Here is a 142173-nt window from a genome sequence, read left to right on the forward strand (position 1 = left end):
AAACAAAAAGATTAAAGTTTATTAAAGGTTTTAGCAGAAGAGTACCAATACTTACTACTCAATAAACAAACTGACTGTTACTGTAGCCAATCTACTTAGGGCTTACTATAATTATGTCTTATTATGCACAGGGTTTACTATAGTTGTGCCTTACTATATACAAATTCGCTGGTTGTGCCTTACTATGTACAAGTTTATTATATCTATGTCTATGTCTTACTATATACAGAATTACTTAGGGTTTACTAATAGTTGGAATGCTCAGCAAAACTACTGGTTATAACAGTAGTGGTATCATCCTTAGTAATCCCCTGAGAAAAATCAATTTGCAAAACTAACGAATGTAACAATAATGGTGTTATTCTATCTACTATAAATGAGCTTCTTACATACAGTTTAGAAAAATAACTAATGTTATGACAATTAAACCAATGATGTGATAGATAAGCAGTGATCTAGAACTGATATTCCTTGCTATTTTAGAGATTTCTAGGTTTTTATACATGCCTAGACTAATGAAATAATGAAATTAGTCCTTTGGAAAGTATAGAATGGTCTCACATATTTAGGGCATTAAAAAATAATTTATTTTAGTTTCTAAATGTGCTTCTGTGTGTATACCAGCTATAATGCACTAGTAGGAATTGCAAGAGTTATCACATGCTGTTAGATTTCTTAGGTTGTATATTCCTGACCCATGCCTGTTAAAATTTTATCTACCTGACAATTGTCATCTCTATATGTAAGTAGATTGTTATTAGTAGGAAGTATATTAACAATGAATTACAGAAGTGTTGATAAGTACTATCAATAATAGTACTTATCACAGAGGCAACTTTATACTAACAAAGCTTTTCAATAGCTAATTGCAGACCTGCAGAAGACTTAAAGATATATTGATATGAGGAACAAGCCAGCAGTTATATGTTTTATCTATAAAATTATTAAAATATATTGATTGGAAGAGATAATAGAGATATTGCACCCCTGCCATTAGAGCCATTCAATAGCTCCAATAGCTCATTAAATTGCCGATTACTGTATCTATAGACATTATTTCTTGGCTAAAATTGGAGATTGACTATATGATAAGATAATCTATTCTGCCCCTAACTCTGGTCCCAAAAAAAGCCAAAAAATGCAGCCATTGGAGCCATTCAATGGCATTAACAGGTGATACATACTTACACATATACACAATTTATTTTCTTAAAAAAAGGCTTTCCGATACTACATCCATGATTTAGATCTTGTTAAATTTTAGCAGAATAGCCACAGGTCACAGGCCCACTGAATTGATTGAAATGGGTCAGTAATTTCTGACCAGTTGCAGTTGTAATATCAAAGACATTCTCTTTAGGAACACATGCTGGAACCGCAGCAGACATTCAAATATTCTTATACATTCATCTCAATTAGTGCTGACCTCATTTGGAAATTGTGACCACATTGCAATATTCAAGTTAATAGTATGTAGAGATAGTGTGTTTTGTTCAGCCTAAACATTCTCTCACTCTGGCTGTTGATATATATAATTCTTTCTCAACTGTTATTATCAACAGGAATCAACTACTAGGAATATGACCAATGAGACCATTTAAGGATAAATATGACTCGAACTCCAATAGAAGGTAGTACTAGTCTTATCAGGTGGGGCTGACATCTAGGTGACTGAAATGATATATTTTAATATGTTATGCTGGAGCCATATTTAATAATATAATATAGGAATAATAATAATATTCATTCCTGCCACCAGGCATAATATAATTGGTGAGTGTATCCGTTCTGCAATTGGGGCACCGCTGATGCGTTGTTTGCATAGTGGCGAAGTATGCACTAGTCAAACATCTGAAATTTCATACTCTATGCTATCTACCAACAACTGATCTGTTAAAAAGGGGTGCAAATAGCCCAGAAGTCAAGATACGTGACATGTCATTCCTCCACATGCTTTATCTGTAATACACTGATTCCGCATCCCATATCTCCTTCAGCAGCCCCACTACTTCCACGCTCACATCTGTCCACCCGTCGTTCTCCAGCCAATTACCCTCCCCCTCCGCGTCGGCCTCCACGAAGTCAAAGCGGTCCCCCGCCCAGGATCCCCGATGCAGGCGCGTGCCCGCCTGTGGCTCGTACACCAGCGACATGGAGCCGCTGCTTGACAGGCAGATGTGCGGGAACAGCAGCTCGGCGGGCGTGATCCGCGCAAAAAACGCCTCGCAAGCCGTCCCAACGTAGGCCGCCTGCAAGTCCACGACAGCAGTGAACCGGATATACGCGTGCTTCGAGAGGTTGCGCACGATCAGCGTTGGGCTCGGCGCGACACGGGGGACCAGCGTCGTCACTTCGAGAAGATCCAGCTCGTCTTCGAGCAAGAGCCGGCAGTCGATTGCGGCGCGGTGGAAGCGGTATTGCGGGGGCGGCCGGAGATCCCGGAGTGAGTCAATAATGCGAATATTCGATGGCGCCCACAGTGCTTCGAATGGATCTAGAGCTTTTCCTCCCGGCTAGGACCACGGGTAGTGGAACAGCCTGGGATTTGAGTCCTCATCGTCATCGTGCAGCCCCGCGAGAAACGCCGCGCGCTCATCCTGGCTGAGCAAATGGTCGGGGATGTCCGCGTTGTCCAGCTCGTCACCGACGCACACAATGCGCTGCCCCTGCCACGAGGCCGCCTCCGCCGCCTTTACCAGGAGGCGGTAGATGACGTGCCGCCCTATTTCCCAAAGCCCCTGGCACGTGCTGCTGAGCAGGACCACCGTCACGAACTCGTCGATACTCGCGTATATCTCGCGGACAACGTCCTCCGGAAGGCCCACGAATGCCGAGCTACAGGCCCGCGTCAGTCAGTCAGTCTCCCCGCTAAGTAGTCCACGCACCTCTGCTCTGCCCTATCACACCACCGCCGCCCGTCCCCCGCCCGATACGCCCGCACGACGTCGTCGACCGGCGCGGGCCGGACTGCTGCGAGGCGCGGATTTAGCCACGGGCCCGCGACCTCGTCGAAGATGAAGCTGAACTTGTCCCAGTCCCCCAGCTCCTCCCGCTTGTCGAGGTTCACGACCTTCCACCACTGGCCCATGCGGTGCGCAAGCGGCGTGTCGTGTGCAAGAAACGTGGGACACGGATGTGTGTGGTGTTATGCGGATGCTGCTTGTTGCAGTGCAAGAGTCGGAAGTCGGTCTGAGTCAGGTTTTGGCGAAGGTCGATTTTTCGATGTGGCGGTTAAGAGCAAGAGTGAGACAGGGTGTCACACCGCTGCATCACGAGCACAGCCATCTCTTGGCCCAAAAAGGAAATCATTTTTCTTCTCTTCCGCCATCATGGATGATGGCGGACGCGCAGGTGTGCTGAACGTGGATGACGCGCGAGGTGGGCTTGCCAGTGTTCCAGCGCCAGTGCTGTGCGGTCTAGATGTGGCGTGAGTGGGGGAGGGTGGCCGTGGTTTGGCGGGAGAGAGGGAGCGAAAGAGGGGGGCAGGCGCTCAATTAGGATTTAGACTCTTCCGAAGGTGCGTCGTCGGCTGGTTTCCTTGTACAGGATGCTTACTCCTCGCTTACCTCTATATAGGCCGTCCTGGCACTGGCCCTCGCTCATCGTGGCTGGAGAGGTATCACGCGGCTCAGGCTGATTCCCCAATGCCCATGGCCATAAATGCTAAACGCATTTTGTCGGGCCCCGCAGATTCCTATGCTTCTACCACGCTGCTAGCCGGCTCCCGCGCTCTGGCGGCTCAGCGAAAAGTTAGACTCCAATAAATTCCATTCGTATGCGAGAGCCAGCACTGCAAACTAGGGTGCTGTGAGTTGAACGTGTTTCGAAACAGTTTCGAAACTGGTTTCGAAACACGTGTGAGTTTTGAAATCGGCCGGGGGTCGACCCGGTTTCGAAACCGACACGTGACTCCGGGGACCGGCCCATGGCTTCCCGGATACCTGCACCACCCCATCGGCAACGGATGCCATGGCCTCGCCGGCCAACTGAGGCCGTCGCCGAGCCGTCGCCGAGCCGTCGCTGACTTCCGCGGAGTTCCTGTCGCCAAGCTCAGTTGGCCTGGATTCGGACCGACTGGAACCATCGCCGGCTACGAGCGCCGGGTGGTCCGGCCCCGGTAAGCGGCCGGTTTCGAAACAGTTTCGAAACAGCTGTGAGTAATTCCTCAGGAATTACTCACAGCACCCTACTGCAAACCTCGCAAGTTGTCGCCGTCGGCGACGGACATGGTCCACAGGAGATGCTTGCGCTGGATCGCGAGCACTCGGAGTCGGCTGCACGACGCGCATGACCAAGTAGCCGATCACCGCCGGTGCTCGTGCGTCAGCCACCAACAAAAAAAGCAACGAAGGTCAGCTGTAAGGGGTCCAAACAGGGACCCTGCAAATGATCAATGGTAGTATTCGGCATAGTCTAACGTTCAGCTGGAAGACTTATACAAGTCCAAACTTGTTCAAACATCCACAACGACGTCGAGCCTGCCCTCGCGCGCCACGCCCTGTAAAGACCGCGCCAGCTCCGGCAAAATCAGCTGCCGGTGGGCCGCGGCACGCGCCAGGGACTGCCCCGCGGGATGCATCGTGAACACCAGCGCAAGACGGGCTGTGCGCCGGCCCGGGCTCGCTAGCGCGTCGTCGATCAGCCGCAGACAGGCTTGCGCGGCCTCCTCGCGGAGCACGTGCACGAGGAAGCCGGGGCTGTCGACGAGGAGCGACAGCTCACGCGCGCGGTCGCTGGCCAGGGGGGAGCGCAGCGTGACGGCTGCAAGCCGCGGGGTGACCGCGGGCCGGAGGAGCGGCAGCACGACGCCGGTGAGCAGCGCGGCGAGGCGGGTGCCGGTGCGGAGCTCGGCCGCGAGCGAGGCGACGTCGAGCGTGAGATGGGTGAGAGCGGGCAGGCAGGGCGGGAGCACGAGGTCAGCGTAGTCGGGATCGAGGCCCCCCGCTGATGGCGAGGACTTCAGCAGCGGCATCATCATTATGGCGAACAGGACGCACCCTCTCTAAGTAGCTGGAGATGCTCGAGATTCCCGGCTGCCGCCTCACAGAGGCGCATCGAGTCGAGGACCGCGGGGCCGTGCTTTACGGGGACAAGCAGCGTGCGGAGCCCCTGCACGTACGGCCGAAACTCCGGCTCCGCGAGCGTGCGCTCCACCCGGGGGCCGGCTTGCACGTGCAGTCCAAACGGCGGCATCGTGTGCATGTACGGTGCAAGCTCGCGGGACGGTGCACCGTCCAGCGTCGCCATCTCGAAGTTGACCTGCGCATGCGGCGCCAGCGCACGGAACACGGCATGCACAACCGCGCGCGGGATGTCCCAAAGAAACACAAAGGACACGTGGCGGAACGCACCGGGGGGCCGGCCCGCGAGCCACCGGGCGAGCGCATCCGCCAGTATGGGCGTGACATTCCGCCAGTCGTCGTTATCGCCAAAGACGGTCAATGCAGTGACGCATGCGAGCCGCGCAAAGAGGCCCGCAATCGCCTCCTCCGCGCCATCGACGCCGGCCCATCGGTACGGGACCCGGCCGACAGCGAGATCGAGCGTGCGGACGAGCGGGGCGAGGTGGGGCCAGCGTTCGAAGCGCGCCGCGGCCTCGAGGTAGCCTTTTCTGCCCCCGCCCTTGTCGCCGAGCCAGAGCGTGCCTAACAGGCGCTGTTGGCACGGAAAGCGAAAGCGCCGGGCGGCGAGCGTGCACGCCCTGAGGTCTGCCGTGCTGCCCACGTCGCTCACGATGGCGGCGATGAGCTCGGGTGGCAGGTCCATGAGGGGCGGAGCCAAGAAGTGTTGCGTGGGAAAGCATCACGCGATGTCTTCTGTCGAGAACGTAACAATTAATATCTCCAATTGGGGGAATTGTTCACACAGTGTTGACCCAAGTGCAGCATTTTACAGCTACGGCGAAAACATCAGATGTTTCCTTTTGTTGGGTAAATCATTAGAATGGGCAAGAAATGCAACATAAAGTGTTGTGCATAATTACAAGCTTGGACAAGAAATAAGTACTTATACATCCACACTGAATGCAATGCTTGCAGCAGAGACTGCCACAAACATTGCCCCAGTGCCAGTGCAACTGTGGAACAGGATAGTGGAATAAGCAATCCAGGATGTAGTAAATCCAGTCAACAAATGTGAATTCATTCCAGGCCAACTTATGCATCTTACACAACTTTTCCAAGACAAAAAAGACTGAAATATGATGAATAATATGTTATAAGATTCAAAAGACTCAAAAGGTCTTATGCATGTTAAATAGGCCAAGTCCATATCTTATATAAGACACTTAAGACAGAAAAGACAAAATAAGACTCCCATAAGATCTTTTATAAGATACCTATAAGACACACCTAAGATGCTTAAGTTCCTTGTGAATCATGATCAAATTCTTCAAGTCTCGAATCCTGGATATAGGGTCGGAAAGTTTTTTCCGACCCCTGGGGGACCCCCCCCTCCCCCCTCCTGCCATATCGGGTAATATGTTCCCATGATTCACATCATGTCACCACTGATGCGATCAAAAAAGTGGGATAAAAATTCAATCTTTGTGAAAATTTTTTATATATGGGTATGTGTATTTGTGTATGTATGTATGTATGTACCTGGAACCTTCAAACACACATAGCAGGCCATATCAACTCTTCAACATGTTCACCTCTCATCAATTACCTGTCCATGGACCTATAACAGAGTGGGCTATCCAAGCAAATGGGCCTGAAAGTATATAGATATAAGTATGAGGGTTGTGAACTATAGAAATTGGAGTGTAGACACTATATTTTCAGTGTCTTTACCCCCATATAAGCCCCAAATCTTTCATATACAAAAAGTTTTTTTACCCCCCTGGGACCCCCCCCTCCCCCCTACCCCATGTGCCTGATAAGGATCTTGAACCCCCCTTGCTGATGATGTGGCAACATGTGTGGTGTTAAATCCGATTCCGAAGCTATACGGAGTTGTAAAAAATTTCCTTTTTCAGAAATTTGTCATGTTTATCATACCACATTACAGTATCAACTTGCCTGAAAAAAATGCCTTTTGAAGTTGAATGTCACCCTTGTCACCCTGTGTAACAAACGTGACAAATGCACCATTTTGTCACACCTGGACTGAGGCCTGGACTTAGAAGCATTATCAGAATCTCTAGGATCACCTGGACCGGATGGTGTACGCTCGCAACGTGTTCTGACCAATCTTGACAAATTGTGGGCCACGTTGCTGTGACGGGGCGCTTACTAAAGCCAGAGGGAGACCGAGGGCGTAAGCCGGCGAGGTCGGACGCAGGAAAGAACTGGCGTAAGCTGTAGATTGACCTCCGAAAAAGACTAATTACTACAGAAAAGAGCTGTTGTATTTAAGTATTTTACAGTTATGATGTCATGAGTGGAGAATCCATGCGTGTCGACGATGATCAGCGCATGTAAATTGCTATGTGAGGATATTTATCACCGGATCGCGGAGCATGCAATCCGGGACCTTACAGTTGCAGGGGGAGTGGGCGAAGATTCATCAGAATAAGGGCCAGGCAACCCACTAGTAGGACCGGGTATGTTTCACACCGTTGTTCCGCGATTCTGACCGGATTTGACGTTGATTTCTCAGAAACTTCCAAATGTGGAAAAATTATTGGATCACATCTCCCTCAGTTCTGCTTCGTTCCTTTCAAGTTGTCTACGACATATACTAGGCTCTAGCCCCAACGCATTTACCATTTAATCTTATCCATTGGTCCCGTGGTTGTGGAGCTCACTGGAGCAATGCGTCATTCAAAAGTCACATGCTGCTGATCCAATTCTTTTTCCAGGTCAGTGTATGTGTGTCATTCCTCTACCTGTAATACACCGATTCCAAATCCCATATCTGCTTCAGCAGGCCCACTACTTCCATGCTGACATCTGTCCACCCGTCGCCATTCTCCAGCCAGTTACCACCCTCACCTTCCATGAAGTCAAAGCGGTCCCCCGCCCAGGCGCCCCGATGCAGGTGTGTGCCTGCCGGCGGCTCGTACATCAGCGCCATGGAGGCAGGCAGATGTGCGGGAACAGGAGCTCGGCCGGCGTGATCCGCGCAAAGAACACCTCGCAGGGTGTACCAACATACGCTGCCTGCAGGTCAAGCACAGCAGCGAACCGGATATACACGTGCTTCGAGAGGTTGCGCACGATCAGCGCCGGGCTGGGCGCAACACGGGGGACCAGTGTCGTCATTTCGAGAAGGTCCAGGTTGTTCTCGAGCAAGAGCCGGCAGTCGATTGCGGCGCGGCGGAAGCGGTATTGCGGGGGCGGCCGGAGATCCCGGAGTATGTCAATAAGGCGGATGCTCGACTCCAACCTTTTATTTTTCGTTTATCCAAATTGTAAAATAAATGGAAACGGTTCAAAAATGTTTGAAAACTGTTTATAAACATTTATAAAGGGTTATATCTTACTAGGCCTGTCCATGTCAAAGCTGGGGCAATGACCAGCCTTCAAGCACATGTTGGTAAGCAAAGCTTGTGTCAATGCTTGAGTATCTGTGCAAGGATGCCAAGATTCACATTATTAGTGACACATAGGGCTAGCCTATTATAATATTATCATGCTCAATGCATAATAATAACATAACAATATTATAATATAGTCCTCTGCATCATAATATATCCATAATATAATTCTATAACATAATAATATCAATGTAAAATATTGTAATAATCATCATCATATGACATAATAATCAATTGCAATATAACAATGGTCAGCACTAACACAGACAGCTGGTTTTGCCACTTGCTTATTAACACATTTCATGCATCTTGCTTTTTAAAAGTCTTTCTGCACTGGTATTGGCAGGCCTAAGGGGGAAATTGCCTAATTAGAATCAAATCAAGGTAGATTTCAGAAAAAAAATAGGAAACCATTTAAAGTGTTTGTTTTTTATTTGTTTCTATGTGCCGTCAAGAGCAAACGAAAAGGGTATTTAAATGTTTATTTCCGTTTGCAAACGTTTGCAAATGGAAATGGTTGGAGCCCTAACATTGGCGCCCAGAGTCCTTCGAATGGATTCAGGGCTTGCAGTCCTGGCTTGGACCACGGGTAGTTGAACAGTGTGGGCTTCGATTCGTCCTCATGATCAGGCACTGGCCGGCCGGAGATAAACACCTCGCGCTGGTCATTGCTGAGCAGATCGTCGGGGATGTCCGCGCTGTCCAGCTCATCGCCGATGCACACAATGCGCTGCCTCTGCCACGAGGCCGACTCCGCCTCCTTTACCAGGAGGCGGTAGATGACGTGCCGCCCGACATCCCAGATGCCCTGGCAGGTGCTGCTGAGGAGGACCACCATGACGAACTCGTCGATACTTGCATATATCTCCCGGACGACGTCCTCCGGCAGGCCCACGAACGCCGAACTACAGGCCCACGTCAGTCTCGGGTTGCGCCCCACTAATCAGCACACGCACCTCTGCTCCGCCCTATCACACCACCGCCGTCCGTCCCCAAGCGCTGCCCCGCCCAATACGCCCGCACAACATTGTTGATCAGCGCGGGCCACATGGCCGCGAGGTGCGGATTCAGCCACGGGCCGGCGATCTCGTCGAAGATGAAGCTGAACTTGTCCCAGTCCCCCAGCTCCTCCCACTTGTCCAGGTTCACGACCTTCCACCACTAGCCCATGCGGTGCACAAGCGGCGTGTCGTGTGCAAGGAACATGGCACTCGAAACACATACAGATGTGTGTGGTGTTATGCAGATGCTTCTTGTTGCAGTACAGGAGTCGGAAGTCGGTCTGAGTGGAGCTTTGGTGAATGTCGATTTTTCGATGTAGCGGTTAGGAGCAAGAGCGAGACCCAGAGTGTCACGCACCTGTCACCAAGGAGCACAGCCATCTCTTCGCCCAAATAGGAAATTGCTACACACACCGAGGGCCGAGCGACTTCCCCGCCTGCCTAAAATCAGAGGTCCGCCTAGACTGTCTGGCCCCGGGCCGCCGCCTCCGCTCTCCGCCAAATGATCAGTTCGATTCCCGTCGACGCGGGTTCGAGACAGATGGAGTTTCTTTGCTCACCTTTTTTTTAGGGGTTGTCCGGCGCGGGCGTCCGCACTGCGGCCCGGATCGTTGGAGGGAGAGACCGATCTTGATTTTTTCTCCCACTGGCAGCTATATGGTGCTTGGCCCGGAAGAGTGAGCAGGCAAAGCCCGTATGTCGGATACAATGGGTGCCCCGCAAGCAGAACCCACGCCTGCTGTCCGAGATGCCGTCGCACGGGTTCGAGACAGGTTGGCTATGTAGGTTGACGATGTCGATAAGCATTTTGCCGACTATTCCTGGTTTATATGTGCTTGAGCCTGAGGCGAAGGAGAGAACTGGCAAGGAGGTTTGGGCTTGTGGGGCCACAATTGGCATTTGTTCGACCGCCACCTTACCACCTGATTTTGCATGAATGTTTTTTTTTTAAATGCCTCTAATTTATGCCCCTGCCAAAAGATGGGTTTTATATAGGGAAATAAGAGATCAAAAAAAATTTAAAAAGTTGAAAGGCCATGTCAGGGTGGGCAGTGTGGTAGCTATAAGGCCCCAGACCTGACGTGTGGAAAATTCATCGCGGTGAAGTTGTCCACCGTTACCGCGCCAAGGACCGCGCCTTCCTGCGCGCTGTACTACACCAGGACTACTTGGCAAACCAAGTAGAGATCACGCCGCACCACCGCGCAATTTCTGCGAGGCTCAACCCAGCCGTTCGAAACCCCGCTGATCGTGTTCGACTACACCAAGGGGACGGCCGAGTTGTGCGCTCGTTAAAGAGACGGGGCTGTACCAGCGGATTAGCGTGCACCACCCCGACCTTGTCGAGCGCGCGCGGGCCGGTGGCGGGCGAGTGCATGTCCACCTTGTGCAGAGCAACGCCGCCACGGGCACGACGCTGCTCCCAGTGCTCATGCGCTCCGAACGTCCGATGTGGGCGAAGCTGCCGGTAATCTCGATTGCGATGGGGGATGAGGATGTGCAGTGTCTAATCGATGATGCGGGGGAGGTCGTACATTAATCGGTGGACAAAGCTCCAATCGGGCAAAAGCAAGGGAAAGTGTGGAATACTTGCGGAGGCAAGTGTGATTTCTTGTGACGAGCGGGAGGCAGCTGTCATGATCAGGTGACGTATTCTTCTTGACAGCTGCCTCCATCTCCTCCCGACTCTTGACACACCGCCCTCGAATCCTTTTGCAACTCTTCCGACATCCCATATGGTTGCCTTCTCCAAGAGACTCTCCTCGCTCTCCTCTGCCGGACTTCTTGCAGCAATGAAAGTGTTTGGCCTCCAACTCCCAGACCCTTCCACAGTCACTACCCTCAAAGCTCGTCTTCGGGCACACCTAGACGCCCATCCCGAGTTGATGGATGACCCCGACTATGCCCCGCTCTTTACCAAGAAAGAACGCGAAGCATACCACGCTCAACGACGTTCACCGGCCCTATCAGACGCGTCCTCGTGGCATGGAATTCGGTTCTCTCCGGTTCCTGACGAGCACCCCGACACCGAGATCGAGCCGGAAATTGTTGCAACGCCACCTCAAGTCGATTTGGAGAGAGCTGCAGACTTGCACTACCTGCAGAATCTTGACTCATCTGTGCTGAGGCGACTACTGCGGGGGACCGATTTGGAGCAGAGTGGTAAGTCCTCTTCCTTCTCCCTCCTTCCACGACCTCAATATGCCCAATTTCATCCTCACTTCTACGCATACTTCCGAGTCCTTACTCGTACTCGCACTCGCACTCGCATTCATACTCGAGTTTCATATTGATATTCAAATTTCAGCGACACTCACATTCCCCATAATCATACCCGTTGCTAAAGTTCATCCGGATTTCCAATTTCGCTTACTCCTTGCGTCCAGATCTTCAATCTGGGATCGTCATTGCCCCTTCGCGAAAGCGACCTCAACGACAGCTGGGACTCACAGCAGCGAATGCGTCGGCATTGGCGCCAGAGAAGATTCGCAAAATTATGGCTGAAGGATGGAAGACCCATATCCCCCTCGACTTCCTCACCGACGCTGCATGCTCCCATTCCAATTTCACGGTACTCAAGCAGCTTGACGACCATTTTGCGGGGCCAAAAGAATTCGCCGAAACCCAGGTAGCGGCGCGAAATCGGCGGGAGGCGGCGCTCCCGGTTTTTTTGTAGACAATATCTCCGCGAGTAGTGCACATAATGACACACTTCATACACCATTCGATAGAGTTCGCTGAGCTCTTCCGAATGCACTACTTTGCGGCTCGAACGATGCCTGCGTTGGCGAGCATTTGTCTTAGAAAAAGTCGGGGTGGCGGCTCGTATCGGGCGGGTGGCGGAAGTGACAGTGCATTTTGCCGCATTTTTTTGGGTAGCGGCACTGGATAGCAGTAGTGAGGCGGCGGGTATCGGCTCTTCCACATAGTGGTAGCGGCTCTGGTGTGACAGGTGGCGGCTCCCAGCCAAATGAGGAGAGCGGCGATATAGCATGGCCGCAACCCCAGCATGCGGCAGCTGCGGCTCTCTTCCAACTCAACTGCCACTGTCCTCGGCTTCCTTCACCACCGTCTCCATGGCCAACCTCTTCTTGTGAGTTCGTGGCACCGTCATTGTCGTTGATCGTCGCCATCAACGCTGGCGGCGGCGACAACGGTGACACGTGGCAGGATCTTCCCTGTCAAATCAATGTCTCTTCTGCTCCACCACCACGAGTCCTAGCTCGTCTTACCCCTCGCCGCTCCACGTTTGCCCCGACGCCGCCATTGCCTCTGCCGTGGTCCATACGCATACTGGGTCGCGGCAAACTGCACGCCGCAGTCAACTAGTCAGCGGCTGTAGCGGCTCTCCTGATATACTCCCTCTCAAGTTTTCTGCCATATCGACTACACATAGCTCCCTCCGAGCTACCCTCTCACGGAGTCTCACCCACCCGCCATTCTCCTCCTACCAACGGTCGCGGCCGCGTGCGACCAAACGTCACAACGCGATGACCTAGTCAACATGTCGCAACGTCGCCCACCTACTGCGCAGCTGCACCGTGTTCTTGCTTTGTAACAGCACTGCTCCAGGCGTGTCGGCAGCCATCGTTCGCACCTTTCACTAAGCCGCTCGCTCTCAAGTTGCGGAAGTCGAAGCTTCCACATTTCTTCTCCCATCCTCACCCACCAGCTCCACGCGACCGACAGCAGCTGTCCGGCCGCAAAGCCATCGCGCCCGGACGGCCTGGCCAACATCCTCGTTGTGCGCTGGTTTCAGTGATGTACGCTGTACCAACGGCTTGACGATTCCAAGGTCATCACCTGGTTTGTTCTCGCTCGCTAAATCACTTAAACTCCACTTCAGCGCGGCAGCTGCGGCTCTCTTCCAACTCAACTGCCACTGTCCTCGGCTTCCTTCACCACCGTCTCCATGGCCAACCTCTTCTTGTGAGTTCGTGGCACCGTCATTGTCGTTGATCATCGCCATCAACGCTGGCGGCGGCGACAACGGTGACACGTGGCAGGATCTTCCCTGTCAAATCAATGTCTCTTCTGCTCCACCACCACGAGTCCTAGCTCGTCTTACCCCTCGCCGCTCCACGTTTGCCCCGACGCCCGCCATTGCCTCTGCCGTGGTCCATACGCATACTGGGTCGCGGCAAACTGCACGCCGCAGTCAACTAGTCAGCGGCTGTAGCGGCTCTCCTGATATACTCCCTCTCAAGTTTTCTGCCATATCGACTACACATAGCTCCCTCCGAGCTACCCTCTCACGGAGTCTCACCCACCCGCCATTCTCCTCCTACCAACGGTCGGCCGCGTGCGACCAAACGTCACAACGCGATGACCTAGTCAACATGTCGCAACGTCGCCCACCTACTGCGCAGCTGCACTGTGTTCTTGCTTTGTAACAGCACTGCTCCAGGCGTGTCGGCAGCCATCGTTCGCACCTTTCACTAAGCCGCTCGCTCTCAAGTTGCGGAAGTCGAAGCTTCCACATTTCTTCTCCCATCCTCACCCACCAGCTCCACGCGACCGACAGCAGCTGTCCGGCCGCAAAGCCATCGCGCCCGGACGGCCTGGCCAACATCCTCGTTGTGCGCTGGTTTCAGTGATGTACGCTGTACCAACGGCTTGACGATTCCAAGGTCATCACCTGGTTTGTTCTCGCTCGCTAAATCACTTAAACTCCATTTCAGCACCGAGAAGACCGTCGTCCTCGCGGCCGTGACTGGCACCTTCAAGTTCTGCTGCTCAACTTCGTTTTCTGCCATGCGCAAAGCCTGCAGTCACGCCCTCGTCGCGCTGCTCTTCGGACTTGGCACTTCCCAAATGAGACGCTGCCTTCCTCTCTGCTGCGGAGCCGCTCGAGAGGTGGAACGGTAGCCGGGATGAGCAAGCTCCTACTAATAGTAGTGTACTATTATACCCAATTACCATGTGTACTGTTCAGTATTCACCAAAGGTATACTGTATATCAAGAACAGAGGCCAATAATGAACACCTTTATAATCATATCCCACATAACTGAGATTTATGCTCTAATTCTCAATCCCTCAAAAATGTATCATTACTTAAAATGGAAATTGTCAAGCAAACACTTCGAATTGGATGGTGGGGTTTCCATTATCATGTAGTAGACATCCAGGGCTACCAATTTCTGCACAAACCCCAAATCATAAAAATTAGGTACTTGGCCGCTACCTCCTTATACAGTGCAATGGTAGCGCCGCAGCGAAAGTGAAGCAGCAGCAGGCAGCACCACAATGCTGGACAGGTGGCAGAGAGCATTGCTCCGATGTCTGTAGGGGATGAGGATGCATATACAATCTTATTAACATGGTGTCAAACTAATCTCTCAAAAATGAATCATTACTTAAAAAGGAGATTCTGAAGGAACGACTGCGAATTACAAGATGGGGTCTTCACTATTGTATAGTATACATTGAGATCTGCCTATTCCTTTAAAAATCTCAAATCCGAAAAATTGAAGATTTCGCCGCTACCCTGCCGCTACCCCTTGCGCGGGCGCGATGACGGCGCCGCGACGACGGCGGGAGCAGCAGCAGGCGGTGCTGCGATGCTGAAGAGATGTCGGGAGGAGCTGCAGGGACCCCCTACAGGTATTAGAGTACATAGTTTTAGGAGATGGTGTCTGGCACCATGGGACGGCGGTGACTGCACTGTGCTTATTACTTAGAATGGGAATATAGGTGGAATGAGTGCAAATTTCTTTGCGGGGTCACTACAGTACATGGGAGGTTCGAAGGCGTCCTTCTACACAAAAAAATCAATATACAAAAATTTGCGACTTCGCCGCCTCCCACTGTGTGACGGCGATGAGCTCGATGTGACGAGCGACGACGTCGCCATGAGCACCACTGGAGCCGGACGCGTGATGGGAGCCATGCGGCCCAAGTGGCGGCCCTTGAAGGCCACTCGTTGTCGTGGCTAGCTCGATTGCACACCACGGTGAGCGGCGGAAGTGCATGGTTGTCTCAAAACATGCACTTCGCCGCTACCCAGCCGCTACTCCACCGTGTGACGGTGGCGGCAGCGTGACATGGAAAAGCGGCGATGGGGGCAAAGGAAGCGGCGGTTCGCGGCAGGTGGGCGGCGGTAGACGGCGAAATCTATCTGCCCCCATTTTGCAATAGACGCTTCCCGCGGGCTGGTGTCAGTTTCGAGAGAGCTCCCGGTTGCAGCTGAGCGGAAGCTCACCTTTGGAGACTGGTTCCAGGCGTGGACTCGCCTCAAACTACTCATAGAACAGTACCTACCGAGCGAACTGCCTAGTGTTCGTCACGGGCCACCCGTGGGTAAATCCGGGGTGGCCCGTACCCGTTCCCGCCGATGACCCGGGCCCGCTTCGGCGGGTGCGGGTACCCCGCGTTTTGGCTAATGGGCCGCGGGTGGACCGCGTTTCAGTGGCCCACCGGCTACAGCAGCCACGCCAAGGCCATGCCGAGGCCACCTGAACAATGTCGGCTAGTGCTGTTGCGGGTTTCGACCCCCAGCAACAGCCGTCGTGGCCATCCGAGCCAAGTCGGTTACAGTTGCTGATGGTTTCGAGGCGTCGGAGCTTCGCCGGAGCCGGCTACCCCGGCTGGCTATCGGGCTGGCCGGGCCCGGCGGGCCAGGACGAGGGCCAGCGGGTTTGGGGCATCAGGCCCGCACCCGTACCCGCGCAAGCCCGTCCCTCACGGCCCGTCACGGGTCACGCCACCCGTGACGATCACTAGAACTGCCGCTCTGGCTCGCGCATTACGACAACATCATCACTGAGCCAAATCTCACTGAGAAATGGCCGACTCGGATATGTCTGGCGTATGACTCGGAGATCCGCCAGCGGGCGTGTACCACGGCCATCGACCCCTCAGTCCTCCACATCTCCGTGTGGAACGAGTGTGAATCAGCGCACATCGCGATGTCGACTCTCGAGCGCTGCCGCGCTGAACTACGTCAACCAGCACCGTCTTTTTCAGCAGCGCCGCGCCGTTTCAACCCATACGATAACGCTCGGCCAAGCCGCAGCGCAAGTGGCAGCAATGCGATCGCCCAGACGGGCCAGTCCTTTCGGTGTTTCGTGTGCGGCAGCGAAGATCCTTCTCACCGGTCGCGCGCATGCGACGCCGAGAAGTTGGTCTCGGGACGTCCTGTTGTCCTCCGTCGGTCTATCATCGGCGGTCGGACCCGGACAGATTCGTGCCGCCTTGGCGAGATCCTACCAACCCGCCAGAATGACCCCACACTCTCATCAAAACCAACTCGCGCACATGTTTCCCAACAACCAGGATCAAGCCTAGGCACAACTATCAGGCTGCCACGCACCAAGACTCATACCAACCGCGAAGATGTCGTCTTAGCGGATCAGTGTGCCCCATTCAACCCTCGTGCAGCATTACAACAACACTTGGCACACAACAAGCTGCCGTCGACATCGACACTCTTTACATTCATCGACAAGCAAGGCGTGACACAGCCATTGACCCGATCGCGCTTCCTCGAGCGGTGCAATTCAATTTGGACAGCCGCTGGTTATCCACGGTCCACAGGCCATAGCTTTCGGATCGGGGGAACAACAGAGCTCCTTCTGCTCAAAGTGCCTCCGGACGTTGTCAAGACGATGGGCAGATGGTCGTCAGACGCCTTTCTTAGGTACTGGCGGTCGCTCGACAACCTGGTTCCTCTTTATGCATCCAATCTGCACCAGCGTATGGGCAGCTAGGGCTCCAACCATTTCGGTGTACAAACGTTTGTACACGGTTATAACCGTTTTTATTTTCATTTAGTTTACCATGGTATGTAAATGGTAAATAAATGAAAACAAATGGTTTAAATGGTTATTCCTTGATAACAATAGCAGACATGCTCATAACTATGTTACTACTAGGTATATATCCGGCTACCAAATACATACTAGTGTAGGACATACCTTCCACATAAATATAGATAGTTGTTGCATTTGTAGACTTCTTCTTGAAGGAATCAATCACATGATCTGGCATCAAATAAGCCCAAGGCAATGAATCTTGCCCTACATGCCCATCTAGAACAGTATTACAAGTGAGAAAATGTCATCTTTCAGTTGAATAAACCTTATAAACTCAAGTATGTACCATGAAATTGTTGATCATTTTATATTATTATATTACCATTTTTAACTGTTTTTAAATGGTAATAAACGTTTACTAAATGTTTTCTTACCATTTCCATTTAGTTTACCTGGAGGTGTAAATGAAAACTAAATAGTTGGAGCCCTATGGGCAGCCGCTCTGTTGGGTTAGCCGATGTCTCGCACTCGGCTGGGCTGCCTTCTTCTGGGGCATCCTCGCACCATCGGCGTGCACCCAGAGCCGGCTAGTCTAGAGCTGTTCTTTCCCCCAGAAGTACTGAATACAACTGTCTTGGTTTTGAAGAAGAGTGTGAAGCGAAGACGAAGCGAGAGAGCAAGACAATGCGCTATTCAGCTCACGCATCTTTTGTCCATAGGGCCTTGGGAAATGATTCATGGTGCATTCCCCCACGCGAAATCGAATATCAATACCATTAGTGTGTACTCCTATCTATAACCCGCTTCTGCTATGGCACTGAACCCCTGTCATTTAGGAACGAACGCGGCTCGTTTCGCTGCCTTCGCGTTCGGAGTTCCGCTCTTGCTTGCGCCGCAGCATCGCGGTGAAGTTGTCCACCGTTCGGTAGCGACGGCGGAGGTCCGTGCAGGAGGCCACGGCGGACAGGGGACAGCTGCTCTGGTCCACCGCTGGGTTGATGACAAGCTCGCCTGTCAAGCGCTGCTGCCATCAGCACACGGAGCGAGGGGCAAATGTGGACGCACGTCATACGGGCAGGACCGGCTGTATGCACAGCTCAGTACATCTGTCGCGCGGCGCGTGACGCCGATGAGGGCCGTGGTGCCCGCGCGGTTGTGCGTCGGGCACATGTACGGGCAGCCGTAGCTCGCGGGCGCGTCGTCGAGCGCGCGCAGCCCGGCGCAGCGCGCGCCCGCGGTCCACGCGCCGTCCACGAGCGAAAACATGCACGTGGTCGCGGTGCTCGTCTGCGGGTTGCGCCCGTAGCAAGACAGCGTGCCCACGTGTGTGTCCGCGGGCGTGATGTCGTACCAGTCGTCGAGGGTCGGCGTGAAGGTCGGCCCGGAGGGGCAGCGGTATGCGGGGAGGTAGTATGCGACTGGGTTCGGCGACGACTGGGGAGGGGCTGGTGCGACGGCGAGAGGAAGGAGGGCGAGAGCGAGGGGAAGGGGCAGGAAGGGAAGCATCAAGGCGCCCGCCGCGAACCGAGTTCGCGCTCAATATGTAGGTCGACGCTGAGGGGTGGAAAGGAGCCGTTGATTAATATTAACCGCCTTGGCATGGCTCAACCTGAGTCTCGACGATCAACGTCAGCGGACAGGGGTGTGGTTACCATTCAAAATGTCAGCCTCGTCGAAAGGGGCCCGGGCAACATGGCACACCACGTAAGAATTTGAAACTGACTCAATCGGAGCGGACGTAAATTCGCGCTACCGAACGTCGGCGTAATCGGGGCTTGTACCTTCGGCATGATCGGCGGCTTGAAGAAAGTCCACTCTATGGTTGACGCAGATGTTTTTCCCGCTAGTCTTGAGCGCCCTTTTTTTTGGGACCGATACTGATGTTTTGATATTCAAATTCCATACTAAGTATTATCACACGATCTGACCGATGTATGAGTTCCAAAAATGGAACTATCTGATGCCCTATCCCTTATCTTATCTAATAATTACATTCAATAAATGATACAATTTACCGTGCCACACAGACCATGTATGTTATGGCCCGAGATCGACTTGGCAGCCATGGTATGGACCTTGGACCCATATGTATGTCCAAGGCTCCAACCAAATACAATACAATACTCAATATATTGGGTTATAACCCAATACAATCCATTATCCATATATATATCCAGGGTGTATATACTGTATACTATTGAGTTTTCTCAGGGGCCTATATAGGCAGTATCTGTGAGTCAGACAAGGTGTTATAAAGTCAAATTCTTTCAGATGAGGTATTTTCCAAGTCTTTGTTACTATGCTTTCTAGGACTGATATCTGAGTATGTACACGCGGCGAGGCATGCCAGTCATGCGGCCCGTAACGAGCCTCGAGAGTTAAGAAGCCGCGGTAGACTGCAAAAATGATGAGCAGACAGTAATAAGGCATCACACGCCTTGCCGGGTGCACTCCTTCTAGGGAGTTGTGGCAGCTAGCTGGGTTTCACATTGGGCAGTAGAGTGTGGAGCACTAGCAGCACGTCCTGATCTCAAAGGCGCCTGGCATGGACCCAGACGGTCTCCTCGGGGCACCGTCTGCACAAGACTGAGCAACAGGACGAGCGGGCTGTTGGGCCGGGGGGAGGGCAGTGGCAATAAGCATTTCGCAGGATGGTTTTGTAATCAACCATATCAGGGTTGAAATCAAGTTTGTACAACTTGGAAATACCTTTCTGACCATATCTGACTGTTGATAAACAGCCTAGAAACCATCAAGCAATTGGGTTCACAATCTAATAGTCAAAATGTGGTTTCGCAAAATCACTGATCCGTCAACGCCCTCCCGACAGCGGCAGCTACGGACAAGCAGTATATAGTCAGCTCCCTAGCAGGCGGACCCTTAGAGTTTCTTCTCTTTGGATCCTCCCCTGCTAGGTCAGCTTCATTTGTATTTGCTTACCAATGTTCACGCTTTGGATCCTCCCCTGCTAGGACCTTGATCTCAGGCCTCCGGGGTTGCCCTTACAGCAGAAGAAACTCTCTACGGGATCAACCGGACAAGATTGCTAGGTTCGGCGCTGACTCAGGCTCGGAATACGAGTCTGTTCCGCCCTCGTCACCGCCCCTACCACTTGTCCCCTCCTCCTCTGTCACTCCTGTCATCCCCGCACCTGTCATGCCTTCCGGAGCTACTCCTGACGCTGACACTCGGTTGGATGCACTCGAGGCGAAAATCGACCGCCTAACTGAGGCCCTTACTCTTCTCACCACCCAGGCTTCCGCTGCCGCTGCCGCCGCTAATACTGCTGGCGGACCCCAAACAACACCACCCCCGGAGACGTCGATTCCGACTCCGACTCCGGTTCAGGGCGACTCCGAGGCCCTCTTTGGCGACATCAACCTCGCCTCAAAATTGGTCTTGCGACCAAACCCTCCGTTCACCTTCAACGGCGACCGGAAACGCGGCTGCGCGTTCCTTTACGCGGTCCGCACCTACGCCCGCCTTGCCCCTGAGGCCTTCGTGGTCAACGGAGAGGAGAGCGAGGAAAAGGCTGTCCGCTACGCCATGTCGTTTATGGCAGAGGGACCTCCTCAGCAATGGGCAGAGCACCACGGAAGAAAACCCCCGTTTCCGTTTCCGTCCTGGGGCTCGTTCGTTTCCGAGTTTCGACTCCGGTTCGTTGAGGAGAACGAGCAAGATTACGCTCTCTCCAAGCTGGAGACTTCCGCCTATCACATGGGTACAAAGGATGTCTACCAGTACACTGACGACTTCGAGGACCTGATGGACCTCGCCGGATTCGAAGACGCGCTGGTCAAGGTGACCAAGTTCCGCCACGGACTTGACCCCTTGATCAACAACGGAATCACGTCCTCGGGATTACCTTAGCTGGCGCACCCGGGCCTTCCATCAATATGAGGCCCTGGTCCGGGCCAAGCTGATCAAGTCAGCTGCCCCCAAGACGCCTGGCGGTTTGATTCGGACTCCGTTTCCGGTCAACCATATCCCGGCTCCGGCCCATTTCCGCCCGGTGGCTCCGGTCGTGCCACCCGCGGCCCGTGCCCCCCGCTCCGGCGCCTCCAGCTCCCATCCCTATGGAGTTGGATCGCACCAGGGCTCGGGGTGCCCCTCATCGCGCCTGCTTCAGGTGCGGCGACCCAAACCATCTCGCCCGGGATTACCCCCTCCCCGCCGATGTCCGCTCGATGGACATCCTCGACGAGGTGATCCAACAACTCGGTGACGAGATGTTAGCGGAGTTGATCGCCCGCTACACGGACACAGCTGCCCTGCAGGAGACGGCAGCGGAGTCGATGGCTGGAGAGGATTTTGTCCACTGCGACGAGTGACTGGTGTGCCCTCGTTCGCGTCTATAAATCATTTTGCCTCTTTGTATGATGAATGCAGTTCCTTGCCCTACAATGAGCCTGAAACGAAAGACACACCCTCTCCTGCCCCCCGCCTCGACTCCGTCTCCGACTCCGGTCATCGTCCTTCGCCGCCTCACCGCCTGGGAAAAGAAACTGCCCAAGCAGTACACTGTTGCCGCTGCCCCTGGGGCGAACTCCCTCCACCTCCCGTTGGAGCTAGTCCACCACCAGTGCGCTGAAGCTCTCACTCTCTGGGCTTGTCGACTGTGGCGCCACCTCTGACTTCATTGACACGAACTATGTCGCTCGGAATGGCATTCCGGTCCGCACTCTTGATCAGCCGATTCCGGTCTTCAATGTTGACGGCACTCCGAATGATGCCGGCTCCATCAAACAGATCGCGGACTTGGTCCTGCGCTACAGAGGCCATGCCGAACGAGTTCAACTGGCCGTCACCTATTTTGGCAAGCAAGACCTCATCCTGGGGTACTCCTGGTTGCGGAAACACAACCCAGAGATCAATTGGGAAACCAAGGAGGTCAAGATGACACGGTGTCCCCGCAATTGCTCGACCTGCCGCGAGGAGGAGCGTGTCGAACGGACCGAGTTGCGGCGACTCCGGTCGCTCCAGAAACGTCTCCGCTCCGGCCCGTTCTCCTCGGTTTGCACTATGGACCTCTCTGGCCCTGAGGACGGAGACGATTCCGATTCCGGTCTCGATTCCGACCTGCCTGATCTGACACCGGACTCGGACTCGGACGGTGGGATGACCAGCTTGAAGATGGTGCCCGCATCTTCTACAAACACCTGGTGCAATGCGCAACATCTTGGTTATAACCCAAAAGTGCAATGCACAACATATGGGATCTAACCCAGTCTCCTTCAACGCAAGGATTGTTTTATTTTTTTTTTTTATCTTTTTTGACTGTTTTGGTGTCTTATATCATATATATAGTGATGGGATCAATGTTCCTTCTGTAATCTATTGTGTGTGGAACCATTTTGGCAAGAGATCACTGATTTTGATGACTGTGTGATCTTGCATCACTCCCACCCAATTTAATATTGATATTCTCTTTCTGCTCTATCAAGTCCATAATATTACATATCGAATCATCGGCCTGAAGAAAAGGTGATTTACCTTCTTATATATGACCTTATATTAGTCATATCATCTTCCCTTAATTTAATATATCAAGATATAAGAATAGCCCACATGTTGTGCATTGCACTTTTAGGCTATAACCCAGATGCTGCACATTGCACTAGCTGCGAGAGGTGTCTTCTACACCTCGTTTCGTCCCTCGGAGGAGATACGTGCAGGTAGCACCGTCTCACAGCGCCTGGCTGAAGCCTTTGCCAGGAACTCTGCCCCTCTGCCCTCTGAGATCCTGGACTGGGCTAAGGAGTTCCAGGACGGAGTTCCAGGACGTCTTCAACAAGGAGTCCTTTGATACGCTACCGGAACGGAGAGCCTGGGACCACGCCATTGAACTCGTCCCCGACACTAAGCCCACCAACTGCAAGGTGTACCCCATCTCGCCCTCGAGCAATGCGAGCTCGACACGTTCATCGAGGAAGGGCTTTCGACGGGCCGGATTCGCCCCTCCAAGTCTCCGATTCGCCCATCCAAGTCTCCGATGGCGACTCCGCTTCGTCCAGGACTACCGTGCTCTCAATGCGATGACTGTCAAAAACCGGTACCCCCTTCCGCTGATCAACGACCTCATAAACCGGCTCAAAGGCGCTCGTTACTTCTTCAAACTCGACGTCCGTTGGGGTTTCAACAACGTCCGGATCAAGGAAGGTGACAAGTGCAAAGCGGCTTTCCAGACTAACCGAGGCCTGTTCGAGCCCTTGGTGATGTATTTCGGCCTGACAAACTCTCCCGCGACGTTCCAAACGATGATGAATGACATTTTCCAGGACCTCATCCTCTCCGGAGACATCATGATCTACCTTGACGACTATGGCGACTCCGAGAGCACAAGTTGTACCTTTGAGCGGAGAAGTGCGACTTTGAAAAATCATCAATCGAGTACCTCGGAGTCACCTTTCCGACTCGAGGCGGACAGCTCTGATTATGCGACGGGGGCGGTTCTTTCACAATCCGCCCCGGACAGGAAGTGGCACCCTGTAGCATTCTATTCCAAAAGCTTAAATGATGTCCAGCGCAACTACGAAATCCACGACAAGGAGATGCTCGCGATCATCCGCGCACTTGAGGAGTATAGACACTTCCTCGAGGGCGCCGCGCACCCTGATTTGGACTGACTATAAGAATCTGGAGTACTTCAGGAAGACGCAGCATCTCAACCGGAGACAGGCCCGGTGGTCCCTGTACCTCTCCCGGTTTGACTTCACGCTGCACCACAAGCCTGGCCGCGACATAGGTCAACCCGACACCCTCTCCCGGAGACCCGATCATGGAGTCGATTCCGACAACTCCGACATTGTCCTTCTATGGCCTGAACTCTTCCACGTCCGCGCACTCGAGGGACGTCTCTGTTTCCGGTCCCGGCTCTGAACTCCTTCGCGATATCCGCGATGCCCTTTCCGGTGAGCCTGACTTGGAGGAACCCGTCGCGCTAGCGGCCCGGCAACTCCTTAAGGTCCAAGGCCAAGCTCGAGGCCCCCGCTCCTCGTGTTCCGACAAGTGGGCCGTCTCTGGCGGTCTTCTCCATTTCCGAGGGAAGATCATTGTACCAAAGGACAGGGACCTCCGGAGACGCATCATCGAGCTCTGCCATGACACCCAAGTCGCCGGACACGCAGGTCGCTTCAAGACCTTGGAGTTGGTCTCCCGGAACTACTGGTGGCCTCAGATGTCTCGCCATATCGGCCGGTATGTTGCGACCTGTGACTTGTGCTGTCGCACCAAGGCACTCCGGAGACTGCCCAACGGAGAGCTGCACCCCACGGAAACGCCCCCGGAACGCTGGCATACCGTCTCCGTCGACTTCATCATAGAGCTTCCCGAAGCCCATGGGTACAACGCGATCATGGTCGTCGTTGACACACTCGGAAAGCGCGCCCACTTCTCGGAGTGTCATACAACGGTCGATGCAGTAGGGGCAGCCCGCCTCTACTACCGGAACCAAAAGTTCTCCCATCGCCGCCTCGGACCGTTCAAGATAGTCGCGGAGATCAGCAAAGGTGCCTACAAGCTCGACCTCCCTCCGCGCTACTCAAAGCTCCACCCGGTCTTCCCTGTCGTCAAGCTCGAGCTCGCCCAGGACAACCCCTTCGATGGACGCCCTGGCTACGACCAGCCCCCTCCGGACCTCGAGGACGGAGTCCCGGAGTGGGAAGTAGAGGAAATCTTGGATGCAAGGGTGAGGTATAAACGGCTGAACTACTTCGTCAGATGGAAAGGCTACGACGCGTCGCACGATCAGTGGGTCCGCTTTGACCGCGTCTTCGCCCCGGAGAAAATTGCGGAGTTCTATCGTAAGTACCCTGGCAAGCCACGGCACATCGCCTCCGCGACCTTTGACTCGATTCCGTTCCGGTCTATGCGTCAGGACGCCGCATTCAAAGGGGGGGGGGGGTGATGTCAGGGGAACCCCTCTTTTGGCCCCTCGGAGACGCGTCCTCCATCTCGCCCGCACAATCACCGATCTGTCAACGCCCTCCCAACGGTCGCCCTGGGACCTCGCCTGCGACGCCGCCCTAGCCTTCTGTGCCCGACAGTGGCAGCTACGGACAAGCAGTATATAGTCAACTACCTAGCAGGCGGACCCTTAGAGTTTCTTCTTTTTGGATCCTCCCCTGCTAGGTCAGCTTCATTTGTATTCGCTTACCAATGTTCACACTTTGGATCCTCCCCTGCTTGACCTTGATCTCAGGCCTCCGGGGTTGCCCTTACAGTTTTGTATACAATGAACTTTATGTTGAATACCAGTTTATAGGCCGATTGAACACCTTCCTGCTCATATATAACATGTTAGGAATGGATAAGAACTCATTAAGATATGACCCTACCGCTGTTTTGAAAACTCAGGGTTGGGTCAGTAATTTGCATTTTCTGACTCAACTATTGACTTTGAAGTATAGATCTAAACTGAATAGTGACATGTATTAAGGGTCCCAGTAATCTGGCAACATTTATTAGAAAGTTTGTAAAGTCATTACAAAGTTGTTATCCCATTCATGCTAATTATGTATCTAAATATATAGCTGGAGACTGAACTTGTAGGGTCTACCCAGAGGTCAGACCCTTGGGGTTGACTTGAGGGTTGACTTGAGGGTTGACCCTCAATTCACTGATATACATACAATATCTCTTACAATTTCTCCAATTTAATCACAATTTCTGGCATGAATAAATCTGAGATTTCAACAATGATTTCATTGTACTGTAAACCTACTGTTTTAGCAGTGGAGAAATGCAAATAGAAACAAAGAGAATCTATGTGCATTTCTCCACTGCTGATTTCCTTTGTATTATCTGTGCTGAAACCGTCAGTGAAATCCCTTGTTTCTCTGTCAGTTTCGCCACATTTGATGTGCGTGATATCATGACCAAATATATGTGCACAGATATCAACCATTTTAGGAATCGTTTCAGTCCCATAGATAGTTTTCATCTCAGACTGCCTAAAACTAGTATATATTTGACTAAAATCATTCTCAGTTTCAAAAATGTATATTTTGGACAAATCTAGATTCTACCAGAATCTAGAAAAGTTTCTACTTCAAGGGATATTTTACCAAATCCGGTGTGAATAAAAACTGGCATGTGCTTGGCCACATCGTGATGCCCCCTTAGGGGGTTTCATTTGTTGTGAATTCCCTTTTTTTTTCTTTTTTTTTTGGAAATTGTAACCACATTAATGATTACAATATTGATAGTATGTTATAAGTATATATTCACCCTAGTGGTTGATAGTCTAGTATGTAAGTCTTCTTCTTCAACTGTATTACTGCCAAGTTCCAACAGGTAATAATCAACCTGATCACTATGAGCAAGATGACCATTCATACCATGAGAACAAGCATTGGACTCCAGAAGTAGTACTAGTTAGTATACACGCTGGTTTTGTCCAAGATTCATAAATTTGAGGCTGATATATAAGTTGCCAGAATAATATATTATCATATTATGGAGCCATAATAGTAATAATAATATGATGATATTGTAATATGATATAATATAGAAGAATATAATGTTTGTTCCAGCCCCAGGCATAATATAATCATGATCATAACTAGACAGGGCTGGGGCTATGCCCCAGCTTTTAATGTTGCTTGAATAACATGAATTTCTAGATTAAGAACATTGCCAGTAACTACAGAAAGGCACACAAATGCTCAATAGCCTTTTTATATGTCTGGTCTAGTATTGTTGCTAGTATATGTAGATTGCAACCCAAGTCCGTAAAATCTATGTATTTATTTCTCAATTTGTGGGCAATTTGAGAATACTTACTTAGTACACACTTCAGTGTTATCATGGTAAATAACCCTAGATATAACTCAGTGATAGTACTGGGTACAAGCACCTATATAGCCCACCTACCCCCTCTAAATAGAGGTGGTAAATATATATTTTCCCCCCCTCTAAGTAGAGGGGGTAGAGGCAACTGCGGCTGAGCAGCTTAATGTCAGCTAATTAGCAACGCTAATTAGCAATCCATCACCTGTTGCCACAGGTGATTGACGGGCTGTCCGGCGCCAGGCGGAGCATCACCCGCATCAACGCCATCATCCAGCGACCCGGCGCGCCAGGGCAACAAGTGAGCAATGGGCACCCGGGTACCGGTGCTTGACATCACCCGGTACCCGGATGCCCGGTCCCCAGGACCGAGTGATCGCCAAGCCATCGCGGGGCTCGGATCCCGGTCCCCGTAACGCCGAGCGATCACCTCGGTCCGGGAGCCCCGCCCCCCCCCCCCCCCCCCCCCTTGGCACTGCTCCCCTTGCGCCCGCCTGCCCGCCCGCCCCGCCAACGCCTGCGGCTACCATAGCAGCTCCATCTTTGGAGCACGCCCGCCGCTCCCGCCCACCTACCAGTAGCCCACAGCGCGCTGAATCCACCATATCAATTACATCATCATTCTGACTTGTCATTCTTACAAGTCCGATGTCTGTTAAGTTGACGTGTCTGTTAAGTTAGGTATGTCTGTTAAGCTACTATATGATTACACTAGTCCTCTACACTGCGCATTAAGTTGTCCATTTGTTCTACCAGCATGTCCTCGTCCTCGTCCTCGCTCACTATATCATCCTCCCCCTCCTCACCAGCACCACTGTCCATAGCTACTGGGCCAGTTGGAACATCCCGCTCACGACTGACACTCCTCCCTGGCACCAGAGAGCCTGTGAATCCTGGAAGCCGGGCCAACTTCTGTAACTTCCACGTATGATGCACGTCGAATCGCTCTCGCTCTCGTCGATGAATAGCCACTTGATATGCGAGTGCAGCCTGGCCTTCTTCCACCAGACGTTGCTCATGGTGTTGGAGAAAGGCAGACTCATCTTCCATATACGTGATCAGCCGTCGTATCTCGATGTTCAGCCGCTTGATCTCCTCGTCCGCTCGCAAGAGCTTGAAATACATGTCCATCGCTGCCCGGCCCTTTGGCTGTGCCCACAGCTCGTTGCGGATGTCGATTCGTCCTTCTCGAAGTAGATCGAAGTCAGCGATGAAGGCGTATTTCACCACTTCATCCCATGAGAGCTGCCTCTTGGGAGGTATCGAGGCGGCGGCTGCAGCATTGTATCGGTCCAATGAGGCGCGGACTGCTTTAGAACGCGTCTGCAAAGCCCTGGAAATGTGCATTCTAAGTTTGTAAGCTATAAAGGCATCAGCCAGTTGCAAAACATGACATTAGAGCTACTCACCAGTGCCTGCCATGTGGCATTTGTTGAGCTCAAACATTCTTGAGACCACCAGCCCCTCCAGTTCATCCAGTGCTCGATTGAACCGTCTAGACCGGACCAGCCTTGCAGCAGCCTCCCACGCTGGCTCTCCTGGCTGCCATCGATGGGTTTCCAGCCGTCGTTCAAGGGCTTGTACGTTTTCCAATGCCTTCGCGAGCTTTTCGGTAGCATGCCGTCGTTGCGTCTCTATCTTCCTCGTTTCTGCGGCGTCGGTGGCGTAGTCGACGACGGTAATCAAGGGCATAAGCTGGTTTAGATTGTTGACCTTCTCCCTTTCAAACAAGGTCAGTAAGAGACTCCATAAGCACTGTGCATGCTTACTGCTGGTCATAGAACACCACCAATGCCTGGTAGTACTCCATTTGCACAGTCTCCTCGGGTGGCTCCTTGGTCAAACCATCCAAGAACTCCCGCTCCTTCTCCAGCCAGTCCTCAACGGCTTCTCGGCTCTCTACGCCCATGGCGTGCAGCGTTTCATCAAGGGCGGTAGCGGTGTTCTTGATTCGAAGCGCCTCCTCATACTTGCTGTATAATAGATTGGCTAATAGATTATTAGTTCACAGGCTTTAGAGGTTGAGTATGAAGCTCACCTAGACCCCCATATGAGTCTGCAATGTTTGCATGCTCGATATATCCAACGATGGCTTGATGTCGATGAAATCTTGAGGCATAGCGAGTGGTCATGGCCAGCGCATTTGATTTGGAGAACCAGTTCTCGCAGGTTTCCAAGGATTCTAGTCCGAATCCTTTCCTGTACCGAGGGAGGTTTTGAACCTGACATCGTCTTGAATGGCCTGGGCCGTGGAAAGCACCTACAAGGCATTGGAAGCCCTGTCGCCGCGCTAGTGGTCCAAGGACGGGGTGCTTGCGAATGGCCCGGTAGAATGCGCAGCCAATGTCGTAGCCTAGACCAAGCCGCTTGAGGCCCAGTATAAGCCGGTACAGTAAGGCGAAGCCGTACTTGTGCCTGAGCAAGGTGATGTCAGTTAAGTTGGGTGTCTGTTAAGTTGACTTACATCTCCCCACTTCTTATCATATCCGCAATCAGCCATACAGATCCATGTCTGCAGACTGCTGGCACGATTCCCGTCTCGTCGTAGATTCCCAGCGCGCGACTGGTGATGTCCTCCTGCATGTTCTTCCACCGCTCATCCTCACAACCATCTTGCTCCTCATCGAATGGCGGCAGCTCCTCCTCTTGTGGCAAAGCCGCCTTCAGCTGCTCTAGTCCTTCCTTCGCCCATCGATCTACTTCCTCTGGAGAGAGGTAGTAGTCCCCCGGAGGCGGTCGATCATCCATCCGCTCGCTTGATTGACCCGCAACACTGACCCCATCGGCAGTGAAGGTTTTTGCTTGACGGCGCTTGAATCGCTTGAGCGAGTTGTTGCCGTCGATGGTCATGAGCACGTCGACCTCCAGCTCTTCTTCACCCTCCAGCTTGTAGAGGCATGCTGGGCAGGCATTCCGTAGCCTCCACCCCTCTGAGTCTCGGTTCAAAGCAACTTTGACTCGTTTGTCGACGTTGCGAAGAATGGACAGGTAGACGTCCAGGGCGACGCGAAACTGTGGCCCAAGGTTGCTCCGTGGTGCGACTCCATGTAAGTCGCTCAGTGTTCTGGAAAAGGCTTGAACTCCCAGTCGCGGGCAGCGAAGTGCAAGTCGTCGGAAGGTTTCGAGGGTTCGAATGGTGAAGACCACAGAGCAGGAGGTTGCAGAGCAGGGAATGAGGCCCTGGCGAGCACAAGAGGCTGCCAGCGTCCCTTGCCCCACAGCAAGTGGAATGCCTTTCCGTTCAGTGCCTGTCATGTGTCTGTTAAGTTACTTCAAACTGTTTAGAGCGAACGTACCATAGATGTCGACAACCACTGTATCCATTAAACCTTCAATTTGAACACCTTCTGGATATTGGAAGAGTGTCGAAAAGCCGTCTGTGGCGGTATCGTGTGCCCATTGCATGTAGTTGTCCGTCATCCGCTCTAGCTCTACCCGGAACTGGTCGATGACCAGCTGTGTGCGGTTAGAGCGATTGCGCAGGTCGCGTCTAGGTTGATTATGCAGTTTCCTAAGACATGGTGTAAGATAAGCAGAGACAGTTGGGCTGGCTGACTTACTTCAGTTCCGCCCTCAATTCTTCAAGTAGCGCGTCCTCAGCGCTGTCCTCGGCCGCTGGTCCGTCTTCGTCCATACCCACATCACCTTCGCCTGCGTGGCTGATTTCGAGAGCAGTACGCCCCTCTAAGATGTCGTTGTCGAAGGGAATGTCCTCCCATTCTGACTGACGTTCTTCTTGAAGTCGTTGAAGAGCAGAGAGGGCTTCAATGATGTAGTGAGAAAGAGGAATTCAAAGGAAACTACACCACGCACCTGAGAGACGCTCCTTTTCTTCTTGCTGCCGTTGCTGATTGTGCATTTCGATTTGAGTGGGGTTGAGCGTTTGCTGACGCAGAGAAGGACCAGTTCCTACTGCCCATCTACTGGCGCTGGAGCTTATTCGAATGCGGCTTGAGGTGGCTCCCCCAGTTACACCAGCTTTGGCCTTGCCACGTCGTGAGGCCATGGCGGTGTGATCACGAGTGTGTGACTCTCTGTGACTCAACAACTGCTTTCTCCTTTCTCTTTCGCAAAAGATCACTGTGGAGGTAAGCACTTCCCAGTAGCCACTGCGTGTTGGCTGCCTCGTGCCTTGAAGACTCAGACATGGGACTCTGGCACTCTGGGCAGTCAACGCGCAGTCGCTACACCCATTCCATATCTTTCTCATTTCACTCTACAGATCTTCCATGCTTTGGCTACCCGTTTCTCGAACGGTATGTTAAGGCATTACCTTTTGCTGATGCTCATGAAGCTACAGACGCGCAGCGGCACGGTCTTTGCGTCCTTCCTGCACACCCAGTTCTCCATCGCGCCTTCACTGGCGACCGCGGTTCAACAGGAATGCGACGCGCAAGAGGATCGCGAGGAGGAGGATGAGAAGGATGAAGAGTTGGTGGCACAGGTGACAGAGCCCCCAGAACTCCCCCCCCCTGCCAAACGGGTCAAGCTGGAACCCCCAGAACCCGCAACTCAGCCGCCTCTGAAGGGTTCACATCGACGGAGACACGCAAGGCGTGAGGCGCGAATTGTCGCGGGTGGACACGAACCACGCGCCGCGGCGACCTCCAAGTATGTCCATGACGCCACTCAAATCCACACTCAGTTCAAGACGGACAACCTACCTGCTGCTGCTGGAGCCTACGTGGCGAGCTTAGAAGATGCCACCGAAAGCTATGGGCGAAAGAAGAAGAGGAGTCTCGAAGAGCTCCGTAGACGTGGCTTTCAAGTCGTGGAATGGAATGGCAGGTGGGTGACATTTATCTTGAAACTTTTTATCTTTACTTTACACCACATGCTAGAGACCCGCGTCCGCTGGTTGACGCCAACGGACGAGTCTTTGCGGTCCTGGCTGGCCAGCCCGACGATCCCACATTCACCCATTCCGTAGCGATGGCTTACGACGCCATTGTGAATGCGGGCAAACTGGCCCAATTCCCTGCCTCAATGCGCAAGCACAGGAGGGGGCTCTTTGCAGCAATCAACGTCGGAATCTCGTACGGCCAAGGCCAAACGAAACCAACGTGGCTTCAAAACGACTACGAAGAAATATGTGAAGATCTACTCTCAAATGCTCATATCGCCAGGATGGCTGCCTTTGCAAGTGGTGCGTACTTCTCTTACGAACTCCTCCAAGCCCTGACCAAAACTTTCAGCGGCGTTTGGAATGTGGGCCCCGCGTCTTCACAAACATTACGTTCTGTGTAACCAGCAGCTTGGCACCCGGTTTCCTCTCCGGCGGCCGTTCATGAAGTCAGTATTTTCTTGCGCGGCGTTCAACTTTGGCACAGATGTCTGGACCTTCCGACATCGAGACGTCTTGAATCTGCCCTATGGATGGTGTGCGATTCAGGCGTTGGGCAAGTTTGACCCCAGGAAAGGTGGTCATCTCATTCTCTGGGATCTCAACCTTGTTATCGAGTTCCCTGCTGGGGCTCTTATCCTTATTCCTTCAGCAACGCTCTCGCATTCCAACATCCCAGTGCAAAAGGGCGATACTCGGACATCATTCACTCAATTTACCGCGGGCGGTATCTTTCGTTTTGTGGACAACGGGTTCCGGACGGAGAATGAGTTTGAAGCAGAGGACAAGCAGGGGTTTGAAGCGATGTTGGCAGCAAAGGATACACGCTGGCAGCAAGGACTTTCTTTATGGAGTACTCTAGACGAACTATGCGAGCAATAATGTAATAACTACAAGTTATAGACTTGACCCTGCTGAAGTGAACCTTGACTGGATTTGACTCAACCTTAACAGACACGCTAACTTAACAGACATACTGACTTAACAGACATCTTTCATATCTTCTGGTTGGAGAGATAACCAAGCTCTGGTATAGTGAAATATAGGTCATAATAGCTAGTCTGACACTCCCTTGTGGTTTCCTGAGCCGTTGAGTCATGTATGAATCCAAGAAACACCAGCTTGAATCTAATGTCTTTTGGTCATTGCATATCTGAATCTCTTACAAAGTGCACCATAAATACCCATCTGGTATGAGATACTCTTCAAAATAGCTCCCATATGAGAAAACTCTTCATTCCCAAGTGTCTGATATGACATGGGTTCAAGCAATGGAGTGTTGCATATACTGTCTTGTAGAACCCAGTGAAACTGTGGTTCATGAACCAAGGTCCATAGCAGCTCAGATCTGTATAAATACTGTTCATTTAGCATTATGAACTATCCAAGCATGGTTTACTTACCTTTCATAGCCTTCAAAGGCAATGGGCAAGTGCAACAACTTGTTAGCTACTTCAGTTTGGCCGTGGTCTGGCCAGTGGTTGTGGGAACATGTAGGCCCCAGACAAAGGTGTAAGTCAGCTTGAATATTCATTTATATATCCTCGACATAACGCACCTATTTCCAGAGACGATCATTGAAGAAGGAACGTTTGGAAGTGGGAAATTTACATACCTCACACTCAGAGAGACCATAGATCAACTAGTCGTTGAAACCATCTGAAATTGAGTAATATTGAAGGTCTAAGACTGCTGAATGCACTGACCAAAGAGCCCAGCAATCGCAGCATAAAGCACGAACGATCCGTGTTATCATGGCGGTTCGCGTTATGTGTGCGCAGTTGATCGGCGTTTGTGACGCTTGTCACAACTCTTCTTCGTCAGAACCACCATGGCCAAACGCAAACGGGGGCGGTCGATTATCGCCCAGCCGTCTCGATCGCCTCGAAATTCGCCTACTCCATCACGGTCTCCCACTCCCGCTCCCTCTCCCTCTCCCCCACCATCACCACCACCACCACCAGCTGCGGAACCCGTCGTCGAAGGAAACTGGAGTCAGAGGAATGCGGAGCTGCAAAGAACGCTGTGTCGGGACTCAATGCGAATGTGAGTAGTCCTCCCCAATGTTACCATTGACTGACACACGAGTAGGAGACGGGGCCATATCAAGGCCATCGGCGGAGAACTTCTCGATGAATACCGGGCTCAACAAGCTGCCGCTAAGCGAGACCTTCGGGCGAGAAAGAAGGCGGGCGAGGTCATCAAACGCGGGGCACCACGCGGGCCACGCAAGCGCGAACCCACTAGCTCACCATCCCCATCCCCGCCGCCGCCTCCCTTGCCACCGGCCGTGCCCACTCGTCGCTCCCGTCGTCAACGCCAACTTAGGCGAAAAAAGTTCTGGGAGGGGATTAGCATTCTCAAGGAGAGAGAGCCTCTCTTCCTACCGCCATTGGAGGGAGAAGAAGATGTAGTGGTGATGGACGAGGCAAACGACGAGGCAAACGACGAGGAAATCGACGAGCGGGTGTGGGACACGCTGCATTCGCGTGGTTCCACGCCGACTTTCATGCAGCTGGCGGAGGAAAACGAGGAGAACGACGGGGTGCACGAAGATTTGAGGACTCGGTGGAATGAGAAGGAGCCCCGCTATATTGTGGCGAGGAGCTGGGATACTCGTGCCATGCTCCGTATAGAGGTCGCATAGTTGTGAAAAAGCGTCAAAGTACAGAACTCTATACATACAATGATCTTTCGCAGTTCTTTCCGTACACGAGTGAACTTAACAGACACAATGAGCTTTCCGTCCACGAGTAAACTTAACAGACACGCTGAGTGACCCAACTTAACAGACAATGGACTTGAAAGATTCATCGATTGCAGTGCGTGACTCACTTGGCGTGACTTTGGGTGACACTCCTTGCTAGCTACTTATCGCGATGGCCTTCCACCTCGACACCCTGCGCCAGACCTTGCCCCACACCCTCTTTCGCGGACACATTGCCTCGGGAGGAGAGGGCCAAATACCTCGCTCTGCGGGACGAGATCTACCAGCGGGATCTTCCGCCTCAAGGCTGGGACCTCCATGGGACCTTTTACATCGCCTTCGAGGCCCGCGAGAGGAAGATTTGCTTCAATTGGTGAGTTTCAATACTTGTATCTTCCCACTAAGCACCTTGTCTCACAGGGAGGATTGTCAAACCTTGACCAATGGCTACTCTGGCAACTCACACCAAAAGAGGCGAGGCTACGAGCGGGCGGTGAACGAGTTCACGGAGTACATTTGGAAGCGGGGCGTACGCGACCTCCTACCACCCGACACTGCTACCGCCACTGCCGGGCCAGCAACGAAGGACGTCCTACCCCTACCCCCACCCCCACCCGTCTCAGTCCCCCTCCGAATCAAGGCTGGCAGCTCCAAGGCTCCTGGACCAACCAGCACACCCCGCACGGCTGCCCGCATGTCATCAGACATGTCCTCTCCCTCTCGCGCCATCCCCATGCCCACCAGACTCGTCCTCAAGGACGAAAAGGTGTACTACCTGGTCACTGGCAAGGCCAGTGCTTGTTTCTTCATGAACAAGTAAGTGAATCCATTGGTCTTTGAAAACGCCTTAATGAGAACCAGGAGCGACGCGGACCGCTACGCCAGCCAGCTCCAGGACGAGGAGGAGCTCACAGGATATTTTTCCTCGCCCTCACTCACTGCGACGGGAGAAAAGTGGAAGGGCTATGTGGAGCAGATTGGTCGTAAATGATTTTTTGTATTTGTTTTATGAAAATGTGGACACTTTTTTTTTTTTTTTGTTTGAGATCCATTGGTCTGTAAAGTTAGTGAGAGAATTGACAAAAAAAAAAAAAGTGCAGGGAGAGAGGATTGAACAAAAGATCTTGTTAAGCCCAGTGGCTGGCATGACCAAGGGTATGGTTGAGAAATGCACATGTCGTGTTAGCCACTAGGTTAACAAGATCTTGTGCACAGAATATTTTGATGGTATATCATAGCATCTTGGCTATGGCGGTCACACATCTAGTCACGCGTTGCTGACCACGCGTCGCTGATCACGCGTTGCTGATCACGCGTTGCTGACCACGCGTTGTTGATTCTTGATCTAGGTCACACTGGCTGACATAAACCACAGCCTCTTGCTTCCTTCCCCATGCCATCGCCCAAATCGAAGTCGAAGTCCCGCCCCTCCCACCATGCCACTAGGAACCCCACGCGTGCCACGCAACCGGTCCGGAATCGGGCGCGTGGCAGTCGCTCCGTGGCTAGCACAGCGACAGCACAGGAGACGGGGGCAGCACACCTCCAAGCTCGTGCCCGCAAGGAGGCGTTCAATGCAGCCATTGAGGCGCATTTCGAGGTGCGGAGGCAAGAGGCCTTGCGCATAGCGGCGGAATTTGGGAAGTCCCCCGACGATGTCATGGGGCTGCTCATTGCCAAATCCAACATCAAGACGACGCGCAAGGGTCAGCTGTGGAACGCTATCATCCACGACCGCTCTCTGCAAGCCAAGGCTGCTGGTGAGCATTACTCTCCTCTTCCTTTTGTCTCATTGTCATTGCTGCTAGGCTTAACCAAAAACTTGAGCACGCTTCATCAAGAGCTCAAGGAGGACATCGAGGCTGAAGACTTCGACTACGAGAACATCGACGACGACGAGAAGGAGAGGTTACTGGAGCAGCTGGAAGAGAAGCGGGAATTGGAGAAAACGGGCATTCGCAAGACACACAGGTCCCATGTTGGGGATGCCACGAAGGTCATCAGGAAAATTGAAGAACTGGTGAGTTCTCCCGTTCGCTGTGGCATCCAGCAGCTAATATGTGGTAGGCCCACGAGCTGTACTTGCGGACCGGTATCCGCCTCATCTTCGTCTGCTCGCGGGGTCATCCTCGCGACCCCGTCTTACCATATACCTTCGGCTCTGGCAACGCACTCGCCTTCTTCATTCAACGACTGAAGATTACGGAGCTCGAATTCGTCACTAAATTCGAAGCGTGGTGCGTTGACGAGGACGACACCCCGGTGAAGAAGAACGCCATTGACAGCATCCGGGGAGAGATTTCAAGGATGGTCTCTGACAAACTTGGTGCGCTAGCAACGAGGGTGTCAAAGCACCACCATCTAACATTTTACAGAGGACTTCACAAGAGTAGCGACTGACATGTCGTGGGCTAACTACGACATCGACATCAGAGAGAACCTGGGGCTGGAACTGGTTGGGGTACCAGAGAACATCGACATCCGCAAACGACCAAGCGTATGGAGCTCGGAAGCGTGTCGCAGCTTCCATCGGCTGCTGTGCGATGGGACAATCCGAGTGGTGAAGATGGATGCAAAGGCCCACTCTGCCTTGGTTACAGAACACGACGCCAAACGCGCCGAGAATGGACGAGGAACGCTGAAGACGCGTGCTCCTCGGTCTGACAAGGGTGTCTCGAGGAAGAACAAGCAGCGAGCTACAGCAGATGAACAAGACGAGACAACTGGTGCCGCCGCTGCTACCTCCACGCCAACAGCAGCAACGCCATCTCTACCCACGGCCGCGTCAGCCACGGACGACGACGAAGCGACCATCACGCCCCCCGCTCTCGACGACAACCGCACACTGCCCACACAGTCGACCTCGGGATCAACTGGCCACCAGGCCACTGGTCTTTCCCCCATCGCCAACTCCGCAACGCCATATCTGCCGGGGACGTTTCGCTCTGAGCAGCCGGTGAACGAGCTCAGTTGGGTTCCACGACCCGCTGACGAGTTCTCCTACCCATCCGGCTCAGTGGGGACAGACGCTCTGGGAATGCCACCACTCCCTGCGCCTGGCACCCTTAACCCCCAAATCTTCTCATCCGAGTTGGATGAGGAGACAGCAACTATGCTGGCTCAGTTTGCCCGGGAGTACGAGCGTTTGCAGCAGCCTGCTCTACCCCTGCCTCCGCTGCCATCTCTAAACTTGCCATCTCCTTCTCCTCCACCAGTCCAACTCCCCCTGCCTCTCCAGATAGCAACAAACAACCCAGCTTTGCCTGGAAGCTCGTCGAGTAGCGACCAGGGTGGGATGTCGGGTCAGAAGAATAAGAAAGGTAAGAAAAGACAACGGGAGGAAGGAGGCGACGACGACGAGGGAACGCAAGGGCCCGCAAAGAAGAAGCGCAAGGAGAGGAGTGATAAGGGCAAGCCGCGCGGGAGCAGGAAGTAATAGTCCTTGTAGAGTAGTGGATTTACAGTGCTTGAAATACCTTAACAGACATGCGAGCTTAACAGACATACCTAACTTAACAGACACGTCAACTTAACAGACATCGGACTTGTAAGAATGACAAGTCAGAATGATGATGTAATTGATATGGTGGATTCAGCGCGCTGTGGGCTACTGGTAGGTGGGCGGGAGCGGCGGGCGTGCTCCAAAGATGGAGCTGCTATGGTAGCCGCAGGCGTTGGCGGGGCGGGCGGGCAGGCGGGCGCAAGGGGAGCAGTGCCAAGGGCAGGGCGGGGCGGGGGGCGGGGCTCCCGGACCGAGGTGATCGCTCGGCGTTACGGGGACCGGGATCCGAGCCCCGCGATGGCTTGGCGATCACTCGGTCCTGGGGACCGGGCATCCGGGTACCGGGTGATGTCAAGCACCGGTACCCGGGTGCCCATTGCTCACTTGTTGCCCTGGCGCGCCGGGTCGCTGGATGATGGCGTTGATGCGGGTGATGCTCCGCCTGGCGCCGGACAGCCCGTCAATCACCTGTGGCAACAGGTGATGGATTGCTAATTAGCGTTGCTAATTAGCTGACATTAAGCTGCTCAGCCGCAGTTGCCTCTACCCCCTCTACTTAGAGGGGGGAAAATATATATTTACCACCTCTATTTAGAGGAGGTAGGTGGGCTATATAGGTGGGTACAAGATATCACTACCAGCTTTGTGTCCCAATTAGGATTGGTCACATTTTACAGCTTTCCTTACTAATTTAGGGCTTTAACAGCAGTGATCCCAAAAATGGAAGTGTGGAGCAAATCAATTGTTAAAGCCAGTGCCAAACATGTGCATACATTCACACGATGTCTGCTTAATATAAGATATAAGAGTAATAATAATAATTATTATTATTATATGGCATAATTATGTAATATAATAAAATATAATAATAGCCAGCACCAAGCTGCCTGCCAGTGAGGAGTCGGGGAGCGAACACTGTGTCGCCCAGGTAGTAAGTGCCACACGGCACTGAGTCCGTCCCGTTCGCATTCTCAACTGAGCCAATGTAGCCCGAAAAACCCGAGGTGCGGGAGGAGATAAGGAGATACTACTAGCGCCGAGACCGACGCCAGCGCCAAATGTTTGGGGGCAAGTCAATAACTCAATTGAACAATTGCTGGTGCTTAGCTTATCGTTGCGTCGGACAATGCTTGCTGGTCGATCAAGCTCCCCAAGCCAGACTGCACTTTTCAAGTACGCTACTCGTCCAAGTCCATCGACTTACCTTGATCTAGTTACACTTAACGCCTGACGCCCGCGGCATCAAATCGAGCGATATTGATGTAGATAATCTCAACCAACGACCAAATCAGGCGCCTTCGCAGTGGGCAACTAACATTCCTCATGCAGCGCCGACTGCAATGCCATCCCACCATGTATCTCCCCCTCGATGCAGCTGATATATTCAATCCCATCTCGGAGCTGGCCACTAGCTTGAAGCCCTCAATCCAAGTTTGCACTGCTGCATGGAGGTTTCTTCCAGGAAAAACTCAAGTCATGTTTCATGGAGCGTGAGTACTATCACCTGGGACTGCAACGAGTGCACTGTACATTGAATCCAGTCGTGACATTGCCCCGGCCCTCCATCGGAACACAATCGATGTCGCCCGTCATCCACACCCGCTTTGGAAACCGTCGGGTTCCTCTGCTCACCACCAGCCTCCGCGCCGTTGCTCTAAGTTCTTCGCCCATTACAGCCCTGATGAAGCTCCGCCCATCGTGGTCGCACATCCCTCCGTTACTCCCACCACGCGATCGTCCCCATCCGAATCCTCCGCCCAGCTCTTGCGCCGCATGTTATAAATGCCCATTTGCTCCCTTGGCCACCAACATTAGCCATTCGTCTTCAGGTTTCCCCAGATGCAGCCACTCTCTCCATTGCATTACAACCGTCGGCTCATGAGCGAGACCCTCGCCTTTTATATCAGCACGATCGAAAGCGCCGCCAACCTTCCGGGTCAACCTAGTCTGCTCGCGGATGATTTCCCCAAGGCCGACGGCCTGTTCGTTGTGGGCGGGCGATTCAGCTTGATTGGTGCTGGCGGCACATTGCACAGAGACTTCGTTGTCCGATTCCGCGAAGAGACCGACGGCTCCTTGAAGTGGCGAATTGTGTTCGGTCTGTCTTCCATTTCGCCACTCCTGTGTGCTGACGCGGACCACCAAGACAACGTCACGATGGCGTCGTTCACCATCCCCGCCAGCACCCTGGACACCCTCCGCGACTTCCGTCCCCAGGCAACTACAATCCTTCGGGCGTTGTGCATATCCCTGGGGCACACCCACGCCGCCGCCTCTCTGCGCCTCCAGCAGACGATGTTCATCACACCCAACCTCGGCCACGCGCCCGCCCAAGAGCTCTGCCTCTTCGACGCACAGAACAACGCCGTCACCCAGGGCGGTTTCCTGTTTCGCTGCGTGTACAACCGCTGCGGGCGCGTGTTTCTGCCTGGAACCCGCTGCCGACGCCACTGAGGGCCCCCATAATTGTTGCACCTGTCATGTATTAGATAGCTAGAGGATGATCTGCAACACAAGTACCAGTATTTGATGTATAGCATCGGCGTGTGTCAAGGTTGGCATCAGTGACGGTGATTTTGAAGCCTCCTCGACCGCTTGTCCAGTGTGGCATCGTCTAAGGGTTGGAAGGACGTCGGAGGACAGCCGTAGGTGAAGATTGTCGTGGAGGAAGGGAAAAGTGTAGTCGGGGAGGGCATTGTGTCCTGGCAACTTGAGGTGACTAGCGATCGAAGGAGCAGCGACTGTCCGATTTCACATCAGTGCGGCAACTGAGAGTTCCGGCAGAGAAGTAGCGTCGACATAGTCCCAAACAGCATGTCAGTGACTCGGTGTTGTCAATCACGCGCTGGCGGTCGTCGCGGTAGACTCTGCGGTTACGGACAAATGGCCTCAGCGTTCTAGTCCCGGTATGGCTGTCGATCTTGCTGCCATTCCAGTCGTCAGCTCGTAAACTTCAAGTTGTACGACGACCAAGAAGTGCTGTAGCCTGTGGAGAGTGATCAGTAAGCCTAATGCTTAGTATTAGTGCGCAAACAACATAAGTTACACCAACACACGATAATATCCTCCAGCGACCTGCCCGCCACGTCCGCCCGCTCCAGCGCCTACAGTATAGCCTCGCATCGCGTTGCCACGTCATCGCACTCATCTACGACCAGACGATGCTCTGCAGGGGTCCCATGGCGGGGACGGCGCTCCTGCGTCACAGAAGAGAGGCGGGGGTCTGATCCAGCAGACACTCGACATGGAGGAGAGAGAAGAGAAGAAAAACGGCCTTTCCTTTTTCGGCCCGAGCCGATGACGTGTGACGTGTCTGCACGTGCCCGGCATCATCTTGTCAACAACCCCCATCTTCGATCTGTGTCGCTTCCCGACTGTCGCTGCGGCCCACGGTGCGGCTTCGCATCGCGATGGTCGCCTCGTTCGCGTGATGACCTTCCGCATTGGCGGCTAGCGTTGCGCGTCTGGAAGGTGGGCTACCAAGGCGAGGCTGGCAGCGCGCGGGCTTCGAATTCGCCATCTGCCATGGGGTGCTCCACGACGGCAACAAAGTTGGTGAGCTAGGGAAGCGCTCACAGCCTCTTCCCTCCGCTCACTCACGCCTCTCCCTCTTCCCTCTTGCTGGTCAAGACTCCGGCGTGCGATGCACCTCCGCCGACTTCCAGTGCAGCGCGCCACTGGCGATTCATCGTTCGACTGTCCGCAAGTTAACACGGTGGGACAGCCGGTCTTTTCGAGCACGAACACAGGAAGCAACGGCGTCGCTGTCGCGACGTGCACCTATGGCGCCTCGAGCGGGGAGGGCGTCCGCGGGACGTGTGTCTACTTCGTGCGTGGCATATACTTTCCGTTCTTCGCCTGCCCATCGTTTCTTCATGCAGAATGGCGTCTTCTCGTCGGGGCCAGATACGTGTCCGTTCGCTCCACAGTCAACGTCGACCGAGCCACCGCCGACTGCGAGCACTACCAGCCTCCCAGATGCTCCAAGTACGCCGTTCACCCTCCCGCCAGCTTCCCCTTCGCACTCGACCACACTGGCATTCTCACCATCATCCACGCCGACCAACGCGATCGCCAGCATACACAGCCTGACCTCGCCTTCCACAATTAGCTCCGCCTCATCTTCTTCACACGCGACCCTCGCCATCTCCCCATCATCTTCTGCTGTTGGAAGCAGCCCGCTTCCACCGGGCACCATCGCCGGCATCACCGTCGGCGCACTAGCGCTCGCTGCGCTCTCCGCGCTTCTCGGATTCTGTCTCCTTCGTTGGCGACGACGACGACATACGACGAAGATATCGCTTGACAGCGCCGTGGGATCCGTTGTGCCTTATGTCCTCGAGGCAGTGATGTCTCCGCGGTCCCAGGCTTCTTTTCTGCTCTCGCCGACCGACACGACCAACGCAACGCCCCCGCCAACCATCGTGAACCGTGATGGCAAGGGAATCGGCGATACCATGGTTGCAGCGGCAGCATTATCGCCAGTACCAGCGCAGGACGGTCACGGTGCGGAGAACGCAGCGCTGCGGGAGCGCGTCCGCGAGTTGGAGCTCGAGCTGGATTATTCCCGCCTGCAGGAGGCGGAGGCGGAGCCGCCGGCGTACACTCCCCACTCCTCTTGAGTTTTGACCAGTGTTGTCTTCTCTATCGTTAGTGAATTTGTTGCATACAAGAACAGTCTCTGCTCGGACTGGCGTGAAAAACCATAATATCATGCATTATCTGCCTCGAACCCAGAAACTCAGGCGGTACATCATGTGACAATGCCCCGATCATGGCTCCACAGGTTGCCAGGTCTGTTGTCCGCCTCGACCCCATATAAAACAGGATAGTGGAAAAAATGCGCAAGGAGCACCTGTCTCGAACCCGTGCGACAGCATCTCGGACAGCAGACATGGGTTCTGCTTGCGGGGCACCCATTGTATCCAGCACATTGGGCTTTGCCTGTTCACTCTTCCGGGCCAAGCACCATATAACCACCAGTGGGAGGAAAATTCAAGATCGGTCTCTTCTCCAACTCTTTTTAGTTCTGTTTGTCAAGATTTCATCTAAATACATCAGGAACAGACAACTTTGCAATCATGCGATAAGTAGATTTGATAGCCGTGGTAGCACGGTAGACAAGTCCTAGTAGGAACACAAACAGTAATAAATGTTTGAAATCATCTACAAATACTTATTTAACATAAGACAAAATCAAGCAATTTGTTCCAAGTTTGCCATATATTATGTCAGTTTTTATGACCCCTATGCTATAGGCCTCTACAGCTACTAATGAGAAACATGTTCATGTCACCTTCGGACCGTCCGAACGCATCCGAGGTGTATCCGACCGGCGCCCCCTCGGACGCTCTGACCTACCCCGACCCTTGTCCTTGGCCTCCTTCGCCCGCACAATTGCCGATCCATCAAGACCCTCCCAACGATCATTTTGGGACAGAGCCTGCGACGCCGCTCAGGCCCTCTGCGCTCTACATCGGCAGTTACGGACGACCAGTATATAGTTGGCGCCCTAGCAGGCGGACCCTTAGAGTTTCTTCTCTTTGGATCCTCCCCTGCTAGGTCGGTCCCTCCGTGTATTTCCCGTAGCTTTTATTCACGCTTTGGATCCTCCCCTGCTAGGCTTTCGTCGGAGTCTCCAGGGTTGCCCTTACAGGACCAGCAGCAATCGCTGTAATCACCATTGGGGTCGTCGTCCTCCTATCCGCACTTCTCTGTCTTATCTACTTTCGGGAGTTTGACAATATTTGGTGTAGCTCTCTCGTTCGCCGTCTCCATGAGCCACCTCGTTTTGATGCAAGTATCCCAATATCAATACTGTGGTTCCCGGTGACTGTGAAATCGCCCGATGAGGCGGTAATCGCAGTTTCCTGTTGTCCCATATTGCTCAGCACCTCCGGTATTGGCCGGAAATAGTTCATTAGGGTATTTACCATCATTGTACGAAAAAAATTAAGGTATCCGCCCTGATTTGCTCAACCGGTGCAGTGACCGAGTTGACGAGTTGTGTAATATTTTGATTGAAACTGTGAATCTCAGCAATCTGGAGCCCAGAGCTGGATATTTGGGTCTCCAAATCCATCTATAGGCCTATAAAGGAGGTTAGAGCCTTCGAAACATTTCCCCGCAGGGTAGTCGTTGTTTGGTGAGCGATTTGGGAGGTTTGTGACGCTGTGTCACACGACCATCAAATCTAGTCGCAGCTCTAGATAGCAGGCAGCAAGTGAGTTGTCCTTATTCTTTGTATATGAGAGGACTTCTAATAGTAGTCTGCACCTTTATTGCCCTCCCAGTGGAGACCAAACCATCAGGGTACCCAATATTGAGAGTTTCAATCAAAATATTACACAACTCGTCAACTCGGTCACTGCACCGGTTGAGCAAATCAGGGCGGATACCTTAATTTTTTTCGTACAATGATGGTAAATACCCTAAAGAACTATTTCCGGCCAATACCGGAGGTGCTGAGCAATATGGGACAACAGGAAACTGCGATTACCGCCTCATCGGGCGATTGCACAGTCACCGGGAACCACAGTACAATAATAATCGGCTCTGGGTCCTCATAGAAGGGTATGATGCTCTCTTCATCCAATATTCTGGGCATGGCTGAAGACAGACGGCAGTTTGCCTCCTGATAACTTGAACTTGGCACTCCTGCCCTTCCGTATCTTCAAGACCGGAAGTTAGAACTAGTTAAAAATGGGCTGTTTCATAAGCCCGGGGGCCAACTTTTTGGGTAACGACAGACCGAAGGTCCACAAAAATCGGCCTAAAAATCGGCCTCTGATACAAGTAGTATAGACATCACGTGAAACTCATTATTATTATTCCCAATACCAACCACCGCCGCCTCAAACAAAAACCTGAAGACAAACTACATGTCAGCACTGTGGATGACAAAGGCACAGCCCATACCATCTATTTCGTCGAATCTTTTGGTGTGTGCAAACGAAAGATGAGACCGCCCACCAACATTGTGTACACTACCAATTCCGCGAGCCATCTCCGGAATATCTTGTTCCTGTATTCCACGAGCCTTTCTTGTTTCTATGCATCCCTGGGGCCACCGGCCCGGTGCACTCGAAATGTAACTGCAATCGTCCCGCTGCCGCACCACCTTCGGCAGCTCCCAAACTCTGATTTTAGGCAGACGGTGACATTGATGTAAGATTGTGGGTGTCACAAGTGTCACGTGGCCCTTTTCCCCGTAGCTGAATTGAGATAGTCATCCTAACTGACCATTGGATCCGGACATTAGAGACTTTGCGATGTTCCACTGGGAGCCACCTACTAGCCGACATCCATTACGATCACCAGCAGCTCTAGTAGCTCCACAGTGATTTGATATGGCTAAAATAAGCTCAAATTGGACTGAATTAACATGATGTGGCCATGATGTCATCTTGCTCCACCGGAGCTACCCAAACTGTGCCTTATTTGAATGAAATTTGATGAAACTTGACTTTTTTCACAATTTCTACTCAAAAATGGTGTGGATTAGCAGAATTCACTAATAATCAGGATTTGCGTGCTGACGTGCTGGTCAGGCATCGCCCAGCTGCTGGCTGATGATGTGATCAAAAAATTCATATTTCCAGTTCAATTCATCAAAATACTGTTACTTATGGTTGATATATAGGACTTGAGCCCTCACACAGTGACTAGTAGTAGACCATCCAAGGCTATATATAATCCATGAACAAATTTTAACACCAGTCACACTCTAGTCACAGTGCACCCTAAGTGAGGTGTTGAAAGCCTCCTCATAGGAAAGTATAGGGCTATAGACTGTACCATATATGGCTACGGCCGCATATGGTACGGCACGGCCGCTGATGGGTCTGGGACAGGGACATGCCGTACTATAAGACCCCCCCAAATGAGGTGCCTGCAGTATGGTACAATGCCGTCCAGCCGTAATACAGCTACGGGGACAGCTTCTTGGTCACACTATATGACTCAGGCCAAAGCCCACCTCCGAGTTACCAGGGGATTCCAAGCACATCCCACAGTGTTGGGCAGCTCATGTGGATGTGCTGGGTGACTGGCAACTGCTCATGACTCTAGCAACAGGTTGCCGGCGACTGATCGGGGGGCCGGTACCTTGCGGATCAGCTCTTTTCAGATCAGTTGCATGGTTAGCCGAGCCTACACCATATACGGCAGGACCGTCATTACAACGTGACGGCCATCCCATTGCCGTCCCGTATACTTGGGCAACGGCTATGATACTGTATTATGGTGTGCCGTAGGGTGTAATATATGGCAACGGCCTACAGCCCGAGGAAAATAGTAGGCATTCCGTATACCCACTTTGTGTTCCATGCTATCTCTCTCACTAGAGGGTATTAGGGTGCACCATTTACTTCAAACCTTAGGGAAAATCCCCAAGTAGGCTAAAATTCACTGAGAAAAGCCACACTAAGCAAAATTGCAACAAAGTTGGCATAAAAAGACACTTTTCTGCGGAGCTCTGTTGCGGGTTGATTCCATGTCACATGTGACTTTGATCTCAAGCCGCTTTGGTTTCAACCCAAATTTTGTCCGGATTTCAGTATTGGAGTGGGGGACTGGGACCGGAGGTGATGGCAAGGAACAAGACTTGATAACCATGTGCTAACTACCTAAACAGGAATGTGTTCCAGACCTCCCACTACAGTATCTAACTGTCACGGATAAGACCCGGCCCATCCGCTCCGGTGCTGGTGTCGGGCCACCACGGGCCTGTAACATGCAGTACGTGATGATGGGGAACATGCGCCCCAGTAGGAGGAATGCGCCCGTGGGAAGCACGTGACAAAGAACAACACGTCAAGCCGTTGCCAAGACCAACTCGACACCAGGGGACTGGGGAGGAGTGCTAGGAGGTTAGGAGTAGTGCCTGGCCCACAAGGGATGTATGATCGTCCCCTCTGTGGCCATCGAACCTTTGACCACCGACAGGACAAGGGACCGAGTTAACGGGCCCTTTTGGTTTCAATCTACCCCGCCTGCCATACTCATGGGCCCGACGATCTGTCTGTTCTGTTCCGGGTGCCCGTTCTTAGAAGAAGTCCTTGCACAGCCCGACCCGCAGTCTGACACCAACCTCTTGGGCATATTCACTGCCACATCACATTTTCAGAAATACCAGCAATATAGATATTACAGTACATGATATTCCTGCCAAATGATCTCTTACAATATTAAGCCATCAGAATACTGGCATTACAGCCGTCGCTACAGGTCGCGGCGGTGCCTGCGACTGGCTCAACATATGGAAGTTTGTTGTGAGATGCAGAGAATTGTATGTACAGGCTCATATTACAGTGAGAACCTATGGAAACATCTCCTTACACTTATTGATCAACACCTAATACTTGAAAAAAAATACTGGGGGGGGGGACTGACCATTGATGCCATCACATTTCCCCCGTTGAAATATCTTGCACATTTGTTCAATACAAGGCAGGTTGATTGAGAGTAGGCCCAATTTATATCAAATTACTCTATATATTACTATCTCGGGCTTGAACATTTATTATGCCTAACCTATCAGATAACTATTCCATGGCTGCATGTTATATTCTGATTCCACGAGACCCCTGTGGAATCACTCTTTGGACTTGTAATTGGCAAAAGATCTTATTCGTTATTCGGTACGGATACACAGCTGTTTATGGGTTTCTTGGTCTTTGTGTCTGTCTTGGGTGGTAGGAGGCGGAAAAGATAGAAAAGGGGACGATAAGTAACTGTACAGCGATAAATGGGGGAAGGGAGAGGTAGGTATTACATTAAGACGGGACGATCGAGAAAGTGTGAGAGATAGCGGGTCCGGAGCGGGAAACGCGACGTAGCGCTCTGTATGCGCCGATTGGGTGTAGTTGGCCTTGGGCCAGATTACGGAAAGACTGTTGCAGAGAGGAAGACCGTGGCGAGGGGAGTATCGGCGAGTGTGGATCTATCGATGATGCATTTGATGTTGAGCCCAAAAAAGCCTCTAATTGCTGGCGACTAGAAATGCGAAGCAGTCCACGGGCCCTCGTGTATTGCGCTCAGCGGCTACGCACCCCGGCGCTCGTCCAGCTCGACTCGCTCCCAATACTGTCGCTGCCCGCATTGCTCCAGCGGTCCAGCTCGTCGTCGCCGATCTCCGAGCCACTGCTCATGCCCAGCGAGTTCACGGCGGGTGAGGCGGGAAACGAAGGCCCAATGCTTGCAGCGCCGAGCATCATGGAGGGCGACATCGTGAACGAGTGGAAAACCTGCTCGTCGGTGGTAGAGAATGCGGACTCGGAGAACGCGGAGGGGGAAACCGGGCGGGACGAGTCGGATGGAGCGGAGGAGGACGGAGCGGAGAGCAGCTCGAGATCGTGCTCGGCGTCCGCGGCGAGGTCGACCGGGTGCGAGAGGGAGAGACTGGGCACGTGCGCGGGGGAGGAGAAGAGGTCAGACCCGTCTTCAAACGGGTTATCGGGCACGGGTGATGATGCATGGACGGATGGATCAGGTGTGGGTGGAGCTTGGAAGGCAACAGGCGGGGGCGGGGGCGGGGTGCGGAAGGACTGGTTAGAGAGCGTGCTGTTCGACAATGGAGTGGGCACACGACTGCTAATGCTCGAGCCCGGGGAGCTGACGCTGAGTGAGTCGTCGAAAAGGACATGTGTTGGCTCCATCGGGTCGTATGGAAGGATGACATTCGACTTCCAAGGTCAGCTGCCCGGTTTTGCCCGATATGAATACCACGCACCTCATCCAACGCAGAGGCTGGCCGGCGCTGGCGCAGCGTAGACACGCCCTCGCTGCGGACCTGGACTTGCTCTCTCCACTGCGACACCTCCTGGGCGACCATCGTCTCCAGTTCGTAGGTGTTCTTGGTGTCCAGATCGGTCACCGTCATACTTCGTCGGCCTCCACAACGTCAGCATCGACATCACCAGTGAACTGCGGACCACGCACCTTCCCCGCCCTTGCCGGTCTCCGTGCCAGCGCTAGAGCCAGGGCGCACACCCACAGGCACCGCCTCCCTGGTCCTCTGCTTCGCAGCCTTCTTGGCCTTCCGCTTGTTGACAAAGTCCTCCGCCCAGCGCTCCACGCGCGGGGCAATGTGGGGCTCATAGACGAACTGCGATAAGGCGAGCGCCCGTCAGCGTCATCTGCCCAGCCTGAAGACGCACCTCCTTGAAGGCGAGCGCAGCGCCGACGACGCTCACCGCGACCACGACGTACACGACCACGGGCGGGGCCATCGTGCGCAGAGCAGAGTCGTGTGGTGGGAGTGGGAAGGAAAGGAGATCCGATTACAGCAACGGGGGCTGTGCGATCGGCCCGTGCCGCGTGGCTGATCGGCCTCGGCCCCGATCGCCCGTCAGGTCATGTGCTATATTCGATGAATGTCACCCGCGCAGGCAAGGGACTGGGCTGAATGTCTGAAAGACAACATTGCTATTAATACACGGAACCACATATGTTGCAAAATAGGCAAAATACCTGGAGCAACTTACTGTTGTATTTTATTCAATTCGAATGCCAAAAGTGGTGTGACATTCAATACGAAGATATCAATTCGAATTATTTCCTAATTAGGAAACTCTTGGCGCCGAAGGCGCCCGGAAATGTCATAAATTGCCTTTTTGGGAGAGGATTTTGAGCAAAATGGTGTGACATACGAAAAAATTTCGAATTTTATAGCTACTGTGACACGTGACATACGAACTGAATAAAATGCTACAGTATAGTCTGGATTGGCCCTGATAGGCTGTCAATGGCTTGTCTAGGGCCCAACTATACATAGGCTATAAGCAGCCTATAAACAGCATTAATATTGTACAGTACTACCCTGGCTGCAGGTATCTATGGGGTACTACATGCTTATGATAGGCTTGGCTAATCTTCCTTATAGCAAATGATCATAATAAAGTTCCGAGTCCAGATCCCTGATACTAGTAGCCTCAATGCACAGTTCACATTGAATTAGATTTTTCTTTTCATATGTCTCACTATTATAAAAGTGCATTTTTTCACATCTTAATTTTCTCAGAGCCTATGCATTCTAGCAGACTATGTTCCGGGACCAAATGATTCTAGGTAGTTGAGGAATATTGTTATGTATAGTTTTAAATCTCTGATTTTACTGCTAAAGTGCATTGATTGGATTGGTTTCCATATAGCTGCCAATTGACTGAAGAGGTGAAAAGAATGATTCAGTCTGCAAAAAAAAAGTTTCCAGATGCAACATGCAGCACATGACACCATCACCCTGTCTAAACCCACTTATTACCATATTTGGCAAGGAAGCAAGGCAGCTAGGTCACAAGTGTTGTTTGCTTATTAACTGATTCAAATTCATCTGCACTCAAAAAAAAAAAGTTCTATACCCACATACAATCCTCCATCCCCAACCCACAATGAGAATCGGAAGGACAACAAACAAGACAGCAAGCAGACACGGTTCTTCCCCTCCCACTGTCTAAATCCCTGTTTATATCAAGGTGAGCATTGACGGTAGTGTACCATGTGTTCCGCACTTCTTGGGGAGGATGAGACAGCACAGTGGGGTATATCTTCCCCTCACATCTGAGCTTCAATAATGAGGGCCAATTTGGACACCAGAATTTGCTCCCTTCCCTTTGCTATCTTCCCTTTTCTCAAGCTAAAGTGCAGCAGTCCGCACCAGAGATGGTGCCTTCAATTTCATTAAACATTTCTTGAACATGTGTTCGATATTGTGTTGTTCCTGCAATGCTCATATTTAGGATCTGTCCTTGCCCTCCATTCCAGGATTTGCCCACATAGCATGTGCTAAGGCTGCTCTAATTTTCTTAAGTACTGATGGCCAAGGGTTAATGCTTTTCAAATTATCTCCTAAATCTGCACCTAAGTAACATTCTAAAACTCTGACCTTCTTGTGAGATTTTCCTTGTTGTTGGGGTAACACCTTTTGGTGATTTTAAATTGATTCAAATGGGATGATTATAGTTTTGGAAATGTTGAACTTGGCAGTTGAGATGTTGCACCATGTATCCAGGATTCTCCATAACAGGGTCCAGGAGTTATGGCTAGATAGATATATGGTTGTATCATGATTCATCTGCAAACAGTGAAATCAGCACTTTACATTCTGTTACAGCTTGATTGTCATACAGCATACTTACTTGTAATGACATCTAAATTAATTTTATTATATTTTAATCTACATGATAATCTATAATAATAGATTGGTTATAATATCCAATGATCATTATGGTGAATTTAATTTGTTATTAATAAATTGAATAACTCTGAGATTTCACTAGCCTAAGATTCCATAGTTTTACTTAAGGTTATCGGTAACCCAAAATTTCATAGGCCAGTAGGTAACTATGGTTAACTATAGTCAAATTTTGAATTTTGTGACATTCAAGTTTGTAGGTTTAGATGGCATTGGACAAAGAAGAACTTATTTTTCATACACACACACTGTGCCCCATGCAACTTGTATCACGCCGTCCAGGTCGTCTGTCGCACCTCCTGGCACATCATCACCAGCTTTCCCACCTCGCTCCACCGCCCGCGGTACTCCTCGCCATGGATGACGACCAGATCCTTGAACATGCGGTCCAAATGGCGCGCCAGCAGATGCAAGTCGACGCCGTCCCAGCTGTACCCGCTCGCACTGTGCGCCGCGCTCAGCCAAAGCTCGCACAGCCCGTGCGCCGTGGGCGGCTGGCCGCCCCTCGGGATCTCGGGCACCATGTTCCGGGTAGGTGTGAACGGCACATGCAGCACGCACAGGGCTGTTACTAAAATTTTTGCTTTGAAAAAGTTAGTGGCAAAAGTTGAAGGTTTATTGCAAGTTTTTGTCTTCACAAGTTTTGTAGTCAATTTTATCTCAAGAAATACTGTTACACTGAGTTTTTCCAAAGGAAAAACTGTCACAGCTGATTTTTACACGGTGGTGTGACAGTTTTTTCCATAACAAAACCTTTACAAAAATTAGTTGTGACAGTTTTTCTCTCAAAAAAACTCTTTGTGACAGTTCTTCATTAGATTTTTCCTTTGAGAAACTTGTCATTTTTTCTATGGTTCCTATACAAAGAAATCTTTCCATTTTAGTGCTAACTTTTGTCTAGGAAAAATTCCGGGAACGGCCCTGTGACGCGCAGCGCCGGACAGTGCGTGGCCACTGCCGGGAAGAATGCAATGTCGGCGTCGCCGTGGCCCTCCGCGAACGTGAGCGTCTCGAGCACGGGCCAGGTGCGGACGATGGTGAGCACGTTGCCGTCGCTCAGCGATGTGCCGCCCGGTGGAGGTGGAGGGTGCGCAGGGCAGTGAGGCCGGACATGAATGGGAAGTCGTCAATGGTGTGGAGGGACATCCCATTCAGGCTGGAATATTCGAGACTGGCCGCCCAGCGGGACACGAGGCGGCTCCCGAGAGTGCGGAACGCGGCGGGGTGCTGCGAGGTATCAACACGGTCGGGGGTAGATCAAAACCGAAAGGGCCCGTGAACTCGGGCCCGGCACCATGGGCCGGGCAGGCGTGTTCCATGTGCCAGTGGTGTTCGTCCAGGGAGACCCGCCTAGGGGTGCCCCACTTCAGAGCGGGCTCCTTTCTTCCGTAGAGAGCGCGGTTGAAGACCACGGGTTGGGCTTCGAGGGTGCGCCGATATAGGTAGGCTAGAGAAGCAATGGCGATGGCTACTATCGTGGCCCAGGCCGGAAGCGCGATGACGGTGGTAGTGTCCATTCTGTTGCGGGTGTAGGGGATCGCTTAGATTCTGTCACACTGCGGGTCGGGCCGTGCAAGGACCTCTCCTAAGAACACGTGCCCGGAACAGGACAGACGGATGGTCGGGCCCGCAGGTACGGCGGGCGGGGTAGATCAAAACCGAAAGGGCCCGTGAACTCGGTCCCTTGCCGTGGTCGGTGGTCGAGGGTTCGAATCGGGTCGTGTCGGGCCCGATGAGTCGATAACGTCTCCTTGCATGGAGTAAGGTAGTTGACGATCTAAGCGATAGAGTACAGGGTACACTATCGCGCCTTATATACGCGGGCCCGCAAAGGGGGTGATCGGACACCCTGGCCTCTCCTCCTCCTCCTCGCTCCCGATCCTGGCCACAGAGGGGACGATCGTACATCCCTTGTGGGCCAGGCGCTACTCCTAACTCCTAGCACTCCTCCCCAGTCCCCTTGTGTCGAGTTGGGCTCGGCGGACGGCTTGACGCGTCGTTCTCGGTCACGTGCTTCCCACGTGTGCGTTCCTCCTACTGGGGTGCCTGTTCCCGTCGTCACGTGCTGCATGCTACGGGCCCGCGATGGCACGACACCAGCGCCCGGAGCGGACGGGCCGGGTCTTATCCGTGACATCACCCCCTCCCTAGGAATGACTCGTCTCGAGTCGGCGTGGCTTGGTCGCCCCGGTTTCTCGGGTTAATTTTGACTTTAGCTCGTCCTTCCAATCGCAATTTCCATTCAGCCCATAAGCTTAAGCTAAGCTTCGGCTGCGCGTTTTAATCTCCCGCGGCTTCTGACGCCTCGTGGCGTGCGCAGATCGATTCTTCCTGTCCATCAAGTGTTTCACCGCGGTCACGTGCGGTGTCGCGTTGGCGTTTTTCAATTCAGTTGTGCGTCCTTTGTTCGTATTGGCTGCGAGTAGGCTGTGCTGCGCGCCTCTGTCGAAGTTCGATATAGAACGAGTTCGTTCTCTCATATAAGGCCTGGACTTCCCCTTCTAATTCTCTTCATGGCGTCCCCCAACTTGTACCGCTCCGGGCTGCTGCCCCCTCTTGGCTCTCAGATGATTCCCCCGTCTTCGGAGCCTGGTCGTCTATTCGTGCGTTTCGCCTCGATGTATCTCGTCGAAGTTTCCCGCTTCCTGGCCCGTCGCGCAAGGGCGAGACCCGTCGTACCGGGAGTCGTTCGAGCCCCTCCGTCCGTTGGATGACTTGCCTTCATCCCAAGCCGCCGAGCACTCCTCTAGGCTGCTCCCTCGCTTGGCCCCTGTAGTCCGCTCGCATCGAGCTCCCATTCCTCCAGAGAACGTAGCTCGTCCCGGTGCGCTGGCCGGACTCCTGGGCCCTATCCCTCCGTCCCTTGTTCCTCGACAGTCCTGCGTTCGTTCGGCGTGTGATCAGGAAAAAAGAGATTTATTATTAGGGGAACAGAGGGCCCGCCAAAGGTTAAATAGAGCAGATTATGAGAGGAATAAGGATAGCCCCCAGGGCTTTCATGCTGAATGGAGTGTACCCCATTTCTTCAAGCAGAGTGTGCCAGTGGCGCGGGGCGGTCCGAAACTATTCGAATCGGGGTCCGGCCGTACGCGGGGAGGGGCGGTGAGTTGTTGAGGCGTCGGCGCTTCGCGGCGGGCCCGGCACCATGGGCCGGGCAGGCGTGTTCCATGTGCCGATGGTGTTCGTCCAGGGAGACCCGCCTAGGGGTGCCCCACTTCAGAGCGGGCTCCTTTCTTCCGTAGAGAGCGCGGTTGAAGACCACGGGTTGGGCTTCGAGGGTGCGCCGATATAGGTAGGCTAGAGAAGCAATGGCGATGGCTACTATCGTGGCCCAGGCCGGAAGCGCGATGACGGTGGTAGTGTCCATTCTGTCGCAGGTGTAGGGGATCGCTTAGATTCTGTCAGACTGCGGGTCGGGCCGTGCAAGGACCTCTCCTAAGAATGCGCGCCCGGAACAGGACAGACGGATGGTCGGGCCCGCAGGTACGGGCGGGCGGGGTAGATCAAAACCGAAAGGGCCCGTGAACTCGGTCCCTTGCCGTGGTCGGTGGTCGAGGGTTCGAATCGGGTCGTGTCGGGCCCGATGAGTCGATAACGTCTCCTTGCACAGAGTAAGGTAGTTCTTCAGACGATCTAAGCGATAGAGTACAGGGTACACTATCGCGCCTTATATACGCGGGCCCGCAAAGGAAGTGATCGGACACCCTGGCCTCTCCTCCTCCTCCTCGCTCCTGTTCCTGGCCGCAGAGGGGACGATCGTACATCCCTTGCGGGCCAGGCACTACTCCTAACCTCCTAGCACTCCTGCCCAGTCCCCTTGTGTCGAGTTGGGCTCGGCGACGGCTCGACGCGTCGTTCTCAGTCACGTGCTTCCCATGTGTGCGTTCCTCCTACTGGGGCGCCTGTTCCCCATTGTCACGTGCTGCGTGCTACGGGCCCGCGATGGCCCGACACCAGCGCCGGAGCGGACGGGGCGGGTCTTATCCGTGACAAAGCCCTGGTCACCCAAACATCCTTCTGTGGTGTTCCGCCCCCAAGTGCACTCCGACTTCGATTCCGGTTCCAACTCCGACTTCGACTCCAGTCCTTTGGTCGACACAGCATTTAACAATAGTCCAATATGGAAGTCTTCCTCCACTGACAGTATCATGGCAAACAGATAAGAACTAGCCTTATTACTATAAGAACTAGCCCTATTACTATAAGCAAGAAGACTATTCAAGTAAATACCATAAGGACCCACAGAAGTTGTCTACAGGCTGGTTTTGTCCCAAGTTCATGAGTGTAGGGCTGACATCTGCTGCAATAATAATTATTATAATATAAGGTAATATAATATGTAATCCAAAAAAGGGATTGGGATGAGCTAGAGTGTTACATGACATTGGTACTGAACCATATATGCAGATGCGGAAAACTAAGGTTGAAAATGCTGAAAGTGCATTGAAGCATCATATGTCAGAATATATTGTAATGATATCATATTTTTCATCATTATTGATTGGATTGCCCAAGTTACTAGTCTCTACAACCAACGACTCATAAGTAGATATCAGATATTCGTGATGTTTACGCATACTTGTATAACAATTGCAGTCACCTCAAAGCTCCTCCAGCCAGTCGGATCCTTCGCCCACAATGCCGCTTGCTGGGCCCGGGCGATACATCACATCGCTCTCTGTTCCCTCCAGCGCCGAGTACTGCGGTGACTCCGGCACGAATTGCAGTGTCAAGCGAATTACGAGGCCTGCCGCGGCGCAGTCAGCAAGCGCTGCATGCATGTCTAGCTGCGGCTCGCGCAGGATATAGCAGCTGAATGCCGTCAGAGGCGCAACGGGCGGGTCGTCCACGGGGAGGTCGGTGGTGCGTGCACGGACCACGTCGACCATCAGCGCGTCTGGCGTCATTTGCACAAACGTCAACTCCAGATGGCGGAGTGCGGGGCAGAGCGGCACGGGGTCGGTTGGGAGGAGCCAGGTGAGATAGAGGTGGTCCTTGGTAGTCGTCGCAAATGCGGGGGGCAGCGTTGGGGTCGGTGGGCAGGACGGGCTCGCCGATGAGACGCAAGCGGTCGAGTACGGGCACAAGGCGGAGGACGGAGACAAGCAGGTCGGTGGTGAGGTAATCTAGCGTCAGGACGAGGCAGCGGATGTGGTCCATGCCATGCAGCATGTCGGGGACAACGGTCAGCCCGCGTGAGATGTTGAATGTGTGCAAGTCCGGGACGTCGAATGTGTGAATCGCAGTGGACATGTCCTGGGCGTCGAAGAAACCAAGGTCGAGCGTTTTCAATTTGGGAAGCACGATCGACCGCTCTGCGGCTTGGGTTGGACGAAGGCTGTAGCCGCTAATGGTCACCGCAAGCTTTTCAAGAGATGCGCAATGGGCCAAGAAGGGGAACGGGAATTCAATGAACTCTGTTTGCGGCGCTGAATTTGAGCTGGCTTGGATATCGAGGGATACAAGATTTTGCCAGTGAACGTCGGGAGGAAACACGGGGTAGTTCCCTTGAATAGAAAGATGCCGGAGGCTGGGTGTTGCCAGAAAGTTGAGCTGCGGGCTCTCGGCGAAGGACATCAGGTCAAAACTCTCCAATTGAGGGACATCACCAGCCCGGAGGGCGGCGAGCGCCTGCGTGTCCACGCTGTTTAACATCCACAGCTTCATCTTGCGCCAGCGGCCAGAGACCGCCATGAGCGAACGCAGGAACGGTGATGGCCCATCCGTGAGTATACTGTCCGAATCCGCAGCTTCCAGGGCTGACTCGCCCAGCGGCTGACGGGACACCTGCATCGTGATGTCGAGTGGCGCTTGACCTCCCCTCGCGAGGAACGTGGCCAGCCGTGGCGCCACATACCACTGCTGGGGAAGCGTGCCGACCCAGCCACGGGGGATTTTGGGAAACCGCGCAACGACCACATGGATTGTGGACCAGAGCTGCGGAGTGGCCATAACGAGGTCCCGCCAGTACCTGCACACGCTGGCCAGCAGTAACGGCCCCTCGCTCGGATGCATCGCTGTGTTCCGCTGCATAGGGAGAGTCTTCAAGAAGATGAGCCGCAAGATGTCTTCGGGGATGCGCCGCATCGGCGAGAGGAGGGCGTGGTGTGCCGCAACGAAGTTGCCCAGCGTATCTCGGGCCGCAATGGCAGCGTCGAGCTGTAGGCGGAGGCGCTCGACCTCGGCGTCAAGCTCGACTAACTTTGCCCTGTGTGACACAAGAAAGTCACGAATGTCTCCACATTCAGCATTCGTGGGCACGTTGTTGGTGTCGAGGATTGCGTGGAATGGCGAATCGTACGCTGGCATGCGGCTCGGGGGGGAGTGGCCTGGACACAGGGAAATGGTGGGCGGAAGCAAAGGGCGGTGATTGTTATCGATCTTCATTGACGTGTCTTTTGATTCGCCAAGCGTCACGTCACATCAAACTCCCACGTCACCAACTTCTGTTCTCGACCGTCATGTTGCCCAATGAGCTTCTCCTCGAGATCCTGCGCTATCTCCCGCCCGCCGACCTCCGCAACATTGCATCCACCTCGCGCCATCTCTGTACGCTGGCCCGCACGCTTCTGTACACCTCCATCGAAATCAGCCCGTTCGTCATCAAGCTGATCAAGGCCGACACGCAGCTGTGCTGCCTCTCTGCCGCGCGCGAGAAGGTGCTGCAGGATAGGCTAGCCGTCATCGGCTCTCCCGGTGTGGCTCCATACGTTCAAGCCCTGGAGATTTCCGCCTGGCTTATCATATTCAGCGATTGGCCCTTACAGCGGCGGCGGGTGTCCCAACCGCAGCCTTTTGGCGATGCGAGCCGCGACCCACACGCGATGCTCACCACCGTACTTGCGGTAGTCGGCGTCCTCACAAACCTTCGGACGTTAGCCGTGGAGAGAGTGCAGTTTACGCCGACTGCGCTCGATGCGCTCGCGCAGCTTCAAGCCCTCTATACGCTCTCGCTCGAGAGCTGCACGCTGCACCTCCCCCCCTCTTACTCTTCCGCGGTCAAACTCCATGTCGTCCACTTCGAGATGTATGGCGGCACCAGCACCCTGCACCACTGGCTTGCCCTTATGGCCCATGCGGTGCTGCGAGAAGTGCATTTATCCGCCAGATCTGGGTGGAACGAGGCTGCCGAATTGGCATTGCTGCCCCCCTTTCCGCATGTGGCAACACTCGACATCCTGCTGCTTTCCGGGAGTCTCACGATTCCTGCGGCTCTGTCACCGTTTGCCACCGTGTTCCCAGGCTTGGAGCGCCTGAAGGTCCGCAACAATAGCCCGTTTCCTAGCACTCAGCTTGATCCACCGATCGCTGCACCAGCCGACTTGGACTTTCCTCACTTAAAAGAACTTGTGGTGCGATCACCAGGGGCGTTGCTAGTTCTAGCAATGGCCTGCGTTGACCTCGGCAACAATCTCTAGGAGCAGAGCCAGCGGAGTCAGAAAGCCACGGGTATCCTTTTCGCTAACCCGTACCCGTACCCGCCCGGGTAAAACCCGCGTACCCGCGCGGGTTTGGCCTACCCGTGCAGTTGCCTAGGTATTCGATGTGGTCTTTACGGGTATGCAGCCGCTGCTACAATCCCTCGCCGCTGTACCACGAGTGGCCTGTGCAGGGATCACGCGGCTGCGCATGAAGCTGGGGCGCTGCGACATCAGCGGGTGCGAATTACTTGGGCACCTATTATCTTATTTCCCTGTCCTGGAGGTGTGCGCTATTTTCCTCGATCTGCGAGAGGGCAGACAATCGGTGCGCGGATTCTTCAAGTTTTCGCTCGCTCGTGTAGATACTGACACCAGTCTAGATCCTTGTGCTGACAACATCTCTCCCGGCGCAGGTCCCCTGCACACTCCGCGCACTTCGGCTGCTTGCCGAGGACCCGCATAATCCCCAGTACATGCATGACATGGAGGTGCCGCCCCAAGATGCGGTCCGTGTGCAATTGGTCGCCCGCTGCCCCGGCCGGGAATATGTCGATATACGTCTTCCGTTGTTCACTCTGCAGTGGCCCGGAAGCGCGGGTCCTGGTGCGGAGAGCGAGCTGATCGGATGGGAGAGTTGAGTATGCTGGCTATCTGGTTGAGCTCTCCTGTCAGTTGACCACTCGCAAGTTGAACACTCCAAACAACGTGAACTAGTACTGCGCCTTTGACCCATTTGCTCACATTGTCATACTTTGTTCAAACTTTGTCCATCACTCGACTCGAGCAGTCCCCGCAGGGTCCCACACGCGTGCCGACTACTACTGGCCCTATTCGTGGCAGCCCTAAGTAGTCTGGATGCTCGCCGCCTGAGGGCTCGCACATGGGCCTATCGGACCCCGAAGCGTCCAGGGCCATCGCAGGGCGGCGACGTTTGCTGCGGGCCGACGCGGCGCCCACGGCGTTTCTTGCGAAGTTTAGCGTCGTTTTGCGCTGGCGCGCAGGGTGTCGGGTTGTGCTTGTCCCCCCCGCTGCGGCAGGCTATCGAGTTTGCAGTTCAACGCGGTGATCTCCACTTGGCAGAAGTGGGTGTCTAGAAAGTATGATGATAATGGTTGTGTATTATTCAGGGACTTGGTTTTCTTATTCTGTACTACAAGTAGAATGAGCAACAGACCAGAGAACAATTGTTAATATTTTGTCCAACCTGCATCGCCCAACTCTGTGTTGAACATGTGTCCAAACTTCAGTGGACAAGGCATTGACATCGCCGGTGGCAACATCTGGTGTATCATCGTACCGGTTGGCCTTTGCACGAGAGTTCAGTAATTGTGCATTCTAGTATACCATTTATGTGCGATTAGCTTCTACATATATAGCCAACTGCAAGTCAAATTCCTGAGAAATCTCGGCCTTCAACGTCGCCACCTCAGCCAACCGGCGCGCAAATACCGACATGCCTTCTCTGATCTCTTCCCGTCGGCGCTGTCCTGCAGTAGTTATATCGCTGGCCTCCGTAGCCGTTCGGCGGCCTGCCCAGGCAGACAGATGTTCCGGCTTTCCGTGGTACTTGTAGCCACCGTGACGAGGGCCTGCCTTGATCTCCACTGGCGTCCACAGATCGCGCGATAGCCGCCACCAGCGTGCAGCGGGGAGTGAGCAGACACCGAGTCCCGGCGCGGCGGCCCCCCAGCGCCGGACCCAATCCGCTTCGTCGTCCAGCTGTTGGAAGTAGTCCTCCTCTCGAAGGCCGTCTCCGCGGAAAGAAAGACCGAACAGCGCGAGTTGCTGCGAGAATTCGATGTGGAAGAGGTCGGGCATGCGTGGAAGCGCGCTTTCGATGGCCGACACGAAACGCGCAAGCGTCGAGGAGCTTTGAGAAAACGGATAAACCACGTTATCGGTCCCGACTGTAAGCCCGCCGCCCGGCCAACACGCCTCGATTGACACCGCGAAGGAGACGAGATGCGGTGCAAAGTTGGCAATGCTGTCCACGAGCGCGATGTCCCCTGCTATGGTGAACGACGTGATATCCAGCAGGCGGAGGGCAGGCATGTCGATGTCCATGCTGGAAAGCGTAGACGAGACCGACGGGTCAGCGTCTTGATGCTTTATTTTGAAGTGTGTAAGGGCAGGTGCCACGGGACAGACGGCGGCAGCCAGCTTACTGGTCCCCACCAAAACGCGCAGAGCGGGGAGGGTCACCAAGAGGGGAAACAGACGATCCGAGCGTGACCACAAGCGGAGTGTCCGCAACTGTGGTGCGTGCTTTACGACAAAGCTCGCCGTGTCGCTTGTGAGGTTTTTGAGATTCATGGAACGAAGGTGTGGAAATGCCAAAGAAACGAATATCTCCTCCGCGGAACCAGATGGCGAACTGACAGACTGGAGGAGCGACAAGCGTGTCAGCGCAGTACGGATCAGTGTGGCTAAGCCAGCGTCACCCCAAGTTAAACTTCAACGGCGGATAACTTACTCCCAGGAGTATATACGAGAATAGTAGGACTGGGACTCGCACAGTAGGACTCAGTCCTACTTTGATGGGTCCCAGTCCTACTCCCGCGACCCCGGAATGGGACTCGCTTCCCGCAAATCAACCATCGTTGATGGATCGACAACTGTCGCATCAACAGGGTTGCGGCGCCGGCCGCGGCGGCCGGGGTTTTCCACCCCGGACCCCGACTAGGGGCTTCGCCCTGGACCCACCCTGCCGGGGGCTTCCGCTCGCCGCGGGGCCCGCTGCGCGGAGCGTGGGACTTCCTTCCGGCGACTTCTTTGCTGTTTCAATGTCATAAGCACCTTTTTTAACGGGGTGGCGGCGCCGGCCGCGACGGCCGGGGTTTTCCACCCCGGACCCCGACCAGGGCTTTGCCCCGGACCCCACGCTGCCGCGGGCTGCCGTTCGCCACGGAGGCCCGCTGCGCGGAGCATCGTTCATTTGTTTTTGATTGATTTTGTGATCTTGAGTGTCATTTTATCACTCGGCTATGCACTGTTGGCAGCGTGCACATGCCATCTATCATATCAAAGTAGGACTGGGCTCATCAAAGTAGGATTCAGTCCTACTTGGTGAGTCCCACTCCTACTATTCTCGTTACTGCTCTACTCCCAGAGGACTAAAGGATTGAATTTAACGTGCCGAACTAGAGAAGCATATTGCTGATTGTTGATGAGGGTGTAGAGAATGCGAGACTTTGACGAATCGAAGGCATCGATGCAGATGGAGTCGTAGAGTGTGCGCACAGTGATGTCGTGCACCCTGCGGCATGTCTTTGCTAGCGCGAGTGTGTTGGCATGTTGTAGCAGACGATCCTCCGTCGTGTGGTCAGCAATGCGCTCGATGATTTCGGGTGGCAACAGTTCGGAGAAGGTTGAAGGGAAGGGGGATGTCATGATTAATGTAGGGATGCCCCAAGCCTCGCAGACCTAAGCCTTTTTATACGGTGTCTGGACCCGGACGCGCTTTGTTGTTGCGCGCATTTGACCGTGCTTTGTTCAAATGGCATGGTGCCCGGGCTGTAAATGGTGTGCCGGAAACCTCGTAGAGATTTAGAGCATTTCCGGTAAATCTGACGGCGGAGGGGAGGCTGGTGTGTCAAGACTCGAGATCGGAGAAACATGATTGCCGCTGAGAGGACTGGGGGGAGAATCACTAGAGAACCACTTCACACAAGCGCACCTTCCACCAAGATTCGGCTCCCCGCCCTTGTCTTCTCCGCCCAGCGCCCACGCATGCCACGTCATCCAGTGTTGTAGATAAGGGTCTTAATAAGGGTCAGTCTCCAAGATAAGGGCTTATTATGGAATTTGCCCTTATTAAGGGTCCTGATAATAAGGGTCTTATTAAGGGAATTTCCTTTTTGGGACACCAAGGTTTGAAGCTCATTTAAAGGTTGTGATCATTGCCTGAGCCCTCCATTGCACCATCATCAAGTTCCTTACCACTGTATTCTGCCAGCAACAGCTCCATTAGCCAACCCTCCTCTGTAAATGTGGCCCAGCACCCATGCTGACAGGCGGCTGTGCAGCCGTGACCTGTTACTTGATGCAATCAATAAGCATATTAAGGGCCTTATCTTGGACTAGCCACAAGATAAGGGTATATCATTACCTTGAAAATAAGGGTTATTTTCAATAACCCTTATCATCTTATCTACAACACTGACGTCATCAGCATCCTTTCGATGCGGGCGCCTACGCACGGCCTCGCAGACGTCCTTCTGTCGATCTTCGGTATATAGAACGTCACTTCACGTCAGAGGGGAGGTTTTGACCCAGCCGACATGGTGGAAGAGAAGAGGAAGAGGAAACACGTGATTTCCTTTTTTGGCGCCACACGATCAGCAATGATGTGACGTGGCCCCACGTGCTCGTAATCATCTTGTCAACAACCCCCATCTTCGCGCCTTGGCGACCGCCGTCTGGCGCTTCCCTTCCCTTTGCCGGCAGCTCATCATCTCCCCCGTCACCCGTGCCAGTGCGCGTTGCGTTGGCAATTCGCGTTGGAGGGGTGAAGTGCGGAGTTGTCCTCCTCATTGCAGATGACTCCTCCGGGCGCGACGGTTGCGGCGCCATCATCTGGGCCGAGCAGCCAAAGCCTCAGCATACACAGCACCATTTCCGCTTCTTCTTGCTCGCAATTCTTCCTCCGCGAAACCAGCTAGCCGTATCGCCCCGCCTTTTTCGCACTGTCTCGGACGACTGCCCTTCTCGCACTGCTCGTATGCTGTCTCTAGATGTTCTGTCGGCACCACGGACGACGTATGGCGTGGAATTTTCGTCGACTCGGCCGACGCCTTCGCAAATCCGCCGCTTGTCCTTCCTCTCCGTTCCCTAGTGTCGGCCCCTCTCTTTTCGCCTCCCGTCTAGAAGGTGCCAACTTCTGCCCAGCAATTGTCCTCGTATGTCTCGATATCACGACTCGTGTCACGGTGGTCGTCAGATGCCAGCCTTGCGGTCGCTGCGGCACATTCTTGGTATTTCCACCCACCAACCGTCGACTATAGGCGCCGTTCCTCGCCCTCTTTATTTCAAAAAGAAAAAGACAAAATTTCTTTCCTTATCTGTCTCGAACCCGCTGCAACTCGGACGGGAATCGATCCGGGGGACTAGAACGTGGAACTAGGCGCCGGCATTTGGCATGTGGGTCGCCTGTGGGAATCCCTCGAATCAAACTCGGGGGCCGTGCGGCAGGGACGAGACGGAGTCTTGCGGCACTTGGACGATCAAAGGCTCACCCCTCCGCCGAATCGTCTGCAGCGCGCCCAAACCGGCTCGCATGCCCTCCACCGGTGCTAAACATTCAAAACTCCAACCGGACAAATGACCTGTCTCGAACCTGCGCGACGGCTTATCGGACGGAAAACTAGGCGCTCAGGCTGGGCTCTGACTCTGCTGCGCGGCTTAGTAGGGCGCTGAATGCGTCCTGAGCATTGCTGCATCCACCCGCGCTCTGCTTCACTTCAGGCACCAGACCTTGCTGGGAGCTCGAAATTACAGTTGGCCTTGGGTGAAAAAAAGGTCCCGAAATTGATTACTACAGTGTCGAACCCGTGCGACGGGATTGTAGCACTGCTCGTGGCGGCAACTGGCAGCGCGGGCGACGTCTACGCTAAAATGAAAGGCATGCACCTGCGATTCGTGAAATCATCCGTCTCGAACCCACTGCGGCGGGAATTCGAAAAGACGGGGCGGAGGCAGGCGGCGCCGTTGGACGTTGGACGTTGGACGTTGGTACCTGGGTGGCCGATCGAGTCCTTCGTCCTGAACACATGCACCGATAGGCTCGCTCCCGGATCCCTCCCGCTATGGATTCACCGCCACCATCGGCCCTCGGTCCGCGATAGCGATCCGATAGACGCTCGGCTATCCGCGCAGAAGCCCGCGAAGCATCAGCATCATGATCTGCGCCGCACACAGCGCGGCGGTATCACCCGCAGAAGCCACGCCCGGGCTTCGATCCGAGCCTCGCCCTCGTTTTGGGGTGCCGTGACGTGCGTCCCTTGGACCCGCCCACCACAGCCCCAGCCGTGGGCATGCCCTCCCCCCAGCAAACTAGACGCAGGCCGCGCTCGCCCGTGTCGATGTACGTGGCCTTGCACCGCCGCCCCGCCTCTAAATCGGAAATCATTCCGGGAGCGGCAGTTGCCCGTGTTGCCCGTTTCCGCGTTCTTCCGCCTTGGCCGCAAAAACAGCCACTCGTCATCGGCGTCTGCATCGAGCAGGAGCACCATGCCGGCTCCGTCAACGATAGACAAGCCCCTCCCGCCATTTTCCCTGCCCTTTCTGCGGTCGGGGCGCACAAGGGGAGGTCCCAGATCAGAGGAAGGCGAGATGGAGGAGATTACATTTGCGGTGCGGGAGAGCCTGGCGGTGGTATTGGGGAAGCGAAGGATGGCCGGTGACGAGGATGAGGGCGAAGAATTGGAGGAGATGAGGTTTGCGGCACCCAGCCCGGGGACGAACGCGTCGCCCGCAGATCTACGCGTACGGCAAGTCACCGGCCCGGGGGAGAAATTGGACAGCGAAGATGCATATAACCTGGAGGACATCGTCTTCGCACTGCCAGAGCACGAGCACAGCCCTTCGCCAACTTGGGCAGCAGAGGCAGAGCTGAAGGAAATCGAGTTCGCCGTCCACGGGCGAAACTCCTCGACAACTTCGAGCGACTCGTTGGGACCCATAACATTCGCCAAGCCTGCATTACCGGCCGATGAAGACGACGACGGACCACTAGAGCCAATCACATTTGCTCACCTCGACTCCCCTTGCCTTCGCCTTCGCCCTCACCGGTAGATCGCGACTCAATCATCTTCGGCTGGCCGCCGGCACCCTCTGACGATGAGGGTGATATCGACTACGACGATCTCGAAGCTCCCATGACATTCGCGCAGCGCCACCACGACTCCGTTGTCTCCCTCGATCTCCCGTACCAGCACCTCCGGCGCGCCTCCTCCGTCATCGCAATCAGCACTATCGCGTTCGGCGGCATTCCACTCCCTAGCTCATGGTCCCCACCCTCCTTCCGCCGATCGCTCTCAGCTTCCCCCGCTTTCAGCTCATATGGCTGCACGATTTGGGAGAAAATGTGCGGCTCGGTACTATATCTACAGGATACAAATTATGGGTGTCATTCAAAAGATGTGAAGTATGCTGCATATTGAGTTTGGTTGCTGATTGGAAGTTGATTGATGAGATGCAGAGAACTGTATATACAACCTCGTATTACTGCTGAGAACGTATAGAAACACCTCCTTACACTTATTGATTAATGCCTAATACTTAAAAAAATTTACTACACAAAAATATAAGGCCCACTGCGGGGACCAACCAGCCGGCAGCATGCACATTGATGCTATCACACTCCCCCCTCGCTCGTGCCTTGGTCAATGTAGAGTAACATAACTTAAGAAAGAAAACAAGTATGAAGTAAATAAGTCAGATTATGTAACAGGGCCAGTTCTTTGAGATAGGTTCTGTCACAAACAACACTAATTCAGAGGATGCCAGTTGGCCAGTGAAGGCAAGCAAGAAGCACCGTGAAAAGATATCGTAAAGATGATGGAATTCGAAGACTGGGGTACAAGACGAAATGAGCCGTAGTGGTAACTAATTAACAACGGAACATGGCTGTAGCCAGGGGAACGGTTTGTATCAAGCATGGACCTACCCACTGTGGGTAGAACCACACCCTCCCTAGCCTCTACAATGGCAGCGCGGCTGCCCGGCACCGCTCCTAGCCATCAACCATCATCAGCTTGTCGGCGTCCTCCTGTGCCGAATATTGCCCTTGCTCCACTGTCTTGGCGTTTCCTGTCCTACGGGCATCAGCCGTGCTCATCGTCGCATTATGTCGCCGTCACCACTGGGCATTGATCTGCCTTCGCCGCTGCTTGTGGGGCCCACTGTCATCCTCGCTGCTCGTCGCCGCCACCGCTTGTCGCCGCCACAGCTTGTCGCCGCCACAGCTTGTCGCCGCTCCTGCTCATCGCCGCTCCTGCTCATCGCCGCCACGGCTTACCGCCGTCCCCGCCGCCATCCCTTCACCCCCACCGCTTGCTGCCGTCGCTGTCACGGTCGCCGTCCCTGCTCCTGGCGTCACCCCTGTGCAGCATTTTGCGCCTGGCCTGGGGCAGTGTCGAGTTCTTGCACAGCACGGGCACATGCACTCAGTGCCGGGATCAGTTTCAGCCAAGCAATAGGCCAGACTGGCATCATAGCATGACGTAGCCTTTTTGCGTTGCCCTTGTGTGTGAGTCCACCAGCGCTTTGTCAAAGTTTATTCCCAATGACGCCGCCAGCCTCTACCAGTGTAGCTTTGCACTATCAGTTGCGCTGCCGCCGTTAGCTTTACGAGTTCAAGTCCTCCTGCCCGCCGTTGGCATAGTCGGGATCAACAGTCTAGATCTTTGCCAAGATCAACTCGGGCGTGTTTTTTTCGACACAAGTTCTACTTTAGGGCCGGCACCACCTTAAACTTGAGGGCTTTCTGATTTTCTGTCCGTAGTCTTAAATATAATTTTTTTCGTGCAATTTCTTGTGATTGCTCTAAATTTATTACTTTCCTAGCTTACTCCACCTATTTGCCTTTAAGCTTTGCACAATCTGGGTGTGCTGTCTGACACCTCAAGTTCCGGGCACGCAACGCGGTGTCGGGCAGGTTGTCGGTACTGGTCACGTGATTTACATCGGCGCAAATAATCACATTCACTATGTACCCAGCAAGCATCAGTAAGTATAAGCAGTACGTAGATTGGCCATAGGGGAGGTACGTAGTCAAGAGAGTCAAAGTAAGAAAAAGCACCATCAAGGGTAAGTAAGAGAAGTGGAAGACAAGTATAGTAGTAAATGTAAGTAAAGTCCAATGACGAACTCGACTACCCACCAGCTTTGTATGTAGCTTTCGGCTTAGGCCGCAAGCGAATTTTGAATTCTTCACCAGCGTCACTTGCCCGAGGTGGGTCTGGCTCCGCCTCAGACGCAAGGGAAGCTCCCGCTGCAGATCCGCCATGCCCACGCCCACGCCCGCGCCCGCGCCCGCGCTCACGCCCACGCCCACGGGTTTGCCCTCGTTTTGATGGTTGCTTGGCTGGAGCGCTGCTTGCGGCCGTAGATGTCGTTCTCCGTCGACGACCAGGAGGCTGTGGAGGGTCTTCTTTCTCCAGTTGACTCGTTGACGACTTGGGCGATTGGTCTGGCATATCGAGATTGCTGTTGGGGTCGAAGCCATCCGAGATGCGGTGCTCGATGTCGGGCATTTCGATGTCCATTGGCGTGAGCGGTCGTTCGGAGCCAGACATGTCTGACGGAGGTGGGGGCGTCGGTTGAACAATGCACAGAGGGACATTACTATCGTCAACCTCAAGCATCTGCTGTTCATCCAATGAGGACATATCATCCTCCCGGATTGGGGCCTGTGTGGGTGAAGCCAGGAACGGCAGGGTCGATGCTGGAGATGGTGTGGGGATCTGGGATAGTTGCCGTGGTGCTGGAGCCAGAGACCATCGAGCCAAAGGTGGGGCGAGGGCGGGGGCCGGCCGGGGCCGGGGCCGGGGCCGGGGCCGGGACCCGGGACCGGGAGGCGCAGAGCTGGAGACGATAGAGCCGGGGACAGAGGCGGGGCCAGCGGGGACAGAGACAGGGCCGGGGTCTGGGGGTGCAGAGCCGGAGACATCAGAGGCGGGGTCGGGGTCGGGGTCGGGGTCAGGGTCAGGGCCGGGGCCGGGGCCGGGGCCGGGACCGGGACCGGGAGGCGCAGAGCTGGAGACGATAGAGCCGGGGACAGAGGCGGGGCCAGCGGGGACAGAGACAGGGCCAGGGTCTGGGGGTGCAGAGCCGGAGACATCAGAGGCGGGGTCGGGGTCGGGGTCGGGGTCGGGGTCGGGGTCGGGGTCGGGGCCGGGGCCGGGGCTGGGGACAGAGACGGGGCCAGGGGGGAGAGAAACGGGGCCGGGGACAGCGATGAGGCCTGAGTCAGGTAAAACGATAGAGCTGGCACTGTCGGATGTTGGCAGTGTCTCCATCTCTACATCGCTTTGTGCTGCCGTTGAGTTACGGCGAGAGTGGGCACCGTTTTCGAATCCGGGTTGTGTGGGGTCGGTGCCATGACGCTCGAAACGCTGGCGGCGGCGCGCCTCCTCCTGCTCTTGGAGTGCTCGTTGGCGCAATCGCTCCCGCTCAGCTTTGGCTTGGACCACCGGATCTTTGGCATTTGCCAGAAGAAGCTGGTATCGCTCCTGTTCTTCTTCTTCCTCCCGCGCAAGCCTTGCCTGGCGCTTACGGGCAGCCTCTTCTTTTGCCTCTTGCTCGCGCTGGGCCCGCTCCTCCTCCTCCATTCGACGTCGGTCACCAGGGTTCTTGACAACACGTTTGGGGCGCGGGTTCAGCGAGACCTTGGTGATGCCCAGACCCTCTTCGTCTTGGTCCTCGTCGGAGTCGGAGTCGCTTTCATCGTCAATCTCGTGACGCTCATCATCGGGGTCAATGCGATATTGGGCTGCCGATAGAACATCGAGCGCCTCTTCGGATAACTGCTCATAGGTTTCGCCAGGACGGACTTGGAACTGTCCAACGTGGTCGCCATCTGGGGAAGGGTTAGTAGCGTTTAATTTGTCGTTGAAACAACGAACCATAACAGGTTCCCAGGTATTCTTTGAAATGGTTTGAGAACTGCGCAAATTTTGGGGGGTTGAAGTTGGTGAACGGCACGGGATGTGGTGCCAAATTGCTGCCAGCTGTATATCTGTGGAGAATGTTAATTGCACATGAAATAGAAGGAGGACAAAGTTGCGCACACTTGAATCCGAAAGGGATCGTTATTAATATCGGGACGACCGTTCACAGGCCCACCAAACGCACACATGATTTGGAGGCCCGACAGCTTATGGAGCTCGTGCAGAAGGGGAGGTACGAGATCCCGTAGTTCGTCAGCAACCCTAATGATTGTATGAGGCAAGGGTTAAAAAAACAGCAAGAAAGAAGAAACGCACCGTGCGCGGAATGCCGCATGGGTAGGGTAGCCAACCGTTGTCATATGCTTGTAGGCCGCTTTCTCGCGGGCTGCCACGGCTGCGGCTTTCTTGGTGTACTCCTGTTGCTCCTCAGCAGGGCAGCGTTTTGAAGACTCGGATGGCGGCCATATTTCTGTCGTTGATATTGACGGGGGGAAGAGGCGTGCCCTTTCGCTTTTCCAGATCCTCTCGGAAACGCAAAAGCTCTGGAAGGACCCGGTCCTGATAGTGCTCCTGGGAGAATTGCTGCGCGCCGGTGAGGGCTTTTGCTGGCGGTTTCATCGACTTCATGTGGTAAAAAAGTCGTGTGAATGGCGCATTGTGGTCGACGGTACGTTTGGCGTAGGCGTTCGTGGAATGTGTCGCATGGTATCGCAGCCAGTTGTGGATGCTCTACAAGACCGGCGAAGGGGAAAGACGAGGGAGGGTGGGAGGAAGAGGAAAAGAAGCAAATGCGTCAGTGACGTGTCATTGTCATTACCCAATGATGTCACTCACTCGATTCAAAAATTCGATTCGCGCCCACTTTTTCTTGCTCTCTGCGGGTGTCAGGACCTCGTTGACAATGGGAGCGTTTTCGTCGTAGTCCGGGAGGCTTTCGGGTTCTTCGTCATCGGCGTATCTCCATGGAACTCGGGCATGAAACTCGTTGCAGATGCGTTGTCGACATGCTCGTTCGGCCCGCCAGCCTTGAGCGACCGCGTCCATGTACTCTTGCAACCGCGGACGAAGAATTTGATCTTCCCGGCAGCCTTCTGCCCAGAATTTGCGGTTCTTGCGCTCAGCTTTGAGCTTTCTCTGGCGTTTCTTTTTCGCCATCTAAACAACGGTCAGTCAAGTGAGGATGGCGGAGGAATGTCCGACTTACGACGACCAAACAGTAATATGCGCGTTTATCGAGGACCCACTGCCAGCGAGCAAAAAGGCAAAACAGGTGCGACAAAAACAAATGGGTCCGTCACGCGCTGAGGTTATAATGAATGATTCGGAAGACAGTGTAACAATGCTGTCCTCTTACACTTGGTCGAATCAGAGTGGAAAAATCAACGTGATAAATAAGGCCTGTTCCCTTGTTTTCATCAAGCCCCGACAGCTACCTGCCTCCGACTTGCAAACCTCTGATGGATAATGCCGACGGTGTGCGTAGACTGCCTTGTCCGAGTCCGTGTCCTTTCTAATTGCCCTCAGCCTCATGCCTTGGCTGTTGTGTATTTCCCTGTAGACCGCCCAACGCCAACTCGCACGCTCATCGCCAACAGTTCAGCGTCTCATTCAATCCAGGCTAACCTCGCGCAACTTACACAGGTGTTTGCCAAGAGTGGGCTCACCTGTCCGCGCTGCTTGAAGCCCTGTGTGCGTATTGAAAATCAAGACCACGCTTTCACATTGGTCCCCGCATGCACCCATGATCAAGTGCCACCTGGCCAAGGTGATTTGCCGGCCAACATGGCAGTCGAAACTCTTATCCCTGGGCAACGCCACCCGATTCTCGGACCCCTCCTGGTTATGAAGCACGCGCTCACCGCCGTGCATGCGATGAATGCTGATGTGGAAATGCTGAGTATTGCAGCTGATGAGATGGAGCTTGTAAACGAGATTGTCCGACGGTTTGTCGTATTTTCCTGGAACTCTAGTAAGCTCTGACGTGGATACAGCTGGGTTGGACACATGAATGTGGGGTAGTTTCTTGTCTCATATGTTTGTAACGCCAGTGCTGCTATCAGCCTGCATGTCGCAATAATATCTTTGGCGGAAGATCGACAAGTGCTTCTGTATCAATCAGTGATAGTCGGCAACCTTGTACGCTGACAATGACACAAGAGCTGCCAGATGATAACAGAAAGAAGGCGTTGTCGGGTTTCTCGGTATGGTAGGACTCGGAAGATGTCAGAGATTTGCCACTTAGCCCGGGCCCCGATGACACTCAGGGATGGCCAAAACAAGTTGGTTTCAATTACCCTATGCCAGTGGTAGCGGCAACATCAAGACAATTGATTACAAGCTAAGTTAGCGCAAAGATTCCTGCGAGCGCTTGCGACGTGATAGTAATTCTCTTTGATACGCAGCATCGAGCTCCAGGAGTTGAGCGTCCTCTTCGATGATGAGGCGCCGTAGTTTGCGATTGTATTCTCGGTCTGCGAAGGCTTCAATCCCGTGCAGGGCGATATACGCACTGAGAACTTGAAATAGTAACATTGTGCATTCTGTAGAGAATAAAACTCACCGGTTGCGAGCTTCTCTCTTACGGATAGCTATCTCAGCTGTGTGGCTTAGGATAGTCAGCTCACCATAGAGTGCAGGGGGATTGCATACCGTTCTCGATACCTTCGACTGCGCTCTCGATCTTTTGCTCGTTGGCTCTCCAAAGTCTTGTTATCGAGGGTACCCAACCAAGCTGTCCGCAGGCTAATCAGAGGACTGAGCAAAGTTTGAATCGCACAGACATGGCATACCGAGACATGCGTTCTGCAGCCCTGAGATTTAGCTCATCCTTATTCCTAGTGTAACGCGTTGAGCGATCACGCTAACCCAATGATAGCTACTCACTCTTCCCGATATTTTTTGGCTGCTTGCCGACGGGCCACGATGCTGGTTGCGGGACGAAGAGTTGTGGCAAGACAGGGCTTCGGCGGATTCGTCGCAGAGACGGACATGACTGTCGGAACGAAGTGCCAGCACAGCATTTGACACGCACACGGCGATCAACCAGGCCAACGTAACGTGAATGTGTCAGCTTATTTGGCTGTTCGATGCACGCCAGAACGCCCCGCATGCCATGAAGAGATGTGATGAGCTTGTGTGTATAAGCCCCAAGGATGGTAAAAGTGGAAGAGCCAGGGTGGGTGGCTAAACGGTAGTTCCTATTGATAAAAGTCCTACTGACTGGTTGAATTCGGCTGGACAAACTACAAAAACACCGTCTAGCATTCCATGAAAGTATGCTATGGCAGCGCTCTGACCAGAATAGACCCAGTCCATGCAGTCCTTGTGATTTCTTGAAAAAAACTGGGGTATAATATGTGAAAATGTTGGCGGATTCAACCGAATTTCTAGGATGAGACACTGATTTACTGTCGATTCTGGCAATGAGCTATCCCGAGCAAACAAAAATGTTAAAATTCCCAAAATATTGTCTGACACTACCTTCTACCCATATATTCAGAATATGCAAGAGACCAAGCCATTCGGATCGAAATAGTGAACAGGGAGCCGTCCCTCGTCTGTTGGACCAGGGGCATCACACATCATATTTTCGGGCTCACGTTCGCCACAGGCAAATCTAGCATCGGCACACATCTCAGGAGGCTTCTTGGCACACTATGCACTTTAGAAGTGGTCAAAGACGATGGCTTGCACAGAGTACAACATATACTACTGACTACGACTACGACACATAAATAGATAACAGAAGAAAGGCGACTTTGCGCCGTTTTTTTTTTTTTGTCGTCCCGCAACGGCCCGTTCACTCGGTGGGCAGGTCAGCTCCAGCAAGAGAGCGGAGATTCACGAATTCGATTTTGACTTGACTGTCGTCCCGCCATTGAGGATAACGAAAGCGTACGGCCGCTGCGTGCAAGCGATTGAATGCGGGGCAAGAACTGGGCGAAACCGTTTGCTCAGTGCGACAGATGGGGCAAGCAGTTGTGAGCTCCATGTTTGCGCGAAGACAAACAAAACAGAAGACGTGGAAGCAAGATGTCCTGTAAAGAGTCGATTAGATCAATTGACATTGTCGAAATGAAAGACATACTTGACGGGATGCGATAGAACTTCGCAGCAGATTGAGCATGCGAGATCTGGGTCAATGACCTCAGTATCAGCGGACTCGGGAGCTTGTTGTTCGGTGAGGTAGGCATGGTTGCTAATCCAACGCAGGGCCGCCGAAGGTCGGTCGTCATCTCGAGCCGCCTGTAGGAGCGCGGCGACCCGTGCGAGGATGCGCTCGCGAGCCCAAACACGACTCTGGGCCTCTTCAGCCGCATTGAGAGCAGCATCATCGTGCTCGACGGCCAGCCGGGCGGTAACGCCGGCTCGAGCAATCAGTGCAGCCGCCGCGAGAGCTGGTTCTCGGGGGGCGGGGAGATAACTGGACAAGTTGCTGGGGAGGGGGACCACCCATACCGCGGCGATGCTCGCGCAAATTGCGCAGGGTTCGTTGAGCTAGCGGTAAACACGAGTGAGAACAGCCAATGCAGTAGGGTGCGACAAACCTGCATCCGTGTACTCGTCGGCCTCAGTGTCAGAGTCCCATTGAGCGAGGGCCGGGGGCAGACAGGTATTGGCTGGGGGAGGAGGTGTCGCCATTGTGACCTCTGTCTCATCATCGCTGGTCAAGTCCGGCAAAGCCGCCGCCCGGGCTAGTGCGGGCCCAAGCGGAGGAACTGGACTAGTTGATTAGTGATAAGTCTAATCGGAAGAAGAAATACGTACGAATGGGAGACTCCGGCGGGGTTGGGAACATGTCCGCATCGATAGGTGAGGCCGAACGTGCCGGCGTCGGAAAGGAGTCCGCATAGATGGGAAATACTTTGTTGCGTCCCGGGGTAGGGGTGCGGAAGGCGTCCACGTCAATAGGCTTGAGCTTGTTGCGCCCAGGTGTCGCGCGGGGAGGCTGGTTCCCGACATAGTGAAGGAAACAGAGGGCCCAAGATTTTTGACGGAGTAGGCATTGGTCTTTTTGAGGTCGATCCAGAAGTCGACACGAAGCTCCATTTGGATGGGCCCTCAGACCACATGTGCCAGGGCAAGGCCCTTTCGGAGACACTCTGATGTCGCAATGATGGTCGTTTGGAAGAAGAAAAAAAGATGCAATCAAATGTGACGTCACGTTACCACTGATGCCTTCCTCGTCAACGATGGAGCAAGTTCAGCCCCAGCCCCCCTCAGAGGCGAGCACGCGAGAGAGCCGCACAGGCCATATTATCAACACTGGTCAGCCCAGTGGTTGGTCTGTTAATAGCACTAATATTCTTTAGACAATCGGCCTCAGGCTGAGCTACAAGTTGGCGAACGATACGTGAACCACGACTTTCACGCAATAAGCAGGATGGAGAGGGCTCAATTCACGATTAGCTACGATATTTGTTGCCAGTTTTCCCACAATCAGAGGCGTCAATGAAGTGTATTGCATATTGTAAAAAAAAATTGAAAACAACAGCGCCAATTCCACCCATCTCAGTACATTGCGTCGGGGCCCGGCGACGGAGGACAGCCAGGGAAGTGCTGGCCCTCCTCTATCTCGCCCGCCACCTCCGGCGCCAGGTAAACATTGCCCCCGTCGAGCGCATGGAGGAGGGTGATGTAGGTGATGATGACATCCTCGACAAAATCTTCCTCCGCCCGGTCGATGTTGCAGATGGGATATTCGGTGGGATTGTCGAGAACGGGCCCAGCGCGATTCTGCTTGACAATAGCCAGGCCACCACGAACAGTACGCAGGTCAGAACGTTGCCGCTTGCGAAGGAGCCACGCAATGGATTTGTTGGGCAGGGAGCTCCGGGGAGATGGCGCCGGGGATTGGTGTGGACAGTCGAGCAAAACCACATAGGCCAACCCCAGTTCTTCGTATGCATAATACCCGCGAAAGCAGTGTTCGCAAAAGCCGGGTGGGTAATCGAGGGTGCGGTAATCGATGAAGGGAAAAGTGCGCGGAGCAGCTAGGTTGTATTCGGCGCGATAGTACATGGGGCGGGCATCCGTTGGGCCGTATTCGCCGAGGATTACCGTCAGATTGTTGTTGCCATCTCGAGGGCGCACGCGAACTGGCGCAGACATCGTGCTGTCCTACAGAAACATAGGCCAAAACCAGCGCAGACATAGGAACGACTTACAGCAGGCACATCCGGAGCCCCAGCAATATGAGCGGCGAACAAGACGTTGGGCGAGTCGAGGGCGGCTTGGAAGGCAGCAGCAGATGAGGTGGGCATGATAGAGGGAAAGAACCGGATTTCGCCCAAGCTCAAATCGCCATCGCAGGTTAAAAGTTCGACCACATGTTGCTAAGCAAAAGCCAAGTATTTTGGCCGTGTGGTGGATGGTAGGCCAGGATCCGGTTTGGTGGAAGAAGGCAGTGCTGTCACCAGTCATGTGTGCCCACGTGAATGACGACACGCTGTGACACGCTTGGCAACCACGACACTATCAGGTTTGTGAAACGCCGTCCCGTTCTTCCTCGACTAACATGGGACGACGGACACGGGCAGAGAATCTCGGTGACTTCCACGACAGCACCACTAGCTCTCACGGCGACCTTCATACCCACGTCACCGCTGACGGGGCACGTCTCCTGACTCAAACTCGATACAATGCCCCTCAAAAACGCCACCACGGAGTTCCAGTCACCGAGCAGGACGAGAGACTTGCAGAATGGACTCCAGTTTCGGTTGCTGGAATGGGTGATATGCTCGCTCTGGCGGATACCATCACGTCTTACGACGTCAGCCCAGACGCGGAGGATGGGAATGAGGGGGAGAAGGCGAAAAGACGACGATATGCCAGCTCTGTGAGTGAAGTCATTGCTTATTTGAAGGACTACCTGAGAATTCATGTCAGGATGACCCCATGTCGACCTGGCTTCCCTACAGCCAATTCTATCTCGACGAGCTGATTCGGCGAGAAGGCTTAGGAGAGTTCCTCCACTCTCCCAAGTGTTCTTTCTGTGGAGATCGTTATGGAACGGATAACTGCCGCATATTTCGCTGCCAGCAATGCGGATGCTTCCTGCAATGCGGAAAGTGCGTCATGGAGCAACACATTCGTTGTCCTCTGCATACCTTGCGAGTGCGTTGTGCTCATACTGTTGTGGACCAATCTCACATCTTTTCAGGAATGGAATGGCGAATATTGGGACGACATTTCGCTCCAGGCCCCCGTAGAACAAGGCGGATTAGGCCTCGTCTTCCAGCTGGGACACCACGGCTTTGCTTGCGAAAATCCGGGCCAAATCAAGTCACTGGTCGTTATGGACGTTCGGGGCATCTTTTCCCTTCGCGTGCGCCTCTGCAGCTGCGAATATGGCCAACGACGCAGCGATCCTGTCCAGCAATTACTCGCGCATGGCTGGTATCCGGCAACAGCAATCAATCCCGAAACATGTGCGACGTTAGAAGCATTGGAGCTCTTTCGACTGCTCAATGTTGTTGGCAACCTCAACGCCGCACGACTTCGTCGGAACCCTTGAGCGTCTCACCGATGCGGCAAACGTGGGCAAGTTGCCTGTAAGTCTCGCTGTCTCTTCTCCGCTTGCGATAACGACTAACTTCATTGCCTAGGATCGATACAAAACATTCATTAGAATGGCTCGGCAGCATACGTTCCTTACGACCGCTAAGCGATTAGGCCGCGCTCACGAAAAAAACGGGCTTGTCGAGGAGAAACATGGTGGTTTTGCGTTGCGTTGTTGGGCATGTCCTGACGTGGCCCGTAACCTACCCGAGGGCTGGCGAAATGTTCGTAAGAAGGACGCGTGAGCTCATTTTTTTGGGGTCCAGATCTATTGACTCACGCTGTTCAAAGCTATCTCTATAAGCTAATCCTCGCTGTCGACGCGAATTTCCGCCTCAAAAATCGAATACGTGCAAATGCCCACAACGACCCTTCTTTGATCGCAGGACGGGGTTATTTCGTCGAGAGCGATGCTTACAAAGCACATTTGAAGGCGTATGTCAACGAGAAGGATGTGAGTACCATCGTATTTACGCTGTCCCTTATTGATGTGATTGTAGATTAGCACTTGTGTCGCTTTTGCGGCTCTGCTTCAAAAGGACACTCGGATAAGCAGCGGGCTTCGCGTTTCTGGGGTTGGCGGGTGTGTATGCGCTCGGCACGGCCTACTACGGCCAGGGGGTATTGGAGACCTTCAAAAGGGCGAGCGGTGAGTAGCAACGCACAACTTGGAGAGATACTAACTCTCTCTAGATATGCGAATATGGACTTTATTGTATTATCGGCGTTACAAGGCGAGGGTGTCGAATCATTGGCGATTTCTTACGACATTGGCTGCCAATGGAGTGTACATTTGCCCGAACGCGCGACCCGCTTAAAGGACAGCGGTGTAATGGACAACGACCTAAGCGGCTTCAAAATGCAGTTCGCTCTACCGGTTTGGCATGCGGCGGCACACGAAATCGCTTGTCGGACCGCGAACTCCCTTTCCTATCGAGTTGGCGTTGGAAAGACCGATGGGGAGGGAATTGAGCGGACGTGGTCCACGCTGAATCCGATCGGATGGTCCACGAAAGAAATGGGGGAAGGGGCGAGGCAGGACGCGATTGAAGACCGTCTTGACCACATAAATTTCGAGAAAAATCGTGGTCAAGGTGAGCAGCCAATCAAGTTATGACACTCAAAGTTGATGATCGTAGGGAATACGCTCGCGCGAAAGCTCGTCGTGGCTTTAGCGGAATCTGCACGGCAGGACGAAGAGTTTGATGAGCTCGATGCAGGAGTCGATGCGACGACCAGAGCTATATGGAATGGGAAAATACGAGCGTGGCTAGCCGATCCTTCGCAACCAAGCCCTTATCTGCTCGACGGAGACAAGGACGGTGAGTGATTCCAAAACCTCTAACTCACATTTTACTGACTGTCGACACCAGGTGCGCAGACCCAGAAGTCCATTATGGAGGAGCTGAAGATGGCTGAGCTGGAGGAGGTTCGCGCTGGCAATGCCCCCTTGGTGGAGGGTAAAATGACGAGTGCGGCCTTCATCGAGGCCGGGTTACAGCTTGAGGCGCAGCAGTGAGTTCTGTTGCTTCTCCCAGGTAGTCACTAATTAGTTTGGAGACGTCGCATCATTGCCGAAACGAAAAACACCACTCTATTGAATGCGGATCGTTCGAGCCAAATTCAAGAGCGACGCTTCACATTCTTCCGAAAACACAAGACATTCCTCCGTCTCCAGCTCACCTACATGCCCGGCGTGGAAGACATCCGGATGGCAGACGAGGCAGCGCGTGACCCCGATGCTGCACCCCCCAAAGCTGAATTCGTCAAGCTGTACCTGCCTTCTCAACTACCTGCCGATAGACGATCAAGCGCATGCGGCCGCGGCGTGCTGGAAGCTGAGGTAAAGCTTCGGGTTGGTCAGTGTGGTGACGCGCTGCGGGAGCTTCGAGCGGCATTGAATACGCAAACCCATCTCATTTATTGGCGAAATGAGAATTCGGTGGGGCAGCGATCTGCTACGCGGTCAGCGTCGCTGATTAGCCGTGTGGGGGAGACTATTGCAAAAGCTGCGGCAAAGTACCGAGATTCACAGGCCGCGCTCGTCGCCATCAAAGGCAGCACTTTCGCGCCTCAATTTCGGCCCCTACTCGACATAGACATAAACGCACGGCCTGGCGTCGAGAACGACATCGAGGCAATGAAGCGGCTAGCGGGTGCCGATTCGTCACGGGTCGGACGTAATGTGCCATCGCAGGTGACTTTAAATCGGACCGTATCCTGGATTTGGACCACGGGTGGATCGTCAGCATCCGATTTGCATGATTGTATGTCATACCTGCTTATTGATGGCGCTTCTCACGCAACGCTAGCCGTCCGTGTCGACTGGTCGAAGGCAAAAGCACGTCGTGAAAGATGGCGGGAGGAAGTCAAGCTTGTGCGGGAAGAGATGAAGCGTGTCTTACGCTCGCTTCGATGGGAGCAAGACCAGTGGCGGGGTCGGATGGATAATCGGAACGAGGAGCCGGGTATCTCGGCCGAATTGAAATCAGGCTTACGTGCGTATGCACTACGTCAGGCGGACTTGCACCGGCGCATCGGGGAGCGCTTCTTTTTGGAATGGAGCAAGTCCATCGAGGCCGCACTGGGCGGATTGATGCGGAATTTATTGGATGGTGGTGAGGAGGAACTCGCGGTCGAAGAGCACGATGAGAGAACGATGAGGAGAGGGATTGATTGCTGTGTTCTTTTACAAATGCCAAGCCTTTTGTCTACTTGTGGAACGGATCGACACAATGCCAAGTGCAACGCCAGGCCCAGGTGAGCCAAGGCAGAAGGTCCCGACGACGCTGGGTGGGCACTGGGTCGACGTGTGGCGGGCGGCGCGGACAGGCGGACAGGCGGACGGCTGCGGTCGATGGCCATTGATTTACGAAGCGCGCAGTGATCCCGACGCTGGGCGGGCACTGGGTAGGGAGTGAGTGTAGGGGTGTGGCGGGCTGTGCGGGCAGGCGGCGGTGGGCATCGATCCGCATGTGCGCGGTGCCCTTGGGCCCTTGGGCAACGCCATCCGGCGGGCGGGAAGGGGAAAGGGCGGGCATGTGATACGCACTGTATCATCCCAACATCAGTGAGGAGTGATGTGCAGACGGCATGATGGCGCCGTTGAGCAACAGTCGGCATTGTCAGCCGCAGGGAGGTGGGGGTATTGTGTTTATTATGGGTCTACCCACCGTGGGTGGAAGCATGTCTGATACAATCTGTTTTCGTGGGTAGTCCCATAATGATTTGATTATGCTACGACAACGGGTGACGAAATCTACTCTACTTATATACACTACTACCATGTGTTTACCATGCCTAATACGAGAGGCAATGACGTCATACTTTAGCCATGCCTTTACGTGCTGTTTGCCTCATGTCCAACTCCACGCTGTCAATCAACATCAGCATCGACATCTGATGATCCAATCACCATCTTATCGTCCATCTTATCTCCTCCCTGTCTTATCTTATCAACCAGGGCCAAAATAAAAGGTTTAAAAGGCGAAGAAAAAGGGTTTTTGAACCCAGGGTTTGTAGGCAATGGCACGGGTAGGCCATACCCGCGCGGGTACGCGGGTTTTACCCGTGCGGGTACGGGTACGGGTCAGTGCAGCCCTTTCCCGTCGCTTCCTGACTCAGCTGGTTCCCCTCGTGGTTGGTGGTCAAGAGGTTCTCCGTTCGATTCTGGATTTGTCTGCCATTTTTACCGCACATTTCTGGCGTACTTTGGACACTAATCACAGTCTCGTCACCATGCCTCCTTGACTCCATGCGCCACCCGTGGGTAAACCCATACCCGTACCCGCGGGTATGGGTACTGTGGCTGTGCGGGTAAGGGTACGGGAAGGCCCTCGGATACCCGTGGGTATACCCGTGCCATTCCCTAAGGGTTTGACAGGTTCACAGGGATTTTTTTTTTCAAAGCCAATATAAATCAATAATTTCAACTCTCATCCCTTCTTTAAAGCTTTTTCATCAATGAAATATGGTTAAACAATGGAAGTTTTGTAGATTTGTAACAACTTTTGGATAAAGTTTGGATAGAGTAACAGTTGACTAGTGTCTCTATGGTGCTAATCTCCTGTAGGAACAGCTATTTAGGTTAGCCTCACCCATCTAGAGAGCTATTAGGGGCCTAGCTGGTAACATGTTTATACTGGATAATGACTTTTCCACATATTTAACTTTTGCAAGACCAACTTTTCTGGCTGTTAACAACCAATAATAAGTAGACAACTCCTCTAGCAACATCTTGAAGTTTTTTTGGATATCACTTTATTGTAAGCTTTTTCAACTGCAAATTTCCTTTTAAGAAACGACTTTTAAATACCACTTCAACTCAGACTGGAACAACTTTGTAAATTATAACTTGTGTTGTTAAAGCCTCTGAAACAACTTTTCTGGCCCTAGATATAACTTTTTTTAGGCAAGGTGTAACTTTAGTTACTATAGTACTTACCATCAGCAGCTATCTAAGGCCATCATAGAGGCAGTGGTGGAGCAAAGCACATTTAATATATTTGTATGATCTACTGATAATATCAGTGATAGCAAGTTAAAAAAGTCTAAGTTGTATCCAAATAAGCTACATGTAGAAATAAAGTTGTTCCCAGCTAGCGTGGCAGCGCTCGGCCAAATCCGACACTGACATAACCTTTTAGTTGCTGACATAATTTGCAGCACCTGCTCGTCACCACCATATTATATAACTTCAAGACTTTTTTGTGCCTTCCCTTCTCACGCTATCACTCCCTCCCACCCTTCTTCCCTTCTGCTCTTTATATTCTTTCTTTTTTTATCCTTTTCTGCTCTTAGCCTGCCACGGCCTTGCCTAGAAAATGTGTGCACTTCCCAATGGCAGTACGCACACATTTTTAGCCATTGGGAAGTGCGTATGGGGGACATACTGTAAAAAAAGTATTTCATACATGTCTTGAAATGAATACAACTTTTTGGAGATACAACTTGATACATCACCCTGTGGACATGTACAAGTCAACCCCAGAGACAACTTTTCTAGTGACATGTTTTACTCTGGCTGGTGACATGATTACACTTGATGACAACTTTTCTGTTTTTTACAGTATGTCTCCCATAAGTGCGCACATTTTTAGATGCAACTTTTCAAGATACATGTTGTCAAGGCCTCTGGTACAACTGTTCTGGGCCTAGATACAACTTTTTTCAGACAAGGTATAACTTTAGTTACTCCATCACTTGCCATCAAAGGCAATTTTAGAGCGAGTTTTTCTTTGAAAGTTGTAGTTGTCTTTGGCCAAATAAAAGGTTGGCCCTGGAAAAGTTATAATTATCGCAAATTAGTTATGTTATAACCTATCTTCTTGGTGGCAAATTTGATATGATTTATCGCTACTTTTCAGCAAATATTCATGGGGGACATACTGTAAAAAAAGTATTTGATACATGTTTTGAAATGGATTCAACTTTTTGGAGGTACAACTTTGCGTTTTTTAGAGTTTTTAGATACAACTTTTCTACAAACTTGTAATCAGGGGCAAACATGTCTTTGACCACGTCCTAAAAGTTGTCTTTAATCACCAAAGTTGTATACTAAATGCAGCAGAAAGTGGAGTTTCACCACAAAAAAGTTCTGTTGAGTAGGAAACATTTACTGAATCCTTTTTTTGCAGTATGTCCCCCATAGAAAATTCCCAAAATGAATATTAAAATTACAGTTAAGGAGGGGGGCTGAGATTTTCTTATAGTTCAACTTATGTCTGGATATTTGGGTGTCAACACCAGCACTGTGTTCTTTCAATGTTCATACCCAGATCTTGTAGCAGCTCTCCCAAGTCTCAACTTCAACTATCTGGTGTCCCAAGTTTGCTGAGCCGCGGTGTCCCCTGCACGGGCGTTCGAGACATATCTTTGGTAACCCAATGTATCATTTTTGCTCAGCTCTCGGCCACAGGTTGTTTTGGTAGAAAAAAAAAGGAGAAAAATGCGTTAAAGCTCAGTTGGAGCGGGGTCTGCCGACAGCTTTGCTCCCGCCTCCGCCTCCTCCTCCTCCTCCTCCGCGGCGCGAATAGTCCAGCTCTAGATCTAGCTCGCGGACGTGCTCTCATAGTGCAGCGCATCATGGCCATCCACCGGACTCATCATTCCGTCGACTACCGTAGCATCGCGGTCTAGGAGGGTCGAAGGAGGCGTGTTGGTGGTCGCGTCGCCCCAGGAGTCTAAATACGGCGACTGTAATCGCGGGGACAGCACCGATTCGGCCGAGTCTCCAACACTTTCAACAGATCTTCCCGCCGTACGTGGCCTGTGGCGCCAGCGGAAGAGACAGAAGGCAAGGAGCAAGGAGAGGGCGGCAATCGACAGCGTGCCGAGCACGATACCGGCGATGGTACCAGGCATAAGCGGGATACTTCCAGGCGGAGGCGAAGAGGGGGGCGATACAGCTGTACTCGCGTGGGAAAGAAATGGGCAGGAGACAGAAGCAGAGCTGATTGCGGGAGCTGGGCTGTGTATGCTGAGGCTGGGGCTGCTCGGCGCGGATGATGGGGCTGTATGCGTGGCCGCGACCGCGACCGTCGGGCCCGGAGGAGATGGGGAGGACAACTGGGTCGTCGACGGGTTGGTGGAGGTGGTGGTAGGGCTGGCAGTTCTTGGATTTGGCGTTGGCGTTGGCGCGGACGTCGGTGCGAATGGACAGGTATCAGGTCCCGACTCGTAGACCCCGCTCTGTAGAATACAGTGAGCAAGCGAAGAGATTACAGCCCACTGCGCAACACACGAAGTAGACACATGTCTCCACAAAAAGCCTGCCCGCTGGACCCGCCATAAGTGCAGATCGACGCAGCGCTCCCGTTGCTTTCGCTGTTCGTCCCTGTCAAGAGAGGCTGTCCAGCCGCGTCAACGGTCGGGCAGGCGAAGGAGGACTCTCCAGTCGTGTACTGGCGCGCGACGAGCATGGGAGAGTCGAGACGTGGGCGACTAGTGAGAGGAGAGGAGAGAAAACGAGGCAGTACCGACCGCGAGGCCATCTCGCTGCCAGTGCCCATACCACCCACTCCATCTGCAGGCGGGAGATGATCAGGGACCATCGCTTCACGAGCCCACCATGCGAAGATAGGAACGGAAGCGCCCAACGGCCGTCGCCAAGGCGCGAAGATGGGCGTTGTTGACAAGATGATGGCGAGTACGTGGGCCACGTCACACGTCATGCGGCTGATCCGAAAAAGGAAATGACGTTTTGCGTCTTCTTCTCTTCCTTCATGCACTCCAGCTCACTCTCCGCCGTGGGCCCGCTTTCCGCCTACCGAGGATCGCCTTCACAACGTCTGCCGGTCGTAAATCGGCCGCTATCACTGGCGTCTTCATCCAGGCTATCGATGACGTGGCAGGGTATGTGGGCGGAGTGGAGAAAGACCACGCGAAGAGGGCCGCCGGAGGACATCCTTCTCGTTTGGCCTATGTCTCGGTGTATGGTGCGCGATCTGATGGACTCTCAAAATGTTACCCTGACCGTTCCTCCGCCTATGCACGTCATCGGGGGGTTCACCCTCAGGTTCCCGAGCTGCACCGCGAAGGCTGCAACCGGACGAATGTTGTCTCGGAGCACCACAGAAACGGCTTCGGACCCACCGGTGCGCTTTTGGCACCACTTCTCTGGCGAGCTTCCAAGTTTCCGCCCTCCCTGTCGACACCTGCCACGAGTCGACGCCTCTCATCCGGGCCCGAATATACTTCAGTCCCTCGCCAGAGACGCCATGGACAATTCATGTTCGAGCAAAAGACGGCGAACAGACGGTACAGGCCGCCTTCAAGTTCGCTCTCCAGTCCTACTCGGAGTCTCCCCCGAGCTCACATTCGACCCACCCCATTTGCCCGCTCTTTCCCGAGTACGACATGCTCTCCGCCGTCCTGACGCTTGTTCTCCTAGTACTCCAGGCGGACTCTCAAACTGGCTTGTCCACCTTCAACGCAAACACAAGCTAAACGGTAAGATTCAGAACAAAAGTGGTGCTCGCGACTAATGACTATCTAGCATTGGATCTTCCCCCACCGACCTGCGCAGTGTGCAGTGTCGGATGTCGATGTACGCCCGTGTGTTCCCGCCGTCGCTCGGGAGCAGTCGCTGCTCCTGGCCGGCTGCAACATCGCGATTGCAAGGCCGACACTCGAGGCGGGGCCCGTATCGCTACGGGTGCGGGGAGCCGGCGCGCGCGGGGCGCGGCCGGGGCGACAGGATGCGAGGGTACTGTGGTCAATCCAAAAAAGATTATCGAGATTTGAACTTGGTGGACTTGCGCGCGGAGCGCGGCGGTTTCTTGCTGGGATGGGATCAGAACAGCGGGGTGATGGGGAGGAAGGGGCAGACGAACGGAGTGGTGGACAACGAGAGTCTTCAGGGACCGGAGCTCGGTGAACATGGCCTCAGATCTCTGCTCGGCACTAGCAGAGCGGGCGGCCAGCCTGAGTGTGTGGAGGACCAGCTGTGGCTCGATGAGATCGGCAACACCGTTGGTCTAAACGCGTACCTGCTCATCCGGCCTCGCGTTCACGAGGGCCTTCTCCAGCTTCTCCAGATGCTCCTGGTTACGCCGTTGGTGGGAAAAGCGCCTGAAGCGGCCCTGAACCGTGATACGCTCAAGATCCAGCGAAACGCGGTCGATGACGCTGTCCAAGATCGTCAGTGCACGGAAGACAGCGCTATGCGAGGTCCACGTACTCCTCCCAGCGGGCGAGCCGCGTCCGCAGCCCGTCGGGGGAAACGGTTGGAGGGGCTTGTCCATCGTCGGTATCGGTACTGGCGGAGCCGGCACAGTGCTCCTACTCGACACAGACGCTGAGGACGCGGTGCTCTTCTTGCGGCCGAGACGGACGAACGCGGACACGGGCGACACAGGCGACTGTGGCTCCTGCTTGGCTCGCTACGAGGACTTGCGGGACAAAGTCGGGAGCGGCCGTGGCGGCGGTGCGCGGGAGCGCGGGCCGTCGAAGGCGACGTACATCGACACGGGTGAGCGGGGGCGGCGCTGCTTTCCCTGCGGAGGCTGGGGAGGGGAGGGCATGCCCTGTGGTGGGCGGGTCCAGGGGACGCACGTCACACCAACGCCATCGCAAAGAAAAGAAGCGCGAGGCTCGGAGCGAAGCCCGTGCGTGGCTTCTGTGGATGATACTGTGCATTGCAAATGATGTCCGCGATCAGCTTCGCGGGCTTCTTCGGCGGGGATGTCCGAGGGCGGATGGGTATCTGGATCGGGACGGCGGGCCGCAGGCCGGGGATGTAAGGATCAATAGCGGGAGGCCTCGTCGACCAGTTCCATCGCCAGCTGTCTGCCTCCGCCGCTGCCCTTTGCCGCGGGAAGGAACCTCACGTAGACGGTTCGAGACAGCATGCCTGCAATGCGGCGTTGGGTTTCTTTTTCACCCGGGAATGATGTGCGACCAGTACGCTGTTGCATTGCATTGCGCCTCGGCCCGGCCTACCCAACCACCGATGCCGACTGACACGGTCCATAACCACTGACTCCCGAGGCAGGAAGCCAAGCCACGGGCACTCAGCAGCCCGTCCGCTGCCAGTCGTGGTGGCGGGCCGGGGCGGCAGAGTCCTGTCGGAGTCGCCCGGGTTCGACACATGAGTCGTCGACGTTTGGCACGCGCTGGAACTTGAAGAGGGACTTTGCTCCCAGCAAGGTCCGGCACCAGTTTTTCCACGCAAGCAGGTTCGAGTCCAACACCATGCACACGTCTGCGGCAGTGCTCATTCCCTTCCAGCCTCTCTATAATGTCGTCTGCAACCTTTCCGCCAGCCGCGGCCGTGATCGCCCCCTCGCCGCTATCCCTTCGTACGGGCGTTCGGTACATATAAAATTTGAGGACTTCATTTTTGCGCCCAAGTACGGGGCAGACGAAACAAGGCAAGATGGGGGGGGGGTTAGGGTTAGCAATGCACTCGGGCTCCGCCTCTGCATCCCGCCCGTGCGAATAAGCCAGCGTGAGCTCTAGCTCGCAGACGCGCGCTCGTGATGCAGCCTTCTGCGCATCGTGGCCGTCCTCTGGACACGGCATTTCATCTACCTCCTTGTCTTCACAGCGTATGACGGCCGACGGAAGCGTGTTGGTAGCGCAGAGAGAAGGCCTGGGACAGCGGAGATCTGATTCGGCCGCATCTACGACGTTTGTATAAGGCGCCAGCGGAAGAGACAGAATGCGAAACGCACGCCGGCGATGGTGTCGAGCACAAGCATGCTGCTTGCGAGGAGCAGAGAACGGGGATGATCTGGTATGTGAATAAAATAGGGAGAAACGACAAGGCCGTCCGCGCGCCCGTGGAGCCGGAAGGAAACATCCGCAACGTGGAGGAGAACTCGATTGTCGACGGCTTCAAGTTGGCGTCCCGCTCTACAGAATACTTTCAGCAAGCAAAGAGAAGACAACACATTTTGCAACGCACGAAGTAGCCATATGAGTCGAAAAAGCCCTGCCCTATGTCGCCTTCCAGTATCCCTCATGCCTGCCACGTGGCGAACGCACCGCGCACGCGGGAGATGAACGATCAAGGCAAACGATCATTGTTCGACGACCCTCCCGCGGAAAGATACGAAGGGACGGGGCAGGCGGCGGTCGCGAGGAGGCGGAGATGGGGGTTGTTGACAAGATGATGGCGGCCACGTGCGCCACGTCACACGCATGACGTCATTCGGGCTCGGCCGATCGTGTGGCGCCAAAAAAGGAAATGGCGTGATTCCTCCTCCTTCTCTTCCACCACGTCGGCTGGGTCGAACACGGCCACTCTGCTCGTGAGAAGGCTTTCTGCCTACCGATGATCGCCAGAAGAAGGTCTGCCAGGCCCTGGATCCACGCCGTCATCCAAAGGATACTGATGACGTGGCAGGGGTGTGCGCTGGGCAGAGAGGACAACGGCGTCGGAGGATACCCTTTTTCGGTTGAACATGTCGCGGAGGAAGGCTCGCTGCTTGGGGCTGCTTTTGGGCTGTAGGGATTTCGATGAATTGGAACTGGTCGATATGCGCGCAGGACTCGGACAACGGAGAGACGAGTTTGAGCCATCTTAAACGTGTGTGCACCGTATTTCTCTGGTGCTTCTCAGCTCGCTAACGTTCCTAGTACTCCAAGCGACAACTATGCTTCCCTGGTCTTGGGTCCCGACGCACTCGCTCCCTGCTGAATTGCTCGGCCTAGATCTACGCAGTTTCGTGGCACAACATCTACGGTTAGGGTCCTGGGTGCAATTTGATCAAAGCGCGAGCGACAGCTCCACAACAAAGTGTGCGCAGGTCCAAGCTCCCATAAGCCGTATAAAAAGGCCTGCAAGGTGGGGCCGTCCCTAAACCCATCATGGCCTCCCCCCGCCCTTCAAACTTCTTCGACTTCTTACCACCCGAAATCGTCGAGCGCATGGCTGACAACACGACGGAGGATCACCTGCCACAACACGCCTCCACCCTTGCTCTGGCGAAGACATGCCGCCAGGTGCACGACATCACTCTGCGCACGCTCTACGACTCAATTTACATAGATGCATTCGATACGTCACGCTCTCGCATTCTCTACACCCTGATCAACAACCAACAATATGCTTCGTTGGTTCGCCATGTTAAATTCGATCCTTTGGACCTCTGGGGGTACGTTATCTGGCGTTGAAGTCTAACCTGCGTTGACGCCATTCCAGGAACAGTGAGAATGACACCTTGACTAATCTTCTCGGGCTGATACGTGCTGCGCTGGCAAACCTGTCGCTCCTCCAGTCTGTCAGTTCTCCTTCTGGTTCCGCGGAGGATATCCTTGCTTCCTTGGCATTTCCACACCTTATTTCCATCGATCTCCAGAACCTCACCGGCGACACGGCAAGCTTCGTCGTGAAACACGCACCACAGCTGCGGACACTCGGCGTCTGGTCACACTCGGGTAGTCTATTCCCGCTGTCCGTGGCCCTCCCCGCTTTGCGCGTTTTGGTGAGGACTGGCAAGCTCGCCGCCGCCGTCTGTCCAGCGGCACCTTACGTTGGTCTCGTCACCGCTCTCCACCATGGGCATCGATATACCTGCCCTCCGCCTGCTAGACATCACGTCGTTCACCATTAGCGGGGATATCCTGCTCATGGACAGCATTGCCGCCTTTGCACCGCATCTCGTCTCCTTCGCGGTGTCAATCGAGGCGTGTTGGCCAGGGAGCGGGCTCACAGTCGGGACCGATAACGTGGTTTATCCTTTTTCTCTAAGTTCTTCTATGCTTGTGAGTTTCACCTCGGCTACCGAAAGCGCGCTGCCCCGCATGCCCCACCTCGTCCACATCGAATTCTCGCAGCAACTCGCATCGCCCAGTCTTTCCTTCCGCGGAGACAGCCTTCGAGAGGAGGATTACTTCAAAAGGTATGCTAGGGTTTCGAACAGTTGGCCGACGAAGCGGATTGGGTCCGGCCCCCGCGGCTACAAGTACCACGCCAAGCCGGAACACTTGTCCCCCTGGGCACGCCGTCGATCGGCTGTCGCAGCCGGCGACATTGCCAGCGCGGGGCAGCGCCAACGGGAAGAGATCAGAGAAGGTGTGTCGGTTTGCGCGCCGACTGATCATTTCTCTTATTCCACTGGTCAGTGGTATATCACGACAAGGTGCCATAGCGAGCGGCCTTGAAGGCCATATAACAGCCGCAGCATGGACTAAGAAGTATATGTGTGTCACAAGAAGTACAGCTCCATTACTCAATAGTGGCGCCAAATATAAGTGCAGTTGTAATTATGACTAAATGAATCCGGAGCGTTCAACTCACCAGTGGACAACCGACAGGAGAGCTCTAAGAGACAATCAGCCTACTTAACGCTCCCATCCGATCAGCTCGCTCTCCGCCCCAGGACCCGCGCTCCACTGCAGGGTGAACAACGGAACACGCATGTCGATGTACGCCAGGCCGGGGCAGCGGGCCACCAGCTGGTCACGCACCGCATCGGGGGGCAGCACCTCCATGTCCCACATGTACGCCGGATCATGCGGGTCCTCGGCGAGCAGTCTGAGCGCCCGCAAGGCGCGGGGAAGGCATGCAGGGAGGGATGTCGTCAGCAGAATGACCTGCACGGTTGTCAGGAGCTACCCGGGGCGAGGGAAAGAAAGTGCGCACCGATTGTCTCCCCTCTCGCAGATCGAGGAAAATAGCGCACACCTCCAGGACTGGGAAATAGGATAATAGTCTGCTGAGCAATTCGCACCCGAGGATGTCGCAGCGCCCAAGCTTCAAGCGCAGGCACGTAATCCTTGCAAAGGCCACCCTTGGCAGAGAAGCGAGAGACTGTAGCAGCGGCGGAACACCAGTGAAGACCACGTCAAGCACGCCAACGCGCGCCATTGTGAGAACGAGCAACGCCGCTGGTTCTCGCACCACTAGTTCTTTTAACTGAGGGAAGCGCGGCAAGTCCGAGACCCACTCAGCTGGTGCGCCGATTGGTGGATCGCCATCGCGCCTCGGGTTTGGGAAGGGGTTATTGTTGCTGACATCTAGGCGTTCCAAGCCCGGAAACAAGAGGGGGAATGGTGCGAGAGTCGCGGCAAGTGCAAGTCTCTTCGAGGACAGGATGTGGAGAATAGTGACGTGCGGAAAGGGAGGCAGCGACGCCAACTCGGTGGCCTCTTCCAAGCCCGCTGGTGCGGAGGAATGCACTTCTCGCAGGATGGCGGGAGCCATAAGCGCGAGCCAATGGTGGAGAGCGCCGCCGTACATCTCGAAGTGCACAACATGCAGGATTGGACAGGAGGAATGAGAGGAGGGGAGGTGTAGCGTGCAGTCCGAGATTGAGAACGTATGGAGAGATTGAAGCTGAGCTAGCGCATCGAGTGCGGCCGGTGTGAACTGCACTTTCTCGGCAGTCAATGTGCGGAGATTGATGAGGCTGACAACGACGGCGAAGATGGACGGGAGCATAGCTTGTGGGTCGCGGCTCACGTCGCCTGCAGGCTGTGGACGCGCCACCGGCCGGGTGATTCGCGGTGGCCAATGGCTAATCTTGATGCGCCAGGCCGAAATCTTCAGGAGTTGGATGTGTGGAGCCACGCGGGGCGAGCCCATGACAACCAGCCTGTCCTGTAGCGCCTTCTCACGCGCGGCAGAGAGGCCACACAGATGCCCATTGGCATTGATGACGAACGGGCGGATCTCGATGGCGGCGTACAGCAGCGTGCGTGCTAGCGCACACAGACGGCGAGAGGCGGATGCGATGTTGCGGAGGTCGGCAGTCGAGAGATAGTGTAGGATTTCGAGGAGGAGCTCGTTGGGCAACATGACGGTCGAGAACAGAAGCTGGTGACGTGGGAGTTTTGATGTGACGTGACGCTTGGCGAATCAAAAGACATGTCAATGAAGATTGATGTCAATCGCCGCCCTTTGCTTTCGCCCACCATCTTGGATCCTTTTCGCAACCTCTTCGTCCACGGTCCAGGCCAAGCGGCATGCCTGCGTACGAGTCCCCATTTCACGCAATACTCGACACCAACAGCGTCCCCACGGATGCTGAATGTGGGCACATTCGCGACTTTCTGGCGCCGCACCAGGCCAAGTTAGTCGAGCTTGACGCCGAGGTCGAGCGCCTCCGCGTGCAGCTCGACGCCACCACTTCGGAGCGTGATAAGCTGGGCAACTTCGTCGCGGCGCATCACGCCCTGCTCTCGCCTATGCGGCGCATTCCTGAAGACATCTTGCGGCTGATCTTCTTGAAGACACTCCCTGAGCGGCGGAACACAGCGATGCATCCGAGCGAGGGGCCATTGCTCCTGGCCAGCGTGTGCAGGTACTGGCAGGACCTCGTTATGGCTACTCCGCAGCTCTGGTCCACCATTCACGTGGTCGTTGCGCGGTTTCCGCCAATCCCCCCCGGCTGGGTCGGCGCGCTGCCCCAGCAGTGGTATGTCGCGCCCCGGCTGGCCACTTTCCTCGCCCGGGGCGGTCACGCGCCGCTCGATATCACGATGCAGGTGTCCCGGCAGCCGCTCGCCGAGTCCGCGGTGGACGCCGCCGATTCCAGCGGTGTACCTGGCAGCGGGCCTTCCCCATTCTTGCGCGCGCTCATGGGGGCTTCTGGCCGCTGGCGCAAGATGAAGCTGTGGATGTTGAGTAACGAGGACACGCAGGCGCTTGCCGGACTGCGGGCCAGCGATGTCCCCCAATTGGAGAGCTTCGACCTCATGTCCTTTGCCGAGACCCCGCGGCTCAACTTTCTCGGGACACCAAGCCTCCGGCACCTTTCTATCCAAGGGAACTATCCCTCGTTCCCTCCCGACGTGTACTGGCAAAATCTTGTGTCCCTCGACATTCAAGTCAGCTCCACTTCGGCGCCGCAGATGGAGCTCATTGAATTTCCGTTCCCCTTTTTGGCCCATTGTGCATCGCTGGAAAAGCTTGCGGTAACCATCAGCGGCTACGGATTCCTTCCCACCCCCGACGGAGACTGCTCAATCTTGCTTCCCCAGTTGAAATTGCTCGACCTGGGTTTCTTCGACGCTGGGAACATGTCCACTGCGATTCATATGCTCGACGTCCCGCGCTTGCACACCTTCAACGTCTCGCGCGGGCTGACTGTTGTCCCCGACATCTTCGATCGCCTGGACCATATCCGCTGCCTTGTCCTCACGCTGGACTATCTCACTACCGACCTGCTCGTCTCCGTCCTCCGCCTTGTGCCCGTGCTCGAGCGCTTGCGGCTCATCGGCGAGCCCATCCCGCCTGCCGCCCCCACCGCCGCCCCCGGATTCGCGTTTGCCTCCAAGGACCACCGCTATCTCACCCGACTCCTCCCAAGTGACCCCGTGCCGCTGTGCCCCGCACTGCGCCACCTGGAGCTGACGTTCGTGCAGCTGACGCCGGACGCGCTCATGGTCGACCTAGTCCATGCACGCACCACCGCCCTGCCCGCGGCCGACCCGCCCGTGGCGCGCCTCACGGCCTTCAGCTGCTTTCTCCTGCGCGAGCCGCAGCTCGACATGGCTGCAGCGCTCGCCGACTGTGCCGCGGCAGGCCTCGTGATCCGGGTGGCACAGCGGCCGGTGCCGGTGCCGGTGCCAGAGACGCCGCAATACTCGGCGCTAGAGGGCACCGAGAGCGATGCAATCTACCGCCCTGGCGGCCCTGCGGCGGGCGGCTTAGACGGCGCTGCGTGGTTGGTGGAGCTGTGAGGACTATTCAAGACGTACACGATGGAGTTGAGGAACTGCGAGTGCAGCAAGAGGGAAAATTGAAGCTGAATGGGACTGGTCCGTATGCAGGGGTAGGCCTACGGCGTAAGAGCATGCTGAGGTGATATTCGAAGAACGGAGCAATACTTAGGTAGTGTGGCCAATCTGCGAAAGCGAAAGAGGAGCGCGGGCGTGTGTGAGCACACAGAAGTTGTAACGATATCGTCTGCTCCCCAGTCGGGCGTCGGAAGTTGTCAGAGTACTCGTCAGATCTTAAAGTTGGACCCTTGAGGTAGCAATCATGACAGCCCCGGCGGCTCTGAATACAAGTTGCAGACACAAAGGCCACAATATATAAACATCAGAGGCAGCTTTCGGACGGTTGCGCCAGAATCAGATGGGAGTTGGGATGGAAGAAGCGATTGACGTGGCACGTGCAACACGTCATGGTCCGTGCGCGCCACGTCAATCACGGGCAGATCGTCCCGCCGTCCCCAAGTTTTTTTTCTCTTCCCCCATCTACGCTCGTGGCGTTATTCTCCCCCCCCCTCCAGGTACCTCTCGATTGCGCCGTACTAACGACTGCTCATCGTACTCCGCCATTGAGGTCGCCTTCTTGAAGGCTCTCCTCCCGTTCACTCGAATCGGCGACCAGCATACTGTCGGTGGCTCAGCACTCAGAGCCTTCCTCTTCGACATCTAACAGCTCCATGGTGTCGAGATGCATGCGAGGTGGAGGAATGTGTGGATTCCGTGAAGGGTTGGACCACCCCAAGTGCGTCACCACCGTCTTGCTATATTCACGACCCTGACCTGTTCGATAGGAGAGCCAAGGGGCTCATCTCATTCATAGGACAAAGACAGGGGATGTATTTGGAACCAAATGACAATGCATATTTACATGCCGCTCTTGCTCCTAACCACCATGTCCCCAACTCCCGACACCACACCCGCCGCCATCCGCGCAGAGCTGCAAAAGATTGACGACGACATCGATGAACTACGCGCTCGGCTAGCCGCCACCCTCGCCTCCCGACGCTGTGTTGTGGCCCGGCTCCAAGCGGTAACCTACGACGGCATTCTCAACTTGCCATCTGAGATCTTAGGCGAAATCTTCGACCATTGTACGCGGAAAATAAGAATTGGATGTCGTGATCCATCCGCCCCACAGCTAACTCTGACCGTCGTATGCCGCGAGTGGCGCCGCGTCGCACTCTCCTTGCCTTCTTTGTGGTCAAAACTTGCCATCTGTAATGCGGCAGACCCGTCGCGGCAATACTGGCTCAAAAAATCACGCAGTTACCCGCTCGACCTCGAAATTGGTGATTCGGAGGCGCTCCCAGGCCTTATGGAGGAGGTGGCCCTGCGACTGGCCCGGTACACCAGTGCTTTTCATGCCCTTGTAAAGCCGGCACCAATCTTCGATGAGTGCCGAGGCAAGTTCGTGGGTCTCCAAAGCTTGACTCTGGAGAGCTCCCACTGGTCTTCCTGCCACATGGCCACGCACCCTCCCCTCACCCTTTTCGCCGATGCCCCAGTACTCCACGCCGTCACCCTGGCCTTTGTTCGGCGCGAGCAGATTGTGCTGCCATGGGAGCAGATCACCACCTTCTCCGTCAGTGGCGTCGACCGCGCTCATGCTTACGACTTCCTCAAGAGCATGCCCCAGCTGGAATCACTCACGATGAGCGTGAGCCGGACAACGCCGCACGATGATGCCGATCTTGTCTATAAAGCACCCCCCCTCGCGCATCTCCACACACTGGAGATAAACCTTGGGCGGGAGTTGGACTACGAATGGGTGAAGCAGCTGTGGCTGCCCAAATTGACACATTTGGTCGCGCGCAACATCGGGACAGCCGCCATCTCTCCCTTCGCCAATCTTCTGCGCCACACTCCCGCACTGACTAGCCTCGAAGTCCACGGCGTACGCCCTGCAACTGCCCAGGAGATATTGCGCTTCACCGCATACCGCGCAATTGATTCATTACTGTCCCTCGACCATCTCCGCACTGTCGACTTCGAGCTCGTTCTCGAGAAGCTTCCGCTGTTAAACGTCGTCGAATGGGTGAACAAATGTCCGCAGGCCCCGCCACGGTGCAAGGTTTCGCTGAGGGAACGGCCAGTAGGTTCCTGGGCGGAGGAAAATTACGACGCTCCCCTTCGAGCTCTGCGCCAGCACGACGCTGCATCATCTGCAAAGCGCAACTGTGCTTTCGACATCATGACGCAGCACTTCCGCCTTTCCTCTCAAAATGTGGGTTTTTATGACTGCGGACGGTGAAATGGAGTGCTCACATGATATGTAGAGTCCGTTGGGAAGCCTGGCTGAGCGGCTGGAGGAGTGCTCGCTGGTCGTGTGAGCGACGGAGCAGTGTGTGCGTAGGTTGAAATTCAGTCAGTGAGGCGCCATAAATCATGCTATCCATTCGTTCATACATGCCGTTCTTGATTTACAAATTAGAACCCAACAAACTCCACCTGCATCCGCGGGGCAAAGGCTCCAATGGCGCCAGCTTTTCCCTGATAGCGGGAACAGGAGTTACATGGCAGCGCGTGCATCGCGGGAGGAGAACGCTACCCACCGCGATCGTGTCTCTGTCGCAATACCAGTCGTGCGCGATAAGGGAGCGCGCGCGCCTGCTGTGGAGAGCGATATCGATACATCCCCCATATCGATATATCCACTATATCGCTTGATCTTGGACCCCGGGCCCGGCGCGCGAATCGCCGGCGGGTCGCGTGCATGGACGGATGCGGCGAGATGAACCGCTAATGCCGCGCTGGGCATGCTATACAGTCGGAACAGAGTTTGCGGGGTGGTGCGTGTGAGCGGCGGCGATTGCGCGGCCGGCGAGGTGCGGAGATGATTGTGATTGTAGACAAGCCCAGGACAGAATGAGGGAAATTCTCTGCGTTGAGTCGCTGGCGGCGCTGGGATGGTCGACCTTGAGGCAAGGTGATTAAGAGCGTGTTGGGCGCAGCACTTAAAGTAAGCAGGGCCAACGAGTTACGAGAGGAGGAGCACCCCGATCGGAAAACCAGTGAGGCGGTGTTGCGGGGGGGCAGCCTTGTGCCCGGGGTCGTTCGCCGGCGCAGCAGTCGGCGTCGCGAACTCGATGATATGGTATGAAACGATGGTTGGACGGTGGTTGATACCGGAGCGCGATGGGAGATCCACCGCAGAGGGCTAGTCCAAGTGCGGCGACAGTCGCCGAACGACCAGCTAGCAATGCTGGGGAGCGATTCAAGTGCTTCCGATATCGTCGTTGTGATTGCGGGTTCAGGAGCAGCTAACCGTTGCCGGCAGGTGCGAAGCACAAGTCGCCGCTTGGAAAGACGCCAATCTAAAAGCTATGATTTAGGACTTGCGCCGTCTTTGGAGAAAGACACACACAGTGGCTTGGGAGATTCACCAAGAAGACAACCACAAGACCAGGAATTGCGTGAGCTAGAGCAGCTGTCGCTAGAAACCGCGATGAGCGGCGTAGTTGAGAGATGTAGCATGGTACAGTGACAAATTTCACACCAGCTCGGCCACCGACGTTTCCCCAGAAAAGCGCGGTGGATGTCGGGAACAACAGCATGATCAGCCGCCCGATCGACCCGTCAGAAGCCTGAGGACAAAAATGGGGTCACTAATACTGTTGATACCGGGCGCTCGTTAGAAGCGGTAAGGTTGAAGTCTGAGACCAGGAACCACGGCCGGGGATTGCGTGAGCCGGAGCGATTGTCGCTAGAAAGCAGAATGAACGGCGTACTCGAAAGATCCAGTTACAGATTTCGCACAAGTTCGGCCACCATTGCCCAGAACGGCACGCGGGAACGGTCAGTGACCGTATCGACCGGGAAGCCCGCGTCAGAAGCAGTAAGGGTCGGAGTTTAACACCAGGCAGTACCGCTCGTTGCGTTCGTGAGTTCCATGGGATGAGCAACGGCGGTGTGGAAGGAGTTGTCCCGGAAGCAACGGAAGCCAACCCGCTTGCTGTACTACTAGCAGCTGTAGCAAGACCGAAGCTGCCGCGGAGTCAGCGAAAAAGCTTGGACGATGAAGAGAAGTACTCACAGTCAAAAGACATCCGTCAGATGTATAGCACAACCGAGTTGCTGGGTTTCGAAGCCAGCGCCGCATGCTAGGATGCAATTTAGAAACAGGCAGAGAACGCGGGGCCGCTACGCTAGTTCACTCGCGAATAGTCGTATGAATGTCCAGAGGGCGAATATCGCCATCGACACGACGAGTAGGAAGAGAGCCGGGAGAGAATTATGCGAGCACACGAGACCGGTTTCCTAACGCTACAAATATAAGTTAAGGAGAGTGACAAAGACAAGAGTACAGTCGAGTTCCTCATATGGAATCACCCCATGTGGAATATCCTCAATATGGAATAAGTTTTAGCCTTCCACAGCCTTGGGAGAAGTAAATATTCCACAATTTGTGTTCTGGAATATGGAATGGCCTGATTGTGCAATTATTCCATCCAAATTTGGGTGGAGAAGCAGTTAAAGCACCAAAATTATGACCATAAATACAAATGTATAACATCTTCCAGCCATCTTTAATCCCACCAATTATTATCTATACTACATTAAGTAAACAACACTCTTTAGAAAGATGATTATGCTTGAACCAAAGGCTAGGGAGACTCAGAGAAACATTTCATCATACTTTACTGTATACACAGATCATGTTTATATGCTGAGCATGCTAAAACTAACAGAAAATGAAAATATAAAATAAAAATACAATAAATAAATATAAGATATAAAATCAAGATAAATTTCATATGGAATATCCGTAATATGGAATAGGGGTAGGGTTTCCACCGATATTATTCCATATGAGGAACTCAACTGTAATAGCCGCACATGAATTGCATACGAGGTACAAGGGAACGCGGGGGCCCATTCTCTCGAGGCCGAGCTAACTAGTCAAGAAAAATGTCGCTTGGAGTGGAAAAGACATGCGACAGCTCGGTTTCCGCACAGCTGAGCATCCCTTCTTTCTCTTCCGCCACAACGACCGGGGCGCTGCTGTGCAGGCCGCCAGCGTTGCCTGTTATGATGAGAGCGTCGTTGCCTTGGTTGTAGATTGACAAGCAAAAGTGGCAGGATGTGGAGGACGGGGTCTTCTGGGTATCGAATGCCGCCAGAAAGAAGAGCAATTGCAGGGTAGATGACTCGGAGCGTTAGAATGGGCAATACCGCACAAGCGCGTTCGTTGTTCCAATGGATGATTGTTGAGGAGTTGCGTCCGACGCCAAGGAAACGCCTTCTTGTTGTCGCAAGTGCTGAATCTGCAAAGGCGTCAACGGAGCGCGGTATCAGATAGAGAAAGACATGCACATATCCTGCGACATTGCAAGCTTCTCCCAGCCTTGTTGCCGTTTATGAAGCAGGAAGCCCCGACCACGTGCGGTAGCCCGGCGACCTTGCGACATCTTGACGCTGGCCAAAACAGGGACCTGGAAGCCGTCAGGGCGGGTTTCCAACAGAGTACCACACACAAGCCGGTCCGAGCGACACAAGGGAGGAGGCGATTCGCGATGGATGAGAGGAGAGCGCCCGCGTTTTTGTCGTGTTGCTTTGGCGGACGAAAGAGATGGGAAAGGTACACTGAAAGCGGTTGAGTAAGCGCCTTCAGCTATGTGGGTGGATGCGACTCACAGATAGCTTATCGGCAAGACAACGGGCCAGAGCTCTCCAAGAACAAGGGCACGTCAGAGAGAATGCGGTGCTTGAAAACGGGGGGGACGAACGACAGATAGGCTACCCACGTAAGAAGGCGCAAATAAGAAGCAGATAGGAATAGTGCCGTGGTGGTGGTGGTCGTGAATCAAGAAGAAAAAAAGTGGCGTCATGTCATGCGGATGACGTGATTTATTCTTGTCACTCCCGCAGCCGACTCACTCTTCTTTCCTTTCCGCCACGACGACCGCCACGACGAGCTGGGCGCTGCTGCTGCTGCTTCTCGCTGCTGCCGCCTACGTGCACCTCTTTCGTCCCGTGAGTGCCCGCGCTGCTGCAGCCACGTCATCGCTGACCTTGTGGCCTTTCCTTCTCCGACCTTCCCCCACCTTCCACGGCCCCATCGCACCCATCACATCCGTTCTCGCCCTTGTACGCGCTGCAAAGACCCCACCCCCGTTGCTGATGGTCGACAAGAAGATGGAGGAGAACATAGCGCAGTTTTGCGGCGTCACCGGCGCATCGTGCGTGGCCTTTCCCCCTTCCCATTGTCGTTGCTGACTCCGATGGCGCCACAGTGAAGGACGCGCGTCGCTTCCTAGAGAAGTACAAGTGGATGGATGTCGCGGTAGACGCCTACTATAGCGATCCGGACGCCATTCCCGCCTCACCCCCGCCCCAGTCCCACTTTGTCCGGCCAGCGTCCGGCGCGTCTGCCACGGCCAGACTCAACGCGCTGTTTCACAAGTACAAGGGCACGTCGCTGTTGGGCACTACTCGCCATACTCACCAGCAACAGACGCGGATGGCGAGGAGATAACGGTCGATGGGACAATTCGGATGTGCGAGGACCTCGGCGTCGACCCCGAAGACGTGGTCTTGCTTGCTGTTGCCTTTGAGCTGAAGAGCCCCCACATGGACGAGTGGTCTAGAGCGGGCTATGTCGATGGCTGGAAGGCTCTTGGGTCTGTTTTGTCCTTTTTCTCTCCCTTCTTCCCGGTCGCTGACTACGCCCAGCGCCGACTCTATTCCCGCAATGCAAGCGGCGCTCTCCCGCCTCCGCACGCGTCTCACGTCTGGTGTCGACCCCAAATACTTCCAGAAGGTCTACAACAACACGTTCGAGTTCGCGAAGAGCGAGGGGCAGCGGAGTATTCGTGCGTGTGGTCATTTTTTGCCTCTGACGATGGCTTATCGATGGCAATCCTGTACAGCGCTCGAGACGGCGACTGCGCTTTGGGACTGCTGCTACCGTATGCAACGTTGGGAGGAAGAGTGGATGATAACGGGGACACACTTATGGGTGCGTGTATATTGCAGTCTTCCTCCCCCGTCTTCCTCCTCCTTCCTTCTCCCTACCCCCTTCGCTACTTTTCGTGGGCTTATCGCAATGCTCGTTGTCGTGTGCGACCGCGTCAATGCTGGCCTTCCGCTTCCACCTTCCTGCTATTCGCTCGTTCCATATCGAACCGATATGGCTCTCGAAAAGCGTTGTCTTGATTTCCTTCCATAGTTGTTCTCTCTTTCACAGCTGACCTGCGATCTACAGAGGTCGACGGGTGGCGTCCCGAATACAACGACTGGTGGTCCGAATTCCTCACGGAGAAGCGCAGCAACGGTGTGAGCAAAGATACATGGATCATGGTGTGTTTTTTTCCTCCTCCACATCCAGCCCTTTCCCCTTTCGCCAAGACTCCCCGTATTGCCCGCTGGTACTCACCAACTCACAGTTCCTCGACTTTGTGCGCTCGATTGACGCGCGCTTCGCAACATACGACGTCGACGCCGCGTGGCCGTCCTCCATCGACGACTTTGTCGAGTGGGCCAAGGAGCGCTTGGGATCGGCGTAGACTGCATGTCGCTGTCGCGGAGTACCGAAATACAGTATGTTGGCGATATCTCCTTCTTGTTCTCACCCAATAATGAGGGCGACCGACAGAATCTACCGCAGCGGCTCCACTGCCTCCCGGGGCGTGCCACAATAAGCAGAGACATCTCCGGGTATCGCTATCAGCAGCACAGATATAGCCTTGGCCCGGCGCGGACCACCGAGTGGCCGGTCTCTTTCGTACGGAGCGGGATGCTCGTGGGCTGATCAAGCAAAGTAACATACGGCATCCATTCGTTGTCAATGACACGTCGGTGTATCCTCCGTTGACAAACTTGATGTAGCTAGCTAAGTATATGACGCTTAATGAAGGAAGCGAATTGAGCACCGATCAGGGAAGATGAGAGGGAAGGACGTACAAGATAATACAACACCAAGGGCTAGAAGCAGAATAAGGAGTCCCTGAGATCAGCCCACTCGGATGTGAGAGTGCCGCAAGCCAGACGTCTGGGATTCTTTGTTGGTTTTGTTCGCAAAGGAGACGCGGCAGTACAATCGTTTCCGTGGTTAGCGGACTGCAATCATAATCAGTTGAAAATATTACGAGGAGGAACAACGACAGACAAACACAGACCTGCACAAACAAGCCTGCCCATGTGCGCCGCACAAGACGACTCCGGGATTTCCGCACCTTTGCTATGGTTGGCGGTCAAGCTGGTTATATACTGCGTCAGACGCTCGCGCGGTTCTTGTTATCGCAAGTGGCTTTGAAATCCGTTCTCGCGCCAACTCTGGGTTATCGAGACTCACTCCTTGCAGTGTTCCTTGTGAGCGAAGCGGAAAGAACCCGATCGAGAGCTGGCCATGACAGATGAGAAGGGGTGGAGCTTAACTGAGGATGTACAGGTTCTCCTTCAATGATCGATTCTGGCCCGCAAGATCCAGGCAGTTTCATCATGTGAAAAATTCATGAGGACTGCAGCAATACGCGTACGGCGAAATGATTCTGAGGGGGTTAGCATATACTTGGGGTGACCGCTCTGGTTGACGTACTGCCCCCGTCTACTCCGAAGTTTCAGGATAAACGAGTACCAAAGCGCATGCGGCTCGAGTGAGAAGTCAGCCGGTATTTGCGAGAAGCGGGGGCAATGCCGTAGAAAACCGCTTTGTAAGGCGAGAAACACACTGAAGAAGTGTGAGTCGTTGACGGAAGAGCCGATTCGACACTCCAGGAGTTGAGGAAGCATATCTCCGCACAAACCAGCTCACCCGCAGGCTACGCGTATACTGAGCGCGCTCACAAGGGAAGTTTCGCGGGGCGAGCGGCCTTCATCCCTATGGACTCGTACTTGACGCTGGGGCTTGCAAGCCTGTTCGGCTCCCGGGCTCAGGCGCTTCGGCGGTGCAGACGTTGCGAGATGACGCAGGAAACCGCGGCGCAGATGGAAAGGAGAGTCTTTGGCGTATAGTCGTGCATTTTCGAAATCGCGAGAACTTAAAGACGGGCGAGGAGCATGATTGAAGAGGCACCGTCACTGTAGTTGTCGAAGCAGAAGTCGGCGGGGTTTCGGAGGACGCGTGGTCCGGCTCGTCGCCAGCGTTCGAAGAGTCCTTCGCTGTACCAATCTTGGTACCAATGACAAGGCCCGCGTCCTACGGCGCTCCAAGTGGGATCCGATTCAAGTTGGAGAGAGTGAGGGAAGAAGTGGAGGGATCCGTTAGCACGCTTGAGGAGAATAAGCATGGATCCAGACACACCATTCTACCGAGAACAAACACCCCTGCTTCATGTCCGCCCATCTATTCCGCATACGCAGTCCTTCGGTGTCGGCGCCAGCGTCGGCCCAGCGAAGACTTGAGCGCCAGTAATAGTCGTCTCCATCAAGAGTAAGCAAACAGGTTGTCTGCGCAGAGCATGAGCCGCAGCACAGCAACACCGGCGCTGCGCCGTCATTGCCACATGGTGGACGGAAGGCAAGAGGCGGATGACGTGGCACGTGCCTCACGGCATGGTCCGTGCGCGCCACGTCAATCACGCAGATCCCATTCTTTTCTCTTCTATGCCCGCCCACCACAGTGCGCTGCCCTCACGCTGGTAAGTTGCTTGTCCATGTCAGTTTGCTGAATGTCACTGACGGGCGTTATTCAGAGCTGTACAACCACGGCGTGCATCGGTGACCCGGTCGCTCCCCCGCCTTCGTGGGGCCCAAGCCGCACTGAGTTGGTGCCAGGACGGGACTGGAGCCGCTGAGTTGCATCGTGAGTCGCTGGATGGCACTGTCCAGGTGTGTGTGTACTCCCTCACGTTCCGCCATGCCTGGCCTCATCGCTTGACTTCAAGGGGATTCCGGCAACGAGGAGTAGGCGACGCTGGAGTGGGCTGGGGAGAGACGGCGGAAGTGAGTGGCTCTGTGGGCGCTCTGGGGGAGTGCGTAATGGTGTGTGCTCCGCGGGCTCGGAGTTGTTCTGCTCAGATACTGACGACATATTCCTCGGTCTTCTGCAGACCCCCAGCACGTTCCCCCGACTCAAAGCCTCCCAGAATCCCGCTCTCCTCTCACATATCATCCAGCTCCCCCGCATTAGCAGCCCGTATATCGCGCTGCTACGACGGAAAGCTGGGACTACGTCGTCATGGATGGACAACGACGGGAGCGAGTCGTCTGCTCGTGAGGCTTTCGCGCCGCGGTCAACGCATCCCCAGCGTCTAATCTCACTCCCTCATCGCACAATGCGTCTCCAACGCCATTTCCCCAGTCATATCGAAAGATCGCCATTGTCTTCCTCGGCACGCACACCCGAATACAGCCTATGGCCATCCATTCTCTCCCAACCCGCTTCCACGACCTCTGTGGCTATATCCGCTTTTAGCGTCCAGACATGCGACCCGCGCACTATCGCGACCATCCCATTTTCTCGCCCAGCTGGTTCCCCCAATTATCCCCGCACTTATACACTCAAACAACAAGCTCCCAACAGAGGGTTAACCGCACCTCCATCGTGCGCTCGTACGCCGCAGCCAAATCTCGGCTTCGTTATCGACGACGACATTCCTCTCTTCGTCACCTTTTTGACGCCTACCGTGCTTGACTCTGGCCCCTGGCGACGGTCAACCCATGATCGACGAAACTAGTTTCCGGAAGGACGATTCCAGCACTGTAGTGCTTGTTGCTGGCGCTTTTGACCACTTTTGCCCGGGCCGCCAACCGTTTTTTTTCAGATGCCCCCTTCTCCGAGCCAGCAAACTATCTCCTCGACATCCCAAACCATCCATCGAGTGCGAACGGCGGCTGCGTTGCGCTTCCACCGCCACGTTTGGGAGCGTATTCTTCCCAAGTTACCATTCGACTGCGGACCTCGAAAACTCTCGAGATCGCAATCGCCCCTCACTGTATCATATACACTACACGATGAAATTCTTGCCTCTTTTCATTCACGATACAGCCAACTCGGATACAGCCATATACATACTTTCCGACCCTTTGCTGCTATTCCACCCCTCTAACGGCCGGTGTATTCCGCGAGTAATGCCTCGGTCCTCGTTCCATGCCAGTAGTCAGCCGCGCGAATTCAATGCATAGGCCGGGTCGGTCACGATTGGTATGGTATTAACCAAAACAAGACCCGAATAAGCCTCTGAGTACGTACTAGTGGTCGAAGCCAGAAGAAGTAGTGACAGCGTGACTACGCGGCTTGCTCTTAACTGTCATCATCATCCGCAAATGCACGCCCTGTTTTCAAGGCGCAATCTCCAATCTCTACCGACCCGATTGCGCGTTCGTGTCAAATAGCTCAAATGCACAGTTGTAACTCACTAATCTTGGTGCCTGGCTAGAATATCGCCCTCTTGCTTATGATCTCCGACGAGCCGCGCGATTTTTCTCAATTCAAGCTACTGGTGCATGCTGATCCACAGGATCAGGTCCTCCTGCTTCCAGTTTACTGGACTCTTCTGGATCCAACCCGTATTCCTCCTCCCACTGCGCTTGACAAGTTATCGCCATTCCAAGCATTCTGTTTGAATACAGCGCTTGTCGCGCTCCTGGGGTGTCGGGAAGCAATGAATCTGCAACTGATGATTGAGGAAGGCCATCCTACATCCCATTCCCGTTCTCGTGCGCCATACCAAGAAATATGGGTCCGAGTTTGCCGCTGGTCCTGCTTCTTGCAAGAACACTTTGCAGCTATTCCTGCTTCATTTCGGCATGACCACGACGTTTACGAGGTGGATATCATCGTCTCGTTGTTGCGCTTCACACACGCGGCATTTGGCATCCGAAATCAGGACGATACCAAGGTTGCTGTCGAAGAGCCTGGTTTCCTACGAGCGGTCTACCGCCTTTGGAGTCTCTGCCTCTCAACACATCGCGACCATATTCACGAGGATATCAGATTCATAACTGCCTTCATTCGGCAACAAGATTATTCTGATGGTGCATTGGAAGACATCGTTGCAGGCGCCGGCGGTAGTCTCTATAACGTCGCCCAACTCATAGTTCTGCACTTGCAAGTCTACACGACAGAGCTCAAACGCAGACCATCCGGGGCAGCGTCGAACTTCGCCGACGAACTCCTGACTTGTTTAGGCTCCACTGTTTCCTCCATCGACAATCTTGTTCAACGTCGTAGTGCCACTGGTCGCCGCCACAGCGGACAATTTCTTCAAATCTTCATATCATCTCTTAACCCAATGATGCTCATGCAAATTATTCTCTGCTTACTGTCGACCGACACATCTGGTTATCCGACGGAGCATATTGGGCTCTGGCACCGGGGGGGTCTGCGGTGTTTTCAAGCTTCTCAGATTGCTTACCCTCACGCGTCATTCTGCTCTCAAAATTTCCTTGCGACACGGTCTCATATCGGCCTTGGCACGGGCTAGCAGTCGTGATAATGGCCACACTATCATCTGCGATGCAGTCAACGCCATCTTCAAGGACGTTCTCTGCTCGGAAGCTCTGTTTTCTCCAATTCATCTGTTGATCACCAGCACGATAGAGGACGCTTATCCAGTTTTGACTTCCCCTACATTCTTGCAATCCAGCTCATCCGCGTCCTACTTCCAGATGGTTAAAATGCTGGAATTCAGTGTCGCTGCTCAATCAGCTGCTAGTGTGCGAGGCCATGCGACTTATGGCATTTGTAGCTCGGGCAAGGTACCGTTTTCCTGTTTTTTTTTTCTTTGCGGAAAAACAAACATTGACGCACAACTTCAAGCTACCGCAGTGCTCGAAAACAATGGCCAAAGCTCAGTTGAAACGATGCAGTCACTGTAGAGTGTCGCTTTATTGTTCGGCGGACTGCCAACGTTTTGATTGGAAGCAGGGGAATCATCGCAATACGTGCTCCGCATTCTTATCTGGCAGACAAGGTTTGCATTTCGTGAAGTGACATCTACACAGCACTCATGTCATTTCAGCCACGGTACGCAACCTTTCGCGCCGCGAGCTGTGGGACCTTCATGCAGCAGTCACTTATCATCGCGAGAACCACACTTCGGATTACTACTATGCTGTCGCATCGCTCGACGACAAGACGCCGGGACAACCCTACTTTGTTATCGTGGACTTTGCGCCTCATGATCAGACGAACCAGCGTATTGGAGTGAGCCCGCGGGTCGTTGCTCTGGCGGGAGACTCTGCGTCGGAGCTGTTTTCGGGCATTCACGATCGCGAGCCCCTGTCATCAAGAGTACTGGACGCCTGGCTTGCCCGCGCACGGGAATGCCGCAACAAGATGGAGCTGCATATCTTGCGGATTATACGGAGCGAAAAAGTGCACTTCGTGGTTATGCCGCTGTGTTTCGATGGCGAGCATAAATTCTGGCTAGACGCTGCGAAGGACATAGTTCACCGGGAGAGAGAGATGGGCCGGGACGTGACACCCGAGTCGTTCAAAAGCTGTTGGGAGGACGTGGAGGTGCCAGAGGGCTTTCGGTGGTTCTATCAGATGAGCCTTTAGATATATTTCTTGTTGAACACGTCAGCTACTCACGGTGAATGTATCTTGACCCATGCCTGACCGGTACCGCGGCTCTGCGCGGTGTTGACCTGCAGTCTTGCGGATGCAAAGTCTGTATAGATGGCCCGCTCGCCTGCCGGTGGAGTTGCTGACTGGAAAAGGCACGCCCTGGCGGGAGCGGCCGGCGACGCATTCGAATCGTCCGAGGAGGGCAGGTACCTGCGCGCATGGGAGGCCGGGCCTGCAAGGGGCAGCGAGGACGTAGACGTGGAGCACTCGGTGTCGATCGCGCTACTTGTCAAATGCGGGCAGCGGGTGAGTCGGTTTATCGGGGGCGCATGTATTTGCTAAGCAATAGTCCGGACAAAGTACCTATTGGTATGCTATTCTTGTGAGTAGCAGATCGGCGCTGGACTCTAGCCAACCAGTGCGAAGCTTAAGGGAACTCGTCCGGACGATTAGAAGACATGGCTTCCGTCGATTCGAATGTTCGTCTGGCCATAGACACCTAGCAGAACCGGTCCTTGCGGTCCTCGATGCGCCGCGGAGACCGTAAGCTGCGGTATTGATCACGGTGGACAGGTTTGACGTTCACAAGGTGGAGTTGGCGATTGTAGAGGAAGAATGCGATATTGCTGGGAAGATCGCATGGGCTGAGCGCAATCTGTCCTTGCTGCAACCGTTCCGCGCAGACAGTGGATTGCTAGTAGTGATTCGACAACGTGCATAGAGCCGTGGGGCAGCGACAGCGCGATGGCGCAGCTTGAGCAACTTGTAGGTTCAAGGGCAATCTTCGGACAAACGGAGTCCGACAGACGACTGACCCATAAGAACTCCGAGTCTGTCTGTGGTGAGCGGGGGAGTGAAGGGATGAAAGGTCGCGCACCACAAATCGGCCAGGGTTTGTGCCACTAGTCGCCGGCAAGGACATCCCCCGGGTTGCGCGCTTGAAAACGACGCGTGGGCCTGCAACGCGCGTGGCCGAGTAACGGGCGGTGTAGCGGGACAAGGGAGACGGGCGGGGAGGAGAGACGGGGAAAGGAAGGAAGGAAGTGGGCATCTGCGCATGATTGACGTGGCGCGCACGGACCATGCGGTGCCGCACGTGCCACGTCAAGCGCTTCTTTCTTCTTGACCACCACCATCGGCACCTTCATGTGCTGCGCTGCGCGGTCGCGTGCCGGCCGGTCTCCTCTGCTTGTTTTGGCTGTCCGTGGCGACGTCGCTATCGACGGACCACAAGCCGGCTGGCTGTCTGTGCGACACTCGCTCCCACCCGTCTGGCAACGTCTCGATTCACTTTTGACGGACGAGGAGCACGCGGAGCAGCGTCGTAATGGATCTACTAGTAGCTGATGAAGGGCGGGGATGACAAGGCCATATCGCTACGGGCCTTGATCCGCCAGCCACCCATTCACTCTCCGTCCGACGATCGCCGCCTGACCACGGCCAGCTGCCGACCCCGAACCTGACCGCTGCGCTTCCCTCGCCTCCCTGCGCGTACGATCTCCGTTCCCTCGCCTGCGCGCTGCGCCGGCAACCAACCGCGCCGCCGCCCGCGCCGGGCTGGGCCCGGCTCCACCTCGACGAGCTTCGAATTCGCGGGGAAGTGTCCGTCGTACGCCAGACCGCACGGCTTCTTCTCGACAGGCGGACAGGACAGGACAGCGCACTGGGTACCGATCGCTGATTTCATCATAGCTGTCCGCCGCCGTCCGGACTGCAAGTGCCGGCCCAGGCCCGCTCAAGGCGCCTACGACCAGCACTATGGGGCTGATTTAGGTTGGAATTCCACTCCTCCTAGGACATGGGGCTGCGCAGGACGACGAGGGGACCAGGCGCCAGCGACGGGGGTCACGGTGCCTGGGCGTCACTGGAAGTGGCGTCGCTGATTGGCGCGCGGCGACGCGTTCGCCTAAAGCCAACGACGCGCGCGATGGAAATGATTCAGTCCGAACGCCATGTACGTGTCGCGTACAGGCTCCGGCCTATCGCCATCGCGGAGGGGAAAACTCGACGCGGTGGAATGCGCCGATCGAGGGTGGGGCGGGAGAAGCTGGGACCAATAGTGGAATTGCGTCCGGCGTCGTCCGAGGTAGGCTCGGGATGCCCAACCGGGGAGGCCCCGCGGGAGAGGGCGGTTGCAATGTGAATCGTGACGCGCCTATAAGAGGGCCTGACGACGGCTGTGTGCCTCCGGCCAGAGCGTCGTCCGTGCAGCTATCCAGTCAGTGACTTGTGCTTGGGAGAATAGTAGACGCCGCGCCGGGATCGACGCTCGGTCGCACAGCGTTGTGCCTGTTCATCTTCGTGCAAGTGTTCGCAGTGAGGCGCTTCCCGGAGGCCCAACGAAGGCCGGCCCAAAAGACGCCCGCTCGAGTCCAGCGAGAGAGTCGTTGAGGAGATCGATTAGCCACCGACTCGCCTGGCAGTGGAGTTGCTGAGCAGGGAATGCACAAGTCAACGTGGGCCTGTGCCTGGGCGACGCATTCGAATCCGACCAGGGGCAGCCAGTCAATGTCGATCGAGCTGTGTTGAGTTCGACCGCAAAATGCGGGCAGCGGCAGATAGATAAGTCGGCTTAGGACACTTCCATGCTGCGCGTCGCGTCGTATCGCTGTGCCGCCTAGTCTGTCCATCTTCAGGTCGTGTCGCGGAGTCCAGTCCGGCGGCAGCGTCAGGTGGAGCGGGGCCTATCACCGTGGGGCCCCGACAGACGTGTCCTGTCATTCGAGACGCCAGTGTTAAGTGCAGCCGCGGCGTGAGTCAGGGGCAGATGTAGATGTGTTGCCAGTGGGCGGTGGGGGTGGGAAGACGAAGATGAAGTGCGGGAAGAGAACGAGAACGAGAAGCAGTAAGGGGTGGGAGTTTGAGTGAGAATAGAGCCCGTCTTGCTGGACAGAGAAAGCTGACGTGGCAGCCAGACCTACGCGACACTGGTCAGTCAGTCCTTTGTCGTTTACGCATAGCAGCCACATCACGCACCAGCCGCCGCCGCCGCCGCCGCACCAGCCGCCCGTGCCCAGCGCGGGTACAGGGTCTTTTCGCAGGACGACATGACGAACAGAAGCAAGGGACGCGCGTGGGAGCCGTCACATCAGCGCGTCACGTCCCGGGCGATCCCGGGCGCGGCCGCGGAGTTGCGCGCCATGTGCTGCGGCGCAGGGACGCGCGGCGCCTAGGGCAGAAGGACGGGCGCGGCGCCATCGCGGGTGGTCATTGCGCAATGCGTGATCGCGACGAGAAGATGCCGCGTTGGCGCGATGACGCGATGACGCGCTGGCGCTGGGCGGGCGATGCCGGGGTCGTGCGGCGGGAGGGGCGGCGCGTGCCTGAGATCTGCTGGGACGTCGGGCTCGGCCGCTCGCGTGCCAGCCGCGTGCCCTTTTCGATCGCCATCGCCGCGCAGCCCCTCGGCTGGTCCGTCCTTCGCCATCACCGACGTCACTAACCGCCACGTGGCGTCACATCGTCCCACGCCACTCCTCTTTTCTCCTCCTTCTTCCACCTCCGATGGCGACGACGACGACTGCGAGCCCGCTGGCGGCGGGCGGCAAGGCGCTCAGCACGGGCACGCTGAGCCTCAAATTCATGCAGCGGCCCGCAAGGGCGCGACGACGACGGGCCTGCTGGCGAGGGCGGAGGTGCAGGACGACGTGGACGGCGCGTGGGCGGTGGCGGGCGCGGATGCGCGGCGGGCGACGGCGGAGAGCGTAGGCAGGGAGGGCGCGGTGACCTATTAGGCGTCGTATTTGCGGTTCCTGTTTGGCGCGCAGGCGAAGGGAAGGAGGGCGTTCAGGAAGGGGCGCGAGGTCGACGAGGTGCGTGGCTGTGGATATGTCAGGGCCTGGTACTGATGCTTTTTAGTAGCTTGGAACGGTAGCGACGGAGACAGTATCCCACGAACTCCCCCCAGCCAAGGCCAGCGCAAAAGCTACCGGCAAGGTCCGCGCGATATCCTCGCAGGGCGGCCCACCCGAGAAAAAGAAGAAGGCGAAGAAGGAAGGGGGCTCTGCGCGCGACGCGATTTTCGCTGCCCCCGTCACCAAGCTCCCGCCGACCCCGCGACAGCAGACGAAAAAAAGAAAAAAGACAGGCCGCCCACCTTCCTCCGTCCCGCGGGCGTCGATGCTCCGCCCAGCCAGCCCTCTACTTCGCAAGCCACGATAGTTAAGCCTGCGCTAGAGGAATAGGCAAAGCCAACCCAGAGTTCGGTGAAGGAGGTCGCGCCGCCGGAGAAACCGGCAACGCAGTCGAAAAAGAGCAAACGGGGTCGCGAAGATGAGACCGATGGGGCGGCAGCGCCGCCAGCAAAGCCGACCAAGAAGGCAAAAAAGAACAAGCCCGCTGGCGAAGACGACGATGGGTCTTTCGAGGAGCGCATGCCGCCTACGAAATTGAAGGCGACCAAGAAGGCGCAGGCGAAAGCAAGGGTGGTGGAGGCGGATGATGTCTCTGTAGAGGAGCTCGCAGCGCTTCCAAAAGCGAGCAAGTCGAAGGCGGGCGACCTCGAGGGAGAGGAGGAGAGCTCTATCGACGAGGTCGCACCGCCCCAAGCTTCGACGAAGTCCAGAATAGCCAAACGTGCGCGCGAGGAGACGGAGGGCGAGGGCGAGGCGGACGCGGCTCCGAAGGCGAAGAAGGCGAAAAAGAAAAAGAAGAAGGCGAAGAAGGGGACCGAGGAGGATGTTTGGTGCGTGGCTTGTCCTCTCTCGCTCGGTAATATGCTGATGCTCTGGCCAGAAAAGGTTGTGTGTAGTCGGTATCTGCGTGGCGTATCCAGTATCCCGCCGCTTGCAATGTCATCGTTGGCATCTGGTTGCGCATTGTTTGCTTGCTCTTCTGAGGCCCCTTCGTTTTCCGCTGCGCTCGTTTGGGTGATATTCACCCTTGTGGTCTCAATATCGACCAGTGTCAAATCTTCCGTCGCAAGGCTGGTCTCGGTTTGTCTCGTCCTTTTCTTTTCGTACCCGTCATTGACACGCTCACAGATAAAGGTTCGTGCGTGCATGTGGAGGAAGAATCCGTCGAGCACCTGCCCGCGTAGAGCTTCCTCGCACGACCTCGCCTGGAGGAAGGCCGAGGTTTGTCGCAATGGAGACGTTTGACTTCGCTTCAGACATGGACCGCGTCCTCAACTTCGCTGCAGGTATTCACTGCCGCTTAACGTCGGTGCGCCGCTGTGTCCTGGCCTCTTCATCGTTGACTCATATTAATCATAGCGCGCTTATTTCTAGTATTGAAGTTCATCGGCGACAGCTATTTCGGCGAGGCTTGATCTAATGTGTCTCGTCTTCCTCTCAGCTGCAGATTTGCGCGAAGGCAGCGACACACAATATATTGACCAGGCCGCCGAGGCATTTGGTGCGCCCCGTCCGATATATATTCCCGTTTGACATTCCTCACAGCTTCTCGAAAGACTCACGCGTTCTCCTGCTATAAGTACTCGGACAGGTCTGTACAGAATCGGGGATCCGCCCCTTCTCGTGCCTACCGCCGACGATTTGCCAGATAGGTAGTCGTGCTTGTGTTAGAATGTGTGCGCATTCCTCGCTTGACATTGCCAGGTCGGAGTCGAAGGCTTGCGGTAGAAGGAATTACAGCTCTGGATAGAGTTGGTGCGGAAACGTTCCTCGCTTGACATTACCAAATCAGAGTCGAAGGTGAGCGATTGACTTGTTAGCTCAACTCTGCCTGATATATCAGTGAGCGTGCGGATTCTTCCACCGTCGTTGACTTGACTGTGGCGCGCTCGTTGTTGTGCGTTGAGGCTCGTCGCCGACGGTTTGGCATTAGGCGTGATTGAGGTGTGTATCTCCGTATGACTGCTCGTTGTCGTGGCTGACCAATCAGGTAAGTATGGTTGCAGACTTGCGGGAAGCAAGCGACAAAGGAGCATAACCGACAAAATATCCAGCAAGACCCGGAGCGATTTGGTCTGTGTATTCGCGCGTATCTGATATATATTCTCGTTTGACGTTCTTCACAGTTTTGTTATCCAGGACGGGTCTCCTGCGACCGGCACCACTAACGCGGCTTCGCTCGCAGTGGTGTCAAAGGGCTTGGAAGGCGAGTGAGTCGATTTCTTTCGCTGTGACAACGCCTTCAGTTCTGCGCGCAGGTGTTTCTGCTGTAGAATAGACCCGCGTTTATGTGAGTCAGTCTTTTGGCGCTGCCTTGACAAAATCATTGACGCGTAGCCGGCAAGGCAGTTGTCAACACCCAGGCTATCTCAGGTGCGTCAGCCTATCGTTTGTTGGCTCGCTTATTAACCGCCGCAGGACACGAGACGTGTTCCAAGTACAGCGTCCGCCATGGGCATCGGGTGTGCAGCGCGAAGGACGCGTGCACACTGGCCTTCATTTTCCAGTCAATATCCTATGCGGAGATTGCCTCGAGTGTTTGACAGGAAGTCGACGCGTACTTTGTTGTTTTGCAACGCCTTATCTTCGAGGTACCGGATACTTATTCTCGATTGACCTTGAATATTGATCGCATCTTGCAGACTGAGGTGTGTATGGCTGTAGGACCGCTGGTTATTCGTGGCTAACCTATCCGCTATAGTTGCAGAGGCGGGAAGCAAGCGACAAAGGAGCGGGACCGACGAAATATCGAGCAAGACCCGGTCGGTCTATTCCCCTGTTCCCGATATATGTTCTCGTTTGACGCTCTTCACAGTTTTGTCATCCAGGACCGGCTTTCTGCGATCAGGGAATCAATTTCGCAACAGGCACCGCTAATGCGGCGGATTCGTCTTGCTCCTCTTGAGACGTAATGGAGCCGATGGATTTGAGTGCCCCTTTGATATCGAGTGGGTAAGCGCCTCCGCTCGTGGCGGCTTGGAAGGTGTGTGTGTCGATTTCCTGCGCTATGACAACGACTTCAGCTCTGCCCACAGGTCCGGGCGCAGGTGTTTCTTGGTGGGTGTGTCGCAGAATATAGCCGCGTTCTTTGGGCGCTCGCTGGACGAACGACGCATAGCCGGTAAATGGTGCGTCAGCCTATCGTTTGTTGACTTGCCTATTGAACGCCGCAGGACACGAGAATGTGTCCCAAGTACAGCGTCTGCCATGGACATCGGGTGGGCGGCGCAACAGACGCGTGCACATTGACATTTATTCTCGTGTTAAGAAGCAGTGTCACTATGCGTTTGACAGGAAGTCCACGGGTACTTTATTGTTCTGCAAGGCCTTATCCTCAAGGTACCACGTATTCATTCTAGATTAACTTGATCGCGTCTTGCCGAACCTGTCCAACAACGGTGCTCAAGATGACACTTACTCCTTCATCAGCTTATCGGTCACCCGCATCTGCATTTACTGTGCGGTTCTAGGCCGCGGAGGACGTGTCGTCAACGACTAATAACTCGAACGCCGTGGCTGATCCAGATTTTCCCGTCCCAGGTGAGAGATCAATCATGTCGGGTCTATGCATTATTCTAATGCCTGCGTAGATGTTCTTTCTTTCCCGGGCCTTTACTACGGCCACTCTGCGACTACAGACTCGTTCGAGCCAGCGCGCTGTGTGGGGTAACGCGCTGTGTTCTAAATTTACTTCGGACATTGATCTCGCGTTGACAGAACTTGTCCAACGATGGCAGTGGCAGGTTGCTCGGTCGTTTGTTGGACGGGAATGCGGTACACTTGTGCTTGATCTCGCTCTAGACGTTGACCTCATTGTAGCCCGCATCTTCGCTGACTGACAGAACTTGTCGAACATGCGCTTGCGATTGACTTGGGGCTGTTGGGCACCTGTCGGGGCGGTTGGCCGCGGAGGAGCATGACGGTATGCTGGTACCTTCTTTGGTGCTCGACATTGACAGGATTGCAGACTGTGACTCGATTGCGCACTTCATATGCCGGTGCGGCGTCTCCCGTTTTGGCCGAACACGATCTTGACAATTCCAGACGTCCGCTGGGAGAATACTAAATTCAGCACCCCTTGCGGCGCCTCGTCGCGTCATGGCCAGCGGGCATTTGAATGCGCGCAGGCTCAATTTCATCTGAGCAGCGTTGGCGGAGGAACGCAGCATTGTCTGGATTGTCTACTCTGGCCCGAATCTTAATATCCGCCCAGGTTCCTCCAGACGACGTCCTCCAGGGCAACGTCTGCCATCGGTCTTTGTACCTGCTCGGCCGCATCACGCCGTCTCGGATGTAGAGTCCCTATGTTTTCTGTGGCTTCTGTCGATGGTGACCTGATTACAGGCCGCGCCGGGCATACTCGGCCTTGCGTCAGATTGCGACAAGCGGGGCCGCTCCGATAGTGCCTATCTCCAGAGTCGCCCTTGCGTCAGTGCCAAACTGTCGTCGTCGATCGGTCAGTCAGCCGCGGAGTATGTTACCACTTCTGGGTGCTGTCGAATGCAAGATACTGACAAACTGGGTAGGTGGTGGATAGATGGCCTGCGTCGCTCCGTCCGTGTTCGTGTCCGTATCGGCTGACGTTCCGTAGACTGGAAGTGGCATTCTTCTGGAGAACGCATTCGCGAGATGCTCCACCTGCGTGACGTCAACGGATGTCCTTGTGTGAACGTATAGCCAGCGCTGTTATCGCCAAATCAAGGTTCGCGCCCCGCTCCGTTCTCCACATCCAATTCTCATCGTCACTGTCAGATCCTGACAAACACTGGCAGATACCAACTGTCGGAGGACTCCCGCACGCTGGCGGATTGCGCCTATTCTTGTCCGCTAGGTCCGTGTGCTGTTCTTCGAGAACGATGGCTAGCAGTGGACTGATCGACAAACGTATGCCTCGATCGCAGTGCCCATCTGCAAGTCAAGGCTTCAGGACCGGCACGTCGACAGGGACACGACATATCCCTTCATCGCGCAATGCAGCTGTTTGTGTTCCTACCAGCTATAACTTCGCGCCGTCCTCCGGCGCGCCACTCCAACAAGACGCCGCCGTCGCGCCGTCCTCGAGATGTCCGGCGCCGGCCCGGGCCCGGGCTTCGCCGACTAGTTCAGGCTCCCTGCTTCGCAGCTTCCCCTTCGTGCGATCGCGCTCACGCCCACGTCAAGTTCAACGCGGGGCCGGCGGCGAAGCGGAGAATGCAAGCCGCGACCTAAAGCATGCGAGGGGAAACGCCGAGGATGCGGCGAGCGGTGGGAGCCTGCAGTTCCGATCCTGCGCTCCCCGGAATTTACTACGTATACGCAAGTGTGGGAGGATTATGCTGCGAGGACAGGCGTTCCCGGGCGTGCTACGACGTCGCGCGGGGGCTTCGCGGGTTCTGCGAAAATTGGCACATCAAGGCCGCCAACAACAAGCAGATTCGGCTTTGGGGGCCCACGGGAAGCGACAGGTGTAAGGCCGCCGGCGCCTGAGGCGTGGGCGGGGGCTGGTGGGGCCTGGGAGGGTAGAGTGGCGGAGGATGTCAGCGTTGTGGGAGAGGGGCAGGAAAGAAGGTTTGCGCGTGCGGAGAAGCGCGCGCTGGGGATTGCCGGTGAGGGCTTCTACATGAATTCACACTGTTGATTGATTATAATGGATGGGTGTAGGCGTTTTCCTTCCCGCGCGGTCGGCAGTGTACGTGCTGGACCATTTATCGACCAGGTCGTGCGCGCCGACCTGTTGCGAGCGGAGCGGGACACGGGGAGCTAACCTGGAGCCCGTGATGCTGCGTCGGCCCGCACAGCGCACCGGGCTGGTCGCAGAAGCGCGAACCCAGCCGCAGGTCGGGGCGTTACCCAGACCACGTCCAACAGTGCCAGTGCCCGCTTCGATTGCCCGCTCGCCGGTCCGTAAAGAGCAAATTTTGGGACCCAGCCGGGGTGTGTCTGCGGCAGCGTGCGAGCGCGGCGGGGACTGCCGCGTGGCTATTCTGGGGACACTATTGCTATTGTGCTGTTGGGCTGTGGGGAACCCGGCGCGAAGGCTCCCCCGAGGGAGAAGGGGACTGCCTCCGATCGCGGAGATACCGGCGGGCACACCCCTATGTGCCCGGATGCATGAGAGAAAGAGTTGCGGCTGATGCGCGCTCCCCACGCCAACGCCGACGCCCCTTTCCTTCCGCGTGGTGAAACGCATCACGGTTGCGGTGCGAATCCCGATGACGCCGCGATCGATCAAGGGGGCGCGGGCGCTGATACGTGGCTCGCTGACTCGCTGCGGGGGGGAAGGGGCGGGCGTGGGCTGCAGGCACGCACCGTAGGCGACTAGGGCGGGCAGGTGACGCCGCACGCGGCGCGGCCGGCGAGCTCGGGCTGGCTATGACGCCCGTACTCGGGGAGGGGGAGAGGGAGGTGTTCGAGGGGCTCAGGCGCCGGTCGACCACGAGCAGCACCGCCAGCACGGGGAGCAGCTCGTTCTTCAGCGCCGGCACCGGGTCCGGGGTGGGGATGTCCATTGTGGAGGAGGCGATTGTCGAGGAGCCGGCGGAGATGGATATTTCGGTGGGGGTGGGGAGCAATGTGAGGCCGCTGCCGCGCCCGCTGTTGGGGAGGGCGGGGACTGCGTGAGTGAGTGGTGGGTGTTTCAGCTCTGTTTTTATACATGTCGCCGTTTCTTCTGCATAGACCCGCTTAAGCTTGTCGTCCCCTTATCGTATCTGCACTGTACTGTACTGCACTTACCTACTACCTATATCGCTCTGGGCGGACTAGACATTATATATACTAGTTGATGTGTATAGAAAACTTGAAGCCGAAGCTGATTTAGCGGGGGGAGAATGTATTTTGCCAAGTAATAGTGAAGACAAGGTACTTATCGGTATACTAGATCGACGGCCCCTCACAGCTCGCACTGGGTGGAGACGCGGCAGTGGAGGGAGAGAAGGACGGGAGCAGCGCGGCTGACTTGACGTGTCGCTGTCTTGCCGGGTTGTGTGCGAACGGGAGTCGTGCGGTCGATGAGGAGAAAGACTATGGACAACGCCGCGGCGTTGGAGGCGTGCACGTGGAAAGTTGGAGGAGGGGAGCGGTACGGCTGAGTCTCACGCGCTGCGGTGCCGGCCAGCACTACAGTGCGTTGCGAGGTTGTTTGCGAAGAGGAGTCGTGCAGTCGATTAGAAGAGGTAGTTGAGGAGGGAATCATGGAGGCAGGGTCCATGACCGTGTGGAAGGTGATTGGTCGTCGTCTGACCCGGGCGTTTGACGCAGCTGCGGCTCAGTTCGAAGGTAACGTCTGGCGATTGATGCCGCGGAGACAGCGCGCTGCGGTATTGACCACGCCGGACGGGTTTGACGGTTACGAGCGGAGTCGACGATTGTAGATGAGGAAAGCGGTGTTGCTGTCAAGAGGGTGGTGTCCAACTCGCATGGTGAGCATTTGAACACAGGTTCTATCTCCGAGTCGCGCGTGCCGCGCCGAGAGTTCAGAGTTGCTGATAGTGCGTCGGCAACGGGAAAACTCGTGGTGGAGACGTGGGGGCAGTGACGGCGCGGTATCGCGGCTAGACTCAGAGCAAGGCGTTATCAAGAAGGCCGGTCTGCCGACGGACCCAGCAGAAATACTACTATCTCTGGTGAGCGAGGGAGGGAAGGCATGAAAGGTCGCGCACCACATTTCCCCACTAACTAACCCGCGAGCGTTTTTGCCACCGGCTCCTTCACGCAGACGATGGCAAGGATATGCGTCCGCGCTTGAACACAACGCGTGAGTCTAAGGCTTGAGGACGGTGAACGAGAGCAGTGCCTGCCACATATGAGCAACGCGCGTGAACTCGTAGTGGGCGGTGTAGCGGGACAAGGGCGACGGGCGGGGACGGGAGGCGGGGGAAAGGAAGGAAAGAAGTGGGCATCTGCGCGTGATTGACGTGGCGCGCACGGACCATGCGGTGCGCACGTGCCACGTCAAGCGCTTCTTTCTTCCCGACCACCATCATCGGCCCTACGTACCTTCCTGGCGTCAACCGCCCGCGCACCGACGCCGACGCAGCGCACCACATGGCGGGAGCGGACAAGCTGTGGTGCCTACGTGGCGCCGGCAACAAGCCGCCGCCGTGACATCAATCTCGGGCGCCCGGGCCAGCACGCCTTCTTGCGTCCCCACCACTGGCGGCGCATACTCTTCGCTGGTGCTGGCGTACGCTCGGCCACGATGACTCGGACGTTCGACATCGTATGAAGCTTCTGAATTTGGGCCGGCGCGCAGAGCAAGCGTGGACTCGGTGGAGAACGCGCGAAAGTTTTGGAAGGAGACGGTGGATGGTAGACTGAGTTGTCTCGGTGCGCGCTACATTTGATTGCTTCAGCTTATACTGATACCTGTCCTCGTAGCTCGTCCCGCCTCATCTGCATCTCCCCTTCGACAATCTCCTGCCCTTCCACCGGTGTCCCCAGCTGCCAATGCCCTCTATCGATATATCGTCGCTGGACAACGTCTCTCGCGCAGATCGCTCACTGCCCAGTATCAGTCATCTCGATAACGCGCTACTCTGCCGGCGCTCAGTCTCCGCCGATTGACTCTCGACGGACGAGGAGCATGGGGCGTTGTAATAGAGCTGAGGAAGGAAATGGATGACATGGTGCGCCTACTCCGTTGTCTTGCTGGGATGTACCGTCTAACAGGCTATAGGGCGGCGTGGGGCTTTCGGGGAACGAGTAGGACGGGGATACAAACCTGGGGCGGATCCCGATAGGCTGCCACTAGCTTTAGTGTGGGTCGCGCTCGAGCGCGTTGTGGCGAGCTTACACGAAACGTCTAGGGTGCTGCTGCTCACCTCCACCTTCAACCTGCGCCGCCGCCTTCGTATACCTCCTTGGTCCCGCGACTGCCCGGGCCGCATCCTCCCGGACACGAGTACTCCGTCTGCGCGCACCACCCATCAGCCGCTCGTCATCGGATCGATTCCCCTTTCCGGCTGCGGGCGTATATATTACACCGGCTCCTCACAACGGCCCCAGATAGCCTGTCTACTCCCGCCCGAGCTCCTCTCGCACGTCGTCGCGCAGCTCGACCCCGACCACGATGACGCCAGAGCCGCGCTCCGGGCCGCCGCCTCCGCGGCCCGCGCCTTGGCCTACCCGTGCCAGCAGCGGCTCTACCGTACCGCCGTCCTCCGCGCAGAACGCCTGGCTTCGGCACACGCGCATTTCGCGGCGTGCCCGCATCTCGCGCGGCACGTGGTCGAGGTGCGGCTGGAATACGCCGAGGGCAGTCTGCTGGACGTGCTGTTAGCATGGTTCAGCACCATCCGGGTGTTCAGCCTGAGAGGGCAAGGGCAGTGGAGCGCTGTCGAGGAAAAGTTCAGGGCGGCGGTTGAAGAACGATGGAGACCCGGTGGTTTGATGCGCGTCAGCCTATGCGGCTTCCGTGAAGTACCGGCGGAGGTGCTGATGCTGTTCTTGGGTGGAAATCACAATGTGACGCTGTTTGACGTCACCGTCGGCCTGAACGAGGAAGACGATCGTCTCAATCCAGACACGATCAATCTGATCGACCACCTAGCGACAAACGTGCCCTCCCTACACCCTCCGATGCTGCGTGTCCTTCTTCCGCACGCCGCCGCACTACGCATCCTGACCATCACCGACCTCGGCCTCGCGCTGATCGCCCTGCTCCTCGCCACCACCGCCAACACGCTTACCCATCTCTCCCTGACCCTCTCGCCCCACGCCCCGCCCCGCCGCTCCCGCCCGCCCATCCTCCTCCCCCTCCTGCCGCAGCTCTTCGCCTTCTCCCTGCACTTCGCCTTCCCCAACCCGCGCGTGTGCAACGCGCCCGAGTCGCACCCGCCGCCGCCTCTCCTCCTCGCGCTGCTCGCCGTGCTCCTCCCCGCCACGACGAGCTGGGCGCTGCTGCTGTTGCTTCTCGCTGCTGCCGCCTACGTGCACCTCTTTCGTCCCGTGAGTGCCCGCGCTGCTGCAGCCACGTCATCACTGACCTTGTGGCCTTTCCTTCTCCGACCTTCCCCCACCTTCCACGGCCCCATCGCGCTCATCGCACCCGCTCTCGCCCTTCTACGCGCTTCCAAGACCCCGTTCCCGTTGCTGATGGTCGACAAGAAGATGGAGGAGAACATCGCCCAGTTTTGCGGCGCATCGTGCGTGGCCCTTCCTCCCTTCCCATTGTCGTTGCTGACTCGGATGGCGCCAGAGTGAAGGACGCGCGCCGCTCTTTGGAGAAGTACAAAGGAATGGATGTCACGGTAGACGCCTACTATGGCGATACGGACGCCATTCCCGCCTCACCCCTGCCCCAGTCCCACTTTGTACGACCGGCGTCCGGCGCGTCTTCCACGGCCAGACTGAACGGGCTGTTTGACAAGTACAAGGGCGCGTCGCTGCTTGGGACTCCCCGCTCTGCTGACCAGCAATAGACGCGGATAATGGTCGATGGGACCAGGCGGCGAGAAGCCGTACCCTGGCCGTGTCGTAGTAGTCGGGCAGAAGAGAAAGACGTGGAATACGGGTCGTTGCGGTCTAAGTCTGCGCAGGTCAGCGCGCAGCAGCAGTACTGGCCCCAGCCACACCGAGCGGCGAGGGGCCGCTAGTAGTACACGTTCGGGTGCAGAAGGAGCCCGAGGCAGCCGCTCCAAGTTCGTATCTCCGGGCTGCTCGTCCTCGTCCGTTTCCCGCAAGTCCAACGCCGCCCTAGCAACAAGGATGAGTAGCTATAGCCCGTTAGATGATACATCGCAGCAAGACAACGGAATAGCCGCACCCTATTATCCAATCCCTTCATCAACCCTATTACGGCGCTGCTCCGCGTGCTACCCGTCCGTCGAGCGTGCTTCGCCACGGACAGCCAAGACAAGCTGGCGCAGGTATCTCGGGACGCGAACGCGCAGCGAAGCAGAAGAAGGTGCCGCCATATCCCATCACCCCCACATCTTCCACCAGAAGCGCGTGGAGAGAGCGCGACGGTGTCCGCCATCGTCAAGTCAGCGTCAAATTGCGGCAGTGACGGCTTCCAATAGACTGTGGCTTGGTGTCGAAAGGGGGCGGAAGCGAGGGTCATTGGATATGCGGTACAGGACAGTCGCATCCGGTGCACGGACATAGGACAGCGGGGTCGGCTGAAAAGTGAGGCGGAGACTAAGCGCCGGCAGAGTAGCGCACTATCGTGATCACCGATAATGGCCAGTGAGCGAGCTTCGCGCGAGACGTTGTCCAGCGGGATAAGACGACGAGATATATATAGAGGGCATTGGCAGCTGGGGACACGGTGGAAGGGCAGGAGATTGCAGGTGGTGAGGACGCAAGAAGCCGTGCTGGCGCCCGAGATTGATGTCACGGCGACGGCGCGTTGCCGGCGTAACGTACGCACCACGGCTTGTCCGCTCCCGCCATGCGGTGCGCTGCGTCGGCGTTGGTGCGCGGGCGGTTGACGCCAGGAAGGTACTTAGGGCCGATGATGGTGGTCGGGAAGGAAAAAGCGCTTGACGTGGCACGTGCGGCACCGCATGGTCCGTGCGCGCCACGTCAATCACGCGCAGATGCCCACTTCTCTTCCTTCCTTTCCCCCGCCTCCCGTCCCCGCCCGTCGCCCTTGTCCGCCCGCTACGAGTCCACGCGCTCTGCTTATATATGGTAGGTAATGCTTCCGTGGGCCCTCCGCAAGCCTTCGACTCACGCGTTGCGTTCAAGCGCGGAAGCTGGAGGATGTCCGTGCCAACTCGTCTGCGGGAAGGAGCCGGTGGCAAAAACGCTCGCTGGTTGGTTAGTGGGGAAATCTGGTGCGCGACCTTTGATACCATGTTCCTCTCGCTTACCACGGACAGGCTCCGAAGATTGCCCTTCTGAAGAACACGTTGCTCTAGCCGCTCTGTCGTTGCCCCGCCTTTCCATCCAGCTTGCACGTTATCGACTCCCACTGTCCGCGACTCCGCTACAGCAGGCTTGCTGAGGACAGATCCCACAAGTCGACGGAACTTGCGTCTAAACCATGCGACACCACCCTCTGTACCGAATATCACTCAGCCTTCTTCGTCTACAATGGCCGCCGCCTCCTCGTGAACATCCAACATGTCCCGCGTGCCAATGCCCCGGCTCACTGCCCCCGCGCGGCGCATAGAGGACCGCAAGAACCGGCTGTGCTAAGTGGCTGTCGCACGACAAAACTTCAAAATTGACGCAGCCATTCACCTTCTCCACGGCACTCGCCCCTTCCGCACGTACATCTTCTAGTCAACCGCACGACTCCCCTTCGCAGACAACCCGGGGCCCTCCCGTCTTCTCCACCTCCCCACGCCCGCATTCCCGACTCGCGGGAAGCCGTCGATCCAATACTACTTACCGGCATGGCCTAGTTTGTCGTGACTATCGCTTAGCAAATTCGCCCCCGATACATCATTATTTTGTTCTACACACATCAACTAGCGGCGAGTAAGTAAGTACAGTGCAATACAGATAGGATAATGATACGCTTATGACGATATAAGGACAGTCAGTGAGGAGGGTCTATGCAGATGACAGGTAAAGTGGAAAGAAACAGCGCCGTTTATGAAACACCCACCACTCATGCAGTCGACGCCCTCCGCACCGGCGGGCGCGACAGCGGCCGCACATTGCTCACCACCGGCACATCCATCTCCGCAGGCTCCTCAACGATCGCCTCCCCAACAATCGACATCCCGCCCCCGCCTCCACTGGTGCCAACGCCCGACCCGGTCCCTGTACCCGCGCTGAAGAACGAGCTACTCCCCGTGCTGGCGGTGCTGCTCGTCGTCGACCCGCGCCTGAGCCCCATCGGACTCTCCCGCTCCGCCTCCCCGAGCACGGGCGTCATGACCAGCCCCGCCGGCCGCGCGTGCGGCGTGACCGGCGTCCCCTGCGCGCTCCCCGGGTGCGGGGTAAGACTCATGCTCAGGCTCGGCCTCTTCCCCCCAAAGTGTCTGTTCGCTGGCGGCGGGCGGCGTCCCCGGCACGCGTATCAACACGCGGTCCGGCCGTTGGCGGCTCTCACTAGGAGGAGGGAAGGTTTACGGCGCATAGGGGGAGGAGGGGTGGCGCAGGGAGAGGAAGAGGAAGAGGGAGGGAGCACGGAGCCCGCGGCAGTGTCCCGTCTCACGGCTGCGCAAGCGAGCGGTCGACAAACGAGTTGAGCTCGCGGTCCGGCGCGGGCGCGGGCGGGAGGCCGGCGTACGGGTCGAAGTCGTCCTCACCCTCTGACGACGACGACGAGGAGTAGGTGATCGTCGTGGGCGTGGAGCCGTTCAACCTCGTTTGTCGACAGCACAACCCTCTCGATTGTCGTCCCGCTTCCAGGATAGGCACTCAGTTTTGCTAGCAAAACCTGGGCTACTGGTGAAGGGTGTTACTAGCAAAACCTGGGGAAGGTCACCCCAGTCACGACTGAGTGCTGTGACGAGAAATGTGACATCCAATCAAATGTGAATATCTTAATGAGTTTGATAGCTATGACTAAGCTATTTCCAGATATGGAAAGGCAAATCACTATTTTTTCAGGCCGAAGACCCGTATAAACATCTGGGTGGCTTTGTAAGCCAGGGCAAAGGTATACATCCCAATTGGGCCAAAATTGATGTATCTTGACACAGCCATCAAAAGTACTGATGTCAATCAAAAATCATTCCACACTGATCACTTTATCTTGATGGCATCAATTCCACCATCACTACCATGATCTAACACCTAAATATAAATAAAATGAATTTTCAAAAAGTGTGACATTTGTGACCCTTGGGCAGTTGCCCAGGTTTTGTGAGTAACACCCTTCACCAGTAGCCCAGATTTTGCTAGCAAATCTGAGTGAATGAGCTGCCGCTTCAGGTGAATCCCACGTGTCTGTCTTTTGCGGCCGTCTCTATGGCGTTTCGCGGCATCCGTTGCGGGGAGAAGACACGCATGGGCTAACAACCTCGGGCTTCGTTTGCGTCAGGGGACAGCAAGCTCGGGCTTTACGCCAACGCATTCCAAATACTTCTCTCGTTCCCCTTCTTCTGCCGCCGAGAAATGGTCCCACTTTCGTGGCTCGAAAAACAGGCGCTCGTCGTTCCAGTACCGCGTTCAATAGCCAGCGACCTCGGTCGAGCGGGCGACCGAATTTATTGCGCAAACCGCAGCTCAAGCTAGAGAACTGGCCATGCTGCCACTTGCACTCTTCGACATAACCTTGGTGAGGCTAACACGGCTCTTATCGACAACATGACTCAATGTCTCTAGCCTTTTCAAATCTCGGAAACCCGTATGATAAACACATCTCGTGTCGAACGGGCATGGCTTCCAGTGGCTTGTCCTGACCGGGACCTCCATTCCACAATGGCATCTGGCGGACGCTCAGGCTTTTCCTGAGTCAACAGAAAGAAGCATCGGGTGGAATTTTCAAGGTGCGTGTCTTCACATTTTTTTGCAGCCTGTCCCTCTTATGCTAACGCGTGCTCACTCTATTGTAGGGACATAATAAAAATTTTGCCATGCTTGCGCCACGGAAGCCACATCACACAACATGCGACGCTTGAGTTGTAGTAGGAAGAGCGATGCTGAGAACACGTACACCAGCAGCACCAGCGTTCTTGTTGTTGTTCTGGTTCTGGTTGGCACCGGCGGCATTGTTGTTGTTCACGGCCCCCCGACACCAGCCACGGCGTTGCCAGCGTCAGCAGCTCCCGCTCCCGCGTTGGCGTTGGCGTTACGTACCAGCGGCGGCCGGCCTGCTTGCGGCCCTGGCCCTTGCCTCCTTTGCCCTTGCCCTTCTTGCTGCCCTGGGGAGGAGGCATGGCCGTCAGCGAGCGCACGCGGGGCAGGAGGAGAAACGTGCCTCGACACCGGCGGCGGTGCCAGCGCCAGCCGCAGCGACGGCGCCTCGGCGGCAGAGCCTTTAGCGGGAACAGCAGCACCAGCGGCGCCTGACGGCACTAGCGCCCGGCCTCCTCAGCGGCGGCGGCGGCCGTTGTTACCGCGGGCCGCGCCCTGCACGTGTTGCGTCAGCGTCGGGGGAGAAGGGACACGGGAGGCGAGAGAGCACGTACAGCGGCCTAGCCTATACCTTTGCCCATCTTGGCGCCCCTTGCCCTTGTTGCCCTTCTTGGCGGCTGCCTTGCCCTTCTTGGCCTGGGGGGCGCGTCAGCAACGCGGGACGGCGAGGAGGAAAGGAGGAGGGCAACTGAACGCACGGCTTTGCCCCTGCCCTTCTTGGCGCCCTGGATGGACGGGCGTCAGTTACGCGAGGTGAAACGGGAGGGGAGGTGGATGCGCCTTCTTAGCGCCCTTCTTGACGACCGGGTGATTGGCGGTTGTTGCGGAGGAGGAAGGGAAAGGTGCGCGCTGTGGGGTGGGCATGGACCGCCGAGGGGACGAATCGCGCGTCTCAACTCTCCTTCAGTCCAGAAAGCAACAGTTGTATGAGGTGGCGTCAGCAAGCGGGAAACAACAAGATGAGAGGCTCAACGCACCTCAATGCGGGCATCTCCAACGCCGCCTCACATCCCGGCACATGTCCCGATCCCCTCCCCCACTGAGGTCTCCAGCGGAGAAGCGGTCCTCGTTTCGATGGACCGGGGGCGGCTATCGAGCCACCCCCATGCGTCGCCCACACGCCCCCGTCGAACGCACAGCGCACGCTATCGATACAGGCACCGCGTCGTCGTTGCCACATGGTGGACGGGAGGAAAGAAGCGTTTGACGTGGCACGTGCGGCCGACATGGTCCGTGCGCGCCACGTCAATCACGCAGATCTTTTCGCTTCTTTCCTCCGCACCACTTCATGCCCCGCAACAAGGACCGCGACGATGGGACTACGGCGTTGCCCGTGAGGTCGCGTCCCGGGTGGAGATTGTCATCTGCCGGTGGCGGAGGCGCCACTGAAGAAAGGTGCGCAGGCGGTACGGAGTGGGGCTGCTGGGGCGGACCGGGCGTCGAGGGCCGCAGGACCGCAGTTGTGGTGGCGGAGGTGCGTGTAACCATCTCAGCAGGTACACGCGCGCTGACAGAGACTGGCCCTCCGACACGCTGTGCTTGGCTCTTGTCATCGTCGCTGACGCTGGCGGCCCACGATGGCGCAGTGCCAGCGGGCGTGCTTCGTTGAGGTGGGAGATTCCGCAAGACGAGGCCGGCGAAGCTGGAAGTGTATTAGAAGCGCGATTCAACGTGCCGCTACGTGCGTCTTGTCTCTCGTTTAGTACTGACTCGCTGTTAATGCCTATTGATATAGGCACAAGCCGCAGGGTGATAGCACCCGTGGTGACGAGGGCAGGGGGCCCGCAGCTGTAACGTTGAGGGTGGGTGCTCTTCCTCGCGTTTCACTAATGTGCACTGACATACGCTAGCCCCAGGCTGGCCAGCCGGAACCCTCTTTCTCCTTGCGTCGCGCTACTCTACGCTGAGTCGTCGCTGACGGCCAAAACTACACGATGGATGGGACAGTGAGGTGGAGTGGGTGTTGGTGTGGGAGTTGCAGTCAGTCGGAGCTCGAGTTTGAAGCTGGGAATCAAGCGGCGGCGGCGTCCCTGGATTTTGCGAGCAACGAGGCCTACGAGTACGCTGCACATATTGATATTGCAATAGAATTTAAACACATGAGTACAGGTACGACCTGCCTATCCCGGTACCGCTGGGACACCTCACATTTCCCAGCTACAACATCCTCCACACGAGTTCCCTCACCCTTCTCGTCTCTGTCGCGTTGCGGAAACTTGAAAAGCCTCTCGCCCTGTGGTTTTCGGTGCCGCCACATTTCCTGTGCGTGTCTCCAACAAATGCGAGGTCTGGTACTGCTGACTGTCGATATTAGGTTGTCTCGTACGTCATATACCACGCCGATGCGCTTCCATACCCGTGTCTTGATGTCATCGCCAGGACTCAGATGATGAGTCACGCTGATCGATCCCCCTTGCTTCCGCCCTCCATCGATGTCGATGGGCGACGACGATTGCTTGCCTCCCGTACGATAAACCGCTCTTTAAAGCTTCGCGCACTCAACTCCAACCCAGATTTCTGCGCAAAACAACACAAAGGCGATACCAACACATGAGGATGGGTACTTTACCTCGCTGCTGCTGGCGAGCATCCCTCGCGACACAGACTCCCTCCTCAATCGCCTCCCGGGCCAACATCCAGCCCTCCGACACCGAAGCCGACCGACTACGTAAGACCATCGCGTCCTTCTCTGCCGAAGCCATCGCATACGAGGAGGAGATTCAGCGGGTGAAAGCCATTATCACGCGCCTGGAGAACGAGCGCGACCGCTTGCAGTCATACTCGGCTACTGTCGCAAGTCTGCTATCGCCCGATACGCTCGCTGCCGACTGAGCTCCTCCTCGCCATCCTGACGGACTGTGTGGACTTCGTCCCAAACGGGAGCCAGACCAGAAGGGGAATCACAAAGGAAGCCAAGTGCCTAAATAGGATGATGCACCTATCTTGGCGAATCCTATCGACAGTCTGCCGCCAGTGGCACGACGTGATCGCCCGACGCGGTGGGGATATGGTCGGTCATCAACACCGATGGTATCGACTCATCTTATCCGACCCGGACGGTAGCTGCTGGACTTTTCGGGCAGGCTTTAGCGGCGACGAGGAATGCCCCACTCAAGGTTGTTCTGACATCAACAATTTTACACGGCTATGGTCCCATCAAGCTGCTTGCGGCAGAGTCAGCGCGTTGGCAGTCTCTCCGACTGCACGCTAACCACTGGAGTCTTGAGCAGCTGGAGGCAGCTGGGATCTCTGGCCGGCTTCCGCTATTAGAGGAGCTTGAGCTTGCAGCACGCTCCCCGAAACAATATGATAAAGCGGCGGCAGTCGAATTCTGGGCAACATGCACCCTCTTTGACAACGTGCCTGCGCTCCGACGGCTTGTCTTTGAGGACGTGCCGCTGCCACGAGTCCCGTGGGCACAGCTTGTTTACGTCCACTTCAAACTGGGGCAGAGCTCGGCGCTGGAAGACCCGCTCCACACACTACTATCCTTCGTCAAGCACTGCTTGGAAAACTGCACAGTCGTTCTGTCTGATCTTGAGGAGCGCTGTGACCCGGAGTTCACGAACTGGCCAACGCTCCCCGTCTTGCGCAGCAAACTCAAAGTGCTGCGGGTCATCACGCAGCTGACGCAGCCCGTGAAAAAACCGAGTGTTGCGACTCGTGTGCTGCAGCTCCTCGACCTGCCCAACGTTTGCCAGATATATCTTGATGTCACCCGTGACGGGGAACTGGGCCCGTATGCGCCACCAGAGCGCTGGAACAAGACGATCTTTTCGGATTTTATGCAGCGTTCTCCCATGCTTACGACGCTGCACTTATTGAAAGTGTACATCACCCCCGCGGAGCTGTTTAGAGCGCTTCGCCAGACTCCGCTTCTCGAAGAACTTGCCCTGGAAGATACCGCTGTGACGGGCAACACTGTATTCAATTTCCCTGTCGACGACATGCTCCTCCGCAGGCTTTGCGCGACCCCATACGTTGCACCAAAGCTTGCGCAGCTGTCGCTCGTGTCGTATTTCCGCTTCAGTGAGGTGCTCCTGGCGCATTTTCTCACGTTACGCACACGGCACAATCGCGCAGGCGGATGGGCCGCGCCGAATACTGGAAACAGGCACCCGTTCGTGTTTCACGGGCATGTGATTGAACCTGTGGTGGAGGTCGAGAGCAGCACAACCGTTGGCGGCACACCCATTGAGTGGATGCGGAAGGACGCCCGCCAGATCTCCGAGCTTCTCATGCGCTCGGCGTACCGCGAGGGCCTGCGGTTCACGATGGATTGATGTCGTCGTCGTCGTTGTAGTGTTGGGAGTGGGTTGTCCAACGGTGCAGAGCTGAAATCAAGCGGGAATGTCTTGACCTGAATGTTGATAAGAAAAAGAACTTGGAAGTCTTAATAATGAAATACTTTTCTTGCTTAGTGATGGCCAAGTCAGAATCTTGCTATACCTAATGCCGCCTACTGGCATTCGGGCCACAGTCTACCCCAGGACGCGCAGCAAGCAGGGAAGCATGGGCACATGGACGTCGGGAAGAAGAAGCGATTGACGTGGCACGTGCGCCGTGCATGGTCCGTGCGCGCCACGTCAATCACGCAGATCGTCCCGTTCTTTCCTAGTACTATTCCGACCCGCCATCACGTCTCTAGCCGGCGCCTGTCAGCGACGCAAATGTCAGTGACAGCGCACCGATCACTTCTGCCCGCGTCGCAGGCAAGTCACTCCACACCTAGCGATCGATCGGGAGCCGAACATGTAGGGTTGACAGCTGATGGCCCCTGTGCCTGCGCCTGCGCCCTGCGCGCACAGCGCCGGCCGTCTCCGGCATACACCGGCGCCGCTTCCTCTTCCTCCTCCTGCGCGCAGCGGCGGCGTCCTGCGCACACACGCACAGCGCACCTCCCTGCCACGCGCGTTGGTGCCCGCTCAGCCAATTCCGTGTGTGCGGGAGGGCATCTGCGCAAACGCACCTCCCACTACCATGCGAGCCGGACATGTAGGGTTGACAGCTGATGGCCTCTACCGCAACAGCACCTCCCACTACCACGCGAGCCCGACATGTTCGGTTGACAGCTGATGGCCCCAACGCGCCCGCCCGCACACACCTTCCCCGCACACAGGCCACCGCCCAGCCACGCGCTGAAGTGCCTCCCGCCACAGCACATGGCGTCCGCCCACACACGCCCTCCCCACACACGCGCCGCCTTCCCGCCACATCCCCCGGCACTTCTCTCTCCCCCAAACACACATACCACCCCCGCGCACTCTATTTTCTCCAGCCCGGCGTTCCGGATCGGCGACCGAGGCCGGGCTCTCACGCCACCCTTCTCTCTTCTCAACCACCACCACGGGCGACGACGAGCGCGTAGCGGCGCGTAGAAGGGCGGGAGAGCGAGGGAGGGAAGTAGGGAGGGGTGCAGAGGAAGGTAGAGGGCGGGCTGGGCTGCCAGAAAGGGCAGGTGAGTGCCCAAATCCGGCCGGTGGGTGACAGCTCACCCAAACTTGTCCTCGACCTCCAGACCCCAGTTCTTGCCCGTTCGGGCCCATCTTCTGAACAGCGTCCAGGACGCTCCCCCCCTTCAAATCGACCCTATTTGCGAGCCCGCCGCTGCCGCCGTTCTTGCGCGTCGTTCGAAACAGCGCCCACAAAAGGCCCAGTCTTGTCCTGCTCACCCCGAAGTCACCTCTGGGCCGATTCCCGCCAAACTGCGGCAATATGCTGGGCTCCCCCAACGGTCTCTGCAGCACGAAAACGGCGGGCAACGACCGACTCGTTCGCGCTCGCCGCCACTTCCCATTTTCGACTACTTCCCCCTTCCCCCGTTTACCCCGCTCCCAATCCTCCATCGTTGCGCGCCAAAACGCAGCGTTTGACTCGAACAACACCCCCCGCTAATCGCTGAAAGTTTCGGCCCGAACGGCCGAGCCGTTGGCTCCCGCCGCCCCGCCCGCTGCTTACCCCACACCCCCCAGCCCGGCCTCGCTCGTTCTTGGCCAATACTGGCCCGTTCGGCTCCATATTTGACAAGCAAGGTCGCGCACATCCCCTCCACATTCCCGCCCAACTCCCGCGGTCTAACGCGCCCGCCTTCCCGCTCGTCGTGGCCCGCCCTCCCGCCCACTGTGTCGGCCGACGTGTGACGGGGAGTCACAGGTCGGGCTTGCGATCGGGGCCCCACGATCGGACCACCTGACGTCATACAATGACGCAGGCCCCACCCGATCGAGCCAGAGCTCGGTCCGCTGCCACCTTCCTCCGGTTTCACCCTCCCCCCACCTCCCGGCTTCTCCCGCCCCCATCTCCCGCCCGTTTCCTTCCAAACTGGGAGGCTGGGCTCGTCTATGGTATCCCTCCACCCCGCCGCCTTCCCGCCCCGCGGCGCGCGCCCCTCCCGCCCACCGCCACCCGCCCTCCCGCCCATCGCGTCGGCCGATACCGAGCGAGTTCTTACTCGTTCGGCTTGCGGTCGCGCAGGGTGATTCAGACGAAATGGGGCTATTGGGCTTCAAGTAACTGGCCCGCCGCGCCCGCGTCTCGGCTCCACCCGCGCCCGCCTCCATTTGGCACTCCCCCACCCCTCCCGCCCTCTCCCGAGCCGAATCCTTGCCCGTTTCGCGCCAGACTCGGCAAACAAGCTCGGCCAATGCCTCTCCACCCCCCGACACGTCTGCGCCGCCACCGCCGCTGCTCCTTCCCGCCCATCGTGGCCCGCCCTCCCGCCAGTCGCGTCGGCCGACGTGTGACAAGGTGTTACACGTCGGGGTCGGGATCGCAGCACAGCGATCGGACAGCTTGACGTCATCTGATGACGCGCTGGCAGCTCGATCGCGCGCGTCTTCGGTCCTCGGCGCGCCGTCCCCGGTTTTAACCTTCCCCCACCTCCCGGCTTCTCCCTCCACCAATTCTCGCCCGATCGACTCCAAACTCGAGCTCTGGGCTCGCCTCCCGTTCCCCTTCCCACCACCATATGCCCGAGCCGCCAGTCCCGCCCCTGCTGCACACTGCTTCCCGCCCTCCCGCCCAACGCGTCGGCCGATGCCGAGCAAGTTCCTAACCCTAGGCGTGATATAGGCAGCATGGGGCTACTCTGCGTCACATAACCAGCCCGCCGCGCTCGCAGGTTGGCTCCACCCGTGCCCGTCTCTATGCAGCCTTCCACCACCCCTCCCGCTCTCTCCCTTGCCTATACCCCACCCGTTTCCCGCCAAACGCGGCAAGCCAGCTCGGGCAAGAGGTCTCCACTCTTCAACATGCTTGCGCCGTCACCGTCGGCCCAGGTCCACAGCCCAACAAACCACTGCCGCAGGCCCAGCTGCACCATCCCCGACGTCCTCGGCATTCGCACCCACGCCCGCCTCGCCTCGGTCGCGTCAGCCACGGTGCTGGCCATTGCCGACGCCCTCTGGCAGCTACAAGTAGTCAATCGTAGCAAATGTACGTTGAATACCTTTTAATACACTCATATTTCCCTTACTTGTCCATATTAGTGCCGAATTTTACATTCCCGATCAGTCCCGATGTTACCGATCAGATGCCGAGCGTGCCGATCACGTATCGACGATGCCTGCGACTTCCGGCTGATGTCCGATCTGATGGCGGCTCTCGGCTCTATGCTGAAGGCTCGCGACATAGGCCGAGCACGCTGGACATCGCCCGAGCACGCTGGAGGACCCAACGAGCTTAAATCGGCATTACCCGGGCTATCACCGCGCGTCTCGGGCGTCGCCGTCCGCAGTCTATTCAAACAGACTCTCTTCCGCCCACCACCCACCACCGCGCTCCCGCATCTACCACCGCTCTCCCGCGCCCCCATGGGCCGCGTCGACCGCATTCGCGCCAACCGCAGGCCCCACAAACGCGAAGGAGCCGGCAACCTCTACATTGTCGAGGTCCCGGGCAGCGCGCCAGGCCAGCCGCGCGCGATAAAAATCGGCCATTCTGTCGACGCCGAACGCCGCTTCAAACAACACTGCAAACAGTGCGTCGGCGTCGACTACAAACTACTCTTCGTCTACTGGGCGGTCGAGCGTATCCAACTTCGGTGCGTGTTTTCTCTATTCTCTTTTTCCACTGACCGCAGGGGAAGAACGCGTGGCGCACGACGCGTTCGACCACGTCCACCACGCGTGGCTCAAGCGGGTCCGATGCCGTGGGTGTAAACGCAACCACACGGAGTTCTTCGACGGCGGGATTTGTGGGACGGACGCGGAGGTACAGCAGAAGGTGGAGGCCGCTATGCGCGCGGCGAACATTCCTGTGATTCGTTGCTAATGTACTTACCTACTGACCGGATACTTACGCGCAGGGGCGACATTTGTCGCGTAGATAAAAAATTTTACAGATAGGGGTCAAGAATCGACGGACCGAGAAATCCGACGACGGCCTATGACTCAGCTTCCGGCACACACGCAGGACGACGACGCAAGTAGCGGGGGGTGTAGGAGGTGGATACCGGGCCTTGGGGGAGGTACCGACAAGTGGTGCGTCGGTCTTTGGACCCACCATCTCCGATAACGTCTCGCACAGCCAATATCAAGGCAACTGGCCTCGGACTTTCAACCGAGGGCTACAGGAGCGTACGTAGGTCATTTTCTGAGTCAAAGCCGGCTTTTGTTGGGGCAGTAAAGCACAATTTGTAGTAATTACGGTAGATATCGGTGAATTCATACAACTGATCATCCCCGGCAATGACCGCTCTCTGTCAATATCATGACAACCTATGCCTAATTTCTTACAGGAGGTGCAGGTAGGGCTGCTAGACAAGCCTACCATAGACCGAGACGGGTCTGGAGAAAATTGGAGTCGGAGATGAAGAATTACCGGCGTACACATTAATGTCGGTGATCAAATATCCCCTCGGCAATACCCGCTCTGTGCGAATTTGATGACAACCTATGCAGAAATTTTTACAGGAGGTACCGGTGGGCCTGGTAGACAAGCCTACCATGGACCGAGATGAGTCTGGGGCGAATTGGAGTCGGAGATGAAGAATTACTGTTGTCGGCATTGATGTCAGTAATCAAATGTCACCTCGGCAATGCCCGCTCTTTGTGAATTTGATAACAACCTATGCCAAAACTTTTACAGTAGGTACAGGTAGGGCTGCTAGATGATCCTACCATGGACCGAGTGAAGTCTGGCGAGAATTTGAGTTGTAGATGAAGAATTACCGGCGTACACATTAATGTCGGTAATGAAATCTCCCCTCGGCAATACCCGCTCTCTACGAATTTAATGCCGACTTGTGGCGGGCTTTTTACAGGCGGCGGGGATGAGTGTGGTGGACAATCCTACCATGTACCGAGGTGATCCTGGAGAGAACTGGACTCGGAGATGAAAAACTGGTATTGCCGAAGTTGCTATCACCGGCAATAACCCTTTGCGCCGTAGATGTCGAACTTTTTATAGCAAGCGGTGGATAAGTCCTGCATGCTACCCAGGTGGCTGGTTCAAATACAGAAGCAATTCATGGTATATCACGTATCAGACTGAGAGCCAGGTCCACCACAAGCCTTGAAATGCCCCATCTGTGCAATGATTGGCAAGTCGAGATGTATAGGGCAACTGGGTTCGCACCCAGCAAGGTGATGAAAATTCAAGGCCATATCGTTTTTCTACAACAGCAGAATAATGCTTCGGTGATGAATTGGAGTTGTTCAACAAGATAGTCATGGAGGGGAGTGGATACTGGGATCAAAGCCATTTACTGAGTTCTGATCGGTTCATGCCGCAGCTGGTTCATTTCCGAAGCAGGCTTTTCCTCATTTCTGAAGATCCTTTTATCACCAAGATGTCACTAACCATCAGGAATAACTGGTGGGTGATCTATGGCGGGTGACCCTAGCCGCCCCTAGCATAGTCTATCCAGGTTGTTGATGTGCTAAATCTGACTGCCAGTTCAATCGGGCGGGGGGCTCTTCTACGGCTACGGTTGGGGTTCCTTTTTCCCACTCGCAGCACATATCATTGTTCCATCAACGCATGTCGGCCTTTTACAGGCGGCGGAGATGAGTGTGTTGAAGGATCCAACCATGTACCGAGGCCCGCTTGGGGACAATTGGACTCGGAATTCGCATTGCCGAAGTTGACATCAGTAGACCAATGTCCCTCGGCAATAGCCTTTCTTTGTCAGCCTATCGCGGTACTCACCGTAAACAGAGGTGTAGGGGGGTGTTAGGCAGCATTGTCATGTACCGAGACTGGCCAGCAGAGAATCGGAGTTGTTGTCCACTCCGTACAGATGACAATTGACTCGGCATATTGACAGTTCACTATGTTGGGCCAAGTCCTTGGTATGCCCCATCCACGTGGAACTCGAAAACAGTGTTATAGCATGGGCCAACTGGGTTCGAACCCAGCAAGGATGCTGTCAGTTGCGGGGCATAAGTTTTTAACATCCATTATATGGTTATACTGCCAAACTTTATTCCCAGAGTGCAATCAGGCTCTCCTAGCCATCACCGAGCTCGGTGGTGAGATCAAGACATAGTAGGCCGTGCTAAACCTTCGCACAGCCCTTGTAGTCGCAATCCGTGTCGCCATCGTAATCCCCGATTTTAGTGATAGGCTGGTTCGAAGCCGCCGGGGGCTTTAGTGAGTATATCCTCGGTCATTTTTCCAAACCTCGGCACAGCCTCTGAACACCAAATCGAGTTGCAAACATTACATCGCAACGCCCTTGGAATCACGACCAGTATTTACATGGAAATCATACAATTGAGTGAGGCGGTTCGAAGCCGCGGGGGGCTTTTCGGCGAGACCTAGGTCGATTTTTTAGTCATTGAAAGTTCTGTACTCGGAAAACATTATTTTTTGGCATGTGGATGTGTCTATTCCCGAGCCGCTAGGCCTTGGATCATCTACGGAAAGCTTGGATATTTGGATCGACTGGGTTCGAACCCCACAAGGCCATCCAATGCAGGGCACTGCCGCATATATTTTAGATCATCCGCTGTGAGCGTTCTGATAAACTCTCGAGACGGAATATACCAGTCAAGCCTTGAATCAGCTCTTGGATATTCAAGCCATTCGAAAGTTTGGCTCACTGGGTTCCAACCCCACAATGCCGGTAATGTACGGCGTGATAGCACATAATTTTTGTTCGTTTTGGTACGCCTACGCTACACGCTGTTTCTTATACGGAGGCTCGCCGGGTCCGTACATCTCGTCGGCCGCTGCCTAGCGGAGGGCGATTTCGTCGTCGAGCCTTGGCACGTTGTCCGTCATGCACTGCTGGAGAAAGAAGCCCTCGGTGTCGAAGCCGGCTTGAGCGAGCGCTGCCGTGAGCCCACCCAGATGTTCTCGAATCTTCTCCTTGCGCTCCTTGGCTTTCTTTTCCTCGCACACACATTCGCCCTCGCACTCGCATTCCTGGCAATCGCACTCGTCCTCGTCGCAGTCGCATTCCGGCTCCGGCTCGAAATCCTCGGGCAGGACCGCCTTGTGGAGGCCGTGGAGGGCATGGACAACTTCGTTTGGCGGTCCCGCTGGCACTGGCAATAAGGCGCAAGGAACGCTTCGTCGTGCTCCTTCAGCCAATAAGCGAGTGCGGCGATGTCGTCCATGGTTGCAGGCCCAGTGCCACCGACCAGAAGGGAGTCTATGGCGGGGCGGATAGTGAGCGTGTTTTGGTAAAAGGCGATTTTTCGTGCGTCTGTAGCAGTCGTCAGCCTATTGTCAGCATTGCCACCGCGACACACCTGCTTCCTCCTTCTGACGCTCTGCCGACCATATTGCGTGCAGCGGAGCTGGTTTGCGTTTGCTGGGGACGCCTGGGGCACCCCCGCGACGAACAGTGTTCTTTTGTCGAGCCATGGCAGAAGAAGAGATTGATATCAGTGACGTCACGTCACAACCCTTCTTGTCTCTTCCCCTCATGTCTACCTTCAAAACTCTTGTCTCCGACCTCCAAGCTCAAATCCGCCACGGCAAACTCTCTGACGCGGACATGCTGCTTCTGCGCTCCCTCCTCCCTCGTGTCCCTCCCCCGCTCAAACGCTCTCGCGCAAAAAGAGAATATCTCACCCGCCAGCTCGAGTCCAATCAAGAAGAAGGCCCGCGTGTCGTCCCCACTCCCGGCCTCCCCGCTCTCAGCTTCGTTCTCCACTGCTGCCTCGCCCACCCCCTCGTCTCAAGAACGTGCAACACAACTTCGTTGTCGATATCCGCAAGACTCTTCGTTTTGCAGTCGAGGGACCGATGGAGCCGACCGATGTCCTCGATGCTGTGCGCCATCCAGCTCCGCTGCACACCCGCAATCAGCAGCGCTGGTGTATCTGGGACAACTCGTCAGCGGGTTCGAGGAGAAGAGCGACTGGGTGGACGAGCTGGACCGGCACGCGCTGTCGATGAGCACGACAACGGACATGGTGGGGCTAATGTATGTTGAAGCCGAGGACAATCTGGATGAGCTGGTGCGTGGTATTTGTTTGCCGATATCCCGTCTGACTCTTATAGCACTATGGCCATGTGCTGAGCGGACTCGGACTGAACCAATACTTCCTCACCCGCCTCGAGCTGTTCCACGCTATCGACAACGAGATGAAATGGGCGAAGCTAGCCGAGGACGAGCAAGCCAAGATGAACGAGGAGCTGTCGTCTGCCACCCGCCCCGCAGAGCTTCGTACACGTGGACTGGCGTTGCAGCTGTTCACCGTGTTTGGCATGACCTTTCTCGCGCACCCCTCGTCGACACTTGCACTGCTGGCCCACGCTCCCGGTCTTGACGGCCTGCTCCTCGATTTCGTAGCGGTGATGGAGGCACAAGCGTTGGACGAGAAGATGGGGAGCAAGCCGCGCCAGGAGGTCGCCGTGGGGCTCATGCAGGCGTTGGCGCGACTTACCGAAGACAGTCTATTCACAGAGTGCCTGGAGTCACTGATTGCACGCGTAGGGTACGATGTAAAAGTAACGCTGTGACCCAATCAAAGTCTCTTGCCTCTTACCTTCATGGACAACCAATGGAAACAACTCGGAGCGGCGACGATGGCACTCATCACCTGCACAATCCACTACTTTGAAACAGCCAACACCCGTGCAGCGCCCTGGGCAAAGCAGGAGATGATAGAGACAGAAGCAAAGCTGCACAGCGAGCTCGGCCCACTCATGAACGACGTGGAGGCGCAGTCCAGCAGCGAGGCCAACGGCGAGGACCTTCAACAGCTCATCATCATCGCCCAAAAAGTCGTCACCTGCTGCAATGACAATGCCTCGCTGGCAAAGACCATGGTGGGGTGGACGTCGGTGCACGAGAAGGAGCTTGATGCGGAAATCAAAAACGTGAAAAAGATTATCAAAGCATGTAACGCTGTGACGCGCTAGTCTTTAAACCACCATGTCTGAATCTCCGAACCGTGCAACGGGTGAGCGTGGAGCGCGTGCAACATGGCTAAAACTCATTGTGCAGCGCAAAACATCCTGGCGCGTGCGGCTAAGCTTGGCCCCGTGTTCGAAGAGAAGGGTTCCAGCGACACCGAGTCAGTCTACGATGTGCCAGCTGTGATCGAAGAGTTTGTGCCGCAGAGGCCCCCGGGCAAGGTTGCCGACATTGCCGTGTACATGGACCAGGTGCTTGGCACGCTGGAAACCCGTCTATCTGCGCTTGCGGAGCACAATACGCGCAACAGGGACGGAATCCACCAGACGCAGGTCGGCATGCAAAACCTAGCGAAGCACGTCGGCGAGTATCTTGCTGCACTGGAGGCCGAAATCGACAAGCCAGAGCCTGATTGGAAGGCGATGCAAGCAGACACAACAGAGCTGCGTCGATGGCTGGAGTTGTCGTGGGGGTGACGATTGACATTGGAGAATTACTCGTTTTGGTAATAGTACATAATGTCAAAACGATTGGCAGCAATTGGCAGCGATTGGTGATTGGCAACGATTGGTCACGATTGCAATGATTGGCAAGTCACGCCACATATCGTCTCTGACTCCAACCACCACCACGAAATGGCAGACAGTGAGGTGAGTGGCTGCGGTGTTCCGTCGATGGAGCTGATGAATTGTAGAATGCTACAGTGCCCCTCGACTCCGAGGCGAAATGACAGGGCAATGGTCGAGGTGGGTAACACGGCGGAGTGAATGCACCACTTACCCTCGCAGCTTGACGAGAGAGCCACTGCCCTCCGCGACGGCATTCTGCAGCTGGGGATTGAGAAAATGCAGGACATCTTGACCATTCACGCGCAAGCGCGCACTATCGAAGGACTGAAGCAGAAACTCGAGACCCAATACCAGGTCAATGCGCAATACCTCGATGGCGACGTACTGAATACGATAAAGACTGCACGCATCCTGACCTCGCAAATGATTATCTTCCGCGACAAGATGATCGAGTGCGTGCAGGGTATCGAGGCGGAGATTGGGGGTGGGCACCCGGATATGGAGAATGTGCTGGGGTTGGCCAAGGAGATTCGCAGCGCGTTCGAGGCAGTGTGTACCGTGAACAAGTAGAAATCGAAGAATCTAGAATAACTCACACGCTGTCAAATTGCCACGTCTTTGACTCCCACCACGATGCCAGACAAGACTGAGAGCGAGAACGAGGTGCGTCGCTGTCGGGCTGGCGACACCCGCTAACATAGCCACGCAGGCTGTAGAACAAATTGTTGCCCGTCTCTCCGAAGCGCACATTCCACTCCTGCAACTGGGCTTGAGAGCGATCATCGAGCACGACAAGCAGCAGCAGGCGACGATAACCAACTTCGAAATGCTTCATGGCAAGATCAACACGTTAGTGGAGTACATCGAGGCGGAGATTGCGAGTGGGCAGTCGAACATGGCGAAGGTGCGGGCATACGCAAGGGGGATTCGCAGCGAGTTTGAGAGGAGGTGTACTCGCGCTCGGTTTGAGCCAAGGCGTCTCAAGAATAGTCCGTTACCAATCTTTTGCACGTGCTAATCTACTCTTGCTTTCTACTACCATGAGCAACGTGAGTGGCACCATCGCTTCCTCGACCTCGCCGACCTCAATTGCAGAACACTGAGACAATTGCTGAAGCGAGCGACGAGGCCGAAGCGTTGAAAGCAAAGGTCGACAGACTGGAGGCGGTGAGTGGCACCGGTACCACAATGAACGCAGCTAACGGAAGGACAGGCCCAAATGACTATGGGACGCGCAGCTGGCAAGCTTTGGTGCCACAGTGAAGAAATGCGTCGAGGGCATAGAGAGAGAGCTGGCGCCAGGGGGGGAGCCGAACATGGAGTGGATACTGGAGTATGCGAGAGAAATTCGCCGCAAGTACCAGCGTTTGCTGTAGAAGCCTGTGAAGAGACACGTGATTCGAAGTGCACCGTAATTTGAGTCACGTGTGTCTCTATCTGTTGAGGATGTTCAATCTACCCCACCTGGGGTGGCTGTGCTCCAGACTCTCATTGCCGTTTATGGTAATCATTTGATTTTCGCAGATCTTGCATTGCCGTTTATAGTAATCATTTGATTTTCACACATCTTACATTGCCGTTTATGGTAATCTCCAAGATCTGCATATGTGTCTCATTTCCCATGATCACCACTTCACATATTTGCACTTATATTTCATTCCCTTCTTATCACTATCAGCACCAATAGTAGCCTCTTTGCCTAATGTCTGACTGTTAAATGACATGCTCATTCTTGTTACACTTTATCCTACCTACTAGTGCCCTCATCTAGGTATTGTTTACTTCTGATTGACAGGGGACAAATAGTAGCCAGCTCATGTTGACATCTATTTACCTTTCTGTCTGAAACAGATATATATGTCAACCTGATTAGGTCTCTTGGTGCCCAGATGACATCATTTGTTTATTGGCCAAATAGTAGCCAGCTCTTGTTTACATGCCAAATAAAAGCCAGCCCCTGTTTTACTTAGATACTGATGTTACGAAAAAAACAGTTGTCATGTTTTTGGTTGTCTTTACTATCATTTTTTTTACCACTCTGCTCCTCATGTCTAGCATGCAATGACATTTTAACTGGGCTGGTTATTTTTATTTTTATTTTATTTTTGAACCACACATCAGTGGCATAATCTAGGTATTGTTTACTCCTGATAGTGATTGACAGTGAACAAACACCAGCCAGCTCATGTTGACATCTGTTTACCATTCTATCTGAAACAGATACAGATGTTGACATGATCAAATGTCTCTTCGCAGCCAGATGACCTCACTTGTTTACCTGGCCAAATAGTAGCCAGCTGTTGTTTACATGTCAAACAAGTTACTAGAGTAGAATATGCTGATGAACTCGCAAGCCTGCTCCAGAGTGTGAGCTAACCCAAAATAAGTCAGCAACACAACTCCTAACAGCCATAAACTATATAAATGTGGGAGGGTCAATACATATCCAGCACTTAGAGGGCAAGTGGTGGTGGTATAATGTATGGCGGTGTTGGGTGGAAGTGACACAACGACAAGGGCGATCGGGGACAATGTGAGAGTGACAAATATATCAACAATGAATGGTGGAACTTAGATCATAGATCCGGGGAGCTGAAACCTCTTAAAACTATGGAGAACACTGCTTTATATACCAGAATAAAATGAAATGACTCCAAGGCCGAGTTAGAACTACAGGCTGTGGCCGATGAGTCAGTCGGGCGGCGACACACACGTGAATGCGTCTGATTCGTGTAATGCCGTGGCGTGCTGACGTCATGTTGCTGACACAATGTCAAATTCCGCACTCAGCCGAGTTGCATACTCAACAATGCTTGGATGGTCCAGGTAGGCTGAAGCGGGGGGTTGCCCTGATACAAATCTGAAGCTCAGCTACTAGGACTCAACGGTACAGTCTGTTGTGTTCATTATCCCAGGTGTATCTACTTGGCCTTGAAACACTTTTACTTTTTACCAATACCACAATTTACTAGCCAAACATAAACCAGGTTGAGGCAGGTATTTTCACCTGGGCAAGTGCCAGGAGGACAGCATGGATATGGCCTGTGTACAGCTCACAGAGGTTTTTATCTTCTCAAGGTGATTATTTCAATAAGCTGGTTATGTGTGAGATGAGGTAGTCTTGCTTCTTAATTTCAACTTTAACAATTCTTCAAACCTATATCCTTGTCTATTGCATTGACTGACATCAAATTATGTTCCAGATCAATGGCTTATTCATGCTTTCTCTTCTCTTGTCACACTGTGACACACTCCCATCTTGTCATGAAGGACCTTCCAGAGGAAGTATGGCGCGAAATTATCCGCGCGTGCCCTCACAACCTTCTCTCTCAATGCCTCCTAGTGTCCTGGAGGCTCAATCATGCGGGGAAATCTCTTCTTTATCAGCAACTTGCCATTCACCGGAGTTCCCAAGGGCAATGTCTTGTTGCTGGG

General features: G+C 55.0%; 11 protein-coding genes across 11 annotated transcripts; 6 read left to right on the forward strand and 5 right to left on the reverse strand.

Annotated features, from left to right (window-relative positions):
- Positions 1-4453: 4453 nt before the first annotated feature.
- Positions 4454-5772, reverse strand: MIND_01428800 (uncharacterized protein; the record flags this gene model as incomplete). The annotated part of the gene is made up of 2 exons (XM_037370669.1): positions 4998-5772; positions 4454-4944 (listed from the first exon to the last, which is right to left on the reverse strand). The coding sequence occupies exons 1-2, from the start codon at positions 5764-5766 to the stop codon at positions 4454-4456; spliced, it is 1260 nt and encodes a 419-aa protein (XP_037212940.1). The 5' UTR covers positions 5767-5772.
- A 35951-nt stretch (positions 5773-41723) lies between these two features.
- MIND_01428900 (uncharacterized protein) lies at positions 41724-42702 on the forward strand (the record flags this gene model as incomplete). The annotated part of the gene is made up of 2 exons (XM_037370670.1): positions 41724-41909; positions 41962-42702. 2 exons carry the CDS (start codon positions 41724-41726, stop codon positions 42700-42702), a joined length of 927 nt encoding a protein of 308 aa, XP_037212941.1.
- Positions 42703-47962: 5260 nt separating this feature from the next.
- MIND_01429000 (uncharacterized protein) lies at positions 47963-49347 on the reverse strand (the record flags this gene model as incomplete). Its single annotated transcript, XM_037370671.1, has 5 exons — positions 49240-49347; positions 49022-49187; positions 48813-48973; positions 48133-48765; positions 47963-48076 (listed from the first exon to the last, which is right to left on the reverse strand). The coding sequence occupies exons 1-5, from the start codon at positions 49309-49311 to the stop codon at positions 47963-47965; spliced, it is 1146 nt and encodes a 381-aa protein (XP_037212942.1). The 5' UTR covers positions 49312-49347.
- Positions 49348-75880: 26533 nt separating this feature from the next.
- MIND_01429100 (CxC2 domain-containing protein) lies at positions 75881-79687 on the forward strand (the record flags this gene model as incomplete). The annotated part of the gene is made up of 12 exons (XM_037370672.1): positions 75881-76201; positions 76240-76479; positions 76526-76761; positions 76817-76916; positions 76971-77164; positions 77215-77377; positions 77424-77572; positions 77617-78017; positions 78063-78245; positions 78297-78438; positions 78484-79190; positions 79236-79687. The coding sequence occupies 12 exons, from the start codon at positions 75881-75883 to the stop codon at positions 79685-79687; spliced, it is 3288 nt and encodes a 1095-aa protein (XP_037212943.1).
- A 3284-nt stretch (positions 79688-82971) lies between these two features.
- MIND_01429200 (uncharacterized protein) lies at positions 82972-83713 on the reverse strand (the record flags this gene model as incomplete). Its single annotated transcript, XM_037370673.1, has 2 exons — positions 82972-83613; positions 83666-83713. The coding sequence occupies 2 exons, from the start codon at positions 83711-83713 to the stop codon at positions 82972-82974; spliced, it is 690 nt and encodes a 229-aa protein (XP_037212944.1).
- A 3238-nt stretch (positions 83714-86951) lies between these two features.
- Positions 86952-87561, reverse strand: MIND_01429300 (uncharacterized protein; the record flags this gene model as incomplete). Its single annotated transcript, XM_037370674.1, has 4 exons — positions 87412-87561; positions 87332-87363; positions 87099-87279; positions 86952-87047 (listed from the first exon to the last, which is right to left on the reverse strand). Exons 1-4 carry the CDS (start codon positions 87448-87450, stop codon positions 86952-86954), a joined length of 348 nt encoding a protein of 115 aa, XP_037212945.1. The 5' UTR covers positions 87451-87561.
- Positions 87562-89712: 2151 nt separating this feature from the next.
- Positions 89713-91168, reverse strand: MIND_01429400 (uncharacterized protein; the record flags this gene model as incomplete). Its single annotated transcript, XM_037370675.1, has 2 exons — positions 89713-89964; positions 90014-91168. The coding sequence occupies 2 exons, from the start codon at positions 91166-91168 to the stop codon at positions 89713-89715; spliced, it is 1407 nt and encodes a 468-aa protein (XP_037212946.1).
- Positions 91169-91335: 167 nt separating this feature from the next.
- Positions 91336-93054, forward strand: MIND_01429500 (F-box domain-containing protein; the record flags this gene model as incomplete). The annotated part of the gene is made up of 1 exon (XM_037370676.1): positions 91336-93054. One exon carries the CDS (start codon positions 91336-91338, stop codon positions 93052-93054), a length of 1719 nt encoding a protein of 572 aa, XP_037212947.1.
- Positions 93055-93937: 883 nt separating this feature from the next.
- MIND_01429600 (uncharacterized protein) lies at positions 93938-95417 on the forward strand (the record flags this gene model as incomplete). Its single annotated transcript, XM_037370677.1, has 2 exons — positions 93938-95311; positions 95364-95417. The coding sequence occupies 2 exons, from the start codon at positions 93938-93940 to the stop codon at positions 95415-95417; spliced, it is 1428 nt and encodes a 475-aa protein (XP_037212948.1).
- Positions 95418-99207: 3790 nt separating this feature from the next.
- On the forward strand, positions 99208-100837 carry MIND_01429700 (Defective in cullin neddylation protein; the record flags this gene model as incomplete). Its single annotated transcript, XM_037370678.1, has 11 exons — positions 99208-99266; positions 99321-99348; positions 99425-99497; positions 99542-99707; positions 99760-99899; positions 99957-100045; positions 100292-100328; positions 100373-100386; positions 100473-100561; positions 100593-100626; positions 100682-100837. The coding sequence occupies 11 exons, from the start codon at positions 99208-99210 to the stop codon at positions 100835-100837; spliced, it is 885 nt and encodes a 294-aa protein (XP_037212949.1).
- Positions 100838-102841: 2004 nt separating this feature from the next.
- On the forward strand, positions 102842-103703 carry MIND_01429800 (uncharacterized protein; the record flags this gene model as incomplete). Its single annotated transcript, XM_037370679.1, has 3 exons — positions 102842-102855; positions 102912-103008; positions 103077-103703. The coding sequence occupies 3 exons, from the start codon at positions 102842-102844 to the stop codon at positions 103701-103703; spliced, it is 738 nt and encodes a 245-aa protein (XP_037212950.1).
- Positions 103704-142173: the final 38470 nt, after the last annotated feature.

The sequence above is a fragment of the Mycena indigotica genome, assembly GCF_014461135.1.
Source record: "Mycena indigotica strain 171206Taipei chromosome Unknown Mind.scaff0020, whole genome shotgun sequence".
NCBI classification, from domain to species: Eukaryota; Fungi; Basidiomycota; class Agaricomycetes; order Agaricales; family Mycenaceae; genus Mycena; species Mycena indigotica.